At 40.3% G+C, this 105532-nt stretch overlaps 2 protein-coding genes and 1 long non-coding RNA gene across 3 annotated transcripts; 1 reads left to right on the top strand and 2 right to left on the bottom strand.

The window, feature by feature from the left end:
- Positions 1–17939: 17939 nt before the first annotated feature.
- On the bottom strand, positions 17940–19243 carry LOC134499506 (uncharacterized). The gene is made up of 2 exons (XR_010068155.1): positions 18381–19243; positions 17940–18140 (listed from the first exon to the last, which is right to left on the bottom strand). It is a non-coding gene; the product is annotated as an uncharacterized LOC134499506 (long non-coding RNA).
- An 829-nt stretch (positions 19244–20072) lies between these two features.
- Positions 20073–62462, top strand: PAPSS2 (3'-phosphoadenosine 5'-phosphosulfate synthase 2). Its single transcript, XM_063307449.1, has 12 exons — positions 20073–20513; positions 41390–41504; positions 44406–44641; positions 45609–45747; positions 46170–46288; positions 46419–46532; positions 47393–47504; positions 52812–53017; positions 54314–54449; positions 54543–54811; positions 56800–57029; positions 58558–62462. Exons 1-12 carry the CDS (start codon positions 20274–20276, stop codon positions 58697–58699), a joined length of 2058 nt encoding a protein of 685 aa, XP_063163519.1. The 5' UTR covers positions 20073–20273; the 3' UTR covers positions 58700–62462.
- Positions 62463–65787: 3325 nt separating this feature from the next.
- On the bottom strand, positions 65788–88528 carry ATAD1 (ATPase family AAA domain containing 1). Its single transcript, XM_063307448.1, has 11 exons — positions 88277–88528; positions 86419–86526; positions 86124–86299; positions 84366–84464; positions 81948–82068; positions 80996–81196; positions 78565–78671; positions 76715–76804; positions 73281–73331; positions 68377–68510; positions 65788–67780 (listed from the first exon to the last, which is right to left on the bottom strand). Exons 3-11 carry the CDS (start codon positions 86283–86285, stop codon positions 67660–67662), a joined length of 1086 nt encoding a protein of 361 aa, XP_063163518.1. The 5' UTR covers positions 86286–86299; positions 86419–86526; positions 88277–88528; the 3' UTR covers positions 65788–67659.
- Between the last annotated feature and the right edge of the window lie 17004 nt (positions 88529–105532).

Genomic DNA, 105532 nt, shown 5'->3' with positions numbered 1-105532 from the left:
AAGATAGTGCAGCAACTGCCTTCAGACGGTTATCAGTGGCTTATCAGCCTCCTTGACTAGTTCCTGATGAGTTATTTGATACCAGACTGCTCCACTTTTCTAGCTAAAAGCTGCTCAGAAAAGCTCACAAATGCTATTTTAAAAATCAAGTGAAAGGCAATATATAAATATACATCCATACATACTTGGTTTGTTTGTTTGTTTATTCGTTCAGTCGCTTCCAACTCTTTGTGACTTCATGGACCAGCCCACACCAGAGCTTCCTGTCAGGGACGAGTCCATCACCTCTAGCCATACATACTTACAACACTTTAAACCCTGAAATGTGTGCCCAGGAGATAGAGTCATTACCACAAGGGATCACATTCCAAAAATAATAAACTCAGTCTCCAGCTTGCAGCCATGGATTGAAAGACTCAGGTTACAACCACTACACTACCCTGGCTCAAACTACATGAGTATATTGTTGCTTTATCTTAAACCACATCTAGATACTATTCTGAGAGTAGGAGGGTGACGAAGCCTAGGGCAAGATGACTACACAAATCTTCACAACATTAACTGTAAGTCAGCAAGTATCAAACTGTACAGACCTCATCCATCAGGGATTCCTGACAGGCTGTGACTTGTATTTCTCCCACAGAGTTTGTTCCAGATGTTCACTGCTCCACTTTAGTGCTGCAAATGAAAAGGGCGAGCTATTCTTTTGGAGTAAATTTAGCCTCTCCTGACATCTTCTAGGAATATTTATTTAGATTATTTTGAAACCTGTCTTACACGAAGATGCAAAAAACAAATAAATAAAGTGTAATTCTTTATCTATCTATCTATATCTATATCTATCTATCAATCTATCTATCTACAGTATCTATCTACAGTAAAAGTTAATCAGTTTGGAAGCATGATTGCAAAGACATATTGACCTTTACAATCAAATTTCCAGTTTGATTATTCAGCTTTTACCTGTTTCTGGTATTTTAACTTTCTGATGTTTCTAATATTTTACCTTAGGACTGGGTAATCTACGGGCTGCACGCAGACGCAGCACCCCATTTGTGACCTTCCAACACCCGTTGTTTGGAATAGGTAAATTTACAAGATATGAAGTTAGGCCCCTTTTTCTAGTTTGGGAGAATTAAGAATTAGTATGAGAGGGATTTGTCCCTCCCCACTTCAGCATGGAGAGAGCTGGCTTATGGAATCGCCATGGGTCGGAAAGAGTTGGATACGACTGAATGGTTGATTCAATTCGATTCGACTTCAGCCCTGCTCTTTTTGGTGACATTATAGCTGCAGCAGATGGCCTCCAGTGGCCTGACTAGAAGGTTGGGAGCCCCAATCCCTCAAACATTACCCTATATTATATAATCATAAAACATCTTAATATCAACAATGGCATCAACTATATATCACCAAAATCCACAGCCCTATATTTTGAGTTTTCACTTTTCATAATCCATCCATAATCTTTCCCAAACATTGAACAGAAAACAGTTCAGTTCTTAGAATTCTTGTAACCCTATCCCTTTTGTTTCAATAATTCTTGCTAAAGAAAACTGTGAAAATCTTGCTTGGAAAAAAAATCACTTGGATTTTGACAGCTGCCAGAAAGTCTATTTATTTTGGTTTATTGTATACTCTGAATCATTTTGGCAGATCTCATATAATCTTTTTCATTTACAGGTAGTTGTTGCTTAACAACAGTAATTGGGACTGGCAACTCCATCACTAAATGCAGCTGTAAAGCACAACCTCATGTGATTGCACCGAATTACAACAACAGTGGCGGCAGTTCTGGTTGCCATTGTTAAACGAATCCTGAGCGGTCGTTAAGCATGATGTCATGTGATCATCATTTGTGACCTCCTGCCAGGTTCACCATGGACTTTGCTGGTTGGAAGCCAGCAATGAAGGTCGCAAATGGCAATCACATGTCCATGGGAGACTGCAACCATCATAATTGCAAGCCAGTTGCCAAGCACCCAAATCAGTCACGTAACTACAGGGACCCTGCAATGGCCACAAGTACAAGGACCAGTTGTAAGTCCCTTGTTCAGCACTGTCATAACTTTGAACAGTCACTGAACAAGTGGTCATTAAATGAGGACTACCTGATACAAATATAAAAAGGATTAGATGACAACTGTAGTGAAAAGATAATGTACAACACCTCTTCCCAAAATACTGTAATTGGAAATTCCTAATGACCTGCTAGTTACACTACTTTGCTCTTCTTTTTCTTAATTCCTCCCCCCACCTGACATTTTGCAAATATATAATAACAAAATGTGTTACGGTTTTGCAAGAGACACACTATTTTTTTTTAATATTCCAAAGTCCTGAATTGTACATGAAGTTTAATGACACCCCCAATTTGGTTTGGGTTAATTTGGAAGATCCTGCTTCATTCTATGCAGCCCAAGAATCATCCTGAAGCTGCTTGGTTAAAACTGAGTTGGCTTAATTATTTCATAAAGAGTCAGAAGACCACAGGACAAGCAACTGCCTTTGAAGAGACATTTTGTAATTGCCGTCTTGCAGTTGAGCTTGCTGAACTAATTTAGAAATAGTATCCCAAGCAAAAGTAGTTGAGAATTTTAAATCATTAAAAAAGGATGAGGTACTTGCTCAGATGTCCTGGTCCCAAGCCACTAAGGGCACAGTAATAACAATAACAATAGTAATAATTGATTACATTGTCAAGGATCACAACAGTACTATTGTCAGTCTTGTTCAAAAGACAGGGAAATGGATTCTTCTCATGGACAATCCATGGAAGGTCTAAAGAAAGTTCTGGCATATTTAATTATTTCCAGATCTCATTTCTCAGTTTTCTGCTGCAGTTGGCAAATCAGGTGTGACCAACATTACACACTTGTCTTTAGGAAACCTGTCACAGCAAGACTTGGCTTTTGCAACAAACTTCAGGAGATGAACATCTTATGCTTTGCATAATCACTTTAATCCTGTTTAAGTCTGAATGTTGATGTTAATCTGAGGTTCCCTTTTTAATTTGCTGCAGTAGGGGATTTGAAATATACTATGATTTAGTATTTCTGTGAACCACCTAAGATTTTTTTTAATAATTTGGTGGCATATAAACACTGCTAAATAAGTAAGTTTGCTATACCAAATCAGCGTAACTCTTTTGACATGTATACACTGACATTTCTGGGTATCTTAACACTGTTTTCAGCATAATTAGTCATTTCCAAGGTACAGTCTCTTTGTTCACCTGATAATAATATCTCAATATTGAATCCCACTGGAAGGGCAAATGGTGAGGACCCTGCCTCCATCAAGAGTAATACAATCATTGCCTTCTCTCTAAGGCCAAAAATGATTGTAATTATCACTGGTTTTAAGTCCTGGTTTCTTGATCAGAATAAAACATTGAGGTTCTGAAGAATCAGGCTTATATTTACCTCCAATATCAGAGCCCATATTTCCCTCAGTTCTACTGGCTGCCTAACGCAATAAGGAGGATATTGCTGTAACGATAGTATTTGCAGGCTTCTTGTCGGCATTTGCAGGCCTCTCTGGAAAAATCAGCAAGACAAGGCCTTTAGTTTAATGCAAGCAGATTTCTTCTATTTCATAGATTAAGATAGGACCCAGTGGGTCTTTTTTAACAGACACACACAAACACACACACTTGTGCCATGCAGACACCTTGCCTTCTCTGTCACAGCACCTGCCCTCTGGAACAGCTCCGTGCACACAGAGAGAGAGAGAGAGAGAGAAATTCAGCCCAGAGCCTGCTGGCCTTCTGGAAGGCCTTGAAGTTCCTGCCTTTTCCCCAGGTTTTGAGTTTATTTATTTATTCATATTATTTATTTATTTATTTATTTATTTATTTATCCCTTTATTATTTTTATAAATAACTCAAGGCGGCGAACATACCTAATACTCCTTCCACCTCCTATTTTCCACACAACAACAACCCTGTGAGGTGAGTTGGGCTGAGAGAGAGGGTGTAATGATTGCCTATCCCAATAGACTCAGACTCACAAGCAGGAACTTAATGATATCTGATTTATTAGAAGAATAGTATGCAAATACAGAGAAAGCTGAGAATGAGTAAAAGCGCGCCAAATACAAACTAAAAACCCTCGGCTCAAAACGTAATCCCTCCCCTCGCCCTGCCATCCCCCCCCCAGGTGCTGGTAACCATTTCTACTGATGTCCTGGGAAAGTAACCTTGAACACATGAGATAACCCAAACACATTCCAACCCAGCAGCCAACAGATAACAACCCCACGAGATGGAATCCTCCTCCCTTCCCAGATGAACCACGTATCAGCGAAATGACATGCGAAACGTTACGATGTATGAGCAACATTGGAACGGCGAACATGACATACCGCCCCCCCAAAAATACTAAGGAGCAGGTTTCATAGGATAAGCCAGATGAAAGCGTCTAACTAAAACAGGTGATTGAACATCTCGGGCAGCCACCCACTCAGGGTGGGGGAAATGTTTCCAGTGAATGAGGTACTGCAAGGTGCCACGAAGCCTGTGAGAATCAAGGACCTGCTTCACTTCAAAATGTTGTTGACCGTCAATCATGATTGGCGCAGGAGGTGTAGGTTGCAGATGCCACCGATCGGAGTGGTTGACAGGCTTGAGCAAGCTGCAATGAAAAACAGGATGTAAACGTCTAAGATTGTGTGGCAAATCCAATTTAAACATGACAGGGTTCACAACTCCCGCAATGGGAAAAGGACCAACAAATTTAGGAGCCAATTTTTTCGAGGGCTGAGGAGACTTAATGAACTTGGTGGAAAGGTAGACCCTATCACCAACTTTAAAAGTAGGTTGGAGGGCCCGTCTCTTATCCACATGCAGTTTATAGGCAGACTGGGCATCTGCCAATGCTTGTTGAATTACTGGCCAGGAATCGGCCAGGTGCGCAGCCCAATCAGAAGCAGAACAGGGTGGTGTAGTGGGTCGAGGCAGATCAGGAATGGGAACAAAATCCTGGCCAAAAACAGTATGGAAAGGGGTGTGCCCTGTGCTCTGATGGACAGTGTTGTTGTAAGCCACTTCAGCAAAAGGCAGGAGATCAACCCAATTGTCCTGTTGATAGTTGACAAACGCTCGCAAAAATTGTTCAAGGGTCGAATTAAGAGCCTCTGTAGATCCGTCAGTCTCCAGATGCGACGCAGTGGACAATGCTTGCTTAGTGCCCTCCAAAACTGAGAAGTAAACTGTGTTCCGCGGTCTGTGACCAAGCGGGAGGGGCTCCCGTGAATCCTGTAGATGTGGACTAGGAATAGACGGGCTAATTGCTGAGCAGACGGAATGGAGGCACATGGAATGAAATGGGCCTGTTTAGAAAAGTAGTCCTTCACCACCCAAATCACAGTCTTTCTCTGACTAGGAGGCAAATCAACAATAAAATCCATGGAGATTTCCTCCCAAGGACGGGAGGGACTGGCCACCGGCTGCAGCAAGCCTTGCGGTTTGCCCCCCTTCCGTTTTGACATGGCACAGACAGGACAAGAAGCAACATATTCTTTGACATCACGTCTCAATGTAGGCCACCAGAATTGCTGGCACACCAGGTGTAAGGTTTTCACAAAGCCAAAATGACCAGCCACTTTATCATCATGAGATCTACTCAAAATCTCCCTTTGCAAACTGTCAGGGACATAGAGGCGGTTCTGCTTCCATGCGAAGCCTCAGTCAAATGTAACATTGTCTCTATTCGCTTGCAACCAAGTGTCAGATTTCAGTTCTGAGAGAAACTGTTGTTGCAATTGATGTTCTTCCCCCAGCCGGTGAAACTGAAGCTGAGGGCAGCTGCGCCCGAGTCTGACTGCGAGTGACAGCCTGCAAACCCAACTGGGGTTTTGTCCACAGTGTACCCACAACGTCAGGTGCCTGGACCGAATCCTGGGGCAGGCGGGAAAGCGCATCAGCGAGGAAGTTTTTCTTGCCCAGAATGAACTTCAATTTAAAATCAAAGTGACTGAAAAATTGACCCCAATGGATTTGCTTAGGACTGAGCTTACGGGGTGTACTAAGCACTTCCAAATTCTTATGGTCAGTCCAAACCTCAAAAGGACATTTGGCCCCCTCTAAGAGGTGGCGCCATGCGTCCAAAGCAGCCTTGACTGCAAAAGCCTCTTTTTCCCAAACATGCCATCACCTTTCTATCTCAGAAAATTTGCGGGACAAATACGCACAGGGCTTCAGGCAGCCCGCAGCATCCGCCTGCAACAGGAGCGCTCCAATGGAGAAATCGGAAGCATGCACTTGAACCACAGTGGGATCACGGTGTTGCAGAATAGGTTCAGCAGTGAACAGGCTTTTGAGTTTGTCGAAAGCCATCTGGCATTCAGGTGTCCAATTGAGCAATGCTCCAGGGTTCTTCACCTTCCGTGTGTCCCCCAGCCCCTTTGTACGTAATAAATCAGTGAGAGGCAATGCAATTTCTGCGAACCCCTGGATGAACTGGTGATAATAGTTGGAAAAGCCAAGAAAACTCTGGAGCTGCCTGCGAGTACGTGGGCGCTCCCACTCCAAAATAGCTTGAATCTTCGCAGGGTCCATTTCAATACCCTTGTCCAAAATTCTGTACCCCAAGTAGTCAAGCTGAGTCTTATGAAATTCACACTTAGAAAGTTTAGCATAAATCTCAGCCTTTCTCAGTTTGCTAAGCACCTGTTTCACCAAGCGCTCATGTTCCTCCACCGTTTCAGTATAAATCAAAACATCATCCAAATAGACCAGTACCCCTTTGAACAAATGCTCATGTAACACTTCATTGATCAATTGCATAAACACCCCGGGTGCCCCCGCCAAACCAAATGGCAAAACCTTGTACTGGAAAGAGCCCAGAGGACAATTGAAAGCAGACTTCCACTCATCCCCCTCCCGTATACGGATACGGAAATATGCTTCCCTCAAATCCAGCTTAGAGAAGATTTTCCCCTTGGCCAGATGTGCTAACATGTCTTTTATTATTGGCAAAGAATATTTGTTTAATATCGAAACCGCATTTAATCTGCAGTAATCTGTACAAAGTCTCAATGTCCCATCCTTCTTTGCTCGAAACAAAATGGGGGCGCCCACGGGCGAATTTGCTGGTTCAATAAAACCCCTGGCCAAGTTTTTGTCCACAAACTCCCGCAGCTCCGCCAGTTCCTTTTGTGTCATGGCATAGATTTTTGGTTTGGGCAGTTGTGCATCTGGGACCAACTCTATTGCACAGTCAGTTTTTCGATGAGGTGGGAATTGGTCCGCCTCCTTCTCACCAAACACATCTGCAAAGCTTTGGTATTGCTCCTGCAAGCCCTCCAGTGGGGTGGCAGTGAAATGCAGGGTTGCTGCCGCCGCCCTCCCCACTGCAGCCTATGGAGCGTCGTCCTCCCCAAGGTCTTGATAGAAACCATCCCCAAAAGTCAAAGTCCTGTGCACCCAATTTATATATGGGTTTTGCTGGACCAACCAAGGAATCTCCAGAATGACTAAAGGACCCCCCACAGGTGCCACTACAAACAGCAGCCCCTCACGGTGGCTGCCCATTTGCAATGCCACCATGCCCGTGGAATGGGTGACTGGCTTCCCCCCCGCCGTAGAACCATCCAGCTGGGTGAAAATCATGGGACGTTTTAGTGGAAAACTGGGTAACTCCAAAGCAGCCACCACGTCAGGGTGCATCAAGCAACACGAACACCCTGAATCGATCAAAGCCCACACTTCAACAGTTCTTGTGCGGGAGCCTAGCTTCACTTTCACTGTCAGTGTGGGATAGTTGCCACTCACTGAAACATGGTCGTGCCCTTCCTCTACCACCTGCCCAGTGGCACCCTTTAAAGCAGGTGGCTGGCGTTTCCCGCCGGCTGGAGTATATCGAGCTCCCCCTTGTCCCCGAAGTAAGGAATTTCCTCCACTTCAGTCTCAGCCAAAGCCGCCTTCATTTTCCTGGGTAGAGAGGGAGATTTTCCCGACGACTTTCCCGGACGTTCCTCGGTCTTTCCTTTCGGGCACGCCGCCACTCGGTGACCTTCCTTCCCACATCGGAGGCATTGACCCTTAGCATAGCGGCGCTCTCTCTCCTCTTCCCAAGCACGTTGGCTGGACTTTCCAGTGGGTGCAGCAGTGCGGGAACCCTTGCTGAGCCTAGCATATCTCATCACCTTCCGGTGAGCAAAAGTCTCATGGGCATGCTCAGCCTTCCCTGCCAGCTGTATCCACTCATATAGGGAATCCGGGTCGTCTCGGCCAAGCGACCACCTTAGGACCTCCATATTCAGACCATCCTTAAAAAGTTCTATTAAAGTGGATTGGGACCAATCCTCCACTTTTCCAGCCAAAGCCTTAAATTCCAGAGCATAGTCTGCCACCGATCGTGGCCCCTGGCACAGCTCCCTCAATGCCCGTTTTGCTCTTTCCTTAGCTAACGGGTCTTCAAAGTGTAATTTTAGCACCCGCAGGAATTCCTCGAACTCCTCCAGCTCAGGGGCCTCCGATTGACATAACTGCACATACCAATCGGCAGCCCGCCCCTTGAGCTTAGTGGCAATGGCATTAATCTTGGCTCTTTCTGAGCGGAAACACTGTTCCCATTCATCCATATAACTCCTTGCATTGATAAGGAAAAATGACAGCTTAGTTGGATCTCCATCAAATTTAACGGTAAAGTCCTTTACTCCCACTCCGGGCGGTCCCTTCGCCACAGCTGGATGGTCGGGCTTCCTCCTAGCCCCCAGGGATCTCCGCTCTCGAGGAGGGGACCTTGAAATTCTCACCCTCGTTGTTCTTACTTCCTCTCTGTGCCAGGTCCTACTCCTTTCCTCTGGGGAAGGTGGGGGCGAAGAAGGAGTCGAATACCTATGACTGGACTCCTCTCTCCTCCTCTCCCGTGGACCCCAGTCTGTGGACATTTTCCGAAACATAAATTCTAAGGACTCCAATTTAGCCTCCACCAGTTTTATACAATCAGGGGTTTGGGAATCCTCCTTTCCCTCCTGCCTCACCACGGTTGGGGACAACGGGTACCGCTGCTTCCAAGACATTCTTGACGTCCCTGGTAGGGATCCCTGTGTCTCATCCCAGGTGAGCAACTCGCCTGGTGACTCGCCGGTCAGTTCAGGGGCTCTTTTACCTCCAACCTCCTCTTCTCCTAGGCTGGAGCTCGACCCCTCCCGAACTTCTGAAGTCTCTCGAGGAGGGACTCTCTCCGTTCTTATCACTGTGGAGTCGGGTTTCCCCTCGCTCGATTCTTCGCTTTCCATGGTTTGTGGATTTGGTTTGCTCATCGCTAGCACTTCCCCTCACAACATAAATCTGGAAAGGGGCTAATGGAAAAATGTTTTGGATTCTCAGCTTTATGTAATGATTGCCTACTCTAATAGACTCAGACTCACAAGCAGGAACTTAATGATATCTGATTTATTAGAAGAATAGTATGCAAATACAGAGAAAGCTGAGAATGAGTAAAAGCGCGCCAAATACAAACTAAAAACCCTCGGCTCAAACATAATCCCTCCCCTCGCCCTGCCATTGCAAACTCCCCCCCCCACCCCCCCAGGTGCTGGTAACTGTTTCTGCTGATGTCCTGGGAAAGTAACCTTGAACACATGAGATAACCCAAACACATTCCAACCCAGCAGCCAACAGATAACAACTCCACGAGATGGAATCCTCCTCCCTTCCCAGATGAACCACGTATCAGCGAAATGACATGCAAAACATTACGATGTACCAGCAACATTGGAATGGCGAACATGACAGAGGGACTGGCCCAAGGTCACCCAGCCGGCTTTCATGCCTAAGGTGGGACTAGAACTCACGGTCTCCTGGTTTCTAGCCCAGCACCTTAACCACAAGTGACTCTGAGTGGCACGCAAGGATTAATCCCCTCCCTGCTCCAAAAAGCCACGACATACCACCCCGGTGCCCAAAGAGAACCAATAACAACACTCACCCCAAAAAAAAAAAAGCTCATCAACAACAGCAAAGCTCATCTAACTTCCAGACCCAAACACCTGGGGAAACAGCCAGGTCTTCAGTGCCTTGTGAAAGACTGACAGTGTCAGGGACATCCAGATCTCCAGAGAGATGCTGTTCCACAGGGCAGGTGCTACCACTGAGAAGGCATGTGTCTGAGGTCAAACAAGATAACATTGTTTAATCAAAGAACCCAGAGCATGTCCTCTCTCCTAGATCTGGTGGGGTGAGCAGAAACATTGGGTTAGGGTGATGGATGTAGAGGAATACAGAGATGACCTTGGAGAAGATATGCAGAGACTGTTAGCAAAACATGAACTGTCCAGGAAAAAGAGACAGTGTGAGAAAGAAAATTAAGGCTGCTTGCCTTGACTCTCTTTGGTATAAGAGTGAGGGAAGGTACAACATTGCTAGGGTTTCAAGATTCTGTTACTATAGCCTATAATAACACTTCTAATATCTGTTGAGGTGTCTATTTCCTAACCTGGTTTACCTCAAAAGACTGGCAATGTTTGTACCAATTTAATGTTGAACGATTGTGGTCTGGTCTCAACTTCATGCTTTTTTGTTGTTTTTGTTGTGGGGGTCTGGTGCAGGTTTTAATCCTATGTTAGCCACCAAGAGCTGCCTTTGTGAGTTGGGTAACCATATAAATCAGTTAAATAACTAAGTAATCCAGTATAAGACTTCTAAAGAAATAGTGGCCAAAGCTTTGGATGGAAAAAAAAAGCTGTTAAGTTTCTGTAATCTAAGAACTAAAGCATATCAATTGTGGGTTTTATTTACCCCATGTTCATTACTCAAAACATCTCAATTTTTATCTTTTACATTTGATAAGCCAGGAGAACCAGCCTGATGTAGTACTCAGCTAAGAGCTTCTGGTTCTTCTCTGTCTAAAGCGGTGTTTCTTAACCTCAGCAGTTTTAAGCTGTGTGGACTTGGATGCCAGCTGGGTGACCTTGACCAGTCCTCCTCCTTAGCCCAAATCAACAACAGGCTCTGCAACAAACAGCCCCCCCCCCATTGTGCATTGATAAGAACTAGGGGAGCCCAGTACAAAAAAATGGATCCTACAACCAAGCGGGACAAATGCTAGCAACAAAAACATTTGGCACTCTAAGATCTTGTGCTCTGGAACGATCCCCCACCCCACAATATATGACAGGCCCCAACTTTGCTCGCCTTTAGGCCAAACATTAAGACCTGGCTTCCCCCCAGGCATTTGGGTCTAGTTGAGCAGAGTCCCTTTTGGGTTGCTTTTATTATTGTGTTTGGTGGCCATTTCATATTTTGCATGCATTTTCCCCCCTGGATAGGGGCCCCCTCCTGCTCACCATCAGTGCTCATGACAGGCGGCCTTATAAATCCAGCAAACAAACAAATCAATCAATCAATCAATCAATCAATCAATCTTGCTTTTAAAAAAATTCATTGGCTATGCAAGAAAATGTGTGTATGTGTCTATTTTGCTTGGTATGAATTAGTGTCATCTATTGCATAATCATATTTAACCAAATGCAACAGTTCTGTAACAAATCTCATGAGTTTGAAACAACAATTATTTTAAAGATTATCCAAAGTCAAGGTGTTTTTATTATTAGTGTTTGTGTGTGTATGTTTGTGTGAATGCCTTGTACAAGAGATGGGCTGAATCATATTAAACTTATGGTTTAAAAAACAGTTTTTTTCAGATACATAGACCAATCTGTGCTTTTTATGCATCAAGTTAGATGAGAAGAAATAGACTTAACTAGAACATCAATATACAACTTATTTTGTTAAATATATGTATATTAATATACACACTGTGCCATAATGTATTTGGTTTGGTTTTAGCTTAGCATACTGGGTAAACTTAGGTGTTTGTGGCTTATTCAGTAAATGATAGTTATGTAAAGCATCACTAAATGCACTGTATGACCCCGTTGCAGTTGCGCTTCTTATTTCTCTTTAATATTCCAAGTTCTAATTGCACCAAAAGAACAAACACTCATCTGCTATGATGTATGTCAGAAAATGTTCTGGGAGAATAAAGTACAAAATAATGTGAGCAGAGAGATATTATGCAACAAGGGAGATGTTGTGCAATAGCCATCTGGCAATTCATTCTTTGGATTATGCCACTCATCCTGACTGTGAGAATCTTGGCAAACGTTGGGTGTGCTTGAACAAATTTGATCCTTGAAAACATCTTCCCTTTAGAAGTAACACAAACAGAGTCGTTCTCCAGTTCTCTACATGGCTACTATAAGTCTTCAGTTTGACAGAAGGGGTAGGTGCACTTTCTGAGAAAACCTGTTTGTAGTAATTATTAGCTGGTTATCTAACTTCACACAAAGTTCACAACCTAATCAAGGTACATTCCTATTTGCTCATTATTTTGTTAGGACTCTAAACAGCATTGTGGAAATAGCCAACTCAGCTGCATTTCATTCACATTAAACCCACTGAACTAACACAAAGGATTTAAAATATAAATGCATATTGCTGCATAGAGGTCAAATTGTGTAATTATACAATTAAGAATATCAGTGTCTTTTCTCGTGGTCTCCAAGTTGACTTAATTCAAACAGGAATGCATTGGAAGAGTTCACTTATATAATAATGAGTTGAATTTCAAAGAAATGTGAGATCAGTGCTGCCTACAGGCAAGTACACAGCAATGGGAATTATTGGTTTTACCATAGCTGTGCCAACTCTTCAGATTAAAAATCTTATGTAATGAACCAGTCCAACTGGTAAATCCCAGTGCTGCTGGATTTTTTTCCCAAGTATTAGCATGCAGAACATTTGCAAACTTTGGTATTGCTTAAATCAGCAAACTCATGAAATTTTAAAAAAAATAGAATCCAAAAATGTTAGCTTCTTATGTTTTTTTTCCAGCAACACATTTGCACTATTGTTCAAGTGAGTGTTTTCTGAATATATTTTAATATATCAATAATGGTGTCATGGAAAGATGATTTGTAAAGAGGGATCTAAATGACTTGTAGCTGTTTAGAGAGACAGTTAAAGGCATAAGGATTAAAGATGAAATGAATTTATGGAAGAAGAATGGGTTTGACTTTTGTATGTGAAAAGAAAGTCTCCTTCAAGTTGAGTTTAACACTTGGGACTTTAAGGATATATCCATCAGTGGTTTTAGAGGGGAGATTCATTCCATTCCATTTGAATCTAGACTCTACAGACACATGACTTATGCTTATTCATTTTATGCTAACTCCACATTTAAATTCTTTGGTCATTCTAATCAGTCTAATTACAACTCTTACTTTCACACTCAGGTGTCATGAGTGCCGTTGAGCTGAAGACATCAGCGCAATGGCACACATGACAATAGCAAGGAAACAGGGGAAGGGGCTCAAGATAAGTAGCCATCAACTCACAAAGACTGAAGGACAAGAAACAATGGCTAAACGGATCGCGAGGCACACCCAAGCTGTTAGCGCTAATGCAACGGAGATCGCCCAGCTGACAGCAATCACCGGAGGAATAGAGAAACCGATGATGGGCGATCCCGGAACGCCAGCGGGGCCTCGCAACCCCTCACCTACCGGCAGGACAACGTGTTGGACAAAGGGGGGTGACGTAACCGCGAGTGAGGGGGCGCTGACCGGCGCGGGGTATTTAAACCCCGCACCGGCGCGCTCCTGTCACTCTCAGCTTTTCCTATACTGTACCTACACTGTGAATAAATCAGAGCCTGTTCCACAGAACCAGTGTCTGAGAATTATTCAGAGGTAGGCAGCGCATGACATCAGGTGATTCCAGTTTTTTAGCATGGCCAAATTCTGTCTTGTAACATGTAAGAAGCGCAGTAGTTTGATTGAAATGCTTACATAGTTAATTAATTAATCTATAAATATTAGTTTTACATATGTAGTGCATTTTACGGATCGGTCACTGACCATAATAAAGAATCTATCTTATGGATACAGACAATGTATTAAGATCACCCAGAATCCCTCTGGTGGGAGATGGGCAGTGACAAATTTGATATAGATAGATAGATAGATAGATAGATAGATAGATAGATAGATAGATAACCCGCCATCTCTCTCTCTCATTACTGTCTCAGCTCCAAATCAAGAGAGACCAATGACCACCTAGCTAGGCCTTAAATGTGGTAATGTGTACCAAAGGTTGGAGTTGGGGATCCTGGGGTTCACCAGTTGTTATGGGACTCTCAAACTTCTGCCCCAAAGTCAAGGAAAATAGGAATTGAAATCCAACACTTGAAGAACTGTAGGTTTCCTACTGTTTGAGCATTTGAAGGCTTTCTGTGATGTTACTTCTTATCAGTTTAATGATGACATTACTCACTTCTACTCGTTTCTTATTCTTGTAGTAGAAATCAGTGATTTAGCAATTACGTCTGTTAATGGGTTCATGAAAAAAAACTGATGGAGGGCCCAAATCCCTTCCTTTGCCAATATCAATGTATCAACCTCCCCAACAGGGTGCTGCCCCAGTGTGTTGGACCAACTTCCATAACTCCCCTTATGGAGAATAACAAGTTTGGATAAACACAATTGTACATCACTATTTCTCCTCTTTTGTTTGCAAATTGCAGGCCCCCTAGCAACACCAGGGGAAATAGAAGAAAGACAAATCTACTTTCCCATGACAGTCCACTTAATCTTATTAATACTTGAATAAGTCTGAATAGCACTTCTAGCCTCAGATAAGCCTATTGTTACACATTTGAAAAAATAGAGATTATTTTTCCCCAGCTATAAAAAGAGTCTTATAACAATGACTTCTGTATACCTTTACCTGATACAGCAAAAAAAAAAAAAGAGTAAATTCTTACAAACCTTATGAATCTTTAGCATTGTTAAGATGTATTAATTCAAAAAGAGAGTTGTGTTATACTGCCAGAGAGTCAGATTATCTCAGGCTGGCATATCATCCATATTTAGATATTTGTTAGGAAAAGTGATTTATAATGTTATATGTCATCAGCCAATGTAGTCATAAAGTGCTGTGCAAAGGTATCAAACTATCTGGCCTTGAAAATAAATGAGAACTCTATTGCCAGAAATGGTTGATAGCTGGGTTTCAGTAATGGGGAGGAGTAAAAAAAACCTGCCATCTTGAATTTTTTGACACACACAGACACCCACCCACCCAAGGAACAGTTTCAGAGCATTTAAAATGTTTTAAATCAGTGAGAACTCATAAAAGTGTTACAGTTCTCAAACACAGAGTACATACATACATGCATACATGCGACCCTAAGGGTCGTTAATAAGTAGGTAAAAAGTGGAAAATGAAGTAACTCATTTTTAAATGGAAGGCTATTTTATTAAATCAAATGTATCCAGAAGGACATCCTTTTAGAGACTGTTTTCTTTTGGTACATAAATCTAGAATACTGTGATTTATGTATTTATCAAAGCGTGGTCCGAAGGACCCCTAGGGTCCCCCCAAGACCCTCTCAGCAGTTGGCAACTCAAAATTATTTGCCAGCCAGTGTTGAAAAATAATACAATATTAAAATCCCATCAAACAATTGTGAGAAGTGATAGTGGCAGCAGGTGTGTCAATTTTATAAACCCCAAATTTATTATATTGATATTCTTTATTCTGATCAATTAAAATATCATAAAATAGCAGATGGGCTTTTGAGTTGACCCAAAATCTTTGTCAAGAAATTGCAGGAGGAAGAAGAAAGCTGTAAAGGGTGAAATTCCTCCCTTGTCTGCAGCTGAAAAAGTAAAATGTGCAAGAACCCTCCTCTCAAAGTTCTCATCTTTGACTTTCTACCTTTTAAAAATATGAAGGAATGCCTAATAAATTGGACCTCCTTGAAGCAGGCTTGTTAAAATTCATGAAACCAAGTTATTAATCTCAATGAATTGATTCCAAGTGTTGCCCAAGTGGATCCTGCCACTAGCATCTAAAAAGTGGCCCATTTCCTATAAGGAAGCAAATACGAAGAATACTGGCTTTTTAACTATCTAGAATTGCACCTGCTATACACAAATACTTGTTGAAATGCCAGAATACAGAGCTGATTTAGTGTAAATCTTTATAGGCGGGGAGCTTGTGACGCTTCCTTTTAACAGGTTTGGGATGAGATCAGAAATAACTTGAGTTGCACAACCTCCTAGCACCAGTGAAATACTAAGTTCCAACTAAGCCATAATGAGATTGATTTGGTTATGGTGTGAAGTGTTGTAGGAATCCCGTCATTATGTCTTATAAACCATGACTTGCAACTGCAATGTATGAACCCAGCCAATAATGGATTGTGTGACACATCAGGGTTAACCAAGCTATCTTATTTTGATGTGTCAGTCCAGTTACTTGAGTTTATTTGGGGGATAAAGGTTGGGTCCAGGAGAAGGACAGTACCGTTAGGTCTTGACCATGCATGATTCCTTCTGACTGAAAAAAATCCACTTCTTCTTACAAAGGCTGAGGTAAGAATGACCAGGAAGATGTTTCAGATGAATTTCCTAATGAGGAAGTAATGGATTGGCTCTGAAAGGCGATTTGTGGGCTTGAACTATTAAGCTGAATATTTTATAGAAAATCCTTAACCTGCAAGTGGTGGGAGTCATGATGATTACTGCAGTCCTGACTGCCTTTATCTCAACTTCTGTGATGCCAAAACTCTTGTTGTGTGTTCCTACTGCTGCATACTAGATCTAAGTGGTGTTGTTGAAAACAAACAAACAAACAAACAAGGACTGATTGTGCACCAAACCACATGAATATGATCTAAATTCTATAAAGTAATGTAAATATTAACTACAGTAGTACTGTTCCATGGATTAGCTATTCATTTTATATAGCAGGGTTTAACATGTCCTTATATAGGCTATAGGAAATTTGAACAATATAACATGTTCTCCTGAGTAAGATAAGTGCATGATGGTATAATTACCTGATCTGTCCAGAGGGTATGTTTTCATACAATGAACTTTATGACATATGCCAGATTCACTTATCCAGTACAACACTGTTTATACATTTGGTAATTGTCTCTTGATTACTGCAGTGTACAAGCATGACAAATAAACAAGAAGTGCCAGGTGTCATAATACTTTTCCAAGATACACAAAGCTGTGCGCTAATGAAATCTGCAATTTTCATGCTTTCTCAAATGCTCTTTGGGATCCTTGTTTGAAATGTTATTAAACCAAGTTGTCAACAGAACATACAAGGGTCTTTAGTCCACACGAAGCTACTTCTCCCTACTGATTTAAGGCCAAATCAAGCTCTGCAGTCTTCATTTTCAATGTTGTACAAGAGGGTCCCAAAACAATCCATTTCTATCTCTTTCACAAAAGTTTCTTGGGTTTTGAACTATATCTGCACTAGGGCTATACAAATCCAGCCTGTTGATCTGCATGAAGGGAATAAGTCTCAATATATGGGCATCTTCCAGCACTAGCTGGAGCTGGAATGAGAGAAAATAGCAACTGTTTTGTATGGGGAAAAAAATTAAGACAACTGCATTAAGGAGAGGTGTCTCTCTCCTTCTGCAAGAAAAAGCCTAGAATCTGGAATATAGCATTGTCTGCCAAACCACGACAAGAAAATGGTATAAACCTTACTAAGTGCCTATAACATGTTGCACTTTTAGTAGATTGTAATTGAAAAGTGGGTATTCAGGAATATAAATTCATTTAATTTAAATTGTAATGTTTTGATATTGATGTGCTTTTTCTACCAGTATTGTAATGATTTAGATTCCTCTGTGAATTAGCTAAATGTGGATTTTTAAAATAGCAATCACTGCCATTTATAAAAGTAATTTTTTAAAATGGGTTTACAGAAATGTTAATTTCACTATACTGTGGTTTGCTAATGCAGTATATATTAAGCTGCCGTCCAAAATATTGGCTAGCGGCTCCTTTGAACTTAGTGGAATTTATTTTTTTTACAGATATGTATGTATAAAATGTATAGGAATGGACTGTAAGCATTAGCCATAAACACTCAATGATTGAACAAATGCTTCTAATTTAGATCAGGATTAATATTTTTATTAATCTTGGCTGAAACCACAAAAGCAGGAAACTGAAAACTCGGAGGTGTGGTCTATGGTCAGGAAAAGTAAGCACTATCACATGTCAGATTCAAATGCTTCATAAGCAGATGAAGGACCTGACTACTGAAAGCATTTTTGTCCTATGTAATCCTTCCTTGCTATCAAGAGTTGGCCCTGAAAAACAAAAGAAAAATGTGGACGCATAGAAGACTTATGGTATGTAAATGTGGTGTAGGGCATTGCATAGCAACATTAGTGACCATGGGGTAGATTTTTAAAGCATTTATCTTAACTTTCAATATATTAGCTTTCTGGTGCTTGAACCATTGTGAGACAGCTTTGATTTAGTCTGGTTTTTTGATACTTGAGCTTGAAAAGGGGTTCACTGGTGTGTTGAAAAACTCTCCTTCTCACCAAATGATGAAATATGTGTTGAGATGTAAGCTCCACCCCTTTTTCAAGTAGATTGTGGTTGTGACTACAAAATAGTCAGAGCTTGCATCATGACATTGTGACACACAGTTCATCATTCTGGTGAAGCCTTCTAATCTTGTGGACATTATTGAATTTACCTACAATAAATGAAATTAATAACTGGTAATCTTGACTTTTAGCTTTATAACTCAAACAATAAATGCATGTTTGTTAATCATAATAGCAAGGCAGATTGTCACAATAGCCAGTCTTTGAGATATCCAGAAAGGTTGTATTCAAAACTTTCCTCATCCTTCAGAATCTCCTACAGCAACTGTTCAGGGCCAGAATATGGTTTTACTCCTGGCTTCTTGTGTATATAAGTGGCTGGGTAATATCACACTGCAGTCTTGATGAACACAGTTGATCCTGTTAAGACTGGAATAGGCACCACACAAAGAATTCAGTGAATTCCTTCTGCCACATAGAATCCTTCTGCAAATTAGAACTGCACACTTCAAACATGAGGCTTCATTCCTCATAGGAGCACAGCACCTCTCTGCTGTTCATTAAAGCAACCCCTTTTTTCTCCACAGGCTTCTGAACTAAGCCTGAAAAAAAGTACAGCTGCTTTGAGATGTATTAATTTCAATGAATTGACTCCACCCATGATAGTGATGATCTCTGTGATGAAGGCAGGCCTGATATCACCATTGTGATCGCTGGGTGATAGTATAAAAAGGCAAATTTGCTTGTAATTGAGATTCAAGCAACTCCGGATTATACAGACACGTTTATTCAATTTTCTTGGCAACAAAACAGAAATGAACCAATCTGTTAGCTGCTGTATTAGGGCAGTAGCTTTCATGACGTCCTCATAAAGTTGGATGGTCTTGAAGCTGCTATGGCAATGTGTCTCAACCTTGGCCACTTTAAGATGTGTGGACTTCAACTCCCAGAACTTTCCAGCCAGCAAGGGAAGATGTGCTACTGGATTCTATGTCTACTTTTTCACACAGACTAACCAAGAAGTGGTTTGCCATCATCTTCTTTCAGGTTTTCTGAACTTTCTGGAATGTAATGGTGGTCGGTCTCCCTTCCCACTGCTCACCAGACTACTTAACAAGGCAAAGTTGGCCAGGCGCAGCCATCAGCTGTGAGCCCCACATGGCTATTGTGGCAATGGCCCACTATTCAGCTACTCCATCTTTTCCTTCTTACCAGCTTTCTTCAGATTAGGAAAAAGAAGAAACAGGAGAAGGTTATAACCAGGAGAATCTGTCACCTCGATTCCTGTGCAATTCTGTAAATGGGGAGGATGCTTGCTCAAGAAAGCGGCTGGCCTAAACTGGTAGCACCGGGGGTGGGGGGTGGGGCAGGAGAGGCTAAACATCCAAAAAAGCAAGCGAAGGGTAAGGAGGGACAGGTCCAGAGATCAGGGACTGTGGCGCAAAAGCGAACTGTACCCGTTTCCCTTTGTCTTCCTTTCTGTCACGCGAGGCTCACGCAAGAGGCAGCAGACCTTGTGGGTGTGCCGTTATGCAAAAGGTAACGTTAAGTCTATGGTTAACCACAGCCTTTAATTCTGCCTTAACCGCCGCCGGACCCTTTCAAAAAAAAAAAGAAAGGTGTGGGCGGGCCTGCCTGCCTGCACCCCACTTTACCACCGAGCGACGCCCCAGCCCGACTTGAATCCGTCCCAGGAAAGTTCACCCAAAGTCTGGCCGCCGCCGCGCGCCGCCGGGGTGTCCGGCGGGGAAAGGGCGCAGGCGCGCGAGGGACAAAGGCTCTCCACTCCCCGACCCCGCTTCCCTGGGCCAGCTGCTCTTCCCGCTCCGCGACTGTCGCCTGGGGAGGAGGAGCAAGGGGAGGAGTGCGGCCGTGGGCTGGGAAATGCTACGTGTCTCCCCAGCCCTTATGCCTACCCCTTTCCCTCGCCGCCTTCCAGCTGCCGGCCAGTTCAGCGGGAGCGAGCCGCCGGGCACCTTTTTCCCTCCGTCCCTCCCTCGCTGCTGCTGGCTGCCTTCTGTCTCCCCTCCCTCTTCCACCGCTCGTGACCGTAGCCAAGGGAACCGCCGTCGCCGCCGGGCCGCGCGAGCTGCAACCATGTCCGAGATCAAGAAGCAACGGGTGGTAGGTACCGCCTCGCCAGGTTTTCCCCCGCGCTCGCGGCGCCGGAGGGCTCTCCGCCGGGCGGCGCTTGGGCATCAGTTCCACAGCCCACCTCCCGCGCGCGCGCGCGGACGCCCACATAGCCACGCACCCGGATCCGCGTTACGCGCGCTCATCCTTGCTTCTCCGGCTGCCGCCTGATTGGCTGTTGCCCCGGCTCTCTCCCCCGTCTCCAGCCTGGGCAGCGGCAGCGGCAGCAGGTTGGAGGATGCCAAGCTGGGCGCACCGCTTGAGCAACCAGCCTTTGCTGCTGACCTCTCGGTGGGACTTTGCCGCGAGGAAAAATTAGCATTGGGGCCCGCGGGAGCAGGGAAAACGGCTCGGATTTGCTGGCGGGTTTGAGTCACGAGGCGACGCCGGGGATGGGTAAAAGTACTGGGACCTTATGCAGGTTTCTTAGGGATGCAGAGCAGCCTCCGATCCGCTGTAGATTGCTCGGGACACTCCACGCTTCTAGGAAGCCTTGCATTGAGCCAATAATGCTCCTTTTTAGAGTAAAAGCTTTGCCACTGATGGGAGCCCTCCGTTCAGCCCTGAGCGCTTGCGAGGCTCTGCTCCAGCCCTTTGATCGCCCACTCCTTTTGATATGTGCGACCAAAACGAAGGCTCTGCGCTGGCCCTTCCACAGCTCCCTAGGATTTCCTTAGATAAAGTCAGTCTTCCTGGCAATTCCAGATGTGTTTGGGGACACAAATGCCTAGTAGTCCCAAGGTGGTGGGTATTGTGAGCACTGTCATCTGAAAGGTTGGGCTTCCTGTTCCTTGCTCTGCTTCTTCCTAGAGATATGGGATGGGCACAGATAGCATGTTTTGCTTCAGGATTCAAAGGTTTCTGAAAATTTTGTGTATCAGCTTCTTCTGCAGGCAGTCACTTTTGAAAGCATGTTTTCCCGGTTTGCATTACATCAATAGAATCACCTTGTCCGTGCTTAAGAGATAGTGTATTTTATTTCTGTCCCAGCTTCCCATGAGGTATTCGCTATTAGAAACACCACTGCAGCATGTGCAATGACTGAAATTCCTCTTATGCCATCAAATCTAGAGATCTTTCTTTTCCAAATCAATATATCTGGAACAATGCCACTGCCTGGGGTTAACTTTGGCTGGTGGAGCTACACCACCTGAAACAGAAACCTCCAGAACATATTAATGCATCCAGCCATTTGCTCATGCATTCAGATTGGCCTGCACTTTTAACCAAGCGAAAACGGATACCTGTGTATTTTCCTCCGAGTTTCCTTCCTCTTTAGCATTTGTGTGGTTTATTAGTGTCTCTTCTTCCTTTCACCTTGGAGCTCCAAGTGGTATTCTTTAAAGAAACAGGGGAACAAAAGTGGTGAAATAAACAAGCAGTTGGCCGATTAGGAGGTGCCCATCCATGCTAGAATGAAGCCGCTTTCATCCCTCAGTGATCCTGTCTCCATGATCTAGAGCACACAGGGACTTTAGCAGATGATCTTTAAGTAGATTTTGAGATCTTTGTTTTCTTCTGCATTCTTTCCGACAGTTACAGGATGCTATTTTGTAGTGCTGTGGTTTACTAAATTTAAAGTACTCCACATGTATTCAGTCATTATATTTACACATGGCTGCACAAGGCTTGATGATTCACATTCTTTCAGGACTAAGGAGCAATTTCTTTGCACCACACTTGGAGTTTAACCTCCCCCTTTAAGCCCTGTAAAAGAAGACCTAACAAAGTGCCGAGCTAGAAGAGAAAAAAATTTAAAGGTTTTCTAAAAAAGCAGCGATTGCTTTTTGTATAATATGCACTTAGTTTGTTTATTTTATTTATAAAATAACACACTATAAAATGTGTGTACCATTTCAGTCTAAAAAACCTAAGCAGAGTTCATGCTCTGCCTTTTGCCCAGGAGTTCAAGATGGAATACCTGGGTAGCCCTACCTCCAAATTTATCTCCCCAGCAATCCTCTAAGATAGATTAAACTGGGTAATAGTGCTTGGTCCCAATCTTACCCAGTAAATTTCGTGGCTGAGATAGGATTTGATTCCAGGTCTCAAGAGCACTAGCTAAATATATAATTATGTATTTACCCAAGGAGTGGAGAAGAGAAGTACTTCAGATGATGTTACCTAGTTGGGTAATGAAATGTCTGCAAGCAAACAACAAAGCTCAGAGAGCACCAAGGACTCCATCTCTCTGTATGTTCAGTTTCTCTCTCTCTCTCTCCCTCCTGACTGACAGGAAGCTGGGTCCTGTCGTGGGCTGGTCCATGAAGTCACGAAGAGTCGGAAGCGACTAAACGAATAAACAACAACAACTCTCCCTTCCTCTCTCTCTCTCCTGTCTATCTTGGGTAGATCAGCTTGGGATTGATTCACTCTGCCAGGGTGGTTTGCCTTGTGCCCTGCATCACTCTTCCTCAACATGGCAAAGTGTAGAGGAGTTGAAAAGCCACAGTTGTCAGCAAAGTAAAGTTGCATGCAAACTAAAGCACTGCAGCAACTCTGCCAGCACTCTCACCTTTGAGGAGAAGTGCCTCTCCTGAGATCTGCCTCCCTCTAATCTGTATCACAGCTAGCAAAAGTTTGAACCAGTACAATGGAACTAAAACCAGTAAGTGGTCCATTTATCAAAGGTTATACATTAGGAACCGGGGAGAGAGAAGCGTAACAAGGATCCAAAATCCTCATCATCCAGGATGTCCTGCTGCATTCCTGAGACAACCTCAGAGTTCCTTGGCTTGTGCAAGCTGTTCTGTCTCTAGTGCAGTACATTCTTTAGGAAGCAGTTAAGGGAAACAGAAGATTAAAAATACAGTATTGCATAATCCTCTCTCCCTTCAGCATTACCACAGTTTTTATTCAGACTGGGCTTGCTCTAGCCTAGGAAGTTCTCTAATCACATTAGCTTCCCTTTTCACATTCAGCTGCATTGTTTTATTGATTGGTACTGTAGGGTTATGTTTCCTAGACTTTTGGAAGGCTCAGACAAATAAGCTTACTGTGTGCAGCACAGCCACGAAATTAGATAATGTTTACTTTTTATTGGTCTTATTTCTGTGAGTCAGGAGGATTGGAAAAATAGTTGAAATGAATAAGCAAGAGAACTGCATTAAGGGAAGCCAGTGCCAAATGCATTAAAAGAAATCTTCAGTTGTTGCTCCTGAATGTGAGAGGCAGTTTCATAAGAAAAATTCTCTTGATGCCCACATAAAAGTGTGCTTGTTTTCAAAATAAATAGGAGTCCTCATTACCAGGTAGAAGTTTTTAGAAAACATGAAAAAAATCTACATTTTCTTAGGGAACAGTGTCATGTTTTGATGAGCCTATTGTGAAGATTCGTGTGTGTATTTCACAGATTTCACAGAACTGTTTGAAAAGAACTGTGAATCTAAAAAAGAGTTAATTCTATGAACCATATTTACCTTTGTTTCTGACTTAATGCCATATTCATTGTGTGGGATGGGCAGAAAGAGATGCATTTTCTTATAGTTAAGTAATATAATTAAACAACCACCACTGTTTCATGTGGTACATGAGTCACCATGTGTGAGTTGGGTGGCCTTATACATCTGTTTAATAAATAATAAATAAATACATGTTTTAGAAAGATTTGACCTTAGATTATACATGCCCTGTGCAATTTTTTAACAACAGTTCCAAACATTAGGCATGGCTTACTTAAAAAATGATTTTGGGTATAGCTTAATAAAAATTAAGTTGCATAACTAACATTTTTTTTAAAAATCCAATTCCTCCATGGAACAAAAATCGGCTGAAAGTTACACTTATTCTTCTCTGGTGACCTCATCGTGTCACTTCATGCTATCTGCAGCACTTGGCAAACATTTTTTTAAGTGCTTCCTGGATGAGGACTTTATTCAGCTAAACTTAAATCAGCCTGTTTAAGTGCTATGAAAACAATGCCATTTAAAAGCATTTAAGTTTGTGTTGGTTTCTAACTCAAATCAATGTATTTTCTCTTGAGTATATTGATGGTTATTGATCAGGAAGCCCTGTTATTTCCAGTAGGATTTACTTTCTTACAAACATGGTGTGTTCTAGACCCACTTCTAAAGAAATGTGTCCAAAATTGACCAAATTTTAGTTGGTCACTAACTGTGCCTAGGACAGCAATGTGATGACCTGAAGATAATTTTTAGGTTCATGGTGCTCAAACTTAACTTGCTAATTTCTTGATATTAGTCCCCACTGAAGACCCAAGGGGGGCTTGCAGCAAATTCGCCTATATAATTGTAACGCGTAGTGCTTATTATCTTACCATTTAAGCTTCACTTGAGGAAGCAGAGAAGAGAAGAAAGACTTAGTCATGTGAAAGTAAGGAGAATAGAACTAATGCTCTGAGGAAAGTGATATTTAGAGCATCAGCTATAAGCAGTGCTTCCAGGCTCATATATCATCACGAAGGGCTCAGTTAGCAAGTAACTTGTGCATTAAGCTGAGAACGCATATGAAATACAGACTTTCCAGTAATGAAGTTATGCCTATTTCTCAAAAGCATTCTGGATAAATCTAAACATTTGTTCTCAACACAAAGGGATTCCTGTACAGAATAGGTCTGGCAAATACAAGACAACTATATCTACTGGTGAAATGAAATTATGGAGTAAAATTATCTGTGTCACTATTCCATCTTCTTTAGACAGTAAGATGGCCTATGACACACTTATAAAAGGTAATCCTCCAAAGAACAAATGGACTGTAAAGTAATTACCAAACAATAATATGCTTTGGTAATGATTAATATGGTTATTTCATTTGGGGGTTGGGATGGAAAAGAGAGCAGTCTCAGCTTTTATAATTATTGTTATATAAATTTATGTCTCCTCACCTTTGCTATCAACTCACATGCTACACACACACACACACACACACACACACACAAACGAAAACAGTACAACCAATAATTAAGCCAACAAAAGAGAATCATGGAACCAAAGAATCAAACTATAATCACTTGTTGGCATGCCTGTTACTTAGCAGAATGCAATGGCTTGTTGGCGATTTTTAGCTGTAATTTTATAATGTAATAGGAATACGTGATATTTTGCCATGAAAGTAACAGTGTAACCCCATAGCTATATTACTATAAAAGCTCATGGACTTCCACATTAAGACTGCATAAAAAGAAAGTTATGCAGCTCAAAAGTGTTCATTTACGCATATTGGGATATTTCATCAAAGTAATAGTGATGGCTGTTTCACCACCTTATTGGTAGCAGAATAGGCTGTATGTAAGCTATTAGAGCACAGAAGAATGAATGTCCATCTCACTTTCAATTCAGATGGCAAAATAATTAGAATAATAGAAACGGCTGTTTATCAGAAGTGCTTACTTTATTACATACAAGGAGCTTATAATTTATTTTCCTGCTTGTAAGATTATATCCTGAGCACTTGGAGCACCTTCCTCGAAGTGCTCGAGATGACATACAGACCTTTTTCAAAAATAGGACACCTCCATGCAAACTAAAGCGGTTCAACTTTATCCAGTACTGCAAAATGTGCAGACGGGCTCCAAACCAATGTGAACCTAGATTGCCTGATCTTCAACCATGGCACCACCTGAATTTACATAACAAATAGGAATGACATCTGCTGGGATTCTATATTTGCAGTGATAGATTCTATGAGTACAAAGGTTTGTTGTTTATTCGTTTAGTCGCTTCCGACTCTTCGTGACTTCATGGACCAGCCCACGCCAGAGCTTCCTGTCGGTCGTCAACACCCCCAGCTCCCCCAGGGACGAGTCCGTCACCTCTAGAATATCATCCATCCATCTTGCCCTTGGTCGGCCCCTCTTCCTTTTGCCTTCCACTCTCCCTAGCATCAGCATCTTCTCCAGGGTGTCCTATCTTCTCATTATGTGGCCAAAGTATTTCAGTTTTGCCTTTAATATCATTCCCTCAAGTGAGCAGTCTGGCTTTATTTCCTGGAGGATGGACTGGTTGGTAGCTTTGATAAAACAGGTCTTAGATTTTTAAATTTTGTTTCTGTTTCCAGGATCCCTTGTTTAGTATAAGAGTGAAATTCTATGGAAGTCAAGATTTAAAACTTCACTGTCATGTGAAAAATTTAATTGAGTTCCAGATTGTACTGATCAGGCATCCAGTAGGGAACAAGGAATTCTTTTGTTTTTCAGAAAAGATAACAGCTTCTTCAGGCATTCTTATTATCCTAACAGCAATTGCTCATTCTGGAGTGGAACAATTAGTATTTGTTCCTTCCTGCTTTCTTCCTCTTTTCTTCCCATCTACCTATGTTAACATGACGTGGGGAAAGCTCAGGTAGCTAACCATTAGTGGCAATGAGTAGGTGCAGTAGGCAGATATCTATCCTTAAGCTTGGATAGTCTTGTGTCTTGGAAAACTGGCCACATAACTATTTCTCTCCCAAGAATTCCTGTTCATTCATGCATGGGGAGTGGATGGATTGCTAGCAGAGGTTCACACAGATAAAGATCAAAGTCAGAAAGGTGAGGATGGTCAGGTAGGTAACCCAGCCTCTGTTGGTGTCCATGTGTCACTGGAGAATTCAGAAAATAAATGGGTAATTTGTTCCTAATATCTAACAGGCATGGGCGGGGGGGGGGGAGGGATCATAGTTGTCTACTAAATAATGTGAGTTGCAGATTCAAACTTGGTGCAGTAAAGAAAAGTAATTTGAAACAGAGTATGGGAAACCAAGGTCAGTGAGAAAAGCATGCAGAAAGAAGATAGAGCATCTGCACAATAATAGATACTTACATTTATCTCACAAGTGGCAGGTCAGCATACCACTTACTATAAATATGGCTCAACAGGAGGGTCAGTAAGTGAAAACATAGATTAGAATTTGGCAGTCTTGTAAATGTCTGATGTATTCATGGAAAACAGATCAATTTTATTTCCTTTCAGTTGCCCAAACTGGCAATAAGAAGCTGATAAATACTGCTGAGAAATTATAATTTTTTAATTTATTGCTTTAGTGTTGCCAGTAGAACAGCTTTGGTTTCAATTCAGATAGTCACTTTGGAGAAGTCTTCCCCAATGTAGTGTTTTCCAGAGATGATTTCAACTCCTTGGTGATATTGAGCATTTGGAAATTGAAATCCAATATATCTGAAGAGGAAAGTCAGGAAAGGCTGCTTGGAAGCATCTCAGGGTTCCTGTCTTTCCTCTCTAGCATTTAGTAACACCATATCTATGGCAATGGGCATTGCCCAGTAATCATTAACAATATGAAAGGACGGTTGAGAAAATTCACCATGTGGTATTGTCATGACATGCCATAAGCAGTGCCTTAAAAGAGAATTTGACCCATTGGCACAGTTTTTAATTATGGCATCACATTTTTCAGTACATGGAGTGTGTAACATTTCCTTTCCCATGTTTTGCTCATAACAGCTGATGAGACAAGTTAGGCTGAAAGTGTTTTGCTCAGTGAGCTATGTTACTGAACAGAAATATGAATCATAGTCTTGTGACTATAAACCCAGATTCTTAAACACTTTTGGAACATTCGTGTTCATTTAGAATACTTTTATTTTATATCAGAGAGACATACGTAGAACAACAGACTTGATTGAATGCGTATGTAGATGTTCACCCAACTAATTAATGCTCTGTCCAATTTCAGTTTAACAAAATATTTTATAGAAATTTGTGTCCAACCTATATGAAATTCTCTATTTTTTCCACCCACATACAATTTTAATTATATAATTATGTATGATTCTTTTATTAGCCACAGCTCTCCTTTTTGTGAATTTCTAATGGTCTACCTTAGAGATCCAGTTTGGTCTAGTGGTAAGGCATAGGCTAGAACCTGGGGGACCATGAGTTCTAGTCCCACCTTGGACATGAAGCCAGCTGGGTGACCTTGGGCTAGTCATTCTTTCTCAGCCCTAGGAAGAAGAAGGCAAGGGCAAACCACTTCTGAAATTTTGCTGAAAACTGCAGGGACTACTCCAAACAGTTGCTAAGGGTCAACATGGACTCGAAGGTACCAGAAAAAAAGGTCCACCTTGGAAACAAAGAACCATTATTTCAGAAGAGCTTTCAAAACTGTAGAGCTAGGTGGTGACTTTAGGACTCAATGCATCATCAAAAGAAGCATATCTGACCTGGTGGATAGACTTTTTTTTTCCAAACCAGAGGGAAGTTTTGAAATAACTGTGGTAAACCACATATTTCACTAAAGACTTTGCCTCCGTTACTGTTTTTTGTTTTGCACAATTCAGGCATTCATACCTTGCTTTTTCCAATAGAATGGCTGTGTTGTAGGCCTCATCTCTAACTCTTCAATACTTCTTGCGGTATGTTGAATGGAGGAAGGGAGGACTGTAGTTTGCAGAGTGAGGAGGCCAGTTAGTAACCAGAAATGGCTTTTGGAGTTGGTATCTTAAAAGCAGGCAACCAATTGCACGATGTTAACAAGAAAATATATGGGTGGCACCCATCTTTAGTAGTACTTTTTTTTTAGGTTACATAGCCTTGCAAGGCATGAGTTAGGCTACTTTTGGAGGAACGATTACAGTTCTGAAAATAATGAATGAAAGTGCTCATTACTCGGAAGAATGAGTAGCTCAGATGAATAAGCTGTGATACGAAACATACAGTAGCACTGAAAGTCTGACTTCGGTATGTCAAGTGGTGTAAGAACCCAAGTGACACAACCTTGGGAAATGATGGCAAAGCCATAGCTTCACATAGCTTGGGATGGTTGATTTGTGGAAACTCCAGTGCAAGTGTGTATGCCACGCGATGCTTTGGATTCAGTTCCAAAAACATCCATTGGAGCACCTCTAGGCCTGAACATAATATCTGTCTGCAGTTCTAAAAAACAGCTGTACAAGGTTTACAAAAGCACCTGATTAAAAAGGCAGCTGAAATACTGACCATCTCTGTAATAACTAGAAAACAAAAATTCCCACCTTTTGAAAACTTTTGAAAACTGTAATGATGTAAAGATGACTTGGCTAACCATGTTGTGACACTGAGGCCGACTTCTCACATTTTACTACATTATAACTGGTTTGAATGATGGCTAACTGAATAACTACAATTGTCAGGCTGACATGTAATGCAGGTTATGATCCAAAGGATGGCAAGCCTAACCCCCAGGCTGCTTCTGGTCCTTGTCTTATTTTTACAGCTTGTAAAACCACTGAAGATAGTGCCATTGAAATTCAGCAGCAAAAAGAACAGATGTTCAGTCCTGCTGGAAGATTAATTTATTGCAGTAGTCTTTCTTTTGTTCAACTTGAGTTTTTCAAGCATTTCACCTTGTCATTTATCATATTACCTTTTATTAAAGACATTGCAGGTGCAGTTACTGATATTTGGATAAAGATTATCCTGCTAGCAAATAAGACATTGAGAAACTGAAGGATTTTTCTTTTCATTATGTCATGTGAATGCAGCCAATGTGGTAGGACAAGAAAGGAACTAGTGAATTGCCTTAAGGTAGGGAGGAATACAGACTTCCCTCTGGTGATAAGTCTCTTCCACTTTGTTCTAAGTGAAGTGATTGACAAAGACATAGTAAAAGTATAGAACAGAGTTTCTCAACCTTGGCAGCTTGAAGATGTATGGACTTCAACCCCCAGAATGCTGGAAACACTGGAGGAGCAGGTTACTTATTTGTTGAGCTCATGGAATCCACCAAAGTATCGTTTGCTGTATTTATGCCTATCTCTATTTAAAGTGGAAATGGGCCAAAAGATTGTGATCTTGCTCCATTCACTCTGAACCCTTTTTGTATCATGGTTCTTGGCAATCTCAATTTTTCCCTAAATATGGGTCAGCAGCATTTCAGCAGTGTAGTGTAGTGGCTAAAGTGCTGGGCTAGAAAACAGGAGACTGAGTTCTAATCCTTCCTTAAGCATGAAAGCCAGCTGGGTGACTTTGGTCTGGTTACTCTCTCTCATCCCAACCCACCTCACAGGATTGTTGTGGAGAAAATAAGAGGCAGGAGCATTCAGTATGTATGCTACTTTGAGTTGACCAAAAATAAAGATGGGAGAAAAATCTAATAATAAATAAACTCACTTGAATCTGACTAGAATTCCTTGATTAATCAGGATTTCAAAACTAGCTGCAAATAATAAAATATTTAGGGTGCAGGTTGAAGGAACAACATTATAAAAAAAGGGTAGCTGAGGAAAAACCTATAATTGGACAGTATCTTCAATGGGATCCATCAAAAGGCCACAGAAGAGCATGAGTCTTTGAAAATTCCCTGAAACTCTTCCTCAATACAAAAAAAGTGGCTAGGAAAAAAATAAATACAAATGTTTAAAAAAATGGTTCAGATACTGTACTCATGATTATAAATTGTAGTTTAAATTGTCTGACAATGGAGATCCTTGGCTCATTAGCCAAGGATCTCCATTGTCAGACTCTGCCTTCAGCCACGGAACCTCACTGGATGAATTTGGGCCATTTCGGAGCCCAATGTCCGGTACAGGGACCATCATGAAAGGCAGGATATAAATCTCATATATACATATACATATATACTCTTTCTCACACACACACACACACACACCTTCTCACCCCTAGGGGTGGTATGTGTCTTCCTCAACCAGAGGCCTGGGAGTTTGAGGGTTCTGCGCAGTACCTTAGCTGTTCCTAGCACTGCACTCTTCTGGACATAGAGCTCTGATGTTGCTCCTGGGATCTGTTGGAGCCCCTCTCCAGCTTAGGAGTCGCAGTCCTGAGTGCTTCTGCCACCACTGGGACCACTTTGGCCTTCACTTTCCACATCTTCTCTAGTTCCTCCTTCAGGCCTTGGTACTTCTCCAGCTTCTCATGCTCCTTCTTCCTGATGTTGCTGTTACTTGGCACCACTACATCTATCACCACTGCTGTCTTCTGGTCCTTGCCTACTGCCACAACGTCTGGTTGATTGGCCAGTACCTGCCTGTCTGTCTGGATCTGGAAGCCCCATAGGATCTTAGCCCTGTCATTCTCCACGACCTTCTATTGAATCTCCCATCTGGGCTTGGGAGGGTCTAGCCCATACACTGTGCAGATGTTCCTGTACACTGTGCCAGCTACTTGGTTGTGCCGTTCAATGTATGCTGTTCGGCATATTGTATATATATTTGGTACCTTTGAGTCAGTGTTGACTACTGTCGACTGCCTGGACAAGTTGCTGCAGTTTTCTTGGCAAGATTTCGGAAGTGGTTTGCCATTGCCTCCTTCTTAGGGCTGAGAGAAAGTGACTGGCCCAAAGTCACCCAGCTGGCTTTGTGCCTAAGGTAGGACTAGAACTCATGGACTCCTGGTTTCTAGCCTGCTGCCTTAACCACCACACCAAACGTCCTTCTAAATAAAATTAGTCATTAATAAAGTTGGTATCAAGGATCCCAAAATTTTGACCTAAATATTACCAGCATGTGAGACAAATAAGTATGAGAAAAACTGGCTGCATCTGAAATCTGTGTCTTGTCATGGACAGAACAGTAAACACACACACACACACACTGTTCTCAAGTTATTTCAGATATGAAGCATACTGCATTACTCTTTCAAGGTCAGCTGAATTCCTCGAGAAAAACCATGGTTTTTTTTTAAAGGTAGGGGTTATTCATAAGAAATCTTAGCTAATTCAAATGTTTAATTAAGCAGTTGATCAGAATTTGTAAAATTGCTTTGTGTTGGTTTTATAGAATTTGTTGTATATCCTGTTAAGAAACGGAAAAGCTTAGAAGGCTGAAATGCTTACCTCACAACTATAATAAACAGGTTTTGTTGCAATTTCACATGATGGGATTTTTGATGCCAAAACTAAGAAGGCCATATTCCTAGTCATCTCACCACAGACCCAACCACAGTGGGACCACAGAGGAAGCTCTCCAGCCCATCTTAGTGCATGGTTTCATTGATACCCAGTGACAGTTCTAATAGTGTTTTATGTACACTGTGCCTGAGTTAACAGTTAATATTTTCTTGTATGTTTTGCCTTAGCTTGACACATGACCATTATGGCTTAGTATTATATGTGACTTGTTCAACAGCATGGATTTTGCATGAATGCTGCATTTAAACATCCACAGCCTAAAAGTGGGAAATGTAGTTTTGCTGGTTTGCAAGGAGTCTAATACCAGAAGAAGATACTTAACATAATGTCTTACAAACTAATGTATAATCATAAGGATTGTTTTGTCTACTTTGAGCTAACATAGATATAACAAAGATAATATTCTGTGATGGGTCATCCTTGGACAAAGGCGAATTGAGTTGAGTCTCAGGCTCATTTAAAGTATTGTGGAAAAGAGGGAAAGGTTCATGGTTCCCTGGCAATACAGGGCATGCTTTGTAGGCACATTTGATCCTTGGCGTTTCCAGGTAGGGTTGGTGAATGCCCCACTACTGAATAACATGGCAGTCATGAACAAGTTCAATCAATGGACTGTCTCATTTCAGGCAGTTTCTCCTGTTCCTTTGCTGGCTCTTAAAAGAGTCCTTCAACTCAGACTCATGCTCCAGCTGGTCATGGAAGAAATGCCACATTCATCCCACTTCTCCTTTTTCCATAATAATCTCCTAGAAACAATGATCCTATTATAGAAGCTTGCATTACTTCGTGTTGGGTGAAAGAGAAGCTATGCAGATTCTTCCTTTGGGGGGATATAAGTGGGTATGTCTTTCTCCCTCTTAATACTTTTTGCCTGGGCAACCTGCCTGCTTATTTATTTATTTCCATAATTTATACCCCACCCAGTTCCACAAGCTTTGGGTGGATCCTCTGTAAATATCATAGAATTCCTTTTGTTTTTTTAATTGTTGTAAAATAACAGTAATTAAAAAGGGGCTGTGATAATAATTGTTCTACCAAACCCAATGATTTCTTAGAACAGCTTAGGAGCTGGAAAACCAAAGGGTCTTCTGTGTTGGGAGCAGAAAATGAATGGAGAGGCCAGGAGAAGGGCAGCCCAGGTCTATGGCTTCTCCTGCATCTAGGAAGGTAGAGATTAATGTGTAAACAAAAGTAGAAGGGGTTGATTCCCAGGGTGCTTGGAGAATGGTTCTTAATGGCCCAACACTTCTGACAGAGTTTTGTCAAGAGGACACCAGTAAATGAATTACTTCTGGCTATAACAGTTTATTCTCCTCCAGAAGCACCATAATGTTCTGTTTCTATACCAACTTTGGTTGTTCACATATTAAATCAGCCTTCCCAAACCTGTTGCCTTCATCCAGAGGAATTGGGATTATAATTCCCACAAGGCCAAAGGAGCCTTGATCATGCCTGTGCATTGGGAATTGTCATGACCAAAGGCCATCAGCTGCCACTGACCACTTACTCAAGGCCTTGGCTGGACATTTTTTGGTACCATGGCAGGACTGAGCTGGTTTTTCCAACTCCTGCAGATATTCCCAAGGTGAATCAGGTTTATTTAAAAAAATAAAATAAATTTCAGTATTTGTGTTCCCGACTTACTTACAGAATGGCATGAAGTTGAAAAAGACTGTATTATGAGAGTAGGCAATTTGGTGACTTCCAGCCAACATAGTTAATGACAAGCGATTGCTAGTGACACCAACCCCAAACATTAGGCTACCATTCACATGGCACCACCTTCACCCTCCAAAAATGCTTTGAAGCAAACCTGTTGATTATCTTCATTCCTTCTGACCTCTAAACTCTGAGGTCACACATGGTCTCCCTGCTGCCGCCCCCCAGATTTCATTTAATCATTGCTCTTCCCAAGACCCAGAGCAGTGTTTTTCAAACATGCTGGCTGGGGAATTCTGGGAGTTGAAGTCCACACTTCTTAAAATTGCTGAGTTTGAAAAACATTGGCCTAGAGCAACAAAAAAGGCCACATACGGAGTAAAGGCAATAACTTCCTAGCACCCTCAGCCCCATCTGTCTTTTCAGTACATCATGTCCAATTGGTCTTTTAGTAAAAAACAAAAAACTGAGCATTCGTAATGAGATGAAGCAGCCTGGCTATCAAGCTGCCATTCTTCCTGTATTAAAAGCCCTAGCAAGTGTCCCCAAAGTAATATGAAACCACACTATCTGTTTTGCAGCCAGGCACTTTCTCCAGGGCCTCCAACCAAGGTTGTAAGTTGCAACAGGGACTAAATTCTAAATATGGAATTCTTTGGAAGGATGCTTCCGTAACACCATTGTTTCCATGTCACACAAAAGAGAGTAACCAAAATCTCCTCCACCCCCACTTTCTGCAAAAAAGGAAAGAAAATAAAAACATAAAGAACAAGCAGATTGCTCTTTGTCTCTCTCCCCCCCTCCCCACCTGCTTGAGTAGGGGCCATCAGACAAAACCCTTGATCATTTTACTCTTGCTAAACAGGTACTAAAGGATTGCTCAGAGCGGCTGAAACTCAGAAGAAGCAGTGAGGCAAGAGTTCCCTTGATGGAGCAACAGATCGATCTCAATGTCGTTAGGCTGTTAGTACTGCAAAAGAAGGAGCGCTGCAGCAGAGCCAAAATTCACAGAGCTCCAGAACTGCTGCTTTTGAACTAGGACCAAGTCCTTACATGGGAGGGTTCTTAGATTAACTTTCTAGACTAATACCATCATTAAGTTCCCTTCTAAAAACATAATAAAATCATAGAGATGGAAAGAACATAAGACCTCATCAACTCCAACTCTGTGCCCCATGCAGGATTCACTACACCAGGATGTACTTAGTTGCATCATCTTATTAGTCACCACATGACATTTTCATAATTTGCAGAATTCTCAAAAATTATTTTGCTATATGGTCTTTCTGAAAAATATGGAAGGATGTGGGCATGGACTTGGGCAATAACCTTGGCCACAGAATTGACAAAGCTGGGACTAAAATCAAGGCTCTCTGGAATGATCCCCCCCCCCCCCCCGACATGGTTGGCTATGATCCTGCTGGCCTTTGGAAAGGATCTAAACAACCTGATTCTTTCCACAGATATTGGGCCAAGTTGATTGAGTTCCTGTCAGCCTTCCCAGGTAAACCGGACAGGAAACGTGACCAGATGATTAATTCTACTTTCTTGTAAAGCTACGTTAACAGAATCTTGCAAGTCTGAAAGTACAAATTCTCCTTTACAGCCTGAGAAACTAGGGAGGGTCCCTTCTGAGGCTCTTGCCCTGCCCACCTTCCATCTATGGGTTATGCTGCCTCTTATCTGACCGTTCCCCAGGCAGTGTCTCTTCCCCCTCTTTCTCAAGGTCTTTCTCACATACCATTAGAGTTCCTGTCTAGAGGAGTGTAATAGAAATTTGGGTTCTGATCACCCATTATTTTTTGTTGTCGTTTTTAACTGTATTGTTTTCTTCTTCTTTACTGTTTGTGTGCTGCCCAGAATCACTACTGTTGGAGTCAAGCAGCCATATAAATTTCATATATAAATTAATTACTTGCAGCTTCCACTATTAGTACAGTGGAAATATAAGGTTTATTCCACACTGTTGAAATATAGGCTGCATATTGTTCGCTGGTGTTCTATTTCAATGCATTTAAGTTGTTTTAATTGATACAGATCACAGTTTCATACAACAGCCACAGGAGAAATAATCATTTCCAATATTACAATTTTATTTTTGTAATGTTTTAAAGTAAAAAGCATAGATCATTTAATGCTTTTATGGTCCTTGAGGCTATGAGCGGCTCCCTCGAACTGATTCAATTTATGCACAATAGCTTCTTGGTTTCAGGCACATTAAATTTACAGGTTTTCACACATCATCAATTTGCAGAAATGATTTAAAAATTCAATTTATTTGGAATACATGGAAAATAGCGTTTAACCGAGTCTGTTGTTAAATGCTTAAAAAATTTAAAGGCAGTGATATTTTTATTTTCCTGAGAACCAGCAAAAACCCAAAGTCATTATTATGGTATAAAAATGTCTTGCAAAACTATGATGTTTTGTATTATCAGCAAATGTTTTTATTACTGCCATAAAATGCTGATTCATAATTGCAGCCTAATTGTAAAACTGGGCAGGATAATCCATAAAACATAGCACACCATGTAACATCTATTGAAATCATGATTTCCTCATCTTACTGTTTCACTCTGAGCCAGCCCTGTCCAACATGGAATTCTCCTGTGAGTTGGGACTGTAAATTTCAGAATTCCCAGCTTGCAGTTCTGGGCATTGTACTGACAAATTAATCGGGAACCAGAGCAGATTGCTCTAAGCAAACCGGTATTAGAATAATAGTATTGAAATGGGTTATTAGGCTACACAATCCAACCCCTGCTCAGTTCAGGAATGGCATTTACGTCATCTAGCAAAGAAGAGCTGTTCTATCTCTCTCAGTAGCTGGTTCTGTTGTCAAACTTCTGCTTCCATTAGGAAATTAATATCTGTCACAAATGTGCTGCTCCTTTGTTCCCTTTGGTGACCTATTTCATTATAAGTTGTCTTGCATTAGCAATTTGTCATGTCTTCTAGAGTCTTCCAACCAGCACTGTGCCAAAATAACAGTAATGCAAGAAGGCTTTATGTTTATTTATTTATTTTCTATCCCGCCTTTAGAATTGTTATAAATAACTCAGGGCAGGGAACATACCTAATACTCCTTCCTATTTTCCCCACAACAACAACCCTGTGAGGTGAGTTGGGCTGAGAGAGAGGGACTGGTCCAAGGTCACTCAGCCAGCTTTCAGGCCTCAGGCAGGACTAGAACTCACAGTCTCCTGGTTTCTAGCCTGTCGCCTTAACCGCTAGACCAACCTGGCTCTCTTTATGTTGTTTTATAACAGGTGATGCTATGAAACTATTACAAGACACTAGTGCAGAGATGACCATAGTATAATTGTTTTGATGAGTCTGAATGCAGTTAAGATAAACATTTAAATGTTCTTGGTTGTAATTCTTAGTAAAGGACTTTTCTAGTTTCACAGATGAAGAGGTCTAAGAATATTAAAAGAAAAAAAAACTTTGCTGCATTTCACATACTGATCGGTTGAAAAATAAGTTTACTAAAAGGTATGATTTTGTTCAGCTAGCAGATGCAAAATGAAATATCAGTCTAGTCTATGCTGAATCACTGCTTATTTGAGGATAATGGTTGGGTTGATTTTCTATGAGACATTCTATGTTCCGTGTTTGTAGAAGGAAAGTCTGGTATAATGGTGCCAAAATTAATAAGAGGAAAGTGCTAAGTTTCATACCAGTGGGTAAAATAGTTTCCCTACTGTTTGCTCAAAGTACACTGAATGAAATCCTGCCTGATTTGGCAGTGATCTGTAATCTTAGCTGAAACCACGGAATCCGTGAGGGTTTCTGCAGAGGCTGCTCACTTTCTGTAGATGACAAAGAGGCCCTGTGGAACAGGAGAGATGGCAGAGTAACCTACTCTCAATTCTACACTATTCAGTTATGTGCTGTTGCTCATATGGGAAAACAGAGTGTGAGGAAGGTTCATACAGAACATCTTGTTCCATGTTCTGCTCTGACGCAGAATGTCCTATCAGGTTTTCTCAACCTCATTCTCTCCAGATGTGTTGGGACTATAATTCCCCAAATTCCCAGCTAACCTTTGGCTATATTAATTGAGAAATCTGAGATTTGTAGCTCCCACACATGTTTCATACAAGCACTTTCATCTGGAATACAGATGTGCCATTAAAAAGCCTCAAGGCCACAATACACATCCAGGTATTTCACAATCAGATGCTTGCATAACAATTTTTACTTCTTCTTATAGGAATAATATAAAGCTAACTTTTGATCATAGATAGCTAAAGCCAGTTTTCTGTCAGTTTTCAGAAACATTTCTCCACTGGTAGAGCAGTTATTTTTATTGTTTTAAGGTTATAGTGGAATCATAACAAGATTCATACTTATGATTTCACTATAGATCTCTTACTCAGGAATAATGTTGGCTGTGCTCTAGATGTTTCATATCTGACTTCCCAAGGATATTTGGAGAGTCTAAAACCACATAAAATGTCAACCTATCCATTAAAAACAAAAACAAATGCAAAAACTTTCACAGCATTATTATTCTTGGCATCATTGATGACAATTGATTCCAAGACATTTGGGGGGAGGAATGAATTAGGGGTATGGATTCACAGTGCTTAAAATGCAGTCACTAAGGAGTTTTGTCTCTTTAAGAATGATTCAGCTAAACATGAACAAAGAATAGGTCAAAAGGGATTCTGGACTCAGCTGGAATTTCTGCAAGCCAAAGAGATCCAGTAGCATGCAGAGTTCATTCGTATCTTGAGCAACAGCGCAATCTTTCAGGACAAGCTTGAGCAATTGGGAGAGGATAAGAATTGGATTTGGGTTCCAAACTGATAAAGTGTGGGGTACTGGGAAAACAGACCATGAAGGTTGGAAACTGTTCAATTTTCTCTTCATTGATAAACCTCCTTAGGTGAGCTAGGACAGCCATATTTTCTCTTTGCATCCTTCAGTATGGGAATAAAAATACGGACCTACCTTCCAGTGTAGCTGTAAGAATTACCAAGAATTATATTTATAATTTTATGTATAATTACACTATTATTAAGTAAGAATTATATCTTTAACAGTATAATCCTATGCAAAATTATACCAAGGCCAGTTCAACTATATTTAGTTATTATTTATTTTCTATCCCACCTTTATTATTTTTATAAATATCTCAAAGTGGGGAACATACGTAATACTCCTTCTCCTATTTTCCCCCACAACAACAGCCCTGTGAGGTGGGTTGGGCTGAGAAGAGAGGGAGTGGCCCGAGGTCACCCAGCCGGCCTTCATGCCTAAGGCGGGACTAGAATATCCAGTGAGGTTGACTGTCCAATAAGAAAAAGAATAATCCTAATGTTCTATCCAAGTGCTTTAAAAACTTGAGGCCAGAGTGGAAATACAGTAAGGATTTCTTTCCTGTGTCTCCACCAGCTTTTTTTTTTCCCTAAAAAGAAGAAATTTCCTTCCATTGCTACGTATTTTGTCCAACCTTTCTGACAGGGGGAACCAGGTGGTGATGGCGAGGGCTGATTTTGGTTCTATAACTTTTTGTACCCCATTCCACCCCAGCTTCTCCACGCCCTTTTCAGAGTGTTAAAAACTTGTTGGAAATCAGGATGTCCAAAACAGCCTGAAGCAGAAGTTCTGGGAGGGAAGTGGGAGGGTAAGTTATGGCTGTATTTTCCTCACTGAGATGGGAGCACCTGTTCCAACCTTGCAGAAGAAAACGGAAGAAATGCAACCTCTGCATGTTTAGAATTGCAGCTTTCAGTTGGATGAATGGATGGCTATATAAGCAGGTTGTAGACCAATAACCAGGTTGTACAACTCCTTTCGAAAGAGGTACTTCATATGTGTTCCTGCACATTTCAGAGCAGGTCTTTTGAAGAATTTGCAGAGCCCATAATTAGAATATGCAACCATATATTTAAGTACTAGCCTGGTAACCATAGCAACTTTGAATTCCACTTAGGTGAGTGGTCAGGTTGATGGAGAAGGAGGTGCAGTGGATGTTTGTTCCCCCATAGCCAACATCCCTCTTTAATTAGCCCCTAACAGACCAGTAAATAGTAACATGTTTTGCATATCAAGTTTGTAAGCTTCTTAACAAAGCTCATGTACAGGTAGTCCTTGGTTAATGACAGCAATTTTGAGCAGAATTTCTGTTGCTAAGCCACATGGTTGGGAAGCACAACATCACATGACTGTGCCACTTAATGATGGAAATTCCAGCAGTCCCAGTTGCTGTTGTTAAGCAAATCACCGCGGATTGTTAAGTGAAGACTTCACGTGGACACCATTTCCAACCTCTGCTGGCTTCCCCATTGATTTTGCTTGTAGGAAGTCAGCAAAGAATGTCGCAAATGGCGATCATGTGACTGTGAGGATGCTGTGACCAATATTAAGTATGAGGACCTATCATAACTACCACTCATTCAGCACCATCATAAGTTTGAATGGTCACCGAACAAGTGGTCATTAAATGAGGACCACCTGTATATTATATACATATTGCATGGAAAATGCACTTCACTTCATCATCATTTGTGGTAAAATGGCACCAAACAATTGTCCTGCTTTACCACAAATGTTCTCCAGGTGAAGAATTGGCAGGAAGGAGATATACCAGTGCAATTGTTCCAGTGAAGAGGAAGTTTATTAGATGACCCATTACTTATGAATGATATATTCATGAATGATATATACATAAGTAAGCACCCTGGTCCCCATATCAAGTTTCAACCTATACAAAGACATCTGTTGATCAGGAAATTTCTACAACTTCAGCCACAAGAAGTGCTGACTTAATTGTTGAAAAAATTAGAAGTGGAACTAAGAAATATGGCTAAGATTAGGTGTTTTTGGCTCCATTGGTATAAACCATAAAATCTACAGGAAACCATGATAAAATATAGCCCGCTGAACAATCTTGTTGTGTCCTTTGGCATGGAGTTTACCAGTGTAAACTGGTAAATGCCCAACTTTGGTCATTCAACTCATCAAATTCCTGCAACCCATCCAATGTCCTTATTTCCATCTAAATTCTCCCCCTGATTGTTGACACTGCAGGCACAGAGAACTGTAAACTACACTAAGCTAGTGGGCCAAGTTGTGATATGAGCTTCTGGGTATTCTGTGTAACATTTTGTTCCTTTATTCAAGGTGTCCTCTGTCCCTTTATTGCTAACTCAGGACAAGCGAAATCCTTATCCTAAAGTAAAATAGTGTCTTCCTTAGGCAAACACTTCTGAAGCCAAAGACATGAGGAACTTGTGGGTGCATGTTTGCGTATTAACATACAGGTGTATGTTTGTATAAGGCTCCTTTGAATAATGTACTTTTCTAGTGGCTGCTGCTTTGTTATGCTTTGTTAATACTCTTTCATTTTGCTACTAAACGAACAATAATGTTTTTTATGTTGTTTATATGCTCAGAATCTCCAAAGGTCTACCAATGTGGTGTACCAAGCACATCACGTTAGCAGAAACAAGAGAGGACAAGTTTTGGGCACAAAAGGTGGATTTCGTGGCTGCACAGTATGGCTTACAGGTATTGTGTTCCTTATTAGCTCAGCAAATTAACACCTGGGAAAAGCTGTTAATATTTCTGTTACATTAGAAAAAGTGAGACCACCAGAACTGACCTGCAGAAATTCAGATAAGCACTAGAGGGCAGCAAAAGGAACTTTTGGCTGCCACCTAATGTTTTTTCTAGATTTGGGCTGCCCAGATCTGGAAGCTATAAGAAGATGCAGAGTTCATAAATACATAACCTAGTAGCTCTGTGGAATATATGGACCCACTGACATAAAGTGAATTACATGTCCTTATGTGATGAATTCTATTAATTGTTCAGTTCTGTAGGAACAAGTAAAAGACAAGATTAACATGCTTTAAAATATGCACTCTGATGACTTGTATTGAAGTTCCGGGAGGTATAAAATGTTTTGAAAACTTTAATGAGTGTGTACATGTGTCATTTATTTATTTTATTAGAAGTGTAACTATAAAGGGATCTCAGAAGGGTGTTTAATAAAACTTCAGGACCAAAGTGAACATTAGAAGTACCCCCATCCCAAAATCTAACCCTATAATAATATAATCTCAAAAGGTCAACCATATTAATTTTAAAAAAAACCTTTGAGCCCACTATAGAAATACATTAAGTAAGTTGTATAATAAGCCGATATGGATCATAGTTTGTTTTAAAGCAATCATGCTTCATTAGCTCTGCCAGGGTTGCAAGAAGAAGACTGTTTCCATTTTAAGAAACCACACTTTAGTCCTAGAACCAGATCTAAACAAGCTGTGGATAGTTGTAATTGTACGCTACTAAAACAAGCTGTCATCAGACTATGGCTTATAAAGACCATTTGTTGAGAAACATACAGTGAAAATGTTCAGTATAATGCCAGAGGAAGAGAGAGAAAGGGTTTCTTGGCTATTTATTTATTTAAAACATTTCTGTGTCCACCCATCTGACAGAAATGACTCTGAGTGGCATACAAGAGTTCAAAACAACATTTTAACATCAACCATAATGTCTGAGGTCATAGCACAATGCAACTCATAAAGAAACCAACATGAGCGAGCAGAGCTTGCCTAACCATCTGGCTGAAATGCCTGGGAAACATCCAGTTGTTTAAAACCGTAGAAAGGGCTAAAAGGTTTGAGGCCATCTGGATCTGGCCCAATAAGGTAAGCAAAATGAGAAAATTAGGAGGGTGCAAGGTGACCTTGACATGTATAAATGTTGTTCTGGATTCACCTAAGATGTATAAATGTTGTTCTGGATTCACCTAAGATTACAGGGGTGTGTGCACATAAGTACCCTCCTAATTTTCTCATTGGATAGTATTCTTTTTCAGAATACTTCATACAGTATTCTTTCTTCATTGTATAGTATTTCAGAGTACTGTTGACTTGAGCATTGCTACTAGAGAGGATGTCACAGCAGGGGCCCAAATATGGCTGATCCCTGGAAGCTAAGCCAAGTTGAAGCTGGTTAATACTTGTATGAGAGATCACTAAGAAATCCCAGGGCTGTTGGCTGAACTGAAACAATGTCTCAAAAGAAGATAAATTGCCTTTCCTCATGGTCAGCTAACCATGGCAAGAACAAGCTCTGGCCCCATCTTTTTCCTGCTGTGTCCCTAGATATAGCCTTCATCTCATCCCCAGCAAATGAGTGAGATGACTTAATTCCTTAGTGTCTAATTATCACTTTCCCCCTTATTCCATCCACAGGGATCCTCCAGGTGGGTAAAATTGGCTAGGTTTTGTCACTCACGATGGGAATGATGAGTGATGTGACCTGCAGGGACTTGAAACAGAAATGAGAGGGATCGGCAATGGGGACAGGAGATGCTATGCTGGTTCAGCTTTCTGCCCCCTCAGGTGTGGGTGGAAAACACTTCAGCAGAGGAGAAAGGCTTTCGGTTAGCAATTTTGTCCACCTTGGAGAGTGGAATACAGAGCCCTAACTTGTCCTTCATTAACATAACCTCTTGGATTTGACCTGCACTAAATTATTAATACAAGAACGAATTGCAGTGAGCCTAAGATCATGATGCACATAACAAGGTGTAGGGCTTTGATTTCATGGCTGTGGCTGCCAACTTGACTTTTTTGACCCCCTCTGAGAATACCCTGGCCTGACCCTCAAGCTTCTGTGTCCCTTCCTCCTTTTTCCTTCTTTGAACACAAGGAGGGGTGATTGAAAGAATCTTCTTCTTCTAAAAAAAAAAGAGGATGATTGCAACACAGAAATTGGTCACTTTGAATTTGGTTAACAAATCAGGATTTGAAAATAAAGGTTGGTGTTGGTTTGTTTTTACTATTTAGTTGTGGTTAAAAAACACCATTCCCTGATTTCAGACATAATGGGAAACTGAGGTTTCTTCACAAACCAGATAGAAATTTCCAGTCTTTTCCTTGGCTGGGTGAAGGAACAACAGGAACAGGAAAACATACAAGTCAAATCTAAAATTCTACAATTTGATTTTGAAGCAGTAAACCATGGTTTAATATTAATTCTGAACTGACTCTGAGAAAACCTGCCCTTTGCAGAAGGAGGATCTGCAAATACAGTTTAACATGGGCGGCTGAGGATTTGAATATCCCACCCACTCTTCCTTAAGCAGCATTCTTTGGTCTGTCTGCAGCAAAGACAGAAAGAAAACCACAGAAGCTTAATTGCTAGATAAGATGCATGTAGACTGTGAACTTCTCTGCAGACCTTCTTAGGAACTGAGCTTCCTGTATGGCGAGAGATGTGTATGCCCCATTCTTTTTGATTAGTTCGGTAACTTGGCTGCAAGGAATAAGAAGTGTTGATTGAAAAAAGTTCTCTATATTTTGAAATTTTATTTTATGGCATATTTATGAATTTGAGGAAAAGTATGGGTGAACCATCACAGCTTTTTTTAAAAAAATTACCTATGATTGACAGGTCTTTCTGGTGCTGGTAAGACAACCATTGGGTTTGCACTTGAGGAATATCTTGTGTCCCATGGGATCCCTTGCTACTCTCTTGATGGTGACAACATTCGTCACGGTCTCAACAAGAATCTAGGTTTCTCTGCTGATGACCGAGAAGAAAACATCCGCCGTATTGCTGAAGTTGCCAGACTATTTGCTGATGCTGGCTTAGTTTGCATTACTAGTTTCATTTCTCCTTTTGCAAAGGTAAATCTGTCTAGAAAATTATTCTGTGCTCTAAAAAAAATACTTTTTATTTGTAGTAGGATGCACATTTAAGAGAACCATTTCCTTGTAAAACTTTGAAGTTACAGCATTTTGGAAGATATAGTCCTATTAAATAGGACTCCCCAGTCCTATTAAATATCTTCCTTTTTGATTAAAATATCTTCAGCATCTTAAGAGTTCTAAATTTCAGGCAGATGTGATATTCATGTTAAAAATATAACATCTGTCAAATATAAATAAATCTTCAGTATTATTATCCACAAGAGAGATCTATATCTATAGAAAGACTGTGTTTTTTCTTTGGGAATGTAGCATCCTTATGAGTGCTCCTTTCTAATATTTTCAAGCCCAGCTTTCTCCAACAGGAAGCCCTTCCCGACACTGGACTTCACCTGCTTTATTTAGGTTGATCCTAGTCAATCAACCAAAACCCTTCTTGCTGCAATTTGATGCCTTCTTACTTACTGTCCTTCTGTTCAGCATTTCTTTCTTACTCTTTGGCTCAAGTCAGTTTTTTTTTTTAAATAAAGCATCAGTAGAATTGGGATAAATTACTGGAATGTGTGTGAGAGAAGAAGACTTTAGGCCCTGTGAGCCGACCTAGGCCCTAGACCCTAGATCCTGTGACCTTCTCTATTTCAGTGTTTCTCAACCTTGGCACGTTTAAGATGTGTGGACTTCAACTCCCAGAATTCTGAGAGTTGAAGTCCACACATCTTAAACGTGCCAAGGTTGAGAAACACTGATTTATTTGGTCAATAACTGGGCAAATCTATATGCTTGTGTTTGTGTATGTGTGTGAGAGAGACAGAAACAGAAAAACAACACTCTGAGCCTCCTGTTACATATTTCTTTCTGTGTTTGTGTAGATATCTTCATGAACTAGAAAAGAAGAAGAAGATTAAGATTACTACCTTACTGATTCTTGTTTTGTTCCTTTTTACAGGACCGTGAGAATGCACGGAAGATTCATGAGACAGCTGGGCTTCCCTTCTTCGAAGTTTTTGTGGATGCGCCTCTCAATATCTGTGAGAGTAGGGATGTGAAAGGCCTGTACAAAAAAGCACGAGCTGGAGAAATCAAAGGTTTGATCATCTTATCCTGGCTGCAATACTTATGGTCTGCGTAATCTCCCTTCTTTACACCCCTGCTCCTAAACATAAGCTTTATCTACAAATGTCCAAGTGCGTCAAACGTCTGTGAACTCCAGATTGTTGCACTCTTCACCTTATTTGCCTTGACGTTCTGACAGGGTTGGGTAATGGCAAAGTAGCTGAGCATGTATGTGATTCAGGTGAGAAGAGAGGCTCCATCAGGGGATTCTTCAGCTGTATGTCCATGTTAGCTAGGGGAAAAAAATCACTGGGAAGTACCTGATGAGGCTTTGAAAGCAGTTGATGCAGAAGACAGAAAAGCCACTGTTCTTATGGATGTACTATTTGATCTTTAATTTGATCTTTGATCATAACCTCATTGTCTTACAAAAACCATTATCCAACCATTCTAGGATTCACTGGAATTGATTCAGAGTATGAGAAACCAGAAGTGCCTGAACTTGTGCTGAAAACCAACATTTTTTCAGTGACTGAATGCATCCAGACCATTGTAGAGCTCTTGCAAGAACAGGTAATCGTGTGCTGGCTTTCAGTAATGAATCCTAATCTAGAAAAATTGGATTTTCATTTTTCCAGATCCGTGTAAATCAATCCATGTTTCACAAGGGGACTTTATCTCTAACTTTTTCTTTCTCTACTAGAGCATTGTTCCTTCAACTGCAATAAAAGATGTTCTGGAGCTGTTTGTACCGGAAAATAAAGTGGAACAAGCTTGGGCTGAAGCTGGTACTTTGCCTTCCGTAAACATTACCAAGGTAAGGGATAAGCTAGAGGGTGATTCTGGTATAGGAAAACTATCTGCTTAACTAACTAAGCAAACAACAAGGAAGACCTTGTCCTGTGTGTTCTTAGATCTAAGAAAAATACTTTGTCATAATTGCCACCTACAAAGTACTAAGGATGAGCAGAGCAAGGGAAATCTACTCTTTTATTGGCCTTTTCCAGTGGGAAGGAGATTTCCATCCAAATTTCCATATTTTGTTTTTGGCTTTTTTAAAAAATCCAGATAAAATGGGCTGAGTGGTATGAGGAAGGGCTGAGGGTTGATTTTAGAGATGGGTCAAAACAACATGAATGTGCAAGGCATTTTTAGAAGAAAATAAATATGCAAGATTCTTTTCCTTTTGGACATCTTAAAAGTAAAATGTGAGTAATTTGTGTGTGTGTGTGTGTGTGTGTGTTCCAGTCCTTATGGATCTGCTGGAAGTAAAATGCCAAATTACTGCAGAGTTCTTTCACATCCCTTGTCAGGCTGTTGGCAGCTACCTCAAACAAAGAAAATAAATTAAGCAAGATTCTCACTGTATTACTGAGATCGAAAGGATAAGGATATGACAAGGATTTCAGCAACTGAACTATTAGCAGTTTGGAACCAATTTATCCCCCAATACATGAGAGCTGAGACTTCCTTCACTTTTAAAAAATACTTTATTGTGAACAGGGAGTAACTTTTGGAAGTCGTGGGAACATTATATCCATGCTCTTTTTGGAAGGAAGTATTGCTGATTTTACCTAAGTAATCCTACAAACAACTGTTGTACTGAAATGTTGGAAACAGGCACTCCACATTTTTTGTGTGCAGATTGCCCTATGCTATACTGTCTTTATTTTTCAGGTGGATCTACAGTGGGTTCAAGTCCTAAGTGAAGGTTGGGCTACTCCACTGAAAGGGTTTATGCGAGAGAAAGAATATTTGCAAGTTATCCATTTTGGCACCTTGCTCGATGGTATGATTCACTAGTCCATATGCATTGTTCTTAGAAGTTCTTTTTGAAAAGTTATTTGAAGAAACCAAGTTCTCATTAAGAATAGTGCTTGATTAGTGTGAAATGAAATTAGTTCTTTTTTTCTCTTGAGACCAGGATCTGGTCTTTTCACGCTACCAGAGGTGGAAGTGGAATTATGTGCATGTATCTGGGCCAGGGACCCCTTATTTATACCACCTTCAACTCTGAAAATTGGCATCTGCCATAAGTCAGATCTTGACTATATCCTAGTCTGCTGGGATGTAGGTAGGATCCAGTTTTACTAAACACCAGAATGGGACCGGAATTTCCATCGTAAGTTGTTGCAGTCATAAGTTGAGTCACCCATGTGACCAGACCCAATTTTACGACCATTTTTACAGTGGTTGTTAAGCAAATCATGGGTCGTTAAGCAAATCACCATGTTCATTAAGCAAATCCAGCTTCCCCAATGGGAGTTTTTTTTGCCGGAAAATGGCAAGAAACGTCACAAAATGCAATCACGTGACCATAGGACTCTGCAACCAGTCATAAATGCGAGCCAATTGCTGAGCACCTGAAATGCGATCATGTGACTGCAAGGGGGTGGTGCAACATTTTGCGACTTTTGGAAGTGCTTTACAGGCCACAAAGCACCCATTCTGAGGCTGTTGTAACTTCAGACTGTCGTTAAACCAACAAACAACAGTTTGGTTATTAAATGAGGACTACCTGTATTTGTGATTGAGAGGGAAAACTATGGTTGTTAATTATCTTTATATTTTGCCAGGAGAGGGTAGGATTGATATATTCAAGCTTGGTATGTATTCAGTTGTTTTTGCTATGTTATAAAAATAATTCCAAAAGATTAACTGACAGACCACGTATCTTGCTGAAATAAAATTTTGATGTAGAATCATTATGAGTATATTCGTGATCCAACCAGTTACACTGTGCTTTTCCAACATTTTTATTGGCTTGGAAAGGGCAACCTTTAATTAGTTTTATTTCTGATTGAAGATCATGGCAAAATGCTTCTTAACTTTGATGGATCTGGGTTTGCACTCAATATTATGCCCCCTCCTCCTCCTCCTCCTCTCCCCCCCTTCTTCAGTGGATTGAGTATGTACAACTTATGTACCACATAAGTTATGTACTACAACCACTGATCCAAGGCAGCTCATCAATAGCCTGTTCTCTTGTGGTCATCACCTTCTCCTTTCTAGAGTTTTACATCCTAATGCGGTGCTCCCCATTGTGCTATTCTAGGGGAGCAGAAGTTTAGTTATTAGGAAGGCTTCCTATAGAAGGATGGGAAGTCTCAAAAAGCTGCCATAGCTGACTTCAAAGGATGTACTAGGCTTCAAGGGTTACATATTTGGAAGACATCTGACAACAGTAAGAGAACTTAGTAAATTATTAATTACAAATATTTTAACTGTCTTTTTAAACCTGGTTTTATGGAAGTGAATGTATGACAATGGGGTCACTGATAGAGCTTTGCAAATTTATCTCCAAAATTTGTTTGTAAAATAACATAAGAGTATCCCATTGGAAAAGTTAAGTAACGGAAAGTGCATCTGGTTGAATCATAGTATAAACATAACCACTTTTGAGAAGTTTCTGATTGTGCATGGTTTCAGTATGATCTGTAGACTTGGTAGATATGAAATTTAACTTGAGGACCGCAGAGTCTCTGTAGTGGCTTGGATTCAAAGGTGCCCTTCATGTAGCAGAAAGTCACTTCTGTTTATCGAATGTTTCCATTAGTGTTTTAAAACATTTTACAAGGAAAGTAAGCCATCATCTAGGGGCGTTCTTCCATTTCTGTATCTTTCTTTGCTCTGGATGTACTGTAACTATTCTAATATTCCTTGCACGTGTGCAAAGCAAGCCCGTTTAACAAAGCATCCAAGCTGTACCTGAATTACAGTGGGAGCTGTCTACTAGGCATGTAAAGATTCCCAGTGGCAAATGCTTGCAGTTAACCACTTGCAGATCCACCTATTTATATTTGAAAGCCCACAACACAAAGAAAAAGATGCTTCCTCAGAAGATTTTTTTTTTTTTTTGCACTGGCCCTTTTAGAGCAATATTTTCAGTCACCATGCACCATTGCATGATCTCATGTAATAGTGTGGAGGCCTCCCCCATTTTAAAAATTGTCCCAAGTCTAGTAAGGTCATGATACCTCAAGACATTATGAGAGCAGACCAAAGTCTCAGATGATCCTATGGAGGTGGCCTTTTAAAAAAATTAAATTGGTGGATAGTGATCTATGGATGCCATCTAGTGGTGTCATAGAGGTCACATTGCCAGCTCCTGTTTGAAGCTGAGATTGAAAAGCTGCAAGAAAGAGTTGCAATACTTTTTCTGCTCCAGTTATTTTAGAGCAGGCTTTGCCATATGGAAATGCACACGCCCCCATGGACACAGCATAAATGAAAAATCCTTTTGCACATGATGATGCAGCTTTAGTCTTTGGTGCTTGCTTTGCACACATGTAACTTTAAGCTTAATCTTGGGAGGACAGAATGATTAGGTAAAAGCAATCCACTTGCGTATCTTTGGATCCAACCCATACTCAGGATAATCAGAAGGGTTATTTCACAGAAAATTAGAATAGTGAGAATGGTAACAGCATCCATTAACTTTGAAATCACACTAAAAATCATGTGCACTCAATGGCTAAACATACCTTGTTTCTAATTTCTTAATTGATTCTATTTCATGAACTGAGAACTTGAAATGCAATTATTATATTGGCAATCCAGAGGAGCCCCCCAGTTAAATAGAATTCATGTAATGGCAAAGTTCTTGATTATAAGGGAAACTAAAGCTGAATTTGTACTTTGGATTTCAAAAAAAGCAAATTTCAATAGAACCAATTGTAGGGATGCTTAGATGTAATTTCAACAAAGCATTTGAAAAGTATATGATTAGCAAGCTAGTTAACCATGGGCTGGATGGCATAACAATTAAATGGATTCAAAAATTGTACTCAAAGACTGTCATTGATGTCTTCTCCTCAAACAGGAGGTGGGGTGCAAAAGTTAACTCTTGGGATTTGTGCTAATCAGTAAAGTTTATGAATGAATGGTTGAAGAACCAAAGGAGATGACTGTCAAATCTGCAGATGACATAAAGTTAGGTGGGCTAGCTAGAAGACAAGAATAACATTCAAAATCATCTAGAGCAGCAGGCTGAAAAGAACAGAATTAAATTTTACAGAGACAAATGCAAAGTTATACATTTAGGAAACTGAAATGAAATGCAGCTATATAAAATGAGGAACATCTAGCTTGGTAAAAATAGTTATGAAAAAAATGGACTAAATAGTTGATTACAAATGGAGCATTAGTCAACAGCATGCTGTGGCTGCAAAAACAACATATGTGACTTTAGGTTGTAGTTCTAGTTTAATTATCTATTGGCCAGATCTCACTTTGAGAGTGTGTCCAGTAAGATATTTTATTTTATTTTATTTATTTTATTTTATTTATTTTTTCTCAGGCTCCTATGCTGCTCCAACCTATAGACTCTGAGCAGCTTACAAAAACCTCAATTTAGTATTAAGGCTAAAAAAATTAAAAGAAAAAACAGCAACACTCCAATGGCAGTAGTAATTCTTCCTTTTCCTCTGGGCAACTTAAAAGGGATTCATACAAATTGTAAAAGTTCGGAGAAGGGCAACAAAGATAATCAGGGGACTAGAAACCAATTTCTGTAAAGACAGATTGAAGGACTTGGGAAAGTTTTACCTTAAGAAGTAAGTAATTACCAAAGATAGATATAATCACTCTCTATAAATACTTGGGGAAAAAATGTCAGCACCAATCTCCATTCTTCTGGAGCACAGGGTTCAAAAACCTGGATTTAAGTTATGGGAAGACATACTCTAATTGAATGTTAGGAAGTTTCTGTTAGAGGCATTTGATGATGGAATCGGTTACTCAATGAAATAGCAAGTTTCCCTTCATTGGATGGATTCAGGCAGAGACTAGATGGGCCTCTGGCTGGGATGCTGTAATCAGGATTTCTACACATCGCAGGGAGCTGAAGTGAATGGCTTAAACTAAAGAAGAACATTTGAAGAGCCAAACAAAAAGGAAAAAAAGAAATGGCTGATGTTCTGCTGCAAACAGATAGACAGGATAAGGCACAAAGGACAAGAAGTGATGTCAAAATACTATTGCACAACCAATTTGACAGTTGTGATAGCAGTGGATATCTGATGAGGAGGAACATATTGTAATCTGGAAGAAATGAGATTGTGAAACCCTGAAGCCTAAAGAAGTTTTGGATAGAGTAGTATTAAATGAGAAGGTTGGAAAGAGTTGGTAAAGAAAGCAGCAGTAAGCATTAGGACTCTGGTATCAAGAACGAGGGTCATTTTGCAGCTCTAATTAAGAACTGTGGAAATCCATTCGCCCTCTCTTTAGAACTGAGTAAGCACGTTCCTATATTGTACAATTCCTATACACGTTTGGTTTTGTTCATTTTGTTAGATTTACAGTATATTGTAGGCTATCCTAGGGAAGTTTATGCGTTGGAGGGTAGGACATTGATTGTTTGATTCCAGCAGTGATTTAGGAAAAAATATATATATATATATTGAGTATTGACCTTTACAGCCAACTAAAATCGAGGAAATGATTCAAATAGAAATAAAAAATTCAAAGAAGTCTGTTCAAAAAGGAGAAAAAAGAACAATTCCTAGCATTAAAGACAACCATTCAGAAAGAACATAAATATAATATATAAAATTAACTGAGAGTGACCAAATATTAAAATCAAATCTAAATGGTGTGGTCCTCAGTCTGAGGTGCATAACTGCTGCTAGATATTTGACTTTACAAAGAGTACCAAGCGGATAATCTCCTTCAGGTCAAAGTATTATATTAAAATTGAATGGTCTCCCTTGAGAGTATTTAAAGAAAGGATATGTAGTGTTCCCTCAGTTCTTTAACTTGAGGACATGCTACAGTTATTAGCCATCTAAAGAAGGAGAGACATATTCCCGTTTGAAGTTCTGCTTTAGGTGTCCTACATAGGATACAAACACAAGGATCTCTATTCCTGAGATCCTAAATTTCTCAGAGAAATGAGAAAACTGTGTTCTGGTAAACTGTAAGAATACTTAGGTAACCTGTAGCTATCTTGTTAGAGAATAAGCACAAAAATCAAGCCTTTAAATGTTCAAAGAGCTTGCTGTTGAGAATCTTCTTTTCTAAGGGTTTCATTTGAAACACAGCCAGTCCCCCCCCCATTTTTAAAATTAATTGACTCGTGACTTTGTTTTTTGAACAGATGGTGTTATTAACCTGAGCGTACCGATTGTACTTCCAATATCTGCTGAAGACAAGAAACATCTGGAAGGATGCAGCGCATTCACCCTGGAGTACAATGGGCGGAGGGTGGCAATCCTTAACAATCCAGAATTTTTTGAACACAGGAAGGAAGAGCGTTGCGCACGTGTTTGGGGAACCACCTGCGCAAAGCATCCTCATGTAAAAGTAAGCAAATACACAAGTCAGTTCCATTTTTGCCTCCATAAATATGAATACACATACAGTAGGTCTCTTTCAGGGGTGTCTGGGGCTGGGTCAAGATGGCAGCCACAAACCACCTGATTGAAGGCCCGCCCCTTTTCACCTGCAAGGGCAGGGCTTTGATTGTGCCATTACTGCACCCTTCTTAACCTTTTTGACAACACCCCCGGCTATTGATGTCTCTGGTCCTCTGTGACACTTTTCACCACATTCCATCATTACAGAAAGTAACCATTATGAGTGAAGGTTAGGTCCATACTGGGGAAGTTTGGAACACTAAGAATTCTTGGCTACAAGTTGCTCCCAAACTATGGAATGCACTCTCTGCTCGCTTTTTCTGCTTTTAGGCCTTTCCTCCTTTTGGGCACATTTCAGATTTTTTTCATCATGTTATCCCTTGCTCAACTTGATCTATTAACTTTGACTTAAGCACAGATTTTCCATAGATTTTCCACTTTTCCGTCTTATTCCAGCTGAGAATGGAGAAGGAAAACCATATTTCTATACTTTGATGATCTCATTTTTAATTGCCAAGTAGCTACATTTGCTTCCCTATGAATGTAGTATATTTTTATTTCACTGCCAATGCACCTTGAAGAGGCTTACAAAATATAATATGCAATAATAAAAATAATATATTATAACCACGTAAAGGCATATTCATTCAAAAGGTGGGTGGGAGAAAACAAATACCATGGATCCATTCATCCAACATTTCTACAAGGAATGCTTGGGTGAAGACAAAAGTTTTCAACAGATACCAAAAGTTGTAATAATAGGTGCCTCACAAATTTAAAGAGGAGAGCATTCACAATAGTAAACTCCACCATGGAGAAGGACCACCTGTAAGCAAGCCCAAGTTGGCACTCTTCAGCTTTTGGGACACCCAGCAGGACCTCTGTTGGACAGTCTCAGAAATCAGCTATGTCTAAATGGTCTGTCAGTTCACATACTTTCTCTACATTAGCAGTAGGTGGAATTTTAACCACGGTTTGATCACTACCTTTTCTTTATTGAGGTAATTTAAATAGTAACATCTATAAAATGATTCCTTTTCCTTACTTTATATCTGAGGCAGAGGAACCTAGTGCATAAAGATATTGTTTGACCCTGATTTCCAGTTCCAACTGATATAGCCAGGGATGAGGTTATGGGAGTTGAAGTCCAGTAACCTCTGGAGCATGATAAGCTTTAGACAGAGGCTGCATTATTATATTTGAATATCAGTTCTTTCTAATTCATGGTGATATCTTTTGATAGATGGTGATGGAAAGTGGAGATTGGCTTGCTGGTGGTGATCTCCTTGTACTGGAGAGAATAAAATGGAATGATGGACTAGACCAATACCGCTTGACTCCCTTGGAGCTGAGACAGAAGTTTACAGAGATGAATGCAGGTAATTGTTTGTATAAGTAAACCTCTGCTCGACATGACCTTTTTCCGTCTATGTGTTCCTGATTCTCCCAGTGCTGTGTTCCTTACATTTCAGATGCGGTGTTTGCTTTCCAACTGCGCAATCCTGTGCACAACGGACATGCTTTACTGATGCAGGATACTAAACGCCGGCTGCTAGAAAGGGGCTATAAGCATCCAGTGTTGCTCCTGCATCCTCTTGGTGGATGGACCAAGGATGATGATGTGCCCCTGGACTGGCGCATGAAGCAGCATGCTGCAGTGCTAGAAGAACATGTCTTGGATCCCAAATCTACTGTGGTTGCAATTTTCCCTTCTCCCATGTTATATGCTGGCCCAACAGAGGTATGGTGTTTAGCTCCCCAAACACCTAACAGTATTTTCTTCTCTTAATATTGTTCTGTTTTGAATTTACAGAAATGGTGGGGAAAAGAGTGAAAAGACCATTCTATTTCCATTTCTGTCTCTCTTGCTACCTGACTTCTTGTGTCCTGTCAATATTTAGGCTGGCTTTCCTCCCAAAGGACTGGTCAGTGTCTTGCAGCTTCTATGAAACACACAGTTTTGGGCAATTCAGAATAATACCAGTATAACCAGCCATGCTTCTTCAGCACAAAAAACCTATCTAGCTCCTCCCTTTAGGTGATACACCTGAGTCTCCAAGGACGTTTGGGAAAGTGTAGCTCAGTGATCTGCAACAGAACACTCACAGCTCCCACATTAACAGCATGCTCCTATGCGTGTTTACTTAAAACATGCTGTGTGGTGAAAGGCTTATATCCATGTCAGGTAGCACAGTTAAATTGTAGGAATTGTAGGGGGAAATCATCAGAGTTAAAACAGTTTGAAAGAAAATGATAAACTATATGGACTTGAAATGTTTAGTTAAATATGGGCTGTATTTAATAGCTTACTAAAATATGTATGCAATCTATTGCAGAGGTTCTCAACTTTTTGGGATCAGTGTACGTATTTGGACCTTTGAGGACATGATCCCAAAAGAGTGGATTTGATGGGTATGGCCAGTCACAGAATTCCTATTTACCTCAGGGCAAATTCATGAGTTTCCCCACTACCTTCTATAGCTTCCAAGGGTAATCTCTGCCTCCACTTATTTCTGTCTAATTTCTGGATGAGAGGACACAGTTCCAAGCAGAACGTTGAATTGTACCGCCTATCATTTTCATTTTCTGATGGGGACAGGAAGCATTCTTGGGAGTAAAATTTATTTCTAATTTTTGAGGGAGGACTGTAGAATAAGCAATGTCTGAAAAATTGGAATCTGTAGACTAGAGGAAAAAGTCGGTAGAACCAGGAACATTAGGAAGAAGGGGGATTAGTCAGACAAGGGTTTAAAATGAGGATGACCATTTGTTTTGACAGGGAAAGATTAGTGCCAAAACAGAGGACTATGAGACCATTATTCACGGACTTTCCTCTACGTGAAGCAAAGTATTTTCTCTCAAACTGAAAATCATTAGAAGGAATGGAAGGAGTAGCTAATTATTATCTTCCATGGATCCTTTTTCTTTCTGACAGTGGGCAAGAAAATGATGATGGTGGTGGTGATGATCCGAGAAGTCTATGTTCTGTTGGCACCCCAACAGTGGGAAGGAAATAAGGGAGAAACCATGGTTATATTACATTCTCTTTCCCTGTTGATTTTTAAAAAATCATTTATAGAAATTCTCTCTTATTTAAGACTATCAGTAGGGGGTAATTAATCTATGACAGCTTCAGAACAGACATGGTTTGGGGGTATAGCAGAGAACCAGGACTCTTGAGTGTCACCCCATCTTGGTACATCCCTTTCTGATATAAGAGTTTGATGATGCGAGGGATCTTCCTGGGAAGCTTCCAAAGAAATAAAAAGGGGGATTTCTGCTATCAGATGTCTCTCTCTTATTACAGCATTGAAATGTTTTAAATATATGGAATAGTATGAATGTGCATGTGTCTACTTGAGAGTAAAACTTATTAAGTTTGTTGAGGCCCCCAAGTAAGTGTCATGAGTAAGGATGGCGAGCAGGGGGCTCCCATCCAGACTGTCAAGCGCATGCGTAGCACTGAGGAACTGTTCAGCCATTCAAAGAGACACAGATCGGGACCGCCTTAACCCTTGGGGGTTATATGTCTGGGTTTTTCCCACGCTTCTTCAGTTTGTTAGGATTCTTGTTAAGTACTAGTAATAAATATTAGAGACCAGTTCATTGTCTCAGTGTGTTTCCTGGTTGTTAGGACAGTAAGTGGATATAAGATTGTAACCTAAGATACCTTGAAGCGTCCACCCACCCACCCTGTTTTTAGCACACTGATGTTCATTCTTGCGGCAGGTCCAGTGGCACTGTAGGTCTCGAATGATTGCTGGTGCCAACTTCTACATTGTGGGTCGAGATCCAGCGGGTATGCCTCATCCGGAGACCAAGAAAGATCTGTATGAACCCACACAAGGTGGAAAGGTGCTTAGCATGGCTCCAGGACTGACTTCTGTGGAAATAATTCCCTTCCGAGTAGCTGCATATAACGAAGTACAAAAAGCGATGGTTTTCTATGATCCAGACAGGTAAGTAATAATAGCCAATTACAGTTCTCATAGTTAGCACATTCACATAAGGCTGGGTCCTCATTGGTGTCTAACCATTGGAACCAAGATGCCATCCCATCTTTTTTTTTTTTTCTGTTGTGTCCACATGAATTTGGCTTCATCTCACCCCCATCTCATGAGTGAAACAGGCTTCAGTTGTCCTTAGTGTTAAACTAGTATTTTCCCCATTACTCTTACACTATTCAAGAGTACCTTCAAGGTATTTAAAATTCGTTAAGCTTTATTATCCTTTACCTCAAGAGTGGTCAAGAGATGGGGAGTGACTGAGACCAGAGGCAACAGAGGGATGAGAACAGCAAATTTCACACTAATATAGTCACCTGCCAACTCAAGAATTGGTGGACCGCACTATAATTTGGTATTGGGAAAATGCTGTTGGTGGATATTTAACAACTTACCTAGACAAATATGGTTATTTACATTATAAAAGTCATGGAAGGTGCCTTCCAGATGTTCTGTATTTCAACTCCTATTACCTCCAGCATGGGGATAACAAGGGATTATGATTATGAACATCATCTAATATACTGCAAGACAATTCTTGCTTTCTGTATTCTTGCTACTTAGTTTGCTGAAAACAAGGAGAGACATTTCATGTTGGCCACATTCACAGATCATGATGGACATTACAGATATGGAAAAATTGTGGCCAATTTTAGGTGCATCCACTTTTAATGGACCACTGTTTCTCATGTGAACTGAATAGGGACCTAATATTAACTAAATACACCATTTTTACAAACTGTAGTTTGACATTAGCTTCATTAAAATTGACCAAAGTTTGCGTTAATTGTGGTGTGATCCTAAAAAATGAAGCAATAAACCAGGTTTAACTCAAAGTGGATGCCAAAGCTTCCAGACTTTTTCTTTAGGTCACATGGAAGGAAACAGGAAGGGGAGCATGTTAGCCAAGACTGTCATCTTAACACATGAAAATAGTGGTTAAAGTTGCTTTCCTATTTTGGCCCAATCCTAATTTGAACTGTGGTTCACTGCATGCATATTCAACACCCTGTTCAGGATTCACTTGGGAAAATTAGAATTTTTTTTTTTTAAAGGAGATGTGATTATGTGTGTTAAATGCCCCTAGCCAAGCAGTGAGGAACCTGTGACTCTCCAAAGGTTGTATTTTACAACATCTGAAGGATAGGTATCCCACCTCCGTTATAGAGAAAAGTGCTGTAAATACAACTCAGGATGGACTTTTTTGCTTCTGAATACCCTTTAAAAATTTGAACTCTGGGAGGATCATCGTGGAGGAATAAAATGTTATGAGCTATTCAGGTGGTGCAGCAACATGAATTGCTACTTGTCTGTTTGAATGATTACTCTTTAGTAAGCTATATAAAATAGCATCCACGTCAGACCGATTTGTATGTACAGAAAGTAAATTAAGATTGGGGAAATGCAGCCTTTTGTGTTCTGTTTTTTGTTGCTGCAATATGCTTGCACTCTCTTCTTATGTTTCTTATTTGTTCTTTACTAGGCACAATGAATTTGACTTCATTTCCGGCACACGCATGAGAAAGTTGGCTCGTGAAGGTGAAAATCCCCCTGATGGATTCATGGCACCGAAAGCATGGAAGGTGTTGACAGAATACTACACATCACTGGGAAAAAATAATTAGTTCTGCTGTTTCCATCAAAGTGCCTTTATTTTAAATATGAGCTCTGTTAATTGATCCATATGCTATGATGTTTCATCTAGTCGGCAATTTTTTGGTTGCTGGGCATTTTCTTCCAGGGCCAAACAATGGTTCTGGGCCAGCTTTTCCATTTTTAGAGTCTAAATAGGCAATTTCTTCTTAATTTCAAAGGAATTCCATTAATTTTTTTTTACTATATACATCAAAAAACAAGATCTAAATAATAAGAGTTCAAAGCCGTATTCTTACAGGGATTCAAAGCCAGCTTTACCAGCCTTTGCCAAAAATGTTATTGAAACTATGCAACTATGCAAATGATCACATGCTCTATTCTTTCTTGATGCTATAAATTGACCACCTAGAAAGAAGTAGGGGATAAACTATGACTTTCCCAGTGTGGCTTTTTGGCCTCTACCCAACATGACTTTTCATTTCTTGTTGTGATAAAGAGGGAGGATATCAATTTTTAGATGATGAAGAAGAAGAAGAAGTAGTAGAAGAGTTGGCATTGTGAATAATCAACATTTCTTAACAAGAGAATTCTATGGCAGTTCTATCTCAGAAACAGGTCACAAAGCTGTGCTGGTTCTAAGAAACTTCTGTATGTATAGCCTTAGTGGTCAGTCTGGCCATGATGTTTTGTTCCAAGAAGTGCACCTTTCCCACGCTTGACATCAAGTTGCTTCATGTCCTTGGCCAAATTCTTTCATGTAGGACATCCACAAGAACTTCTCCCTCAACCTGTTGCCAATAATGTAATGGCAGGCTAAATAATTGCTCTTTCACAGCTCTTCTCAGCCCTTCAAGGTAGACCAGACTAAGAAACCAAAGTCACGAGGGCCAATAGTACTTTAATTGTAAAGCTATAGTAACAGAAATCTTGCAAGCCTGAATGTGTTCCCCCCTCCCCCACTTTATCTTTGTGAGAACCAGAGAGGGTCTTGTCTGAGACTTTTCTCAGGTTGCATTTCTGCCTCCCTCTTTTATCTGACTGTTGTCTTGGTAGTGGCTCTCCCTCCTCTCCCTCAAGGCCATTCCCTTTTCCCACTACAGCTCCCCAAGTCAGCAGCCTGCCATGATCACCTTAGCTTACCCAATGTGAGTGGAGAAGCTTCCCTGACAGACATGGACTCACTCTTAACCATCTTCCAGGGGTATCCGCAGAAAGTGGCATCCAAAAAGTCAAGATGGCAGTTACAACCTCGTGACTGAAACCCCACCCTTTTTTACTGAATCAGTTTATCCAATGACCAGCTGGAATTCTCTAGATAAGCAAATCAGGTGAAGGTGCCCTTACAGAGAAAAAAATGGCTAACAATTGGTTTAAAGGAGTGGTTCCTCCTATATTTCAGATTACTACAGGGAGTCTTTGCTTAACAACCATTCATTTAATGATGGTTCAGACTTACGATGATGCTGAAGAAACCAACTTACAACTGGTCCTCACACTTACAACAGTCGCAACGTACCTCCCAGTGAAGTGATCTCGATTTGGGCGCTTGGCAACCAGTTCACATTGGTGACATCGCAGCATCCCATGGTCACACATTTGCCATTTTCAACTTTCCTGGCCAGCTTCTGGCAACCAAAATCAATGGGGAACTGTGTGAGTCACTTAACAACCACATGCTTTGCTTAACGCCTGTGGTGATTCGCTTAACAACCGCTGCAAAAAAGGTTGTAAACTCGGGTCAGATTCACCTAGCAACCAAAATTCTGGTCCTAATTGTGGTCGTTAAGCGAGAACTATCTGTATTTGGCTGTTAAAGATACCCTAGATAACACCTGCATTTCCTTCAAATGATTCATGTACTCAATTGCCTGATAGCTTAGTACCTTTTTTAGCATCCAGTCTTATCATCATCTCAAAGAAGCTCTTAAATCTGGGGAAAAATTTCCAGAGGCACCAAAAGGCAACTTCAGTTACAGAGTGGATACCTGGGGGAAGGGTGGATGCATGGGCAGAGCACGGCCCCCTTTTCCCTAGGATGGCCTTTTGCATTTTATATCTTGAATTGTTGTGATTCCTGTATTTTTAATCCATTTCTTCTTGATTAGGAGCAAATAAGCACCAATATAATCATGATGAATGAATCCTAACTTGTGGGCTTTGTTCCAGAATCTGCTCATGGGGCAGAAAACATGTTTTAGTTGTATTTTTTTTCCCTAGATAACTGGTTAAGAGTTAACAGGCACATTTCTTTTGCATCTTAATGCTTCAGACATGAATGCTATATGCAGCTTAGCTTTGCATACTCTTCTGATATGTTATTGCTTTTTTAAAAAATGCCAAAATCTACAATCGGCTCCTTTTGCTATTGTGCTGCGACACTTAGTGTGGTGTGTAGTGGCAAGGAGAGTAAGATACAAACCAGAATAGTTCCATCATGAAAACCTCTAAGTGGGAAGCCACAGTGCACTTTGCTGCAGCTCCAACACACTGACTTGCCTACCTCTCAAGCTTGTCGTAAGGATAATCTGCGTGAGGAGCTTTGAGTAGTCCAAGGACTTTACATAAGCTCTTATTTTTCCACCACCTTAGATGGCCCTGCTTTTGGGCATATTCCTGGTGCTGTACCAAATTTGGCTGCTGTTGGCTCTGAAATCCATGTCCAAAATCAAGGGCTATTTAAAACTCTCCTAGAATAAAACAGGCTGATCTCTGCTGTGTATAACCTACCAGGCATGTCTAGCCGCTACCTGTATTTTCACAACTGGGGAATTGCTGCATTAAATGTCTTCAATGTATTACTTATTTTTGTACGTTTTATAAAGTACATCTTTATAAATTGTGAAATTGTGAAACACAGTTCAAGGTGCTCTCTATAAAACTTGGAATCAGTCATCAAGCCAAGGAGATTAATTATTAACAATAGAACTGGAAAGAATAAAAACTATGCAATTTAAAATATATTAATTGGAAAGCCACATACGCTCTGGATCTTTTATCTGCCTGTCTGCCCATCCATCCACCCATCCTCCTTTTGTGTATAACTTAGTCTTGGAATTTCTTCCCACTGCCGCTCCTCCGGGATGGAAAACTGATTCAGATCATGGATTATAGAGCCTAGATTGGATTGTGGTCATAATTTGGGCATTTACATCAGCTACAAACATGCCAAGTTCCTTTTAAAATTTGGATTTTTCACCACTCTTGTCCAGAAATAGACAAGATGGTAAGTTGTTTTACTTATCTTTATGTAGCAATTATGCAACAGTCATTTTTATAGAAAAAATACATATATGAAAATATTTTTTAAAACACTTCCAGCATTTAGCACTTTTTGAATCTTTGGGACCAAGAGAATAAAACGGGTTTCCTTTATTTTTTCTCTCAGTTGAATGCAGTTGGTAAGCAATACCCATCCTGTAAATTGCACTGGACAGAATGCAAATAGCCAGCATCATTGCCAGATGTTTCCAACATAGCTGGCTCATCTGCATTGGCAAGAGTGCCTTTTATATCCAAGACCTCTGGAAGAGTTCTTGCCATTGCAATCTAAATGTTTATAGTGCCAATGTACTTTTTCCCACGTTTTTAACCTCATAGAAGTATAGAATCCAAATATATGTTGTACGGTGCCTTTACCTCCTTTTACAAAAATATATATTTTATAGCATATTTATTACAGACCCGAAACCGACATATATGCCTTTACTGTTGCATCTCTTGATGAAAATATCTTGTTTGGCCTTCTATTGCTAAAAGTCATTTTTGGTGACAATAAATATTTCACTGTTTAAATGTTTTCGGCCTTTCATGTGTGTACATGTGGATAAACCCCAAAACTGATGTCTACGTGTTGCCCATAATGTTTAATGTCCCAGAATACATTGAGCAACGTAGTGTGATGCCACAGAATGTCTGCAATAGCTCTGCATGCTTTTAGTAGAGTTTTATCCAGAAAATACAGCCAGTACATCTCTAAGGAAAATGAATAGTCATTTTGGCTGTATGTCACGTAAAGAGCAAAAGAATCTCAGATGCTGTTGCTAGAAAAGCAGAAGGAAAGCAATGGTTCTTTACAAATTGAGGAAATATGTACTTGGGAGCCAATTTGATTTAGTGGTTAAAGGCCCCAGGCTAGAAACCAGAAGACCTTTTGCTCTAGTCCTGCCTTAGGGACAAAGCCAGATGGGTGACCCTGGACCAGTCACTCTCGCAGCCCTAGGAAGGAGGCAAGGGCAAACCACTTCCAAAACTGTAGGGGCTTCTCCAGGCAGTCACTAGTAGATAGATAGATAGATGATAGATGACGATAGAAAGTGTGTGTGTGTAATGACTAGTCATTATGGGTGTTGAAGTCTAGAAGATACCAGGTTAGGGAAAGATGTCTTAAAACAGGGATTTGGCGCTCATAATCTTGAATTACAACTAAGATGAGTCCTAGCCAACATGGCTAAAGATGAGAGATGATGGGAGTTGCAGTTCAATATCTGAAGGCCTGCAGAGTGCCTATTTCTCTTCTTGATAGAAAAATCATTACTGCCTTCAGCCAAGCATCTTCTCAGAAAATAAATGAAATTGAACACTGAAACTGAATTAATCGTAAATGGGCTGGCTAGAATTTTACTTCATTCATTTACATTTAGCCACTGCAGTGAGAATACATGTAGATATACTTGATCCTAAAAACCATGTAAAAATAGAAAAAACAATTGTAAATTATTTGCAATGATCAAGTCACATTTATTGCTTCATTCTCTAATTAATCAAGCTCGGCCTTGTCGATGAGTTTTCAGATTTAAGAAAGGATTTCTATAGCCATATTATTTTACCAAGTAGCTGTGCTCTTTTATGATCAGAGGAGCTCCACATGCTGGTAATGGCAATCATAAAGCACAAACATACCTAACGACAAGGATGGTTGCTTAGATTTCAGAGTCTCAAAATTCTTGGTGGACAAAGCTCTCACGAGTAAGATAGGGAACATTTTAGCTTTCAGGATGACACAAACAGTGACCACCATAGCAGTGTACAGATCACCACCATAGACATGTAACTGCATCGTGTCCATGGCAGAACAGTGAACAGCCCACCCCCACCCCAAAATCACACACTATAGCAAGAAACTGGGACCCCCCAAAGAGATCATGTATACTTGATGCTAGCAGATCTATTCTCCCCACTTTTCATAGTAGCTGCATGCATTGGGCCTTCACATGGAGCTCTAGCATAGCATGTTAACTGCAAGGTAGAAGGGGAGGGAGAAAGGCAGGCACCTCTTCTTTCACAATATGAAGATTGTTGGCCAAACCAATGATGGGACTAGAATTTAATTTTAGAGTAATGCCCAACAAGAAAACAATCTCAACTGTAAACATATTATGAATTATTTGTAACTATTCAAGAACCACCATCTTGATTGTGCAAAGAATCTACACTCTGTAAGGACTTATCTGAATGTTGGAAGAGCTAAAAGCGTAATAGTTACAAAGCAAGTACCATAATGGCATTATAATGTGACTCTATTATAGAGAAAGTTAGGCGCTTTGCTGAACTTACAGCTCTTAAAGCGAGGAAGGAAGGAATAGCATTGGGAAGACTTCTGCTTTATTTGGAACAACTGTTCTCAACAACCTTCTGAACCCATCCTACCTTGCTTGGGAAAGATCCCTCAACCCTTGGAGAAGTTCTGTAGGGGCTGCAAGGGAGGTGGAGACAAGAACCTTCTTATGAATCTCCTTAAGTCAGCTGATCTTACAAACAAGCCATTGTTGTTTTTTAAAAAGTAAGATACCGAAGTGTTTCATCTGGAAATTAAGTAATTTTATAAGGCAAACATTGGGCTGTTGTATATGCAAATTTATGCCAAGAAAATGTTAAGGAGCCATAAGACTGCTATTTTTGGTGCTATAGACCTACGAAGTTATTTCTCTTGAAATCAGAAATAAAATTGTTCCTTTGAAGGAAGTTACCATAAACTTTCAGTGAGAACTCCTATCGCCACGATCAGACCATATCTATCAAGAATGGAAAGATAATTTCCATTCTTGACAATTAGCACCTTTTAGTATTAGAAAGACAGCTCTTGATTCTATAAATGCTAATAAATAACTTTTTTTACTATAAAACTGTATCTGTAGCTGTGTCCGGGGATAGCTAATGGAGCTTAATGGCCAAAGTTGTTGTTGTTAATTGCCGTTGAGTCATTTACAACTCATGGTGACCCTATGTGTAACAGAACAAAATGCTGTTCGGTCTTGCGCCATATGCCCAACTGTTCCAATGTTTGCATCCATTGTTGCTGTAACTGTATCAATCCATCGCATTGAAGGTCTTCCTCTTTTCCGCTGGCCCTCGACTTTACCAAACATGATGCCCTTTTCAAGCAATTGGCCTTTCCTGACAATGTGCCCAAAGTATGAGAGTCTAAGCCTAGTTATCTTCGCCTCTAGGGAACCTTCTGGCTGTATGGCCAAAAGAGGGAGATAAAAATCTTACTACTATATAGCAATACATTTGGTAGAATAAATACCTAAAGAATAGGTATTGGCCAGATTTCCTATTAAATTAGTTGAGAGGAAATTAATTCAACATTTTCACCTTACCTCCTAGGTTTAAATTATGTCTACTAAATTAATACATACCACTGGAATGATGGGGCCAGAAAGCAAACAGTTTTGAGATTTGAAGTAATGTTTTAAATACAGTGACAAAGGACATCAGAAGTATTGGCCAAGGTTCACAAAGTCTTTTGAGGGCATCTCATTATAGATAAAGAGCATCTGCTGAAATTACCTGAGCTGTTACAATCTCTGGATCCTAACTATTGTCCCTAGAACAAACCTGGAAATAGTTGCAACATTTAATTTTCCCTCTTGCAAATAAACCAAACCAAATCACCTACAGGAATAGAAAACAGATAAAATTGTTTTACTTGGTGAGAGAGAAATCAAGCATGATTGATGCTACCATGGACTTAAACGGGACTATTCTGAGCTTGTGAAATTATGAAGTGAAATAGTACATCTTAAAACGAATATATTTGGTCACAAGAAGTAATACCTAGTTCTGCTGTTGTGGCAAAAGATTATTCACCACCATTCATGAATGTTTAGAACATCAGTTACGACAGAGACTCATTGTGTGACCTTTATTTACAAGCCATAGAAAACACTGGAAAGATACAGCACTTCTGTGAAGTGGTTAAAGTTACTAATTTTATACTTTGAGGTTTGGCTGAAATTAAGTAGAATAAGATCTGAGACGTGAACAACGAATAATTACTATCAGAATACAGTACAGCTCATTGAAATGAAGTGCCTAATTGAACACTATATAAATCAAGTACTTTACCACGATGTGCCTATGGACTTTGTCCCAGGATTTAATATTGCAAAAGAGATTTGTGTAAATGACTTTAAAAAGTCAACTTACTGATATCTCTAGCTGTATTTATACATATGGCTGCAATCCAGAGGAAGGTGCCCAGAAGCATAGATATTTTTCAAGTATTTTTCTTTTCAGAAGTGGCAACAATATGTACAAGAGGATCGGATGGGACTGATTTAGGAATAAAAGAGGGAAAATAGAATGGGATGACCCCCCCCATTCCCATTTTCTTTTAATGTTATCCATAATGCAAAAGCAATTTGATCATCAAATTGCATCATTCACCCACTCAGTTCTTAATCCCAAATATTCTGAATAACCAGTTGAAATGGAACTAAAGTTCTAAACTGGGCTGACTTGGTTGGACCTTTTAAAGAATTCTTTCATTTCACAAAATCTGCTTTATTTTGGGTTTAACAGTTAACTGTGAACTGTGTTTTCCTTGGCCACAAATTTTCCATTTTGAAATTTGGATATACTCACTGAAAAAAAGTAAACCATTCTTTAATGAATGGTTTGAAGAGCATTTTTGTTCTATACTCCAACAAAAGAAGCTTACAAGTATATCTAGAATTAGTGCAGAGATATGAATTCAGGGAAGAAAACAGTAACAGTAAATGGATTTAAGGAAATAAATCTCATTATTCCGATCTTCCCCATTATGATTATTTCAATTCCTACTCTCTGCAAGACCCATGTCTTATAGAAAGAAATTTAACTAAAATTGAAAGCCATTGTCCTTGGTGTTACAATTTTTGTTGTATCCACTTACAACTGTTAGAAAGTTACGAGCAGCAAAGAAGGAAATTTAGCAATGGCAGCCTTTATGTCCAGTAATTGAAGAAAGGACATTATTCACAATTCAGAAATAGAAAAATAAATATTAACGATACGTAGTTTCCAGTGTTCTGCCCACAATGGTAGGTTTTGATTATACAAAAAGGCATTAAAAAGAATGCAGTTTGTAGGTTCATATAAAATGAAAAGATTGATAGACTTGCACACATTTTAGGTCATTGGCACCAGCGCATACTGTGAGCTGTGACGGAAAGGAGAAATGAGAATTTCTCTACGTAACAGATTTCCCACTCCCAAAAGCAAAGTTTCTGACTTTGCATTAAGGAACTACACAAAAGTAGGAAACTGTGTACTTAGTATTTTAATCCTGTGACCTAATTTGATCCAGACAGTAAGTAAAAAGAAAAAAAAAAGGGGGTTTCATATTCAAGTCTTCTACATATTATGTCTCTATATAAAAACCTGTGTGGATATACATATACATCCTATATACACACATCATCATCTCATACATATATACATAGGCTCTCCCTCCCTCCCAGAGAAACAATGTGCATGCTAGAACCTACTGACAGATTTTTAAGGCTGCAACAAGGAAACAGGACATTGGTTTGAACAAGACTATATTCCTCCATGTCATGATCTATCACACGGACTGTATCCAATTCTGCAACATTACTAGGTTTCAATAACTTAGGTATCAGCATATAAAAACAATTCCAGAAACCATCGTTAAAAGGATATTTTTTGTTTCCAATTGACTTCTACTATTTAAATCACCATTAACCAAAAGAAGCTAAGAATAACCTTAATCTAAACTAACATGCATTAGAACACTTTGATTTGTTGCATCCTTTGATTTCTTCATCTTCTCAATTGCTCGATGCAAATCCCTTTGTTGCACTGGGCGAATTTCATCATCGTCATTGCTAAAAGAAGAAGAAGAAAATATAAAGGTGATTTAAGGACCTTTTAAAAAGGTGAAATAGAACAATCAATAAAAGAAAGAGACAGAATACCGTGTATATAAACATAAACTATTTGGGAACAATCTAGGGGTGTGAAAATTGCTTTGAATTCAAACCAAACCATTCCAAATTTTGAGTTTGAAATAGTTGTTCCCAAGTTCAAAATAATCATTTTGATCATTTTGACCATTTCAGAACTGTTTGAGGTGTTTCAAAATAGAGAATTTTAAATTGGATGTTTGCATACCACTAGAATCATGTCAACCATGAATGACTCTCACTTGAGGTATTCTGAATTTCTCTGCAGCATCCTATGTGGAATTAATGTAGTTCTCACATATCCACATGCAACAAGACATACAAATTATTCATAAATTAAGAGCACATCCATCTTGCTACGGAAAGTAAGAAAACAGGAAGGAATTCCCTCCTGGTTTTTCCAAATAGTTCACACAATGTTTAGGCTACGAGAATCCATTCCTATAAAAAGCAACAGCAAAACTGGCTCCTAGATATCGAGTCTTCTTATGGGAAATCTCTGCAGCCTTAAGAAGTACCTGTCTTCATATGCAGAATTTACATATTCCCTGACACACAGCAACGCAGCATCACGGCACATTTCTTTCAAGTCACTTCCTGAAAACCCATCAGTTTCTTTAGCAACTTCCAGAAGATCCACACGCCTATCCACCTATCAGCAAAGAAGAAACAGCACATACATGGGCCATATAATTAACTTACAAACAGTAAGGAATAGCTCAAACTGAAATAGAATCAAATAATTCATCATGCTTGATTTTGTCAAAAAAGCATTTACCTATAAGGACTTTGGTTTATCAGATTCTTATTTATGGAAATTCAAAAGTTGCCAGAGAGGCTATACTAATTATGAAATTTCCATATATTATACCTGAACATGACATTTTGGTTACTGATGGGCACCTTATAATTTTGGCAATTATTGATAGTGATAGTCAAATGTTTTTTTTTGTTTTTTTTTACTCTTATTTATATTATTTATTATTGTAATTTTATATTGTGGATTTTATGATAGTTGTTTTAATTGATTACTGTAAACCTCCCAGAGTCCCCTGAAGGGAGGAGATGGGCGGGACAAATTGGATAAATAAATAAATAGGCAATAAATAAATAAATAAATTAAAAAAAAAAATGGCTCTGGCAATGAGATAACTGGCCTAACTGGAGATAAACCAGTTATTTTGCATAATTGTTCTGCAAGTCGTCTTCATTTATAGGGGGATCGTTTAACTGAGGTTGGGAATTTAATTTAGTTTTAGATCCATCAACTAATCTAAATAAAGTTCCCAAGAAGAATTATTTACAGAGTTGGAGAGTTTTTCATGTGTATAGCCAGGGGGTTGACTTTGGGAGATAACAGAGAGACATCTAAACTTAAACAAAAAATATACTTTCATTTCAACTTCTCACAGCACATGTTTTTGTTTAAATTATTTTTAACATCTCAATTTGTATTTAATTGGTTGAGAGATCTATTCCAACATCCAATTATACCTTGGTAAAAATGTCACAGTCTGTGGTAAGAAATGTCAAAGTAGTGCACAGTGCATTTTAATATGCCATTATTAGATGATTCTCAATTTGCTGATCAACAAAAAAGAAAGATTTTTATATACATTTTATCAATTAACAGATGATCAACATACTAAACAGTCCTTGTTTAGTAACCACAATAGGGATTGGCAACTCAGTTGTTAAGTGAAGTGGTCACTAAGTTAAATGTGATTGTGCTTATGATCTTACTTCAGCTTTCCTTTGCTTTACAGACCTGTGAAAGTCATAAATGCGAGGACTGGTCATAAACTTACTTTTTCATCACCTCTGTAACTTCAAACAGTCGGAGGCAGTTGCTAAACAAGGACTACCTGCATATGATGATTGATTCAGTTGTATTTAAAGCTTTATCCAGGCCCAGAAGAAAAAAAATGAAGTATCTTTATCATAGTAATTTGGAAATGATTGTAAAAGAGCTTTGAGTATGTATGCTAGAAGCCATCCCTTAGAATTCTATAAAGCTTTTAGATCTGCTAAAATTAATTAATGATTAATTATATGCTTATATTAAGCAGACATATTGAGAACAGGGGAATAAACCAGGCACTTTAGGCTTCTTGTCTAAAACAATATAATACCAACAAAAAGAGATTCTGTGGGGACAATAGATAAAGACTGAAGTGCAATTATCATTTTTTAGATGTTTATACTCATTTCTACAGTATGGAGATATCACTCAAGCAGGTAGAGTTTTTTAAATGGAATAAACCAAACTGAGATTTCTCATATTCATTTGAAGGATATCTCCATACTTCTAACACTGCAGGAGATATGTGACAGAAGTTAAGAAATACAGGAAAGCCCCTGACCCAGTGGGCTTCAATAGATATCAAAGAACACAGAAAGAGCTTGATCTCCATATTGTCAGAGACATAATGAGTCTTTTGGAAAGACGACCTTTCCTATATTTTATGAGGCTTATATAATGGTGATTCTGAAAGCTGGAAGAACCTTATAAACTGTGCAAGCTACTGCTTGTTATCTTTGTTAAATCTAGATGCATGGTATGAAGATTATAAAAGATACTATAATCAGTAATTCTGAAAGGATGTCAAGTTTCTATTAATATCTGATTTTTGGTAGATAGTTTAGCAATTCATTCTGTTCACGGACCCCAGTGAGCCCCCCGGTTTTCAGAGGAACTCTGTAGTATAAAGCCCCGGAGATGCCTAGAATACCACTGGGGAAAGATGAATAGTGATTCCAATTAAGCACAGGATTATTAAGGATTACCTTGTGGCAATAAGAAAAGCAAAAGGTATGTATTGCTTGGTTATCTGGGATGTGTTTGAGCCAATTACTCTTGAAGAAGATGACAAGGTCCTTGGGGCTGGTAGGGTGACCGCCAATATTGTCTATCCATGCTCATTCTGGTTGGCCAAGGCCGCCAGGAAGTGGACCTATGGTTGGATCTCTGCAGTGGTAAATGCATCTTAGGGAAAGGCATGGATCTACCAGCTTTTAAGGAGGCAGTGGTCTGTCTTGTCCCCAAGAAGTCGTCATTTGATCTAACTCAGGTGGACAATTTTCATCCTGTCTCCAACTTCCCCTTTTGGGGGGAAATTTGCTGAGAGGCACCACCTTATCATTCCAGAGAGCCCTGGAGGAAGCAGATTATCTAGATCCCTTTCGGTTTAGGTTCAAACTAAAACACAGTATTGAAATGGCATTTGTTGCACTTATTGATGTCCTATAGGAAGGCTGGGATGGGGGTGCTGCATCCATCCTACCCCTCCTTGACCTCTCAGCAGCTTTCAGTATGATCAAACATAGTATCCTTCTGAACTGGCTTTGGGGATTGGGAGTGGGCTCTTCCAGGGTCAATTCCAGTCAGTGCTGGTGGGAGGGGAACAATCTAGCCTGAGGCCCTGCTGTATGAGGTACCTCGGGGTTTTACTCTCTCCCCGTTTTTGTTTAACACCTGCATGAAACCACTGGAGAGGTCATTCATCCACATGGAGTGAAATATCATCAGTAAGCTGATACTCTATTGCAGTCTTCCACCCTGGGCCAACTAGGTGGTGCTGTCAAGGTTCTGTCCTAGGGTCTGGATGGGGAGGAACAGGCTTCAACTCAATCCCAGCAAGACTGAGTGGCTGTGGCTTTTGGGCCCTTCAGATTTTGGAACTGGAAATTTTCAATATTGGTTCTGGGGAAGCTGCCCTCCCCCACTCAGAGGTGGTGCCTAATCTGGGGGTCCTCTTAGACTCACAGCTACTACTTGAGTTGCTAGTAGCAGCTGTGGCCAGCAGGGTCTTTGCACAACTTTAACTGGTGAGCCAACTGCACCTGTTCCCAGACTGGGAGGCTCTGCTCATGGTCACTCATGGATTAGTCACCTCCCTGTTGAAATACTGCAATACACTCTACTGTCCTTGAAGGCCATCCAGAAACTGCAATTGAACTAGAATGCAGCAGTGCATGTAGTTATGATCATACTATGGTACACTAAACACCACTATTCTGAGAGCTACACTAGCTTTCAGTAGGCTTCTGGGTGCAAGTCTAGGTGCTGGTTATCACCTACAATGCCCTACATGGCACAGGACTAGGCTATTTGTGGGACTATTTATCTCCAGTTATATCATCCTGTCCCACATGTTTGTCATGATCACTGTTGCGATGCTTGTGACATCGCAACGGCTCACATGACAATGCAGGGAAATGGGTCCCGGGCGGATTAAGGGAAAAGGCAACTAGGTAACAAAAGAGAGCAACAGGTGCTGGCAACAAAGTATCAGCTCTAGCTGGAGGCACGGAAGAGAAAGATACAATGTTGCAAAGAAAGCAATTGACAAGACCAGACCACGAGGCGTGCCCGAGCTGTCAAAGAGATTACGAACCTGATCGCCCGGCAATGAACCATCACCGGCCAGGGAAGCAATCAAGGAAACGCCCGGAGCACAGGAGGGGCTCCACGACCCCTCACCTACCGACGGGGCTCGGGGGCGTACCCAGAGTAAGAAGGGGTGGAACGCTGACCGGCGCGGGCTATTTAAATCCCGTTCCGGCGCGCTCCACTCACTCTCAGCTTTCTTAAAGGGCACGCATACTGTTACTCAAATAAAACCAGAACCTAAGCCTACACTAGCATCTGTGTTTTTACTGGGTAGCAGGCAGAGCCTGACAATGTTCTTCTGGATTGGGCATACTCCAGGTCCCTTCTCTACACAAATGTCATCTGGCCGGACCTAGGAAGCATACATTTTCCATGGTAGCACCCACCTGTTGGAATGTCTCTCTCCCCTTCCAATTGGCCCCAACAAAATTAGCTTGTCATAAGGCATTAAAAACCTATTTTTTGCTCTGGGCATTTGGGCTGGAATGTTGGATACTCCCCTTTTGAAAAATGTTATGATTTGGTTTGATGGCCAGTTGTTTATTACTGTTGTTGTTAACTTGTTTTTAATGTCTTATTAGACATCCAGAGTCACTTTGTTGAATGGACAACCATATAAAGTGATTAAGTACATACATAAATTCACAGTAAACAGGTGGCAGAAACTGAACCAAAGTTGGTATGATATGTGGGTAATATGAAAGGTCTTTACTGATATTTGTGAGTATTGTCCAGCAATATGGTAAATATTATGGGTGCACAATAAATTGGAATAAATTAATATTTTACCAATAGGCTAAAGGTTTCTAAGGATATATTACTACTTAGCAATATTTTGTTACAATACAGATTTCGAAAGAACAGCTACAGAAGTCTATGGGGTACAATTTTATCTTAACTCAGTTGTTGGAGAGGACTAAAACCAAGCCTATGACATACGAGCTTGCTCAAACTGATTGAGTATAACCATGAAATACTATTGTAGGAATACAAAATAATTTACTTTGTAGCAAAAAATGACCAACTTACATTTTCGTTTTTCAAAATAAGTTTCAAGATTGCCTCCCTCTGTTTTAGTGCCTTTAAATTAAAAGAAAGAAAACATGACATTGGTACAAAAGAGGAATAACGATCCAAACTTTTTACAGTGATAATCTTACGATATTTATGATGCATTTTAAAAACATGATACTATTCTGCTATAAATTCCTTGACGCACCACTGGGTCAAATGCAAGTGCTTCTCAAGCAAATGTCATTGTTCTCCTACATCAGCAGCACCCAGATTCTTTATTCTCTCCTCCTCGTTTCTGCAAGAAGCACCCGTGAGACAATAAATCCTTTGATAACAGGGATTCATGGAAGACATCCTAAGGTTATTTGGGGGAGGTCAGCCAGAAATGGAGTCAACCTGGGAGCAGCATTAACTGCTTCCTGAAAAACACATCCAACCAAACACAGCTAATTTCTCAGCACACATGCTGCCTTTCAAGAACTTCCTTAGCCAGAAGGAAAAGGAGGGAAAATATGAATCAAAAAGGCAAAATAAACAACAGGATACTGCTTAACAATTTTAACACAGGCACCTGATTATAGAGGACAGTAAACTGACTAAAAAGCTGAAACTTATTCCAGACAAGGCAGATGAAATTTTTGATGAGCAAGAAACGGATTTAGACGAAAGGTAAGTAGCAGCTTTTAAATGATGTTGTATTTTCCTTACTAAACTAAAACTGAAGCTTTGTAAGATTTTCCTTCTAAATGTCCAGTATGGAAGATTTTTCCATACTTCCATTCTTTCCTAGAGAAGACAGGTACAGTATGGCAACTCTCTGACTTCTCTTGGTCACAACCTCTAAAAGGTTTTTGAAAACTTACAACTCAAGCACAACTCCATGGGCTTTACAGGAGTTCCTACCTCGAATATAACAATTATTGGGTCCAATTTTCACTGCATAATGGTTGGTTCCTGAGCAAACATAATTTGTTGCCCTAGTCTTAAAGCCCTAAGTAGCTCAGAAGCAGGATTATTACTTTCTCTTCCCTGTGAAATCATCAAGGAGTAGCCTACGCTATATCACATCACCTCAGGGAAATATGGATGGCAGAGAAATAGGAGGGGAACATTCTAAATGGATTTCCCAAATTTTGGAACATCATCTTCAAGGAATCCTGTTTGTTCTCCCCATTAATCAGCATTTCATTATAGGGGCTTCTGGTGGGGACATGGCGGACTGAACAGCTGTGCCCGTGGGCTCAGCAGGCAGAGCTGTCAACACAGCAGTTTTTTCGGGTTCAGGCAGGTTTTCCTGAAGCCCAGGAGTGTTCTCTGGAAAAAAGGAAAACACCTGGAATCACCCCATCTGTCCTCTGGATGGCTTCTTGCAGCCAGAAGATTGCAAACAGCATTTCATGTTCGACTGGTAAGAGCCAGCTGGGAGGCGGAGATGTCACCATTTTTCCAAGCTGTGCTGTAGCCTTAAAGGGACACTAAGACGGGCCACCCCATTTCTAAATCGCCCAATTTATACTTCTTTTAAGTACATGTACCCTAAGAGAGGCTTTCTACAGCAAGAAGCTGGCTCTCTTGGTGCTTATCATTATTTTGGGGATTACTTAAAAAAAATTTTTTTTTTTAAGTTTTGGCCCTTCCTTTCCCTCCAAATATTAAGGAAGATTGAGAGTAAATAATTGTCTCCCTGTTATATTTTTGTACTAAATATGAATATACTAGCATTTTCCTACATGTTAAATCAGCTGATTTGAACCTTCAGCTTTCTGCTTCTACTTTCCCTTGGGAGCTGTCTGCATATCTCACTTTCACTTGTGTAAACACATTCCAGAACTCTTTCATATCTTTGACTTTCACTGGTTAAGCTCCTAGGGGGTGCCATAATCTACTGTGTGAGATATGGAGGATTTTAAACAGACTTTTTCTGACTTCCACCAAGCTTTTATGCAAGATATTCAGGACATTGTTGAAAATATGCAGTCTAAAATGTGTCATCTGGTTGGAGATGTCATGGATGAAACAGGATTTTAACAGTGACAGAAATGTCTCTTCCAAGAGTGAGATTGGGACTTCTATTGAAATGCTGGATGAAGATTGGATAGTCAAATTGGAAAAGGAAGAGAGCAAGTTGCAAGCCACAAGTGAAATTGCTTTTCTGGTGGAATGCCAGGAAAAAGGAGTTATTATGTATGGGAAGTTTCCTAAAGAGACACTGGAGTTTTTGAGGGGGGCAGTTGGGCTGTTTGATCTTTTTAAGAAAAAAGCTCTGTGTACATTGTGGGGCTACGTATATGCTCTGGTTTATTTTGAAGTGGGATAAGTGTTAAAGAATATTTATCTGGATTGCTTTTAGGGTTTGGCTGATTTCATTTATCTTTAATGATTTGGATTAAGATTAATAAGGTATAAAAAATGTCTACTTGGAGGGTTTGGGGTTTATTAAGATCATTAAAATTGTTGTATTGCTAAGTATAATGGCAGACAATTTATGTGCTTTTTAGTTTGATTTTTATTATAGCAGACAGAAATGTATAGAGTAGTAGTAGGAAGGGAATGGTGAAATAGATGGGATGGGGAGAGTTGTTTAGGGGGTTTATATGATTTTTTTTTTCTTTTAATATAAGGAGAAGGAGAAACTATACTTAGTGGTTTTTATAATGTGCCAATGTGGAATGATTTATAGAAATAATGTGGTTTGGTTTAATATAGAGTAAGGGATTGACCATGAAAATTTTTTGTATATCCTTACTGTTAAAAGTGGGAAGTCACACTTCTTTGTAACTTTGAAAAAAAAATTCTCTTGTGTTTTCACTTCTTTTTAGTTTTTTTCTTTGTGGATTTTTATTTTTCTGTAGTTTTTATCTTTGCTTGAAACTTAATAAAATCCTTATTAAAAAAATTAGCATTTCATTATAAATAGGTTGTGTTTGTGCATTTGGCTTGGCATTGTTTTTTTTCGTGATAAACTACTTCGGAGGGCTAGTTTGCTGTAGTGGTTAAGGCACCAGGCTAGAAACCAGGAGACCATGAGTTCTAGTCCTGCCTTAGGCACAAAGCCAGCTTGGTGACTGTGGACCAGTCATTCTCTCTCAGCCCTAGGAAGAAGGCAATGGCAAACCACTTCTGAAATCTTGCCAGAAAACTGCAAGGACCAGTCCAGGCAATCACCAGGAGTCAAGACTGACTCTAAGGCACACACCCCCCACAGCTGTTTTGCCCTTCTGATTCTGTGATGGAGATTCTGCTTTTATTGTTCACCTTGATAGTTCTCTTTTTTATTCTATTTGACCATATTATATTATTAGTGCACTGTATGCTGCTTTAGGGCTCATTAGGCAGAATAGAGACCCATAAAGAAAAATAGTTACATAAAAGAGACTACTGGATGGACATGCTATAATAGCTAAAATTAAATATACAGCATATAAGCAATTACATTTTTAACAACTTACAGGTTGATTGATATGAAATCTTGTAGGCATTCTTCTCATAATGGCAGAGTCAAGATCCTGAGGGCGATTGGTAGCTCCCATCACTATTACCTAAATGTAATGTATGACAAAGAACAGTTATTCTTGATGAAATACATTAATGTTGATATATCATGTCTCACGAGCAACTGGCCCTGTTTTTTAAAAGAATAGTGTTTTTTCCTATTAGTAGAATGAGCACATAACGTATCTGAATCTGAATAAACTTTGGGATGTTCAAATTTATCTAGAAAAGCCCACTTTTAACTGAGAAGCATTGCAAAATTGTGTTTATAAATACTGATTCCAAAGTATGTGATTATAACTGCATCCAAAATAAGACAGACTCAAAAATTAGTAATACTGCTACTGTCTGCAAATGGAAGCGATACTGTTCTAAGAAATTATTGATCAATTGTTCATAGTTCTAGGAGATTTCTGCCTCCAAATTAATCTGATAGTAACAGAAATGGAACTTTTATCCATCCTGAATTTGACTGAAGTTGTGTTTGATCAATGTCATAGCACACAATTAGAATCAATTATTAGTTTCAAAGATAGTTTTGCAGAGATACCAAAGCAATTCCACGGAAAAAGACCTTCTTTTGTTTAACATTAATATTCAAAACATTGTTATTCATTCTAAATTATCCTACTCCCACATACCATTTGTCAAACCAAGGGAATTCAAAACCATATACACATAGAGTACTGAAATGTATGTTGACTCAAGTTCATTCATGAAAAAGAGAATATTCTTATTCTATTTTCTAAAATTTTGCCACAAATAGTTTTTACCATCATTTCAGGCATCTTTATTTTGTATTCTGTACAGTTTGTATTCTGTACAGCAAAGAATGTACAAAAAATGTGATAAATATTTAGACCACAGAATATAGTGTATCATGTTCAAAGCAGCCCGGAAATGTTATTTAATAGTATTGGTCTACCTGCTATTTCAGAGACAGAGAGAGAGAGCAAGCATATGGGAGCATCACTTAGAGATGGAGATACTGCCCAAATGAAAAGGGAATGTAACTAAATTACTGTTTATTTAGTGTTCTTTATTCTCATTAGGTGATAGGAATCAAGAAACAGGGCCCTTAAATGTATGAGATCACTTTGACACAGATACCGACATTTAAGGCTTCCTATCACTAGCTTAGATTGGGTGGAAGAGGTTTTAAAATGAGTTTGCAATCCAACTGTCTCCTCTTTGAAAAGCTGGCTGGATGTTGCTTTCCCCATTTCCCCATGGCTTTCAGCCAGTCACACCACCCTGTGGCTAAAAGATAACCACATCAGGTCAGTTAAGCTACAGAGATATTGATCTCAGCTGACAGAATCATGAAGGTTTAACTGGAATGAGACAAGACTTTCTTCTGGCCACAACTAATCCAAGCAAGAATACAGAACTAAAAATATGAAGTATGAGAGCAGATGCATTCTCAGCCTGGAAAAAGTTGCAAATTCCTGCCACACAATGTGGTGTAGGGTATGGTGTTGGACTGGCATCAGGGAGACCAGGTTCTAACCCTCAGCCAAGGGGGACTTCAGGCCATATGGTCTCTCAGCTCAACTTATAGAGTGGTTCTTGTGGAAAAAAAGTTAAAGGAAGGAATACTATGTAGACTCCCTTGAGCTCCTGAAGGAAAAGAATGAATAAATAAATAAACAAACCATCTCTCTGTCCTTCCATTTCTCAAGCTGACTTTTTGTACTCTTCACTGATTGCTCATAAATGCCAATAACTGAATATCGAAGCAACGAAAAGTACATTTTTTCTAAGTATTGCATGATTGTCTCAATAAAAATAATAATTCGCTACTTACTTGGCAACTATAGTCAGTGTCTAGACCGTCCCAGAGACTCATGAATTGGGCTTTCATCATAGCTGTGGCTTCATGATCAGAACTTGAACGACTTCGTAGAAAAGAGTCTGAATTTAACAACAACAAAAAAAGGATTTGAGTAGAAACTTGTGTTTCTGGAGTATGGAGCTATATGTGATGCATGATGAATTCAGCACAGTCAGTTATGTGTGTTGCATGATGAATTAATCAGGTACATGCGTTAACTGAGAACTTATGGGACACACAAGAAGATACCCAAGACAATGTCATATACAGTTAACAGAAGGGTTGGACAGTGTTTCTGAAGCAACAGCTCTTGACTCTTCTAGTAAACTGAAGAAACCTCCAGAATCAGACTATGTGTGATGACTGCCTGCTCAGCTTACCATTCAATTCGATTCATACGTGGTTCAAGTAGAAATCTCTTTAATGGAGTGTAGTGTACAGTACAGTGAAAAAGTTGCGAACAGACGTTCCTGTGCTTTCTCCAAGTTAAACAGCCCAATGAGCAAAACCCCCTCCCCCTTCTTTGGTATGCAGCCCCCCTTTTCGTGCCAGTCCGTTCAGTTCTGCGCAGACGTCTGCAACTGCTCTGCTGGCTGACCTTGGATGCCAGAGATAGTCCAAACAAGATGCTTTCATGCTCCTGGCTTGTCCCCCTCCCACTTCTACTGACTCGCAAGTTTCAACACGTGTTGACTCCATTCACACATGTGATTTGGATCAGATATTCTGGGAGCGTTTGATCTGGGAGCATGACACTATGATGCAGCCACAATGGGAAGAAACAGTGGGCGCCTCATGTGCCTTTTTCAGTTGATTATCTATTGTCTACTGTTATCTGGGAGCCTTACAGAAAGTGCTGAACTGGGAGACCTGGTTCTGATCCTGCTAAAATAATTTCTGTTCTTAACAGTACTGTTCAACATCCTGGGACAGCCATTAGAAATACCTTAACTGGTGAGGGTTCTTGAACACTCATTCTTGCTTTATGTATTTAAAAATGTACCCATCAACTAGAGGAATTGTAGTAAAACATTTTTGTAATACCTGCAAATAGGTGTTATTTCAAAGTAATACACCACAGGAAGTCTAAAACATAATTGGGCATGTTGTAGTCCCTGTACATAGTAAAGTAACTGATTAAATTCCATTATTGGCCTATACAAATACTCAAAAGCACAAAAATATTCCCACTGAACATTGCTGTTGCTTTTTTTAAGATTTAAAACAGTATCCTCAGCTTTGGATCTTTCTTAAAACAAAAATCTCATCAGCTTAAAATAATAATTTCCATATATCTACTGAGGAACATCACATCTAGTTTTTTCCCCAAATTATAATATCCATATACAGCCCATCTCTTTACTGAAAATAAATCAATAAAAATCCTGTAATTCTCGAAAGAATGTATGCAAATGTATGAAACTTCTAAATAAAGTTGTGCAAAATTGGAATAATATGTAAGGGTTGAGGGCACATGGAAGGTTCATAGCACCTGGAAGTCAACTTTAAAATAGAGCTTCATGGCTGGCTTGTTTGGAAACCACTATCCAGTATTATTTCGCAGAACCTGGATATTTGCAGGAATGCCTGCTCAAAGTGGAACCTGCTTATCTGGAGAAAAGTCACAACCCCTTGGTGCAGGTCCCAACCTCTAAGGAGTGTCTTTTTCAGGGAATTTGGGGGTGAGCTTTCTCAGTGATGGTCCCCTTCCTCAGGGACTCCCTGAGCTTGAGATAGGGCTAGCCCCATCCCTATTAGAGTTCAGGAAGACCATGAAGACATAGCTCTTCCAGAAACCCTTTGAAGAATGGAAAAGTAGGTGGAATGTTCCCCTGAGAAACTGGTAGCCATGGTAGTGGGATCTTCTTAGTTCTTTGATTTTTTAAATCATATTTTAACCCAATTACTGTATTGAAGAATATGTAAGCTGCTTGGAGTCAGACTGATTGGAGAAGTATGTAATACCTGTAAGGTATGCATGTATGTATTCCAGCTGGGATATGTAAATGTACCCATGTTACCTTTAAAAAAAAAACATACAAGGTCTAACACAAGATTTTGAATTTCATACTGGATATATACTAATGCTGAAGGAATGAGACAATGATGCCGCTCTAACATTATTTGAATCCAAATGGGAAAAAAAATGAAAGATCTTTATTTTTCCTTAAACCTTAAATACTTAATATACATGTAAAATTATAGCAATAAAATGCTGCTGTTTTGAGTTAAACAGCTGCCACCTTAAAAGAAAAAATAAATCTATAAAAATACCTATTGTTTTGCTACTGATGATACTAAATACTACTGATCCTACATGATCAAACTAATAAAGAAGACTGTGAGGGTTTTTTAAAAAAACGTTAATGTAATATTTTCAAATATGTAGAAAATAGCATGTTACCTATTTCGTCAATAAAGATGATAGAGGGTTGAAGTTTTACAGCAAGAGAAAAAACGGCTGCCGCTAGCTTCTGTGATTCGCCATACCACTTGTCTGTCAATGTTGAGGGCTGAAGATTGATAAAGCGGCAACCAGCTTCCTTTGCTGTAGCTTTAGCAATCAAGGTTTTACCACAACCTGGAGGGCCATAGAGCAGCACTCCTGAAAACCAAACACACTGTTAATAAATTCATTGCCATTTTGCATAGGAAGATATGATATACGTAGCTAATACAGGCTGGGGTTAATAAAACTCTTTGCAAGAGTCTTCACATCTGCACTGTTGTTTACAAGTTGCTCCCATATGCCATGAAATCCTGACATTTCTCCACCCATTGATTTATTCCCTACTACAATGAACACAATCTCAGAGGGACAGAAACAAGCAGTGCCAGCAGAATGGGGCACAAAGAATATTCATGCGGGGAAAAAGTACCAATTCTACCCTTTGAGTTAGGCAGAACTTAATAGAATTTCCTCCTAGATAAAGATACACAGGATTACTTCCAGATAAGGACCTTATTTATCCAGATTAAATCTCTTATTCATGCTGAAATTATTTTAAGCTCCTGCACTGTCATTTGCTACTTACTTGATATTGCTGCCCCTATAAGCCATCCTACGAATTATATTTTAAATTAAAGGGTGGGATATCAAGCAAACACTACAGTACTACAGTTAAGTGTATACATTCAACTGGAATGGCATGATTTGAAAGAAAACATGATCTCTACTTTTTCCACATCTGAAATTAATCTTCCATGAAAACAATTCATTATAAATAGAACAAGCCCAAGTGATCTTCCTAAGTTTATTTGTAAAACTGGATTTTTTTTACAACTTGAATTTTTGTCCTTGAGGAATTCTACTATGGTCAGGTTTTTTTTAATCAACTTGAACCTCTTCATATTACCTTTTGGTGGTTGTAGAAGTCTGGAGTTCTGAAACAGATGTTTTTTCCTGATTGGCAAAATGACTGTGTCTTTCAGGTCTGTAATAACGTCATCTAAGCCTGCAATATCACTCCATGTTACCTAAGGCACAAATACAAGATTTAAAAAATTGCTGAATTGGCAACAATCAAACAGCTATATTCTTAAATTGGGAATGCAGATGAGATTTATACTAAATCTTAAAGCCATCTGTTTAATAAGCATGTATCTCACCAAACAAGAAAATTTAAACAAAAGGTATCCCAGAGGTTGTGATTTTACTCTTGATGTTCGTTAATTTATTGTTGGAAAGATTTGAATGCATTTATGTAACATGCTATGTAATTATATTTGCTTTTTAGCTGATTCTGAAGAAGACTATTTTGGCCCTTGATCTAAGAAATACAGATGATGTTGGCCTTAGGCAGTATGGCAGGAGAGCACTAATAAATATTACTACAAATTTACTATTAATAATAAACAACTCAGTTTTAATATACAACATACCCTTTTATTATTGACTACTATTATAGTCACACAATCTGAAACTACCAGATTGCCCTGTTGCCAAAACAGGCAGACAATTTTTTCTGGAAGGCAGAAATAGACAACTCTGCTTTCTATTAATCCCTCAATCATCAAAGTGACCTCAGGTCATGTTTTTCATTACACCTCTGAAGCATGCTGTCATCTTGAGTGTTCCTGTCACTTTGGGCATGCTAAACCCAGCAGCTCATTGGCTACTTTTCAGAGGAAAAAAACACCCTTTCAACTGAGCTACTGAGTACCACGTCTTCTATAACTTCCTTTGCCAATAGTGCTGAAAAAGCACAGTGGGTATGATCTGAACCCAGCATATAAAAGTTGGTGGTTTGCCCTGGAGGTGAAACCCTTTTGTCTCAGGAGACTAGAAAAATGGCAAAACCCAGTTTCTGCTGAGTTGCAAATCAGCAATCTTCTAATTACAAAGCAAGAGTTATGATGTCATCATAGAACTCAGGATAAGAGTCAGTCCAAAAGGCATCAGAAAGCAACAGAGCAGTAAGAAATGAGTTTTTATAAGCTGATTGTTGTGCTTACGTGTATATGCATTTTGCTTCTTTATGCATAAATGTAAATTAACTGTGTATGTGCATATGCATCCATCCATCCAGAAAGACATAAGAAGGAAAGCAACTGGACATTGCTTTCCTGGAAAAGAAAGGGCGAAGGGCATAGCATCAGGGGAATTGTCCAGTGGAGTGCAGGAACACCCAAGTGAGTATCTTTGCAAGCGGCCATCAAAGTGTCTCAATCCAGATAGAATTTTCTTAAATTGGCTTAGAATCAAACCAGCATGAGCACAGGATAGAAGCAGCTAAACCAGTGAATGTAGATATGCCCATAAATCTACCACAAACAACTACAATATCATCCCTAGCCATTCATCCCACTGACTCACTAATTACCACCAGTCCCGCTACACCTACAGTACACACCATGATGGAAAACTCTGCATGTAACAACATTAATGTAACAACATAGATTAGCAATATACTTAATTGCAGCAATATAGCTTTTTTTCAAAAACACCAGTTTTGGTATTTTCTGTATGGTAAATTTTTAGGTACCTGAGTATTTGTGCTTATACCCAGTGCCTGAAATAATCTTCTTATTTGAGCATGATATAGATACAACATACAATGAGTTAACCTATGGAACAAGATGGAATGACCATAACTCAGTGTTCAAGAATACAAGGAGAACTTTGAATATTCAGTTATTATTTTGAAGCATATTTTAGCTTCATATAAAACTGCATAAATTCACTGAAGGAAAGCAAAACTCTTAACGCAATATTAAAATAAGTTACTACACTTTGATTAAAAAGAAGTCTATGCACATGTATAATATTATGTCAAGAAAATGTTAAAATTGGATAATCATCAATTCTGATATTTAATGATTGTAAAAAGTATCATTACAGGATTTTGTTCCCTATGTTACACCATCCCCAAAGAGAAATGGTGTTTCAATTAGCTGCACATGCATAATATCTGATTATTATCCAATATCTGGAACTAGTCACTATGTATTAGTTCTATCAAATAATATTTAAGGTCTTCTGAAAATCACACTTCTGAAAAGTGTGATTACTAGTATTATTACTAACTTATTAAGACACAATTCTCTATTGAGAGAATAGAAATAAAAGAAATGTGTCCTGGGATTTTGGACCTATATGATGATTACACTACTTGGAATAAAGAGTTGATACAAATGTCTATCCCACAAAACCAGTCTATTCCTTAAATTAAGAAAATTCAATACAATACAGTTCTAGTACAAATAGCATCCATGTCAACATTTCACCCCAAGATGTAACATTTTTACATATAAAGAAGACAAAGAACACTTACATGCATGCTAAGAGGATCCACAAGATGTGCAGCAATGCTCATTTCATATTCAGTAAGCTTAACATTTTTCACACCTATCTGCTTCATCAACTTTTCTGCCTGTAAAGAAAAGCCAGCGTTCAGCAGTATGACCTCACTTGATCTTTCCAGTTAATATCTGAAAAGGGAAGGTTGCTATTAAGGAATGTGAATATTCTGTTAATTGTGAATTAGGAATTTAAAACAAGAATACTCCCATTTTCATTTGTTTAAATGTACCACCCCACTTTACGGAAAATGAGGCCGGTTTGTTACTGGTAATAATACTTACAAGATCCCTTTCAGAAATAGAGCAATGTTCCACTTGAGCATAGCTACTTAGAGCATAAGTCATAAACATTAAGGTAGTCCTTGGGTTCGTCCATTCATTCAGCAACCATTCAAAGTTACGATGGTGCTGAACGAGAGATACTTACAACCTGTCCTCAAAGTTCTGGACACTGCAGCAAGCCGCAGTTACATGATCGTGATCTCCGATGTTCCCTGCTGGCTTTCCACAAGCAAAGTCAATAAGGAAGCCAGCAGACGCGGTCATGTGAGGTCCTTGCTTTACAACAGCCACCAGGACCACTGTTGCACTTTACGACCGGGTCGCCTAGCAACAGCAGTTCCAGTCCCAATTGCCGTTGTAAGGACTACCTGTATGCCTTTTAAACAGTATCTTAGAAATTCTTTCAAAATATGCAGGCAACTTTCAGAATGATATATTCATTATTGGGGAAGAGAAAATTATTCTCCAGCTATAAAGATCTATATCTGAACACAAATAAAAAACAACATTTCCGCAAATGCAACATTCTCCAGGTGGGGCACTGTAATACAAAAGGCCCCAGTGAGTCTCCATAAACCACACATACCTAAGAAAAAGGTAATAGAGGGAGATACAATCTTTCAAGACATCCTGTCTCAATATACCAGATTATTTGCATGCAGGAGATACAAGGGAGGCCTTGAATTTTCGTACTGATTTAGGGCACAGATACTGCTGAAAACAGTATCTTGATTCCATTATTTTAGAACTTTACCAGAGTTATGAACAAAGTATTTTGTTAGCTTTAAAGCATAATTTTATACAGGTCTACTCAGAAGTCAATCCCACTGAGTTCAATAATGTTTCTGTATTTCATGAACGGACAGCTTTTCAGGGGCTAAAGAAGGGCATTTAATTCCCCCACTGCAGTAGCTTGAGGACTAGTATAGACAGAGCAGCAACCTAGTGATTTAACTGACCTCACTGAAAAAGGAAAAGGATGGAATTTGTGTCTGTTTTCTGAGTTAAGGGGCTGAGATTTTTAAGAAGCATTTTCTGGGTACCCAAATTTTCCATACATTATTCACAAAAACATGTCTTGGAAATTGCGCTCAGTTGTTTGGTGAGCGTCCACTGAATACTGGTAGCATATCACAGGGAGTATAAGTAGCCGCAAAAAATAAAAAATAGTAACAGAGGTTCCTCTGTGCATGCATATGTTTGTTGTATCTAACTGATTATTTTTATACCTTGTGGAATTTGTTTTTATTCAGTTGTATAGCACCCAGAGTCATAAGATGGGGATGGTGAGCATGGTTAGCAAGCAAGCAAATAAAAAAATAAATTGGCTTGTTTAGAATGCAGACTTGTTTTCTAACCCTAGACTCAGTAGCTCAATAACAGTGTTAGTTTTTCTGCTCCTTATTTATATAACTTTTATATTTAAAATATTTTACTTATTCCCTTACCTGTTTTTGAGCTTCTACTTTTTGCTTCCTTGTTGGATCAATTGCATCTACCATCCATTTAATTGTAAAATAGGTGACAGCACCAAATATTGTTAAGCGGAAAATTAAACCAACAACTTCATTCCGACTTAGAGGACGAGAAAAAGTTTCAGCATGTACCATTGTGCCAGTTTCACCTATACCAAATAATGGAGGAAAGAAAGTCAATGTGCATTCTTAGAAAGCTAGGAAGCTTTGAAATATTGTAATTTTTGCTACATGATATATAAATTATTATACTTTATACATTACCAACCTGCTGCTAATTCATATACACAAGATGGGGGAGATTTTTTTCATATGCAAGATGAGTGGGATTTCACATACAAGAGATCTCATATACAAGGTGGGTGCGATTCTTTTCCTTGTAGAGATAAAGAAAGGGATAATTAGTCACTGCCTTCCCCATTCCATACACACCCTAAAATGTGCCATTTCTTATAATTTTAGCTACTCTCCTGACCTCTCTTTTTCTCCCACAAGGGTTTCAAAAACTACAAACGTAAGCAGCTTATCAAATATGGCCAACAGACTCTAAGAAGGCCCCTGCGGTGTGGTGTGCAGCTTATCAGCGATGGACTGAGGCTCTATGAAGGAGTTGTAAACTGCGTTTGTCCTTTGGAACAAGCTGCTCCTGAGGTACAATTGGCCCTGACCTTTCATAGAGCCATAAAAACCTGGCTTTTCTCTCATGTATAGGATTAAGAGGTTAGATGAGCCTGTTCTATTGTTAGTGTGTGTTATAAACAGCTTCAGCTATGTGTTTATTGTGTCTTGTTCTATCAGTCCATTTTGTATCTACATTATTTTTTATTGATGTATGAGTGGGACGGCCTAATATACAGTATGTGTGTGTGTGAGAGAGAGAGAATGAGAGAATATATACCATAAGTTTGCTGAACAGGAAATTCTTAATGACTTTTTAACCAAAATGCCATATGAAGACCACAAACAGAATCTCACTTATATGTTACGGCATGCCATTTGCATGATCATCCTCATTCTTTTAGCCTGATTAAGACTGCAAACCCAGGGCAAATTCATCACCCAGCCATCTGCAGACCTCATCCCAACATCCTACAAGTCTGACAGGCCAATTATATACAAAGTGCTGGAAACCAAGATTCCTTACTGTTTTACAACTTCCTGCTTAGAACAACCTTTCTCAACCTTTTGACACTGGAGGAACCCTTGAAATATTTTTCAGGCCTCAGGGAACCCCTGCACATTCAGGCTCAAACACAGGCCAGAAGTTACAAAAGTATTATATTTGTTTCATGTGTAGGCCTGTATATATGCACTAACAGTGTTCTTAAATTGAAAATAAAGAATGAAACTTACCTCTTTAATGTGAAGTTGCCCAAATTTTAAATGATTTTTAAAAATAAATTGTGATCTCCCAGGGAACCCCCTAGGGACCTCTCATGAAACCCTGGTTGAGAAACCATGCCTTAGAAGCTTCAAATAGGTAGGCACATGCTATTATCACCTTAAAGTACTTGCTTAAAACATTTACTATGTGATGCTATCAGGACAAGCTGTATCTCGGCTGCTTCCTGAAAGCAACCATTCCTCCTAGCTGCTGGAGCTCTCTAAGACATCAGTTTTATTTGCTTCTCCTTTCTCTGAATTGTTTCCATTTTCACTCACTGCAATAGAAACTGTAAATTTTAAGAATCGGCACCTGAAAAGGAGCATCAGGCCTATCGTCCAGCACAAGCTACATGCCCTGCATTGACCTCAATGCTACACTTGCAGAGGAAGGACTATCAGCATGGTCCAGAGCGAGCGGTTGGGAAAATAAGAGTCAGGACTGGCTCTTTGATTCTGTGTTATGGGAGTGGTGTAAGATATCGCAGTGAACCCTAGACGTTATAGAAAAACTATGAACAGTTTTAATTCAGTCTTTGCAGGTAGCCTAGGACGGGCTTATGAGTAGGCGGGAAAAGCCACGTTCCTAATCAGGAGAGTAATTTTGCCTAACCAACAAAACTGGGACTCCGCAGCAACCCTACTTAAAAAAAACAAGAACCAAACCAGGGACTTAAAGGGGGGGGGGGGAAGACAGCCATTATTTCAACCCCCCAAAAAAGAGGGGAAATGGAAGCACTCACCTTCTTTCTCCAAAAGCTGTCGGGGCGTCCTGGCTGCTCCCAAGAGCTGTGAAAAGCGGCACGAAGCAGGAAAGCCAAGGCGCCCTCCCCACTCGCTGGCCAACACGCTCCACCCGGTCCTGCAGAAAAGCACCGCCACCGAGTTGAATTGAAAGCGAAAGAAAGCCGCGAGGTGACCTTCCGTGTCACTGCTTTGGACGCCGCTTCCTCCTCCTCCGCACCGGGCGACGGAAAGCGTCACGGCGCGTAAAAAGCGCGCGCCGGAGGGGGAAAGGAAGCAGCCCGCGAAATTCCTCGAGAAGAGCGGAAGAAACGGCCTTTCTCGACAGCCGTCGCCTGGGTGTGTGCCAACGCCCAATTCCCTCCGCTCGGCCGCCGCGCCTCCCCTACAAGGTTCCGCTTAAGGAGGAAGTGGGGCGCTTTCCTTGTAATCCCGGCCGGGGCTTCTCGCAGCGGGGGGCTGTCCTTCGTCTTCCCGCGGGAAGGCGAGCAAGTCGATTTAGCCCGGCCACAAAGAGTTTGCCCCACGGATTGATGGGAAGCAACTTTCCTGAATCCGCAGGCTCCATCTCCGTTTTATCCTTACAACAATCCTCTTAGGGTTAAATAGGGAGCTAAGACGGCTCCAACTGAGCTTGCACCCAATACGGATGGGTGGGGATTTCCCCAGCCCTGGTCTAACTAACCATTAGTCTGCCTTCCTCTGGACTAGCTCTAGGAGAACACGAAATTCAGTAGCTGACGTTTTTACCTTACCTGCCCAAACCACCTCCATGTTATGAAGAGATGTGTCTGTTCCAGATACTGTAGTTTATAAAGGTGCCTTGTCCCTGAGTAAGGGTGGGGAAACAGATGCTGATGGTCTCTTAATCTATGTACTACTAAAACTCTCCTGTTTGCGTGTAACCTTTAACTGGGTGAAATGGTGCACTGCAAGGCAGCAATTTTTGAACCAAGGTATCTCAAATGGGCTAACTTACAGAATGTGTCTAAAATCTGGGACCCATGACTCCTGTGGAACTGAAATTTGGCAAATTTTATAAAATATTTAATGATAAAAATTATAAAACATTTTATAACATAATACAAAATGTCAGAAAACATTCCCTGTGAACTGGCAGCATTGATAAGAGAAAATAGCTTGGCTGGATTTGTTTCTCTGTGGAAACCGCTTTTGGATTTTTTTTGCTTGTATCTGAGAAAAATGAAGTTTTGTTTTGGGTTTTGATGATTAAGTTGTTACAGCTTATAGAAATAATGTTTACCATGGTTTGATTTAAAGATTAATGTATTATTTTGTATTTGTATCTGTGCTGGAGAAGGCCAGAAGTCACTTCTTTTGTATTTCTAACTATTTCTGCACTTTTTAGTTTGTCTTTTTTCTTTTAGCTTTTCTTCAATCTTTTCTATATTTCATATTTTATCTGTATTTTGAAACTTTAATGAAGTCATTTAAATGAATAAATATCCATCCTGTGGTCAACTCCTGATGTTTGACTGTGTTATACAGTTCAATATGAATGACATGGGCTATTTTCAAGACAGATACATCTCTGAATATCTCCCTGAATTTTTAAGAACTTTTCCAGTGAATGCAGTACATTAGAAGCTCTTTACTCTGCAAAGTACTGACAGCTTGTTGCAGGCAGCCAAGAATCTTGGCTACTCTGAAGAGACTTTTTCCCCCACTTTGGGAGGAAGACATATTTGCAGGCTTGTATTCTGCCTTGTGTTTTTCAACTGGAAAATAAGTTTGCCTCCCAGCAAATGAATTACAAGCTGCAACTAGTGAAACCAAACTAGAGGATCAGCAAATCAGATTCCCTTCCAGTTAAAGATGGCCTGTAAATACTTCAGACATTATCTAGTGAAGATCAAATCTGCACATCCAGTAAGTACATTCCAAGAGAGCCTGATCCATGTTTCCCCCATATGGAGGTATGGAGGACATAGAGAAGATGACAGGCCTTTGGGGTTGCAGTTCCCATGTTAGGGAACTCTTTACCCACAGAATTTGTGCAGCCCCATCCCACCTAGCATTTTGGAAGGCAGCTAAACCTACTTTGTTCTGCCATGCTTTCAGTCTGAGCTGACTGTTTTGTAGCATGCAGTATAGCTTGGAGGCTATCTTTTCCTATTATAACTTTCGTGGCGGGGGGGGGGTTGTTTTCTTCTTTTTCTGTATTTCTATTACTGTTACTCTTGTTTCATGCCACCCAGAATCTACCAGTTAGGGTGAGTAACAAAAACTAACAGAATCTAGCTTGTTGCCTTCAGTTTGCAGTCCAAATGCTAGGAGACAAAGGAGGTATTAATTGTGCCTGCACCCCGGATGCTAGACTAGAAAACATGATTATATTTGGCAAGGTTAATGGAAGAAGAATAAGGGAGAGGCCACAGATATGGTAGATGGTAGAGAAAATATAAGAATGTCCTTAGAATTGGCTGTAAGGGATTACTAGAGACACAGTAAAAAAGTGAACATTGGTCCATGTATTCATCAAAATTTGAACCTGATTCAATGGTACCTAATTAATTCTTCACTTAGAATTCCACGCTTCTATTGCCTTTTGATCAGGTACTTACTTTGTCCTTTTTATGCCTATCTGTAGACCATTATAGTCATTAGTCGCAGAAGTAACTTCCTTTCAGATTGTCAGTAAATGGATATGGTAGTGTATACATTTACAAATCTCATACTTGCACAATTCCTTAAATTGAAAAATGTAAGTATTAGTGCACATACATGATAGGTAAAGGTAAAGGTTTCCCTTGACGTAAAGTCTAGTCGAGTCCGACTCTAAGGGGCGGTGCTCATCTCCGTTTCTAAGCCTTGGAGCCGGCGTTGTCCATAGGACACTTCTGGGTCATGTGGCCAGCATGATGACACGGAACGCCGTTACCTTCCCGCCGAAGCGGTACCTATTGATCTACTCACATTTGCATGTTTTCGAACTGCTAGGTAAGCAGGAGCTGGGATTAACAACGGGAGCTCACCCCGCCGTGCGGTTTCGAACCGCCGACCTTCCGATCGACAGCTCAGCGGTTTAACCCGCAGCGCCACCGCGTCCCTCACATACATGATAAACCTAATTTAAAAAGAGTAATGCAAATATTTCTTACCTTATTGAAACAATCAATGCATGGCATAATACTTCTCTATCTAATAGATTGTGATGCTGAAAACTAGTGAATCCCTTCTTAAAACTTTATTCTTCATTTTCAGCCCCTCATTCCCTTCCATTTTTAATGTTGAAATTGAACTTGTTTATACAGTTATTTTATATTATAGTTAATTAAATTCAGGGCATTTTACATAATGTGACAGATTTAAAAACATCTGTGAAGCCACACAGGACAATGGATGTATGATTTGTACATACATAATACAATGAGGGCATACATAATAATATAGTGGACATGGGAGCAGCGTATAGACATTAAAACTAGCTTATACTTGTAGCTTCTTTAAAGTTTGAATAGCCAAATATTGTATGGCAGAGAAATATGATGTTTGCTAGAATGTATTTATTTATTAAATTAGATGCCTATACTTTATGTAAAATTCTCATTAAATAGCTCAGGAACAACCACAAATTAGTTCAGATTGCTATTGTAAAGAGGAATAAAATTACTGTATTTTGACATGTATGAAAAATGTTAATTTTCTCTGCAATCATCAGACCTGATTTTGACTCCTATGGTTTTTGTTGTGGTGGTTTTCCATGAAAACCAAGTGGGTGAGTTCTTCGCCAATCTATTTTCTGTTTAGGCAGCAGTTCTAAATAAAGGAAGCATAACTACTTTATGGGCTCATTTTCAAGTTAAGATCACTCAACATCTGGGTATCCAAGGAACTGACTGTCTTGTGAACCTGCCAACATATTAAGATCTGCAGAAGAGACCTTTTTGAGGGTAGCTCCTCTGACAGATGACACTTGTCTGACATATGGGAGCTGCAGAGTGATTTTTTCTGAGATCTAAAGATTGTTCATTGCTTTCATGGCATTTTGGAAAAGACAAGACATACCTCTTAAATTTGCCTAGTGGGTTTTAAAATAAGCTTATTATGGTTGGTTGCATAGTCAGCCAGATGTCTAGACTGGATGTGGCATTTTTGTCTACCTATTGAGTCCTTGCCAAGACCTGGGATAGGCAGATGTTGTTTAATAATATTAAAGGTATCGTCACAGAATGTAAGCTATTCCAAGTAAAGCTGCCTTTTGCAGTTGACTGATGGTGATTTTGTCAATGCCAATGGTGTTCAAGTGGTGCTCCAGATGTTTTGGGATTGCACCCAAGGTACCTATGACTATTGGTACTACCTTTGCTTTCTTTTGCCACAGTTGTTCTACTTCTATTTGCAGGTCTTTGTATTTTGTGATTTCCTCCAGTTCTTTCTCTTCTCTTCTGCTGTCTCCAGGTATTGCAATGTCTACTATCCAGACTTGTTTGCCTTTCTTATCAACAATTGTTAAGTTGGGGGTGTTGTGTGGCAGATGCTTGTCTGTTTGAATTCTAAAATCCCAGAGCACTTCAGCTTCTTCATTTTCTATTACTTTGTCTATTTTGTGGTCCCATCAGTTCTTGCTTGCAGGCTAGTGGTATTTCTTGCAGATATTCCAATGCACCATTGTTGCTACTTTGTCATGTCATTGTTTGTAATCAGTCTGTATGATCTTACAGCAATTATTGTTGTTGTTGTTATTATTTCCCCCCTTTTTATATATAACTCAAGGCGGCGAACATACCTAATACTCTTGCCTCATATTTTCCCCAACAACAACCCCAACAACCCTGTGCGGTGGGTTGGGCTGGGACATATTATTGTTTAATATGTTTTCTGTGAATATATAATTTCTTAAAGTACATTTGGGTGATATTTGTTGAAAGGTAATACATTCAGGTTAAGTCAATAAGTAAAATTCTGTCTTTTGACAAGAAAACTGTAAACTGCCATTATGCAAGCAACAGCTTGTATCAGTGAGGCTGATTTAAAATTAAATGCTGTGCAAGTTAATTCTGTTTTACCTTTCTGGAATATCCATTCTCTGTGGTTGATACAGTCTATTGAGAGGCCTCGTGTCTTTTATGAGCCAAAGATCCACACAAGAAGAGTCTGCCCTTTCTTAGCATCTCAAGAATAATGCAGTTATGCATAAGGGTCTTATGCATAGCTATACAAGGCTGGATCAAGGCAGTGAAGATACTGTGTATTGGCTGGAGCACTTGACTGTACCAATGAACAAATAATTCTCAACTGTTAACAGCAGGATCAAAAGGCAGGAATTTATGGGATACTTCATTAGTAATTTTGGATTTTTTTTACCGAAGAGCACAGAAAGTACAAAATACCAAGCTTGTTGATTTATATAAATATTCTAACAAAAGCAACCAACCCTCTTCTGCATTTATCTTACATGATTCACATTACTACCCCACCCGCCTGAGCTGTCACTGAAAAATATAAGTTTTCCCTAATGGTTAAAAGACACTTAGAGGTCTGATAATGGGTGCTTATATTGGAGTAGCTCCTACAGTCTCTGCTAACTTCATTACATAGAAAATTTTATAACAACTTTTAATTTAAAGACATTGGAAGGTGATCATTCAATGTGATCTCTGCAGATGTCCATCTAAATTGCTTTGGGGTGAAGTAATGACCACAGTTCTGGGATTTATCAGTAATGAAGCAATGATGTGTGGTCTAAAATGTTAATTCTCTAGTCCCATAAAGCAGATTGATAGATGAGGCATAAAATAGTTCCAGATGCTGTATTTCCTAACTGTGCAGCTGTGCTTGCTTTCTCTATCTTTATCACCTGGAGCTGTAATATTATAAGTAGGCCACCTGCATTTTGATTTCCTTGCCTTTAGCAGAATGCCCTTGAATGCATTTGGAAAACAGCATGTTGCTGATTCACATTATTGTTGAATAGCTGAAAAATATGACAAACCAAGGAGATAATCTTTCCAGAGATGGCTGGAAATACTTACAGAATTGGTATTGGAAGAGAAATGTGTGTTTGAGATGTTACATATTGTTTCTAAGCTCTGAGTACTGATCATTTTGTGGACAAAATACCAGTAGTACTATCCACAAAGAGATCAGATGGAGCAGGTTAGCAGATTTGGAGACAGCCAAAGTAAGCATTAGAGGGAAGGCTAGAAGTTTGTTTGTTTCTGTTTTTCTACCTTTTTAAAAGGTTTTTTTGGGGGGGAGGGTGAAGGACATTGTTGTTTGTGTCTGGCACACAGGCAAAGAATAATATAGTACAAAGAACAAACAAGAATAATCACATCTTTGACTTGTGTTCTTTGGAAATTTGAGTTCCAGCCAGCAAACTCAGAATTATAGAAGTAACTTCTAAAGATATAACATGTGCCCAGCAAGGTGATTTTTTGTAAATCTACAGCTGATATAGCTGAAATATTTAGTTCTTGGAAAAATTCATTTAGTCTGTTATTCCACCTAATGCACCAATAACCACAGGGATGACTTTGCAAGATCTTTCCCATAATTTACCTATTTTGATAATCAGATCTCTATATTTTTTATTTATATTTATATTTCCAATTCTTTTTCCTCAATTCTGCTGTTAGTGGGTATTGCTACATCTACAAAAATTACTGTTTTCAATCATTGTTATATCTGGTACCTTGTGTACTATATGATGATTGGTTTGTATGCAAAAAACCCATAAAATTTAACATTTTCAACATCTTAGTTTTGTGTAATCAATCTGACTAATCTTAATTTTGTGATCATACCACATTCAGGAAATTCAGAAATTATTGTTTTTGCACAGATGCCAATGGATCATAGTGACTACTCTGTCATGTTGTTGTTCAAAATCAGGTTGACCAATTCTGCAGTATCCACTAATTATGTGATCCATGGTTTCATTTTTTTCTTTACAAAATCTGCATTTGCTATAGTTTAAAACATTGTGAGTCCTTGATTCCATCACATTTGTTTGTAATCTTTGTTCTTGAGCTGCAAAAATTAATTCTTCTATATTCCTCCTGATAGTGTCAGCTTGTAACTGTTTCTATTCCTGGTCTTACCATTTTATTTACATTTTCTTTCATGTATTGACCATCTCATGGTTTATACTTCTCCACATTTTCTAAACTGTTTTCCAACAGTTCACTTTTATAGTAATTTTTTTACCTCTGCTAGTTTCAGGATGTTTTCTTTGTAAACTTTGAGGTTTGTATATACCAAAGTTATTTTTATTTCTAGCTACTGGGTTTGACAGGATAGCTTGGTTAGTGATAGGAGGCAGAGCATTCCTGCATGCTTTTGAGGAGTGGGAAGACATATCTGCCTGTGCAGCTAACATAAGACAACTCAAAGGGCAACAAGCTGGACTCCAAGACAGTCATGTTCCCTTTTATCAGTGGCTTACAACATGTCCTACAGAATGGGATAATATGGACAACTACACCCATGGTACATGGTAAAATGGCAGCTAGGATTGGCACTAGAAAGTGCCAGAAGGAATTTTAGGACTTTTCAGGAGAAGGCACTGATTTTTATGAGAGTATGCTACCTGGTGTGAATGTGTGGGACTCAGTATAGTCAAAGAGGCCAATTAGCTGTTACAACCTGAGCAATTCATGGTCTAGCAACTCAACTCTATGATCAAGTCTTCCTAATAGGATTCAATACAATATAGGAAAGTGGGAGAGATGGCCCAGAAGGTGGCTGATTCCAGACCTCAGAGGGGCAGTGATGTACCAACATGGCCACCCCAAAGTATTCTTGGGATGGGAGAAAACCTGGCCAGTCAGATTTAATTAATGGGCTACCCACATCCAATGCCAGATATACCATATCAAGCAAAGCTATACTACATCAAGCACCACCCAACCCACCTCCAGGACAAAGCTTTCTGAAGGCCAGCCTAAGTGTTTCAAATGTGCAGAAACAAGACATCTACAGAAATACTGTCCCAAAGTGATGGGCAAGCAAACAATATGAATCTAAAAGTCATAGGCCAGAGAAACTTCCTATTACAGATTTCCCTAAATCCAGTGTAAATGCTATTCCACCAAAGAGGCAAACAGATATGAGAGTATCTGGACATCCAAGAGTGGTGTGGAAAAACATGGAGTCATAATCTCTACCATGTGCACGTAGCATCATGAGCACAAATGCTGTTTGCCAAAGGCTGAGCAGAAACTACGCCAATTAGATTTACCTTTTCAGTGGAAAGGTTGGAAAGGGAAGAAGGGGCCACCATACTGCTTTACTTGTAAAATTGTAATGATAAGGGATTTGATCCTTAAAGGACTATATTGCTTCGTAAATTTTATATGAGAGCCAGTGTGGTGTAGTGTTGGACTAGGAACAGGGAGACCCAGGTTCTATTCTGTGTTCAGCCACAAAAATTCACTGGGTGATTTTGGGCCAGTAATTCTCCCTTAACCCAATTTATCTCATAGGGATGTTGTTGGGAAAAAATAGGGTATGCTATGCATGCTGCCTTTGGCTCTTGAATTAAATAGATGAGAAGCAATAGATTAGTGCAGTGTTTTTCAAACTTGGCAACTTTAAGATGTGTGGACTTCAACTCCCAGAATTCCCCAGCCAGCCTTACTGGCTGGGGAATTCTGGGCATTGAAGTCCACACATCTTAAAGTTGCCAAGTTTGAAAAACACTGGGTTAGCAGAAGGGGCTTTTTCACTTGACATGGCGCTATGAGGATACACTCTTCCAAAGAAAGCCCACCCCTTTGTGAGCTTTGTTCCTCTTTCTTATAAAATTTGACTTTTTAGGCAGCCTGTAGGTGGATGTTGCCAGACTATTTTGATTAATCGATCAACTTGGATGCCGCATCAATTACCAAAGTAACTCAAGGTGACTTACATGATAGGGTTAAAATAAGAAGTAAAAATATCAAGAGAGACAAAATCGGCAACAGAATACATGTTGTACGTTGGGGAAGAATAACTAGCACATGCTCCCAATAGTCAAAGAAACATGTCCACAGAGCAGAGCGCAACACCCTACTCCAGGACCTCCTGAAAGAGCCAGGTTTTTACAGCTTTACAAAAGGCACAGCGTTCAGGACGGTGCATTGCCTAGATCCCACAAGACAACGGCTGATTATGATTTGTTTGAAAACTATGATTTGTTATATTTAATATGCTGACAATGGGTTAAGTTTTCTTTAGAGAAAACTGTGTGTATGTGTGTGTGTGTGTGTGTGTGTGATCCTTAGAGTAGTTTTCCCCAACTGGTGACTTCAGATGTGTCAGTTTACAATTCCGATAATTTGTTTCCCATGATTGGAAATCACGGCAGTTGATAATCCAACCCATTTGGGGTGGGAGGTGGGGTGCCATGTTAGAGAAGACTGCTCTAATAGATATTCTGATTCACTCTGCCAATAACAAATAGTTTGATTTTTTTTTTTGGTAATCCTACTATAGAGATTTTTTAGAAACCTCTAATATAAACGTGTAAGTTCATTTTGCAGTAACTAATTTCCACTTAGTATAGATTATTATGTAATTTAACATGCTTTTTAGTCTCTTTTGCTGACATTCCTTAAAACAAAGCTGCATGATTTATCTTGTCATGTTCTGTAAAACAATAGGGGAATGAAGAGGGAACAGTTACCAAACCAAACCAAACCTAACTTACAAGACTCTATTTCATCCCACTTGAGACAAGCAGTGCGTTATAAAGCTCGTATTTATTATTCCTGGACATTCCACTTCTATAGGACTTTAAATTAGCATTGTGCATTGCAAACACAGATTACATTTTGTTCTTCACCCCAAAGGGCTTATATAAAGACTGCTGCAAAAGGTGACCTGTAAGAAAAGAACCTAGGCTGATAGCTTTTAGACCCTAGCAAAGTTAATTTGACCCCACCCCACCCCAGCCCTATTTGTAGTGATTGTTATGCTAAGTCTGGTTTAATATTTGCTCCACTTTGCAGATAACATTCAGCACAGGTTGATCCCCTGGATAGTTTTACATTTGAATTGAAATAAGAGGATGTTAGAAAGTTTGTTTTTGCTGAAAGAAGAACTGAGGAATGTTTCAAATAGCAAATGAAAAACTACATCACCTGTCCTAAATCATCATTTTTTAAAACTGTCAATTCCCTTTGTGTGTGCTTATGAATATCCACTGAAGATTGATTTGATTGAGGGAATGGGATTTCCAAAGGGTTTGTCCTGATCTCTAACTATCACTGTATCATTGTTGACTGTTTCCAACTTTTTATGCAAAAAAGGGAGAGAAAGATGTACATGGCAGAAAAATGAGTGCTGGCCATCCCATGATTGAAACTAAGTGACTTTGAAATGTAAAAAACTGGGAGGTTTATTCACTTCATACATGATTCTGATAGGAAATGAAAAAACTGCCCTGCTGAGCAAGCATCAGAAAGCATACAGAGACACCAAGTACTTTAGAAATTTGCTGTAGGAATGGAAAATACAAGCCTCCTATGGCTGAAATGAAATCAATAACATTGAATGTATAGATATTGCATCAACCTGCCTTCTCTGGTCCATAATATCAACACAGAGTGTTGCTGAAAAGAATGTTGTGCTGTCTTAAACCATTTTTTTCCTATTTAGAAAATGTTTATGGACAGAAATATGGAAGTAGAGCACAGCAATTCATGCGGATGAGCAGAGTTTATTAGCCTATACCCTTATCTATTCCTTCTAGTTGTGTGTATAAAAACAAATAGTGTGTGTATGTATATAAAGGTAAAACACTCTTAGATGACAAAGTGAAGCACTTTTCTTTTTCCCAATACCTCCCACTCTTGCCCAATCCACGGCATGCTGTTCATGTGTCTCTAGAGTCTCCTTGACAAGAAATAACCTTGAAAATGCAAAGGCATTTTTAATTAAAAGCAGGTACAAATGAGCTCAATAAACCAACAATTGCACAATTCTCACAAGAAATTTTTGAAGGCAAAAGAGAATGTTGGAGAACAATGGAAACGAAACCATTACCAATCCATCCCTACGGACAGCCAAATTGTCTGATAAAATCCACAAGAATGTGGGCGCAGAAACTGTCTATAAAAAGCAGGGAGTTAAAGCCTTCTTCATCCATTAATGCATATAATAAGGAAATTTCATGTAATATGTTCAGGGATGTAGCAATAGGAATTGGATCTCTTCTTCCTTTTGCATAATGTACATTTACTTATTGACTATTCTAAAGCCTTTGACTGTGTGGACCATAACAAATTGTGGCAAGTTCTTAGTGGTATGGGGATACCAAGTCATCTTGTATGCCTCCTGAAGAATCTGTATAACGACCAAGTAGCAACAGTAAGAACAGACCACGGAACAACAGACTGGTTTAAGATTGGGAAAGGAGTACGGCAGGGCTGTATACTCTCACCCTACCTATTCAACTTGTATGCAGAACACATCATGCGACAAGCTGGCCTTGAGGAATCCAAGGCTGGAGTTAAAATCTCTGGAAGAAACATTAACAATCTCAGATATGCAGATGATACCACTTTGATGGCTGAAAGTGAAGAGGAACTGAGGAGCCTTATGATGAAGGTGAAAGAAGAAAGTGCAAAAGCTGGTTTGCAGCTAAACCTCAAAAAAACCAAGATTATGGCAACCAGCTTGATTGATAACTGGCAAATAGAGGGAGAAAACGTAGAAGCAGTGAAAGACTTTGTATTCCTAGGTGCAAAGATTACTGCAGATGCTGACTGCAGTCAGGAAATCAGAAGACGCTTAATCCTTGGAAGAAGAGCAATGACAAATCTCGATAAAATAGTTAAGAGCAGAGACATCACACTGACAACAAAGGCCCGCATAGTTAAAGCAATGGTGTTCCCTGTAGTAACATATGGCTGCGAGAGCTGGACCATAAGGAAGGCTGAGCGAAGGAAGATCGATGCTTTTGAACTGTGGTGTTGGAGGAAAATTCTGAGAGTGCCTTGGACTGCAAGAAGATCAAACCAGTCCATCCTCCAGGAAATAAAGCCAGACTGCTCACTTGAGGGAATGATATTAAAGGCAAAACTGAAATACTTTGGCCACATCATGAGAAGACAGGACACCCTGGAGAAGATGCTGATGCTAGGGAGAGTGGAAGGCAAAAGGAAGAGGGGCCGACCAAGGGCAAGATGGATGGATGATATTCTAGAGGTGACGGACTCGTCCCTGGGGGAGCTGGGGGTGTTGACGACCGACAGGAAGCTCTGGCGTGGGCTGGTCCATGAAGTCATGAAGAGTCGGAAGCGACTAAACGAATAAACAACAAAACAACAACAACATTTACTTATTTGTAGGATTTATATCTCACTTTTCCTTCAAGAGCTCAGGGCAGCAAACAGAGCACTGTCTCCAATTTTCCTTCAAAACTGCCATTCTGTGAGGTAGATTGTGCTGATAGCGACAGGCCCAAAGACACCCAGTGAGCTTCGATGGCTAACAATGGACTTGAATCTAGATCTCCCTAGGGCAAACTCCACAACAGAACCAGTACCCCACATGGGCTCTTTTTTGAGGTGTATGCATTTTGATACAGCTCGCTGGAGCCTAAGATCGAGGGCTTCTTCTAAAAATAGTTCCAGATTTTTAGTCCTTCAAGTCAGCCTAAGTCCTTCAAGTCAGCCTAAGAAACAAATCTACTATTGTTGCTGAAACAATTTTTGCCTACAGGCAGTCCTCGCTTAACAACTGTTCATCAGTGACTGTCTGAACTTATGGCGGTGCTGAACGAAGGGACTTATGACTGATTCCAGAAGTTATGGCCATTGGAGCGCCCCCGCATCATGCGATCAAAACTTGGGCACTTGTCAGCCTGCCTGCACTTATGACTGCAGGGGCGCTTCAACTCCCCTCACCTGCCTATCTCCCCCCATCTCTGCCCTTTTGGCCCCCTGCACTCTGTGGGCCCTGCTGCCCCAGCTGACCTTCACTGTCTTCTTGTTCTTGCTGCTCACCAAGCATGCCTGCTCTGGCCCTTTGCAAGGCTGCTGCTGGCCGCACAGGGCTTTCTTCCCAAGGTTGCGCATGGTGGTTTACTCAAGAGACCTAGGGAAGATGGTCTCTCATGGCCAGCAGCTGCCTCGTCAAGGGTCAGGGCAGCATGCCTTGTCAGCAGCGAGAGCAAGAAGACAGTAAAGGTCAGCTGGGGCAGCAGAGCACAGGGCAGCAGGGGTCTCTGAGTGCAGGGTGGTGAGGGCGGCTAGGCCAGGCTGGGGCAGCTGAGGCTTCCAGGGGTGGCTGCGACTTCACGTGGCAGTTCAGGGGCTTCTTGCAGCCCCACAGCTGCGGCACACCAGGAAGCCCATGAGCCACAGCATGGCAAGCAGCCCCAGAGCTGTGTGGTTCTGGGGCTGCTTGCCACCCTGCAAGGCAGGATGCAGGGCAGCCAAAAGGGCAGAATTGGAGGGGGAATAGGCAGTTGGGGGGAGTTGAAGGGGAAGCAGTCCCTTACCTTGGAAGAACCAAGGCTCGGGACTGGGAGGGACCAAGCCTGGAATGGCTTGGATTGGGGTGGATCCCTGGCTAACGACCGGTGGAATTCAGTTAATGATGGCAACAGGGAGTGCCGAGATTTCTGTCATGAAGCGAGGCAGTCATGTGATGTTGTGCTTTACAGCTGCATTGCTTAGCAATGGAAATTCTGGTCCCAATTGCCATCGTAATTCGAGGACTACCTGTATGGTACTTGTGGCAACTTTAAATTGATTTGGGGTTTTAATGCAGTAATACAGACCAGTTTCCTTATGTTCAGAATAAGGATATATTGTCAGAGGATATTGTTGCTACATTATGCACTCTTGTCACATTGGATGGAATAAAAAAAAGATACGGTAGGTTTTTCATTGGCCAGACTGACACCATATTACATAACCCCAGTCTTCTTAATCATTCTCTTCTCTCACAATTCCAATGAAAATTGTGCCCCAAAATATCAGTTAATCTTGGGATGGGGGTGGGGAACCTATTATTGTATCAGTACATCTCTTTATATTTGCTATTACTCTTCAGAAAACGAATGCTAGATGAGGCTGCTAACTAACCATTAAAAGTGAAACCTGCTTTGAGCGTCTAGTAAAACAGCCATTCTACTCATTTTATTCAGAAATCCTTAGGAAAGTTTCCCATGCTAAGTTCTGTTGGAGCTCCACACAGTGACAGGTCTTATACATTTTTAACTGAGGTTTGTTGAACAAGTCATACTTAGCTAAGTCTACAAACCATGCTAAGCCATGTTAGCCCAACATACAAGGCAAAACAAATGAAAAACAATACCTAATACTCTTTCTTCCTCCTATTTTCCACACAACAACCCTGTGAGGTGAGTTGGGCTGAGGGAGAGTGGCTGGCCCAAGGTCACCCAGCCAGCTTTCATTTTGCCTTAGTATGTTTAGCTTAAACCAACTGAAAGCGATTTAAGACAAACCAGTTAGCTGTTAAAGAGTAGCAGCAATTATTGTAGCAGCGTATTATAACAAGGTTTCCCACTTATATAGCGAGATAGCATTCTGAGGGTGATCCGTGCGCTCTCGCAAAACGGCTGGCATGATGGAGAAGGTCAATCACAAAAAAAATATAAAGGACAAACTATTCCCCAGACGTGTATAGGTTCCTGGAAAGCTGGGTCAGGGTTATCTCAGATTACCTTTGTTTTGTTTCTGGCCAGGAGGCCACACTCCAAAAGCAAGTGCTGGGCTGCAGCCATCCATTGTTTTCTAAGAATTAATTAATTAATGTAGTTATTAATTATCCCGCCTTTATTATTTTTATAAATAACTCAAGGTGGCAAACATCACTAGTACTCCTTCCTCCTCCTCCTTTCCCCACAACAACCCTGTGAGGTGAGTTCAGCTGAGAGAAGGACTGGCCCAAGGTCACCCAGCTGGCTTTCATGCCTAAGGCAGGACTAGAACTCATAGCCTCCTGGTTTCTAGCCCAGCACCTTAACCACTAGTTGAACTCAGTAAAGGTAAGGCTTGTGCTTGTTTTAGAGTATGTGAGCTTCCAACTAAGTTTGTTTTAACCTGTTTTTATTTTAACAGCTTGGGAAGGGTACATGGTGGGTACCAAGACCTCTTGCCAAGCATATAGCCATGTTGCCTGGGATGCCATGTTGTAATCAATGTCTGTGTGGCTCCCAGACATGTGCTGTCAGATTGAGGTTTGCTTGATTTTGCTTTAAGCAGACTCGGGCCCTGGGGTTTCTAAATCCAGTTTATAGTTTGTTGTTGTTTATTCGTTCAGTCAATTCCGACTCTTCGTGACTTCATGGACCAGCCCATGCCAGAGCTTCCTGTCGGTCAACACCCCCAGCTCCCCCAGGGACGAGTCCGTCATCCCTAGAATATCATCCATCTTGCCCCTGGTCGGCCCCTCTTCCTTTTGCCTTCCACTCTCCCTAGCATCAGCATCTTCTCCAAGGTGTCCTGACTTCTCATTATGAGTTTATGGTTTAGCCTATGCAAATCTAGACATTGCAATTTATTAAACCATAGTTGAGTGAAACCACAGCTTAGCAATGTGTGAACTTAACAAATTACAATTAGGAAGGGGAATAAAAAATAGCACATTTTCTCTGGTGTTTTAATGGTCTTTGCTCCAAAACGTTTTTTTCCCCTGGAAGTTAAATAGAGAAGAGTGATGGAGGAGATGAAACTAAGTGAAACTCACCCAAGCAATTATGCATCATTTAAAAAGACTTTTGCAACAATGCACTTGATGCGAAGAACTATTATCATCAGGGGACTATGGCATGAAAGAACTGTAAGAAACTAGCGAATCCTTTCCGCTGCCCTTCGCGACAGAAGGTAGCCAATACCGGATCAACTGAAAAAAGTGCAATTGATGCCTCCTTGCTGAAACAGAGAAGAAAAGCGGGCCAACCGGCTTTTCCCCCCATCACGTTAACGATCCAGCCACACTGTCCCTGCATACTGGCAACGTAAAACCACATACAAATCCTGGAAGTCCGAGGAACTCCAAATTAATTATTTGCAAGGGCTTTTTGGAGAACGATAGTAAGAGTATCGGACCGACCAGCCACGCGTTAGTCTAAGACGTGCGAATAATCCAGTTCGTGGAAGATAGCGTCGGAGGCCAACGAGAGGCGGGCGGGGCACCCGGGAGGGCGGCCGCCAGAAATACCGGGATGAGAGCGGCGGCTGGAAGCGAGGCTTCCCCTCCCGGAGCAATAGGGGGCGCAGTCGCGCCGTCCACCGCCGCTTTTCGCAGCCCTCGCTCTCCGGGGCTGAGCGACGGTGGGAGTCGTGGAGCGGGCGGCTGGCGAGCGTCCGCTTCTTGCTCGGCTTGTGCCGCGGTCGCCCGGGCGGCCCAGCGCGCTGGGGATGCCCGTTCCCGCCGAGATTCAGTTCTGGACTTGGATCGCGCTTGCCCAATGGCAGCCCGGGGACGGGGGGGAGAGGGATGTCGCCGTCGCCTCCTGAGCACCGAGTGACATCAGCGCAGCTAAGCGCACAAAGCTACGGAAGACAGCAGCCCCTTTCAGGCATACAGGCGCGGACGGTTGGGAGAAAGCCTGTTTCCACACGCAGACCCGGTGCAATCGAGCGCCGCTGCAGAGATCGGAAGCCCAGCTTTGCATTAACCCCCAAAAAACTACCCATGAGGTGGAAGGGGGCTTTGCAGCCCCCCGGGTCTTGTCACCCATCTAGAGTGGCCTCTCCTTTCTGGCACGCCGGCAGAAATGACGCTTGTGGTCACGCTCTGCGGGTGTTACTCGTTTGCTCGGTCTTGTTGCAAGACTGCACCTGCTGGTTTCTGCAAAATCTTGCTGCCGCAAAAGGTAGAAAAGCTGACTAGATCTTTTGCTTGAGTTGGCCGGCAACCATATTTGCAAAAGGTCCAGATTACAAGGCGTACTGCTTCGTTAGCGACATCCACCACAGGGACGCATCGCTGGACGCACATTCAACCTCAGTGTGCAAAGCCCCGTCACCCCAAACGCCTCTCTTCCCGCAAGGAGCCGGGGGCGCGCGGGGCGGGGGGGGGAGGAGAGAGAAAGGGCCGCCGCCACCTGGAAGACTGGGGAGCGGGAAGCGCCCCCCGTTCGACCAGCGCGCATCACGTGACCCCGCAGGGAATTAGCCCGTCATGGCGATGAGGCAATTGCTTGCCGTATCCCTCCGCCACTCAGAACGTGCGCACGCTCCTCCCCTCTCTTCCCCCCTCCCGCTCTTTGATCTCCAGTTCCGGCCAGGCCTTTCCACGGAGAACGAGTCGGGCGCCTTCCGTGCAGG

Source organism: Candoia aspera, chromosome 6, assembly GCF_035149785.1.
Source record: "Candoia aspera isolate rCanAsp1 chromosome 6, rCanAsp1.hap2, whole genome shotgun sequence".
Taxonomy (NCBI): Eukaryota; Metazoa; Chordata; class Lepidosauria; order Squamata; family Boidae; genus Candoia; species Candoia aspera.
Note: the sequence above shows the minus strand (reverse complement) of the source record. Positions and strands in the feature narration are given on the sequence as shown.

Coding starts and splice junctions, on each gene's coding strand:
- PAPSS2 (XM_063307449.1), top strand. CDS start 20,274: ATGCTACGTGTCTCCCCAGCCCTTATGCCTACCCCTTTCCCTCGCCGC. Junction 45,748..46,169: donor ACGAGCTGGAGAAATCAAAG/GTTTGATCATCT, acceptor CAACCATTCTAG/GATTCACTGGAATTGATTCA. Junction 47,505..52,811: donor TTTTGGCACCTTGCTCGATG/GTATGATTCACT, acceptor TTTTTTGAACAG/ATGGTGTTATTAACCTGAGC.
- ATAD1 (XM_063307448.1), bottom strand. CDS start 86,285: ATGGTACATGCTGAAACTTTTTCTCGTCCTCTAAGTCGGAATGAAGTT. Junction 78,672..80,995: donor CATCTTTATTGACGAAATAG/GTAACATGCTAT, acceptor TGTTAAATTCAG/ACTCTTTTCTACGAAGTCGT. Junction 67,781..68,376: donor AATTCTGCATATGAAGACAG/GTACTTCTTAAG, acceptor TTCTTCTTTTAG/CAATGACGATGATGAAATTC.